This window comes from Polistes fuscatus, unplaced genomic scaffold, assembly GCF_010416935.1.
Source record: "Polistes fuscatus isolate 324 unplaced genomic scaffold, CU_Pfus_HIC Scaffold1, whole genome shotgun sequence".
Taxonomy (NCBI): Eukaryota; Metazoa; Arthropoda; class Insecta; order Hymenoptera; family Vespidae; genus Polistes; species Polistes fuscatus.
Genome location: NW_025112997.1, coordinates 12,648,877 through 12,793,055, shown reverse-complemented (window position 1 = coordinate 12,793,055; position 144,179 = coordinate 12,648,877). Strand labels below are relative to the sequence as shown.

At 31.4% G+C, this 144,179-nt stretch overlaps 7 protein-coding genes and 1 long non-coding RNA gene across 12 annotated transcripts; 3 read left to right on the top strand and 5 right to left on the bottom strand.

The window, feature by feature from the left end:
• Positions 1 to 1,834: 1,834 nt before the first annotated feature.
• Positions 1,835 to 25,808, top strand: LOC122515876. Its single transcript, XM_043633401.1, is given in 8 exon segments — positions 1,835 to 1,930; positions 2,702 to 2,804; positions 13,813 to 14,216; positions 24,353 to 24,536; positions 24,606 to 24,840; positions 25,157 to 25,313; positions 25,421 to 25,576; positions 25,656 to 25,808. Coding segments are annotated over 8 exon segments (1,488 nt in total).
• A 5,352-nt stretch (positions 25,809 to 31,160) lies between these two features.
• LOC122520188 lies at positions 31,161 to 32,748 on the bottom strand. The gene is made up of 2 exons (XR_006304468.1): positions 32,701 to 32,748; positions 31,161 to 31,374 (listed from the first exon to the last, which is right to left on the bottom strand). It is a non-coding gene; the product is annotated as an uncharacterized LOC122520188 (long non-coding RNA).
• Positions 32,749 to 44,916: 12,168 nt separating this feature from the next.
• On the top strand, positions 44,917 to 56,448 carry LOC122515801 (malate dehydrogenase, mitochondrial-like). The gene is made up of 10 exons (XM_043633308.1): positions 44,917 to 44,948; positions 46,637 to 46,687; positions 51,028 to 51,075; positions 52,436 to 52,551; positions 52,673 to 52,968; positions 54,947 to 55,285; positions 55,331 to 55,463; positions 55,542 to 55,744; positions 56,095 to 56,151; positions 56,302 to 56,448. Exons 1-10 carry the CDS (start codon positions 44,917 to 44,919, stop codon positions 56,446 to 56,448), a joined length of 1,422 nt encoding a protein of 473 aa, XP_043489243.1.
• Positions 56,449 to 57,972: 1,524 nt separating this feature from the next.
• LOC122515729 (cytochrome b5 domain-containing protein 1) lies at positions 57,973 to 60,949 on the bottom strand. Its single transcript, XM_043633178.1, has 3 exons — positions 60,945 to 60,949; positions 58,509 to 58,977; positions 57,973 to 58,441 (listed from the first exon to the last, which is right to left on the bottom strand). Exons 1-3 carry the CDS (start codon positions 60,947 to 60,949, stop codon positions 58,145 to 58,147), a joined length of 771 nt encoding a protein of 256 aa, XP_043489113.1. The 3' UTR covers positions 57,973 to 58,144.
• On the top strand, positions 59,830 to 65,413 carry LOC122520451 (GMP synthase [glutamine-hydrolyzing]). Its single transcript, XM_043640518.1, has 9 exons — positions 59,830 to 59,966; positions 62,117 to 62,386; positions 62,484 to 62,696; positions 62,792 to 63,089; positions 63,278 to 63,755; positions 63,849 to 64,090; positions 64,183 to 64,353; positions 64,474 to 64,905; positions 64,987 to 65,413. The coding sequence occupies exons 2-9, from the start codon at positions 62,166 to 62,168 to the stop codon at positions 65,086 to 65,088; spliced, it is 2,157 nt and encodes a 718-aa protein (XP_043496453.1). The 5' UTR covers positions 59,830 to 59,966; positions 62,117 to 62,165; the 3' UTR covers positions 65,089 to 65,413.
• Positions 65,377 to 70,810, bottom strand: LOC122520444 (DNA repair protein Rev1). The gene is made up of 6 exons (XM_043640513.1): positions 70,685 to 70,810; positions 68,769 to 70,197; positions 68,239 to 68,680; positions 66,464 to 68,147; positions 65,750 to 65,892; positions 65,377 to 65,567 (listed from the first exon to the last, which is right to left on the bottom strand). Exons 1-6 carry the CDS (start codon positions 70,736 to 70,738, stop codon positions 65,411 to 65,413), a joined length of 3,909 nt encoding a protein of 1,302 aa, XP_043496448.1. The 5' UTR covers positions 70,739 to 70,810; the 3' UTR covers positions 65,377 to 65,410.
• A 4,390-nt stretch (positions 70,811 to 75,200) lies between these two features.
• LOC122520429 (mitochondrial 2-oxoglutarate/malate carrier protein-like) lies at positions 75,201 to 77,562 on the bottom strand. Its single transcript, XM_043640510.1, has 6 exons — positions 77,159 to 77,562; positions 76,302 to 76,517; positions 76,082 to 76,212; positions 75,834 to 76,004; positions 75,649 to 75,748; positions 75,201 to 75,571 (listed from the first exon to the last, which is right to left on the bottom strand). The coding sequence occupies exons 1-6, from the start codon at positions 77,215 to 77,217 to the stop codon at positions 75,370 to 75,372; spliced, it is 879 nt and encodes a 292-aa protein (XP_043496445.1). The 5' UTR covers positions 77,218 to 77,562; the 3' UTR covers positions 75,201 to 75,369.
• Positions 77,563 to 82,540: 4,978 nt separating this feature from the next.
• On the bottom strand, positions 82,541 to 143,446 carry LOC122520400 (potassium voltage-gated channel subfamily H member 8). 5 transcript variants are annotated; one of them, XM_043640494.1, is made up of 16 exons: positions 142,778 to 143,446; positions 136,380 to 136,490; positions 98,478 to 98,711; positions 97,157 to 97,288; positions 95,398 to 95,525; positions 93,015 to 93,243; positions 90,286 to 90,449; positions 87,222 to 87,435; positions 86,120 to 86,299; positions 85,818 to 86,017; positions 85,351 to 85,600; positions 84,696 to 84,964; positions 84,165 to 84,310; positions 83,855 to 84,026; positions 83,378 to 83,753; positions 82,541 to 82,947 (listed from the first exon to the last, which is right to left on the bottom strand). In XM_043640494.1, the coding sequence occupies exons 2-16, from the start codon at positions 136,453 to 136,455 to the stop codon at positions 82,742 to 82,744; spliced, it is 2,976 nt and encodes a 991-aa protein (XP_043496429.1). In that variant the 5' UTR covers positions 136,456 to 136,490; positions 142,778 to 143,446; the 3' UTR covers positions 82,541 to 82,741. The 5 variants fall into 5 exon arrangements, with proteins under 5 accessions (XP_043496429.1, XP_043496426.1, XP_043496439.1 ...); XM_043640491.1 differs by having other exon boundaries at positions 84,165 to 84,313; positions 142,778 to 143,445; XM_043640504.1 differs by having other exon boundaries at positions 84,165 to 84,313; positions 95,398 to 95,498; positions 142,778 to 143,445.
• Positions 143,447 to 144,179: the final 733 nt, after the last annotated feature.

Sequence of the window (144,179 nt, the reverse complement as noted above, 5' to 3'; positions counted from 1 at the left end):
GAAAAGAAATAATAATAATAATAATAATAATAATAATAATAATAATAATAATAATAATAATAATAATAATAAAGGAAAAAGAAAGAGAAATAACATCGGTGAAGAAAAAAAGATTAGATTCGGTTTAGGTATTACCCTCCTATCCTATACTTTAAATGTATGCATACATCGTGTATGTGTTATATTAAAATTCTACCAAGAGACTATTCCTAATCCCTCCTCCCCCCTTCCCCCCCGAGGGTCGATACCACGAAGCTTGAGATACTCTCTCGCTCTCGCTTTCGCAAAACGTTATTAGATGAACGTTGCGCAACCAAGAGAGGTTCACCGTCCAATATGAAATATCGTCCGCGTTCAATCTCAGGACGTGGATATGGCGTGTAATTAGCGTGCAAGACACCGACGTCGTGGCACCCAGAGGCCTTTAACGTGCCGTGAACGAACACTATGTTAAGGTTCACGGGAGGGGACCCTTGCCTGGCTTGTGTGTCTGTAAAAATACGAATGCCAATTCAGATAAAGGATACTATGTGTTAGAGAGATTCGCAACGGAGTTACGTTAAATCGGAACAAAATTTAAAACAATGCGAATCCAACCAATCAACCAACCACTCACCAAAACCCTAGACGTCTTATTGTTTCCTCGTATAGTTTTTTCTTTTTTTTTTGGGGTTTTTTTAACAGGTAGGTACACATTTTCTTCGAAAATTTTATCCTACCCGATGATAATGAAATCGCAAACATTTCTAATCTTAAATATTTCGAGTAGGAAAATAAAAATAGGAAGGGTAGGGGGTGGGTGAGGGAGAAATGGAGATCAAATTTCATACGTAATATCGAGGTATTAACGATGAGATAAATGTTAGCCTAAGTTCTTCCGCTATCGAGATCTCGCGAAACCATGTAGGTGTATATTCTTGCCTTGATAGAAAAAAAAAATTAATGATAATGATAATAATAAAAAAGGAAAGAGAAAATCGTTGCTATATGGCTCGAAGCCGTTAGATTATTAATGTCGTTCCATAATGTTGCTTGCGCGTGATCGTCGTACGAGATAGATAAGCTTAAAATGATCTTGCGTCATTACCGACCAACCAAGAGAGAGAGAAACAACGAATTTATTCGATGCACTTTGATTCTCCAACGTGGGAAGAAACGCCGGAGAATTGCACGCGCGAATCGTATCTACTTTTTAAATGTTATTTCGCTAGTTTGATTTTTTTTCTTTTTAATGTTAAATTTATGTTTGCTCAGTCGTAATAAGAAAATTGAATTTTAAAAATTATATAAATTATTGCTGCGAATATATATATATATAAGTGTTAATGTTAAAATTCTAACATAACATTAAATAGAGGATAGAAATAAAAATGATCATCGAAAAATGGTTTGTATTTTAAAATATTCGTATGAATTAAAAATTGAATAGCCTGTATAAAAAAAAAAATAATGATGAATATATCTCGAGCCAATAAAACGGTAAAAGAATGACGTGTAAAGATCAGTCGTTTATTTGCAAACGTGCACTCTACTAACAAAGTTAACGGGCACAGGTGCGTCAATACGTACATATACACATATATTATATAAATGCTAACTTCCGGCTCAATGGGATAATAGAGACGTAATTGCAGATGGCTCGTTTCCTCTTATATAATTAACAAAGTTACTGTAAATCCATTTTACGTTCCCTTAAAGACCGAACGACCGATACGGTTTCGACCATTCACTACCATTCCTCTCAATAGTTTAACGCTAACTTTATGAAGAATAAGAAGAAAAATAAGATGAGATATATATAACAGGAAGAAGAGAAACACTTGTAATTATACAGATGGTCAAAGACATAATTCGTTGGAGACCTTTAATTACAACAACAACAACAACAAGCAGAAATGCTTCGAGTGTTACGATCGAGTTAACAGTCGAGGTAAGAGAGGAACGAAAAACTATTTATAAGAAAAATAAAAGAAAAAGAAAAATTAAAAAATACATTAGAGAAAACATTTATTACTACTTCTCTTTAGAATCGACGTACTTGTCGCTTCCATCGTTACGTTCGGTTAAACCCCGTCATTTGCTTTACCGCTTCGATAAATTACATCCGAAGGGAGAGTACTCCTCTAGAAGATCCCACCAGAGGAAAACAGCTGTACGTTATCGAGGCGTAACGCGTTACAAAACGATCCGCAGTGTCCGCAGTGTCCGCAGAGTCCGCAAACTCCGTAGAGATTCGCGAAGAACCGCACAGATGCGCCCAATGAACAGATGGTTGAGAATGAACATCTTTGCGTTTTCTGCCTCGAGCTTTCTGCCACAACCTCAATATATATCCTAAAAAGAAATCATCGTAAAGTAACTTATACAGTACCACCCCTTTCGTATTCTCCCACACGGATTTAAGGATACGCGTAATTACATAAATATCTTAGTAATGTATAATATTATAATATAATATTTTCTACAGGATAAAAGATAATATTCAGCTATCAAACTTATACGATGTGTGTGTGTGTGTTATTTCAATTAGCATGAATTTTATTCGTAATATTGATAAATGAAAGATAGATTGTTTACAATTATTGTGATATTAAAAAGAAAAAGTAAATTTTTTTTTCAAATGCATTCTATCGTTTTGATATGCACAAAATTCTGAAGGAAAACCTAACATGAACTCTAAGTAACTTTAATTAATAAACAGAACAATGAGATATTGAGACGATACGAATCCTCAGGAACTTCATTAAAAATCATGCCAACAGCCTCGCATATATGCATCACGGAAAACGTTGTTATAAGACTGAGTGAGACCATTGATCGAAATAGAGAACATTTGAAAGAGTGCATTTTCAATAAGTAATTCTATCTTTTATATTATGATAAATGACAAAACTTGCATCTCTTATTTATTACTATTATAAATGAATCATACTATAAGTATCAGATTGATAGATTAACGCTATAATTTCTTGATATATATGATTTATCAATATTATAAATAACATTTATCTATATAAAAAAACATAGCACAAGTTTCATAATGGTAGATGAAGTTTATATTAATCTGATATATACGACAACTTGAAAGATCAAATTGAATATTCGACGAACGAGGACTCGTAAAATTTCACAACTTTGTTTCTCGTTCGTTCGTTCGTTCATTCGTTTCACATTGGCAATATAAATCTGTCAAACCGTAGAAAGTAACAAAATAAAAAGTCAATAAGTAAATACTTAGATCGATCGATCGATCCGTGATCTGTCATGACTTTTCTCTTAATCGTATAAATCATGAAAAATCTTTCAAGGAAAAGGGTAAGATCGTTTAAACGAGATTCCTCAAAAGGCGGATGTTGTAACGTCACTTTATTACGAGTTTCAAAGAAAGCGATTGTCTCACGAGAAGATCATAGGGGTTATCTTATGATCGTTGACCCAATGACTTACGTTTTGTGTCACAGTCTCATATAAGTTCCGTGCCAACTCAATTAACGCGATGGGAGACGACGATAAAAAAAATTCCTTCTTTCTTTTTTTTTTATTATTACCATCCTTATCTTTTCCACGTTTCAACCCTGTTTATGGACAATTTAGATAACACGTATACGTTAACACGGATTAGAAAACAAAACAAAAAGAATGATTGAAACGATAGAGAAGCGTGTTCCACAATGAATGAACGTCATACTTTATGCGTGCTATTAAACCATAAAACGCGTTTCATTGTTAATATCAATGAATTCTGGCACGCGACAATTTTCCCCGTTCTATGCACTTTAGGTATCTATCTCGAACGTAATGAACGAATTCCATAAATACGATATCAATTTTACGAGAAGCTTCTTTTATATTATTATATCGCAAAGTGAAAATGAGAAAGAGAAAAAGAATTCATAAAGCTGAGTCTGGTGTCGATGAGATTGGTAAGAGGAGTTCAACAAGCTTACAAGAGAGAGAGAAAGAAAGAGAGAGAGAGAGAGAGAGAAAAGCGTTTAAATATAGACGTGGGCCGTGCTAAGTTTATCTTTATTGAGGTTTATGTCAGTTCACAATGCAACCATCGTCTACCCTCGTCATTTTACGATCTAATGTAGTTGTGCTAGTAATGCGTGTATGCAGGTCGTATTACGTCCACGATCACCGTCGATTTCTCTCTCTCTCTCTCTTTCTCTTTCTATTTTCTTTTATTCTACGAAGAGAGAAAGGGTCGAAAGATTGATGTAATTAACTAACATGTTGTATGTCTGTACGTGCATACCACGTGATACTTGGACAAGACGTCTGGCTGACACTCGATCGTTTCTAATGCTTTTCGTTTCTTTTCACGTGCTTTATGGACTTGAATCTTTCTCAAATCATTTTATATGAGTAAAATATACAAGTATAGTAAAAAAAATATAATATGAAAATTATTTAAGAATGATCCTTGCACGAAAATATAAAAATGATTTAAATTGTATTCAATAATCTCCTAATATGTAATAAAATAATAACGAAATTTTTTATACAATTTTTTCTTGTTTCGTGTGGTATCTGTAAAACTAATAAATAAAAATTATTGAAAAACACACATTATAAAGTAATTAGTTTTTATAGATAAAATGAATAGGAGGAAGCATGGAAAAGAATGAAAATATGATATTAATTTATGAGATAAAATGAAACTAATTACAATTATAATGTTTATGGTAAGCGGTCTTTGGCTGAATTTTACTTGCAATGGAATGTATATCATAAAAAAATATGATAAACATTACACGGAAAGTAAAATATCATTGCCCGGGTCTAACCACGAGGAGGTAACCGCTTCTGAAGACCCACGAGGGATGTGCATCCTGAAGATGTCCACATCCGAATAAAATTGAAATGAAAGAAAATGATCTAACAGAAAACATTTGTTAAGGAACACCACTCTTAGGCCCCACCCTAAGAATTTCACCTAAAAAACATTACAATAGTAAACGTGAATACAGAGAAAAGTTTGAATATTAAATACTAACATAAAACGAGGAATGCATCTGAATTGATTTTAAGTAACATCGATGATTTTAATTGTAAACTAACACACCCCAATATAATTTCGATAAACGCACATACGGAGATTACAATTTATGAATATTTTACAGATAAAAATTTTCAATCTACATAAAATAAAGTAAAGTAATACAAAAAGTATGCAATTATGGGTTGTTCCATGAAACCTACGTACAAAGAAAATACATTAAAAATAATTATCACACGCGTGCGATACTACGAAGAGAACATTGAACAGATCAAAATTATACATTTAATTATACAAATAATCTCCTTATACTATCCTTTACTATAACTAGGTCCTCGTCTGGTCCTCGTCTGGTCCTCGTCTGGACCCCCTCCTATTGAACCTGCAACAAAAGAAACAGAGGGGTAGGAAAGAAGAAGAAAGATGAGCCTGAAAATGCACCTGAAAAAGAAAAAGACAAGATTTTTTTAGATTTGCAAAGATGCAATGAATGATCAATATTAAATAAATGATGCAATATTAAAGTAATAAGCATATTAAAATACTACCGTTCACCATAACTCAGTCCACTTCTGATCCCCATTTCACCTATTCTTAAAAAGAATTTGGCGTAGTCTCCACAATTCATTCTGCCAACAAAAAATTTAAAATAGGATTGTTTGGTGGGGGGGGGGGATTCTAGGTAAGGACATGATTCTATCCTTGGAGGTAAGATAGAATCAAGGCTCGCGTGGGCAGGGTCGCATCCCTGAAGTAGACCTTTCTTCGAAAAGAAAGAATCTACCCATTACCCATTAAAAAAAATACTGGAAACGAACCTGAAAAAGAAAACAGAAAGATTAGTTTGGATTTGCAAAGATCCAATAAATGAATTGGAATTAATCACATCCTGAAACAAAATAAAACGAAAGTTAATTAAATATATAATATAATAATTGAATAAATATTGATACCTAAAACAATAAAAGAGACATTAAAAAACATTATAAGATAATTAGTTTCTACTAATGAAATGAAGAATGAAAAGTGAGGAAACTGTGTATAATAGGAAATCAGAAAATGATATGATATGGGAGCGGGAATTCGGGAATGGTGTACTCTATCATGATTTTAAAGTATTTTCTGTCTTTTAAATGAAATATCATTTAAAATCAAATTTCGTTAATACTCGATTTATTTTTAGGAAAAATTATATATGGTGTTTGGTGGATGGTATGGCAAATCCAACGATGTTCACCTATAACAGAAAGAAAACTATATTAGTTACTTCCACTCTTAATAACCATTATAAATTATTGACGAGCAAAGAAAAAACAAACAATAAAAATATCAAATGACCAACGAACTATTCTCTCAAGATTCGATCATGCTATCGAATCATAGAAAATAATTCATTAAGTCTGTAGTTGCCCTCTTGAGCCACAATTAAGTGGGGGCCTCTTCGGCTTTTAGCCTCTTCTTTCTTCAAGCCTACTGTCGAACATTCCCTACGTGCGAGCATGAAAAGAATCTTTGACCAAAAACGTCAATCGTTCCAAAAAGTATTCGCATAATTTGGCATATTACAACGATTAATGATATAGAATTAGAATCTTCCCTGATTCTATATAATAAAAAAAACCTAACCGACCCTAACACAACCCTGAAAAATAAATGTGATTAGTAAAACATCCTGAGCTTTTTACATAGAAGGTAATTATTACCTTTTGGTCGAGAGATATCTCATCGCCGAAAGGAATATTATTAACTATGTAAGGTATCGATTCTATTCTAATACCAAACCGTTATAATATGCCAAATTATGGTCGTACAATTTAGAAACGACTTAAAGACATTTTCACCCAATTACTCTCAACTGCTTATAACACTAATATAAATGAAATACATTTCACATTACAATATATATATGAAATAATTCCATTTATTTACTTTCATCATACATCTTATGCAAATAATTCCGATGTACGTTAAGGGGGTGACTCTATTTATTAATTATTATAAAATGCATTCGCGTTTCCCGTTAGTTATCCTAGCTCGTGGAAAATCAACGAACTTAAAAGTTCATCGACTGTGCACATGTTACACGAGCACATTTAATCGAATGTCCGAGCAGTTAATTATGCTAGTCGATGACCTAATAACACTTCGCACTTTTACTATCGAGTAATATAATCGAATTGAAATAAAAATAATACTAAAAATGCAATGCATTTCTTTGCAATATTTTTATTTAATTTATTCTTTATATTGAATTATATGAAACATTTCAAAGACTAAATCGCGATAGTACGAAGTGCTAGTTATAATACTTAAAACTAAGTATCAATTCATCAAAGGTTTTGCGGATTTAATATCGACTCTATCTCGTTCGAGATAGAATCGAAATAGAAATGAATTTCTTAAATGGTTGCAAATCCCTTTGAATCATGATACATAATACATATTACAGAATTGTCACAAAAAAGATTTACAAGTCAAGCAAGATAGAATAAAAAGATATAATTTTGTGACAATTCCGTATAAAACCCGGAGGTGGGGACTCGCACTGAAAAGTGCAAGTATACCACGTGCCATTCCGGGATCCTACCTACTTATAATTAAAGTTTCACATTCGCTCAAAAAAATCTACATGCGTACCAACCCACACACTCCACGATTCTCACATATACCACCAGGGTGCAAAAGCCTAAACTAGAGAGCATGCCCCGGGGCACCTCCGACACCCTAGTTCAAACGCGTTTTCTAAATTTAAGGGAGTACGTACCAATTGCTGTAATCGTCTGTCAAGGCTAGTGATTATTGCATAAATGACTAAAGCAAAAATACAAGTATAAACTAGTATATATTGCATACTAGTTATATACGAGTATATCATAGTTTCCGCAAATAAATGCGGTAACTCTACTATGCAAAACGATTGTTAAAAGAAGAAAATTTCGTATCGTACGCGTGACTCTACAAGTTATTTTTATTCAATAACTTTAAAAAATAATAAGTGCGGTATATTACGTGTCGCGAAACGATGTACAATGCACATTCCTAACCGCACACACATATGCAATGTACACCGTGCAATCACTAGCACAATGACAGACGCCAAATGGGGGGAGAGAAAATTAAAACTAAACCCATACTAACCGTTTCTCACCCATACGTGTAACACCTGGGCACACGCATAAATGAGAACGCAGAAAGTATAGGGGGGAGAAACGGGGATTAGTATATTAATTGCTGAAAATCCTAATCTAAGATTTGATTATTATATAAAAATGTTCTCTCATTAATATAAGCTATGACTCTACAAGTCATTTATAATGACATTTAAGAAGATTTTAAGAATTTAAAAAAAATAATAAAAATCTCGGACGACTCTTTCGTTAAATGGCTGTTCTAATTAAAGAACTGGGCTTTGAGCCATCAGTTAACAGCCAGAGTCTATCCGTCGCGAATGGGTTTTTCTTCTTGCTCATTTTTTTATTATATCGAAAAATAAAATTGCGATTAAATAAACTAAGTACGAAGCAATGCATGTAAGACATTTATTGCATGCTTTTCTGGATGAAATCGAGTAAATTAATACTCGATTTCACCACTACTAAACGCGAACGAAACACGTAATAAAAAAGAAAAGTGCATTAATTAATTGAACTGTTAATTAAATAAATTTAACCGATGAGACAAGAAGACCTATCCTGAACTAATAATATAACATACAATAAAATATACAATTTTCATGAGCAATTTCAAAAAAGGACTAATCCTTTTTTGGAATCACTCATCTGCTCGTCAATAATTTTTTGGAATAATTACAACCAGTAACTCGTGCCGATTGGAACCTTTCATCCTCGGCATGATTGAGCACCGGAGGGACTTTAAATTTTAACTCACGACCTGCTAAATGTTATATTACATATATGTGGCATTTTAAAATAAAATGACGCATGTATGCAATATGAACAATTAGCATTAGAAGTTCTGCGGTGGCTCCAAAACACTCCTACTTCGTAGCAAATGGTCCAGCTGCATCCCTCGTCCATCAGACCCATGGGAGAATTCCTCGATGCACTTTTCCTCGCACTCCCGTGACTCTAATATCGCGGTAAACGAATATAAGAAACTATAAAAGAGTTTCTTATCGCGAAATCGAAATTTTTCTTAAACGGCGAACAACACTGAATCTACATACGCGATACAATTTGAATTTAATTTACGCCCGGTCACTGACTCTACTTCGCGATTAAAATGTTACTTTAATTATTCGTACAAACACTGATTCTACAATTTAATTCAAAGACTGCATTGCACGCAGTCAATGCAAACACAAAAATTTCACTCCCGATACGCGGTCACTTTACTGATGTACTTCACTGACTCTATTTCGCGAACAGTCTGTACGACTGTTTTAAAATAAAAATATAATTTTATATACGAACAAACTCTAATGCAATTAACTGCATTGCTCGCAATTAATTGAATATATAAACTTCAAAAATAACGCGACCGAATTTAAATTAACGAACGATCGTGCTTCTAATCCGTGATTTTAATTATATTAAAACGATCAAACACTCCCGTTACATTGCTTCGCGCACGAATTGCAATGATGTTCTGAAACAGAAAATGAAAAAGAACGATTAATATCGTCGTCGTAATAAAAAAATATTGAAAATTTATCATAGAAAATGTTTCATAGAAAAATATACTTACTTCTAATCTTCATTGATGAATGCACGATGGGTTTCCTACCCTTAGGGTGACGATGACCGAATGCACTGACTCTACTTCGCGATAAAAATTTTATTTTAATTATCGTACGAACATGACTTTACTTCGCGATCAAAATTTTATTTTAATTATTCGAACAAACATGACTCTACTTCGCGATCAAAATTGTATTTTAATTATTCGAACAAACATGACTCTACTTCGCGATCAAAATTGTATTTTAATTATTCGAACAAACATGACTCTACTTCGCGATAAAAATTGTATTTTAATTATTCGAACAAACATGACTCTACTTCGCGATAAAAATTGTATTTTTTAATTATTCGCACAAACACTGACTCTAATTTTTTGCAACTGCATTGCGCGCAGTTCAAAAATCAAACACCAACACTTGCTTACCTTTCTGAAAAAAAAGAAAATAAGAAAACTATTAGTATCATTGTTACCATTTAAAAATTACAAGTAATTATTAAAGAAATGTTTAATAGGAAAATTAATTTACCTTCTATCTTGATTGATGAATGTCCGATGGGTCTCCTACCCTTAAGATGACGATGCCGTAGACGGTTCCAACGAAAATCAGAAACTTACGTGTTTCTTATCGCGACCGCGACACTGATTCTAATTTTTACAACTGCATTGCACGCAGTTCAAACACTAACACAAACACTTAGCCTTCTGGAAAAAGAAAAAGAAAAAACAAAACGATTAGAATCATTGTTATCGTTTAAAAATTATGAGTAATTATTAAAGAAATATTTAATAGAAAAATTAATTTACCTTTTATCTTCAGTGATGAATGCCCGATGGGTCTCCTACCCTTAGGATGACGATGGCACACCTATAAACCGAATAAAAGAAACTTTCGGAGTTTCTTTACTCGAAAAATTTCCGATTTTTGTTTAACGATGCAAACACTCGAGTACCTCATTGCCTACGCGCTCGATTGCAATGATGTTCTGAGACAGAAAATGAAAAAGAACGATTAATATCTTCGTCGTAATCGAAAACTATTGAAAATTTATCATAGAAAATGTTTCATAGAAAAATTATACTTACTTTTAATCTTCAGTGATGAATGCCCGATGGGTCTCCTACCCTTAGGATGATGATGGGTGGACGGTAACGAAAATAAAAAACTATAAAAAAGTTTTTTATCACGAACGCGAACGCGAACACGACTGAAACGTGCTTTACCGACCGCATTGCACGTCAAAAACGTCTGAAAGAATGCACAAGATTAGTGTTCCTATAAAATAAATCGAGTATATTTTAATGTGGGATATAACATGAAGGTAGTATTAAAGGGAAAACAATGAAATGAATTGTAATATGATATTAATTAGGAAAATGAAAGAAACTAATTATCATTATAATGTTAATAGTAAGCGGTCTTTAGCTGGATTTTACTTTGCAATGGAATGTATAACATATAAAATATGTTAAACATTATACTGAAAGTAAAATACCATTGCCCAGGTCTAACCACGTGGAGGTAACCGCTTCTGAAGACCCGGGATGTGCATCCTGAAGATGTCCCCATCCGAATTGAATTGAAACCATAGAAAATGAAAGTCTCGAGAAAAAAATCCTTGAAATTATTAACGAGAATGAAGAGAAAAGTAAAAAACCAAATAACAAAATGATAAAAGAGGAGTAAATCATGAATGGAATCGAAGTAGCATGAAACCTGTGAACAAGTAAAATACATTAAATATAAATGTCATACGCGTGTAATGAGCTAAGGGGAGAAGAATAAATAGATTAAAATTATACATGTAATTATAAATTTAATTATACATTTAATTATACAAATAATTATCTTACACTATCCTTTATTATAACTAAGTCTTCGTGCTGTCCTGATGTAGTCCTCCTCCTATGTAACCTGCAACAAAAAAAACAAAGGGATAGGGAAGAAGTTGAAAAGTAGGCTTTTTAAAGTGAAACTTTTTACGTTTTTTTTTTTAAGTGGTATCCCACCGGTTGGACTAATCCACTGACTCTAATCTATATTACGAGGAACTTACGCTGCACGTACAGTTTGCCCACCGGCACTATATTTACTGCAAGCTTGAGGAACTGAATCCCTGGGCCCGTCTTACTAATAGCGGTGATAGACATCCCTTCTAATGCAGTTTCAGTTCCTATGCTACGTGCACATCTATGCTTGCAAAATCGCGAGTTAAAAAAAGCAAAGTAAAATAAAAAAAAATAAAAAAAAAGGGTTTCACTTTAAAAAGCTGAGGGAAGGACATGATTCTATCCTTGGGAGAAAGATAGAATCAAGGCTCGCGTGGGCAGGGTCGCATCCCTGAAGTAAATTCCTTCTTAACAAATGGCGCCCTTTGCGAAGAAGAAATCCACCCGCTACCCATTGAATTGTTTCTAAAAAAATAATAAAATTTTAATAAACGTTTGATATTAAATTTTATGTAACAATGATTGAAAAACAATCTAAGTAATTGGAGAAGTTTATAATTATGTTACAATCCAAGAACGCAACCAAGCTGAAGACACAGTCATCTAAAATCATAAAAATAAATTCATATTAAAATTATTTTCTATATTCAAAATAAGTTAATAGGAGAGTATGTAATATTTAAAATAATGTATGTATATGTTTAAGCAATTATATATAAAAGTATTAGTAGTGAATAATACTTTGTTCAATACACCTTAAATAATTGTTAATTAAACGATAGAAATGTATATTGTAATCTAAAAATAAAGATGTACCTTTTGATGAACCTTCCTCTTCGAAATCTACTGTAAGACTGAAACATTGTCATATAAAAAAGTTTTTTTTTAATGAATGTTATATACATGGCCTTCCGAAAGTTTCTTATGTATGTAACGAGAAAATTAATTGTAATAAATAGAAATAAAAATTATATAAAATTCTGATTTTAACATTATTTCAATTTTTATGTAATTGTTTAAACAAATGTACATTTGTTGTTATGTTCTTGCGCAGTGATGACTTCGGAGGAGAGAGGTAAAATTGTCATCTATTATAACATAAAATAGAAATTAACTAATATTCAAAGTACGTCAAAAGTTAGGTAATATTTAAATAAATATATATGCGTTTAAACAATCTTAATTATAATAAGAATTCATTAAAATATTAAAATAATTGTTAATTAATCGATGCAAGCGTCTATTGTTGTCTAAAAGCTCGGAATATTTGTTCTGTGATCCCTCCTCCTCGAAATCCACCGTTGATCTGAGTCATTGTCCTCTGTTAAAGTTCTTTTGGTGAAAGTTGTTTACAGGACCTTTCGAACGTTGCGCATGTGTATAAAAAGAATAATCCATCAAATCAATAAAATTTAAGATTATAACGTTTCTCAATTTAATATTCTTTTAATTTTTATGTAATTGTTTAAACTAATGTACATTTTTTATAACGTTTCTGCGTAGTGGTGACTTCGGAGGGTGAAATTTTCATCAAAAAGAATATCAAATCGAAATTATTTAATATTCAAAGTATGTTAATAAGTACATAATGTTTAAAACAATATATATGTGACTAAATAATCTAAAATATAAGTAGAGTGTGTTAGAATATTAAAATAATTGTTAATTAATCGATAGAAATGTCTATTGTTTTTTAAAAGCTCGGAATATATGATGTATGTACCGTTCCCTTCGAAATCCACCGTTGAAATGAGACGTTGTCCTCTAGAAAATTACTTTTATTGAAAGTTGTTTATATGACTTTCCAAACGTTGCGCATGTGTATAAAGGAATTTTACACTTAATACATAAAATTTAAGATTGTAACGTTCTAATTTTTGCATTTTTATAATTTGTCTGTAATTATTTAACCGCTCCTGCGCAGGAGCGGTTAAGGAACTCTTAGGCCCCACCCTAAGAGTTTCACCTATTCGCAAGTAATACGTTTACGTGTCGAAGTCTAACAAAAAACTGATTTAAAACAATGTATGTTATCGCCAAATTTTATGTTTATATAACGGCTCAGTAACGAAATCAAGTTTCAAAAAGTCATCTAGAAACATAAAAGTTAAATATATCACAACAACTTCGTGACCAATTTGTAATTTCGGGTCTCCCAGAGGCGGCTTTGGAGAGCTTACCAGCTGCAGTGGCTAAACTCGGAAAAATTCTAGAGGTTCCTGACGTTAGCGTAAATAGTTTTTCATTGGTAGAAAGAATCGGACACAAAACAAAGAAAAATGCTAGAGGAAACTCTGTTCGCGAACGAGACATCATGGTAAAATGCCATTCATCAAATTTGGTCGACAAGTTTATTGCCTGCAGGAGGAAACGCAATGATGTTACAGCAAATTTAATCATCAATGGGACACAAAAGACGCCAATTTTTGTAAATAAGCGGTATCCAACGGCATTGTATAAATTGCGACAAAATATTATTAAGAAGTTTCCTCACATCAGCAAAAAAAATATTTGGATCACGGCTAATTCTGTTTGCGTAGACCTTAAAAACGGATCGGAACCAGTAAAAATTTTGCCATCAATGGACCTATCAAATATCCATAGTCTTTGTAAATAATATTGTAGTATTGGCTCTCAGCAACGTAATATTATAGCTGAATCATCGTTTAATTTAAAAATATGTCACTTTTACTTAAATAAGTCACTTACGTCACTTTTAATATTTATGATGTTTAAATATTATGTAATAATTAATAATTACAATTCTTATGTATTGTTCTATCTACCATTTGTTTAATATGACTATGCGTAAACAGATTAGTTGCCACCTTAATATTACCAATCTTTGATTATTGTTCAGCAGCTTATACAAACATCTCAGGAACATTACAAACTAAATTACAAAGAAAGTTTAACGCTTGTATTCGCTTTATCTTTTCGTTATTGCTTTGAACCAATACTACTATACTACTATTATAGAACTATTATACTTTTATTTATTATTTACTATTTTCTTTTTACATTTATCTACTTACTGTGCGTTACTACTAATATAATGATAAGTTTAATAATAATTACATAATTTTAATTTTTGTTTTGTTTTATCTATAAATTACATTGTACTATATTGTAATTAATGGCCTTCAGGGAGCCTAGGCTCTAGGGTCAATAAAATATTATTAAATAAATAAATAAATAAATATCAAAATTATTTTCTGTTTAAAATACGTTAATAGGTAATGTAATATTTCAACCAATACATATGTGTTAAAACAAACTGAAATATAAAAAGAATGTATTAGAGAATTAAAATAATTGTTAATTAATCGATAGAAGTGTCTGTTGTTGTCTAAAAGCTCGGAGTATATGTTCCGTCAACCGTCTTCCTCGAAATTCACCTTAAGACTGGCACTTTCTCTCTATGAAAATTCTTTTATTAAAAGTTGTTTATATGACCTCCCGAACGTTATCCATATGTATAAAAAGAATAATCCACCTAATCAACAAAATTTAAGATTATAATGTCATTTTAGTATTCTTTTAATTTTTATGTAATTGTTTTAATAAAAGTATACTTTTTTAACGTTCCTGCGCAGTAATGATTTTGAGGATAAAATTTTCCTCTAAAATATTATCAGATCGAAATTATTGAATATTTAAAGAACGTAAATAGGTATTAGGGTGCTTTGTTTTTCAACTATATATATTTTTTCAAATATTTATTAATATTAATATTAAGAGCCCAAACTTTTAGGGAATTTTTTTTTGAGTACTTGCAACAAAATTTCACGATGAAATCGAAAAAAAAAATAGTTGAAAAAAAAGCATCCTAATAGGTATGTATTGTTTATGCAAATGTATATAGCTTTAAATAATCTTAAATATAAGTAGAATGCATTAGAATATTAAATTAATTGTTAATTAATCGAAAAGAATTGTATATTATTGTCAAAAAGCACGAAATATAAAATCGATACACCATCTTTTCTGAAATCCACCGTTAGACTGACACGTTGTCCTCTGTGAAAGTACTTTTATTGAATGTTGTTTATATGACTTTCCGTAAAAGGAAATTCTAATATATTACGAATATTATTTTTGTTATGTATATATAGCCTTCGGAAAGTCATACAAACAACATTTACTAAAAGAACTTTCATAGAGGACAACGTGCCAGTCTAACGGAAGATTTCGAAGATGAAGGTGAGTAGAATTTATTCTCCGTGTTTTTAATCAAGAATACACATTTTTTTTGATTAATTAATAATTATTTTAGGTACGTCTAAATACTTTAATATACTCTACTAATATTTTTGATTGTTTAAACTAAAATATATTTGTTTTTAACGTTCAAATAATTGCGTTATAAAGATTTATAATATAATTTTATATAAATTATAACCGATTAATTGTTAATATCAATTTGCGACTATCATCTATTTTTAATAATAAGAAAACTAGACTTCCTCCCCGTCATTAGAAGCGATGCGACTTTAGAACGAAAATGTGAATATCTTATTTTTAGTGTAAAAAAAAAGAAAAGTATCATATATTGAAAAGCTTCGAAAGATAATCCAAGGATATTCGAATGCATTGTCATTATTTCTAAAGGGAAAGTCGAATCTTTCCGAAGGAGCTTTTATTAGTCTTGGCTTGTAAAAAGACTCGTTCTTATTCTATATCTTTTTCTCTCTCGCATACAAACACACACACACACACATAAACGTATATAAATGTGAATAATCCGCACACGATCAGGGGCGTGGGGAGGGGGAAAGATGGGGGGAAATACGGAGCGAGTAGTGCGTACTCGCATTCGAGAGGTCGAATGTTTGAACGAGAGGTTGAGATAAAACCAGAATCGCGTGCGCTCGGCTAAAATACGCGCGCGCGCGCGTGCGTGCATGCATGCGTTAGTACGCGCGTACTACACACGCACGCGTCGGCGTTGAAATACTCTTGCTGCTAACGACGAGTTCAAGAGGAGAAGAAGCCTTTGTGCAAATATCACGGCTTTGGCATCTTCTTTTTCTCTCCCACTTGTGCTATTCTTTCTTCCCCCTCCAGCCCACCCCTCCGCCACCCCGTAAACCTCTTTACTTTGCACTCTGAAAGTCCTCCCTCTCCGCTAAACTTCATCGAATCGCCTTTCTTAAGTTCCTTCTGCGATTTATTTTACGACGGCTCGTGAAGCGACGCGTAAACAAGAGTTAAGACTTGTAAGCAAATTAGATACGACGAAGAGAAAATCGTACTAGAGAGAGAGATAGAGAGAGAGTCTTCTTACCGAGAACTTCATTTGAGAAAGTAAGATAAAATGAGAGAGAAATAATAGGTCCCAATTGGCTCGTAAATTGGCTCTTTCGAATTGTGTTAAAAAGATAACCTAGAATATTAAGAATGGTGTCTCCGTCGTGAGAAAATGTAATCGAGATGGAGGGAGGGGGGAGGGTGAAGGAGACATATGCAAGGAGTTTTTGAAATGAATGAAGTTCAACCGCAGGGGGAATGTTGTTCTACTAGAGACAACGTAAGATGAAGTTCAAGTACGATGAAGTGAAGTGTAGTTTTCTGGATAGGTATATGGAATGTTGAAGTTCCAGTATAGCTCCCTGGTGTAGCTGCACAAAGATTTCTCGGGTAAAGAGATTAATCATTGAGGTCGATGAACTATATTAAGACTTCACCGGCTAGCACGAGAGTCCCTGACCTTGACCGATCGTTCCAATGTTAGGTTAGAAGAGATAGAGAACGATGGCCGATCTTCTTCTCTAAAGGGGCTTCGAGTCTTTTTTTCTTTACCGAAAGGAAGACGATAAGTGACATCTCGAGTGACGGTTCATTAACACCCGCCTAGAGACGGACATCTTCCAACCCAGAAAGTCGTATTCTCTATCTCAGTATTATCTGCCCTCTTTCCTCTTAACTATACCTACCCTTTTCCTTTTCTTTATAGAAGAGCAACAGCAGCATCAGCATCAGCAGCAACAGCATCAGCAACAGTCGATGACTCGACTCGAAGAACGGACGTACGCTCAATGGGCCTGATGTCCCGGACAGGAGCCAATGAACCTATCCACCGCAACCCCGCAGGCTCATTATCGCCTTCCACGCTACGAACATAGAACCACGACGAGGTCTCTCTCATCGACATTCCCGCTCATGAAACCGATCGAACGTACGATCGTCCCGCGGCTAACTACACAAGAACGTTACTTAGGATCTGCTCTCGACGGGGGAGTTCTCGTTGAAGGGTGAGATAACAATGCGGATTCATTTCCTAGGGTTATAACACTCGGTATGCTATTTTTAGACATCAGGAGGGAAATGTGGTACGTATATACATATATATATATATATACTCGACTACGTGAAATAGGATATCCAGATAAATCTGAACTTTTATTTTAAACGGATAGCAAACACTTGTTACGCACACGATGAAGAAGAATAATCAACTTACTACCACGAGATTCTAAATGACATCTGTAAATGTTTATTTTTATTCTAACGATTATTATGATAGTCCTATATTTGAAACGAAACGAGGGATTAAAATGATGGACTACGGCGCGATGATGTTCATCCGGTCATTGAAAATCGCGTTAGCGCGAAAGAAAAATGCTAGCCGGTAAATCATTCTCTCTTCTCTACGGTCAAGCATGAGCGGTGACAAGTCCTATCAGGACGAGTCTATTAAATCTACTAGAGGAGGGAATACCTGCCGTGACCATTACTATTCCGGCAGGTCGTAAGTTATCTTCGTTGACAGTAGGCTTGCATAGAAACGTCTTAGGATAGGTATAGGGTACCACAAGAAGAATCTTACTTCCTTCGATATTCTTTCGCCAACATTAGATTTCCTTCTTATATGCACCTTTTTCCTTTTCATCTTTCTTCCCATACTTATATCATCTTCCTCTATGTTTCTACTATAGCAATCGTTCGTATTGTCAAACATTTGTAACGTAATACACTCGATGATAACAGACAAACTTCCATTAGGGTGAAACAAAAGTTCGTGCGTTTTTTAATTAATATTTTCAAAAGTAAATTTTAGAAAAACACAATCCATTAAGTAGTTTCAAAATAAAGTTTTAACACTATAAACGCACGAACTTTTGATTCACCCCAATATCTTTGATATTGAGAAGTAAAAGAAATCGAAAACCATTAATGAGATTCAATAGAAACTGCAACGTGACGTCTTGAAACGTCACGATAATGAAACTTTTATTATATTTTTCCCTTTTTATTTATTCGTACAACAAACGAAAGCTAAGAGAAAAGTAGCTGGAGTTTTAAGAGAGAGGTATAGGAGAAGATGTAAGAGAATAAAAGAAAATCTCGTGTAAAGTACCGAGAGCGTGGGTGGAGAAAAAACGAGGATAAACCCATGAGTACTAATTAACATTCGAGCTATAGCGTTCAATGCTGCTAAAGTAATGGTGGTGGTTCTCTTTTTCTCCTCCCCCCACCGTTTCTCTTTCTTCCTTTTCTTCTTCTTCTTCTTCTTCTGCTTCTTCTTCTTCTTAGTCCTTCTTATAATCCCTTTTGCACTCTATCAAACTCGTGTGTGACCTCTTCACGAAGACGACCAAAGGTTTCAATACCGTCGGACTTTCCATTCAAGTCATTATATTTATTTTATGTAAAATGAAACATGATCATGAAATGTTTCATAATATCATCGGTTAATATATCCTTATTATATATAATGCAAGTTTATTATTATGGGTCTTCAATGAATCGTAACTCTCTTCTCTCTGTTATTATCTTCGAGTTATCAATAATGTCTTTTTAATTTTTATATTGTTTTTTACATTTCAGATATTTATTACTTTAAGATTTGAAGAATTCTATTTATTAATTAATTATCTCGATTTTTTAAAAATTATATAAATACTGTCGTTCAGAAAGTTCGTGTCAATATATACTTATTTTAATATAGAAAGTTTATTCCAAAAGTTTCATTATTTTCCTTAATAACTTTACATGTACAAAACGTGTTATTTTACGTTGTATTATTCAAATAATATAAAGTATAGGAAAAGGTAATAGAGCTTAATGGATAGTATATTACATAGTAAAATAATATAAAATAAAAATATATTATGCATATAGAATAAAACTTATCAATTGGAAGATAAAGCAAGAAATATTCATGATAATCTAATATTTTTCTGAAAATCAGCCCAAACCTTTAGAGCAAACTGATATTACAAGTATCTAAATATCTATATATATATCTGAATCAATTATTTTAAATGTTTTGATAGAAATAATAAGTATACATGAATTTTTGTTAATTATAATGTTAACAACTTGTTTCTCATTGCATGCACTTCGGTGCAACTCGAGACACGAAGTCGCATGGACTCCTCTCAGTTAGTAAAGATGCTTACGATCGAATGTAAGTACTTTATTTAAACGTCGAAGGTCAGGAAGCTCTAGTACAGCAACGCGTTGAACCCTACGACCTTCGCGAGTCTCTTCGAGAAGATATTCGAATGGGTACTTACCAACGACGCGTTGGTTCAACCGATATAAGAGTCTCCTTGGAAAATTTGCATCGCATTCTCGTGAAGCTTTCGCAGGTGCCGATTGTACTACTCGGCATAGTAAGTAGATCTTCTTGTGGATCTCGTTTCTGCACCTGGTCCAGGTAACAGCAGCAGCAGCAGTAAACGTGCAATCGTCTCGACTAATGCAAAGAAAAGAAAGAGAAAGAGACAGAGAGAGAGAGACGGAACGAAGACGATACAAATGGAAAAAGGAAAAAACAAAAATAGAAGAACTCTCCGTCACTTTCTTTCTCTTATTTTCTTTCTTTTTTTTTACGATCCCCATTTATTTTCTTGTGTCCTTTACCAATCTACCCGTACTTCAGTTGTAAAACTTTTGTTGGGTAATCGTATTCGGATGTATGTTAAATCAAGATGACTGCTTTACGCAATGAACGTGCTGAGGAGTACATCTTAATTAAGAAAAATTATTGGAAACGTTTATTTCCAATTATATCGATATATAACACAAGGACTGAAAGAAAAACGTCAATTACAAATCTCGTAAAAGGCATTTTTTTGAGATAACAAATAATCTTAGAAAATATTTCAAACGAACGTCGAAGAATGTCTAATGATTTTTTTTTAACAAAAAGAAGAAAAAAATAAGGTTATCTGTCGATACAAAATTAAACCACCACCACCATCACCACCACAGTCATCGTCATTTATTTCGTAAATCGTAAAAAAAGAATTTAATTGGCATCTCGTATCCAATAGTAACTAACTCGAAATCCAATCGTAATGGGTACGATCGATAATGCAATATCGAACGCGTCCATCCTTACGATCTAATTTTATAAAGTAAGTATTACAATCTTGACTAGGATAGATTGTGCCTGTCATTAAAGGGGTACAAGCAAAGGCACGCGTGTCAGAACGAAATGTAATTAGATTGTAATGGAGAGTCGGGTTCGCTATCGATCGGTACTTAACTCTGGATAAATATCGGAAAGTACGTATTACAGATTGGAATATTGCGAAAATCTATTTGTATTGATAGACGACATTAAACAAGATACGATTATTCATGATTTATCTTTTTTATAGAAAGTTTAATTCGACATAACGAAATAAAACTTTTCTTATTTTCCGTCGATTCATTCTATCCTATAATTAAAAGATAAACGTTGACGCATGACGATTAAAAGTCTCCTTTTTATATTATATATATATAAATCTCTATCGAAGTAAATATCGTTATATATATTATAGAAAGCTATGTATACGAGGCATATATAACATAGATCACTAATTAATTACATTTTTTATCGAGTATATTAAAAATCTTAAAGCTAAAGCTATGCGCTAAGAGATTCTATACACGCTCAATTAAAATCTATTTTATTTTCCCATGTATCTGCGCTATTAGTCTCTCTATCTCTCTCTCTCTCTCTCTTTGCCTCTCATGATTATCAAGAATCTCGATCAACCTTGCGCATAGCCGTTAATTCTCTAAAGATGTATACTAATAAAATAACCAAATGTATTTTACCTACATGAGAACTGATGAGTAAAATAGTACCTACAACGAAAATGTAATACTATTGCATGATTACGGTAAAAAAAGAAGAAGTAGAAGAAGAAGAAGAAGAAGAAGAAGTAGAAGTAGAAGTGGTGGTGGTGGAAGAAGAAAAATAAAAATAAAAAGGTATATATACCTACCGACCATGCTCGTAACATGAAATACCTCGAAGCTAAATGAATTTGCGAGAAAGGAAGAATCGGCTTAACGAGGATCTATCTATCTATCTATCTATCTATCTATCGATCGATCCCCATGCTCAGAGGTGCTTCTTCGTGCAACTTTGATCCAGGCACACGGTTCCTCTACCACCACCACCACCACCACCTTATTTTACCTTCAACGGACAAGTTAATCGGTCGTAATTAAACGGAACGAAGTTCTTAACATTGAACAAGAAGAATACACGAGTTCAAGGTCTCTCTATCTCTCTCTCTCTTTCTTTCAATCACCAGGATCAATTCTATTCTATAAGATTCTATCAAGTATCTTGCGAAAATTCGCATCTTAAGCAAAGTGATAGATCGTCGTTTCTCTTCAACCCCCCACCCCACCCTCCCCCCTCATTCTTTCCTTTATCAATCCGAGAACTTCATTAACGTTACAATGTTATGTGTCAGTAGTATTCTTCAAAGTGTTAGGTGACTCGTGAAAGTTGGAAGGTACCGATACTACTACTACTACTACTACTACTACTACTACTACTACTACTACAGTAGAGCTTCCTGACCTTCCGCATAAGAATAAAGTACGTTGAATAGTTGTATTATTCGAATAGAAAGATATTCTTACAATTGTACAATGAGTTATGCAAATATTGATTGAGTATATGGTCAGTCTCATGAGTTTTTTTTGTTTGCATTCTTACTGTTTATAAATCGTTTATTATAGATAAACAACACGTTTCGAGTTTACTTGTGTCAAGTTTGAATAAAATTGAGTAATAAATAAAGAAAATATTCAAATTGTAAAATTCGTGATTAATAATATAAAAATCCTTGACATTCGAGAATAATGTTTATTTTTAATAATAAATTAAATAAAACTAAATTTTAACTTGTGTTAAATAAACTCAGATGATTTTAATGATTAATTCATTCTAATTAGTCTTCTATTTAAATAAAAATAACTGTCTCTTTAGATAGATAGCAAATGTCTAATAGCGTCATAGTAAAACAAGGATAAAAAAAAAACAAATTACACACGGATATATAATCACGAATGAATATGATCTCGTAGAAGAATAAAATCAAAGTTACAATTAGCACGAATAGAATATCGTTGACTTTGCCCGTTGGGCAGAAACGTTCGACGAAATTACCCTTGAGACTTTGTTCCAACAACTCTTTGCATCGTTAACAAACTCGCAAATGGAGAATGCACATACATATAAACGTGCTTCGAAAAAAATCAAGTGGATGCCGTTTAGTCAGACGAGATCGAGCAATCGTTATTTAACGATCGATCCCATCGTTTGCATAGTTCGTAAAGCAAAAAAGAAAACAAAAAGAAAGAAGAAAAGAAAAATAAGTCTTTACGAAATACGATCCTGTCTGCAGGATCTGCATAGGAATCGTACTCGAAGAAGAACGAAAATATCGTGTCGAGTAGTCGTCGTGCTGCTTCCTTAGAGGATACGTTAGACGTAATCGTGCGTCTCTACGACACAACGACGGGAACCTCGTCGATGATTATAATGGAATGCATGTAGGAATCAATAATTCATAACGCTCATAGGTAGCCAAGAAGCCTTGGGGCGTTCTGCGAATTCTTCGAATGGAATCACCCACGGCGATGAAAAATCCTTCTTTTGCCTTCTGACTACTTTTCTTCTATCTATCTTTTCCTTTTTCTTTCTTCCTCCTTCTATCTTTCTCTAACAGAACGCGATACGTCACAATCGTCATTACGGATGTTATAAAACGCATCAGTCAATAATATCAAGTTTCTTAATCTCCAAGTCGATATATCGTACGACAGTATTTTCATTATCAAATTAACGAGTATCTTTTGAAATTTTTTCCTTGGAAATAAATGATCGTTTTATAGAAATATACTATATAATACGATATCATAGTTTATTGTTGTTTTTTATTTCAATGCTAATACCTAATAAATATTTTGTTTCATACTTTTCGCGATAGATTAAAACGAGATAGATATCTAAAATAATGTCGATTGTATTTTATTTTTGATTTTGATCGTTAGAATTTACGGAACTCCTGTTCCGCGTTGCGTTGCCAATATGTAAGTATTACATTAGTCCAAATTCACGTGAAATATTCTGATATAAGCGTGTTTAATGTACGTATTCGGGGTGAAATGATGTTTTCCAAGACAGATCATTTATTCTTAGAACGCCTTCAACATAAGGTGAAATGTCTTTCTGTGATTTTACACATAACCTTCGTGTTTACTTTTCATTGTTGACCCCAGGTTACTCACGACCTAAGCGTGTATCACTTGTAATATGAATCACTTTCTAAACGTTCGATCATACACTTTTACTTTATCGTACTATGTGAATGAACTACTATAAGTGATGCTCGTACGAGATAAAGTAAAGAAAGAACTTGTCAAAGTTTCGAGGTTAAAATCAATTATTTTTAGGCTCTCGAGTGTCTCGATACGTTTCCGAGTAAAGTTGTCGAATTAAATGAAATCATTGAAGAATATATGCCGGAATCGGCAAGGAATAATAACAACAACACGAACGTAACTCATCCCAGAGCGAGATCGGCATCAACATTATCAAGTACCAAAGATTGTAAGTTAAACAAATTCTGATTTCGATGTTAACCGTTAAACGTTTGAGTAATATCAATATCTTTGGAGATACTTTTTTATTTTCTATTAATTACAGTTACCGCTTATTATTCTTTATTTATGTGCGATAGAAATCGCACGAAGCATGGAATTTATAAAAGACGATATCGAAGAATATATGGTGGTAATGGCACGAACATGCGTCGATATCCTGGAGCCTTTGGCCAATTATTGGCATTTATCATTAGTCAATTAGCTTCCTGTGCCAAACAAATCTTATTCACGCCGTCTTGTTTCATAATCGACAATGTCATACCCATGTTCTTTAAAAAGTAAGATCTATATATATATCGAATATTAACACATTCGCTACTACTAATTTTATTAATTACCCTTTTTTACTTGATTTGCGTATCACATATATGTGACGTATAATCTATAAAACAAATAAATTATTCTATAGTCCATCATTACGTATGTGTGATATTTATACGTAATCTTTTAGCTCATTTAATATATTTCATATTATGTACATATATAAATTAATATTTGTAAAATATTGTATAAAAACAAATGCGAATAAGGCATGGTTTGTGGTAGCGAACGTGTTAACGATTAAATATGATTGAATGATTACTATTTATAAAGATCAGGGTTTAAAAGCGTACAATGTGGACCATCTTCCAACTGGAACTCGTCCGTATTAGAGTATACGAGTAACAACGAAAACGATAACACGATCGTTGGTAATTTGATTAGCATCATGCGACCATTTGCTGTACAATTAATCACAGATATCACAACAGTAAGAAAAAAAAATAAATAAATAAAAAAGAAAAAAAAATCATTGAATTAAATTTAATCCAATACGTTTTACAAAATTAATTTACGAGAGATTTGATCTTGTTGTAGATTAAACGTTGGCTGCAGGCCCTTGGCCTAATCAAAACTTCGCTCGAGTCGATTGAATTGACTAATGCAACTCGTACCACGGAAACAATCGATTGTTGGTCTTACGAGTTATACTTTCATCTAAAAAATCTTCAAGTTAAAATTCTACAAGAAAAAGTATTATTTATATACTATACACTATATTAATAATTAATCTTAAGAGAGAATAAATATTACAAAATATATTTTATTCAAGGCCAATGAAAAGGAATCAAAAGATTGCAACGATGTGACACACTTGAACTTGTGGCATCGCATGGTCCAACTTCGTAATAATTATATTATCCTATACGAGACATTGAATAATAATGACAAAATCTTGAATCTCGCATCGATGGAAGTTTCTTGATTAACGATTCCATTGTTATATATATATATATTCTTGTGTATATAAGATGATGATATAAATTAATCAATTCAATATTGAATTACTTAATGTAATATCTAATGTTAATAATATTATTGAAAAGAGAGAGAGAGAGAGAGAGAGAGAGAGAGAGAGAGTTTCTTGATTAACTTTCGAATAGAAGATTACTTCGAAATGGAAAGATGGAAATAATGTATGCAAATAGAAGGTCCGTGGCCATGCCTCTCGCCCTTTCGCTTCGACACGAACAATCTGACATGACTCGCCATTGTCGTTAACATTTAAACGTCGTGCCTAGGAAGGGAACGTACGCTTCGCGTTGTGAATTTTTATTTAGATGATATTGCACCACCCGAACGACCTGCAGTCACCACCACCTCTCTTTCTCTCTTTCTCTTTTTCTTTCTTTCTTTCTTTCTTTCTTTGTTTCTCGTTCGTGGCGCGAGTTATGGCGCAACTTGCTTAACTCGAGAAAACATCGAGCAATTTGAAGAGTGAGCTATCATCGTTGCCTTTCAATCGGCGCACGTTCCTTAAGTAACGCATCCAAAGTACAAGAACAAACGTAATTATCCATCCAACTAACTCTCTTTGCTCTTACAATAAGATATGAACGCACAGTTAAATATCCTTCGACTACTTTTCTCCCATCATTTCCATTACTTAATTTTTTAATAACGCACAATCGTAGCACGCACATTAACGAACGGATTTATCATGTTCGTAATATTACCTGTCGTTTAGGATAAAGACATCATTTAGCTTCTGTCATGTTACAATGCGTAATATACTCGATGGACTATGATAAATGATTACGTTACCAGTTACCCAGCTAATGAAAGAGAACAAGTACCGCCTTCTTTAGTATCTACAATAACAATAAACATCTTCACGCACGCACACAATCTCGTTATTATTATTATTATTATTATTATATTATAATAATCTTACAAAATTTGTCATTTAATCAAAATTTATGCGTACTTTGTTTAAAAATGAGAAATCTTGTCCTTATAAGAATAAGATCGTGGAATCATTTAATCGTCATACATATATATATATATATATATATCGCAACAATTTCGATCTGTCATCGAAGTCTGACCACCGAAAGAATAATAAAGGTCATTCTGAGTCCAACCAGTTGACCTTTTCTAATGTCATTGATCTTTCCTTTTCTCTTTGCCAGTTCCATTCGTAAGTACGATCGACCCGACATGGACATAGTAGCATTCTTAATCATCTCCTTACGATGCGTTTATTTCAGTTTCACTAAGTTACACGAAAGAAATCGTTTCGTTGATGATTCATTCAATTTGAACGAGAGTGAAAGAGATGGAAAGATTCGTTGTATACGAAGAAGGTCGATATACCATTAATATCTTGATCCTTTTTTTTTGATTATTTTTTCCTTTAAATAACGAAAGAAAAAAAAATAAATAACGTAATGTCGATAGAATCAATTTTCTGGTAACGAGGAAACGTTACTTCGAAGTTTCTTAAGTCGATTCAAGAGATCACGATCGTGTGTTTCCTATTCGCAAATTCTCTCTCTCTCTCTCTCTCTCTCTCTCTCTTTCTCTCTCTCTCTCTCTCTCTCTCTCTTTCTCTCTCTCTCTCTCTCTCTCTCTCATACAATCTTTCTCTGTCTCTATCTATGTTTCGTTAGTTTATTCAACCGTTAGTTAATATTTCGAGTAGGGTATAACGAGAAAGGCTAACGTAATATTTCCTTGGAATCTTCCGTTCCCACAATAAATACGCCATCAAATATCCTTTTCTAACTCTAAGGAGCGCCGATACCAACTTGAGAATAACTACGTCAGTGTAAACGATCATACGCTTACGGAATAACGCCATGAGAAAGTCGACCTTACCTTTACGCGTTCGCGCATCAAGAAAAAGCCTAAGACGGACCACACAGGATGAAGAAGAAGAAAAAGAAAAAGAAAAAGAAATAGAAAAAAATTATACTCGAGCTTTATCCCAAGCTTCTTGTATCTACGCTCGGTAGCACATCTGAACCTCCTCCTCCTTCCCCCCTACTCTCCCCTTTTTCATCTTATTTCTTCTTTTCCTTCTATTATTTTGTCGTTTTTACTTTTCTCATCTCTCGTTATTCGTATATACCAGCAGGCATAATTAAACGACTAAGTTCCGCAAACTTGATGACCGGAACGATCGAAATAGTTGATTAGGTATTTGCGGTGTTAACATATCGTTACTTGCTGTATTCGATAATTCGACAAATTGAGTCGATTTTATCATTGCACTTTATTACATAACATACGAACTTAAAAAAACAGCAACTTCGGCAAACAAGTATCGGCAACACTATCACAAACATTATCACGAAGATTATCGTCACTCGCATCATCATTCAAAATCATAGGAATTCATCAAAGACGGAAGCCGATTTTCTCAAATGCGAAGAACTCTAATGATTTTTTTATTCTTTTTATTTTTTACTAGAAATAAATAAACTAATAAAAATATGTAGTATATAGCTCTCTATGCGTGTACAATATATGCATGTATCTTTTAGCCGTCGAAACGACATTAACGATTTTTTGTCGCATTTAACCGAGTCTTTTAGAAAATTTAATGAGATGATGAGAATAATTATCATAACCGCACGAATATTATTACTCATTTAATGAACTTTAAGAGACTGGACATGCACGTGATGCATGATACTTATAATATACTTAATACATATGTAATAAAATACATTACTTTTTGTCAAATCTTAAAGTAACATCGGTTCGTCATACTTTGACTCTCTTCTATCTTTCTTATCTCATTTAACAACTAATGCGTTTAAATTGAATCGTTAGGGTCTTTCATTCTCGAAACATACGGTTGAAAGTTTTTGGCACGCTTCTATTTCGAGAAGAGGACGCACGTGTAGAGAAAGAAACGATTTATACGTCTCACGATGTCAGAGGATAAATCGGTGACATTAGTTTCAATTCCGAATCCTTTACTCGTATTCATTTTGATGGACGTAAGAAGACACAAATCGTTCGATCGTCGATCTCTGATATCCGTCGAGTTCTTTTATATTCGACACTGACTTCGTGTGTGATCTAAGTAAAATGATCGAACTTATTTACAAACTACGTGAACGTTCGAAATTGCAATCGTACGATTTCCGATCGATAAAACTGTGGAAGAATAAAGAATCGCACCTTTTCCCTTAGCTGGCATCTCGTATATTTAAAAGGCTGTTTATTGTTCGAAGGGAAGAAGATTTACATCCACGGACCAGCACGATACTACATGCACGTTACTCATTTGCAATTTTAAATCGGACGCGCGTGATGCATGCGACGATGGTGAACCTGTACGGCTACGACGACAACGACGACGACGACGACGACGACGGTAGGCAATTGCAACTGAAATAAAGTGCAAGGTGAATCCCTAATAAACCATCATAATTAAATTTAATTTGTGATTTAACTCGCAAATTTATCATTTAATCGAACTCGTCTTATAATAATATAGGTCGTAAATATTCAACGTTTCGCAATCATGCGTATGTATGTATGTAAGTGTGGGTGGTGTCTATGTTTTCTCGGTCTCTATCGTATCAGATACTTCTTCCTTCTTGAACACTGTTTGCTGTCTTATTCGAATGCAAAAACTGCTGGCATTCATTCGAACACCATTCGAACACTTTCCAATAAAACGACCGTGCGATTACGTATTCTATTGAAAGCCAGTCGATGTTAGAAATATTTTTAGCCTACCTGTTGTACGTTTTACAAATCTTTTTTTCCTTTTTCCTTTTATTTTTTATTCTTTTTTTTTTCTATTTTAGAATAGGAAGACTTCTCCTGAAGGAAGGAACAAGGTAGGTGTCCGTTAACAGGCTAGGTAAAAGCGTTAAACGAGTGCCGACCCCAACTAACCTGCGATCTTGGTTGATAGTTGATCGCGAGTTAAGCTTCACTCCATATATAACAGCCTCGAACGAAATCTCTTGTGTGGCTCCATCGTGCGAACGAACGGTAGTCACGACTCTGATTACGAAGCATGTAAAACACACCAAAGACCTTTATACCGTAAGATAGACGGAGAAAGGTTTAGAAGGATGCAAAGAAGGAGAGAAAGGGAAGGGCGCAAACGTCGGAGAGAGAATGAAAGATCTTTGTTCGATAAATAGGAAGCCCGAGAGAAAGAAAGGTACGAGGGTAAATCATAATTAGATCCGCCATCGATCTCCCTATTGGTAAACCATCTATTTTCAACCTTAACAAACATCGTATGATTTATATATAAAAAAAGAACAAAAAATGTTATCGGTTAACAGCTTTTTACAGTTAGCCTTTTTTCTAGGATATGATCTTTTACCTATTAATATAAAAATAATCATATATTATATTATATTCTCAGAGTACGCAAAAAAAAAATGTATTATTTTTTCCGAATGTAAACAAGAGTAGGGTCTAGCATTATGATTGGATGGAGGATATTCGTTTATTTTTCACTGGAACGGGAAAATCTCGCGATAACCCCGTAAGGAAAGTTACCCCTGTTTCTTATTACCTTTAGACGAAAAATCACAGATATACGATACAAGATTATACTCGTACGAATGTAATAAAGACGGTAACGATGATCGAACGTACGTAGAGAACCGAACCGTTAGAGATAACCACGAGTTTGCTCGTGGCACTTCTTCTCGATCTTTCGCACCCCGGCGATTCAAACGACGACGTATTCCTGACATTAGAACACATCGAACGATCTCTGATTGCGGAAAGGATCGAAAAATAAAAATGCGATCGTATAATTCGCTCGTTCTTCGTATACGACTTATCATTTCTTTCTCTCTCTCTCTCTTACTCTCTTTCTTTGGTATTCCATCGGTTACAAAGATCGATCTACGAAGATCGATAATCTTCCCTTCGTTCAAAGGGAACGAACTCTATGAAGAGTTCTTCTATCCTACCTTCTCTTTCTATCGGTATAACCTATTTGAGATTTACGAGCCGAGGTGAAAACGTCGGTAGGAGAAAACTTCCATGGCTCGTTCCACGAACGACGCTGAACGGCTTGTCGAAGGACGAAATGAAGACGAGTCGAAGATAAATCTCGGCACGATTTCACGCCCACGGCACGCCCGACCGATGAACGTTTCTCTCCTTCTTTCTTCCTTCTCCTCCTCCTTTTTCTCCTTCATCCACTCACTATGTACTTCCTTTTTGCGATATCACGATGCTCCTTGTTACAAGCTAGTCCTTTCTCAACCCCATTTGCGGTCTCCTCCTTCTTCTTCTTCTTCTATTTCTTCTCTTTCTCTCTCTCTCTCTCTCTTTCTCTCTCTTTCTAACTATCTCTATCTCTTTCTTCTATTTTCTTTCTTCTTCCTTTAGCACGCGCTTAAGACGTTCGGCCCCAGCGGGGCCTAGATTTATTAAACGCCACTTATCGTGCGGATTAAACCACTGTAAGTCATTTATATCTTGTATTCTTATCATATTTTTACCGTCTTCGTAGGACGAGACATGTGTTCACCGTATATATCTTCTCTCGCGTTCTAGAAATGGAGATACGAATATATTCAAGTAGATCGGTAAGTTAGTTTGGAATACCGAGGACGAGGAAAATAAAGAAAGAGAGAAAGAGAGAGAGAGTACTATTGAGAAACACTAAGAAGCCAGTTGAGTTAAAAGTTACTTATATATATATAGTTATTCCGTAAGTGGAAAAGTGTAAGCGGAGCCTTACGCGGTCAGACGCTTTAGGCTCACACAAGGGGAGAAAGAAAAAAGTAGGCAGACACGATCTAGTCGATAGCTTTAGCTGCGCGTTCGTCGATAGACACAACGAATAAGTGTATATATATATTTGTGTGTGTGTGTGTATGTGTGTGTGTGTGTCTAAATGTATAAAAAAAACTATGTTAGAGCATTATCGGCACGAGAATGGTACGTTGCCTGCGGTACATGCATCGGATTGTTCGATGCAAGAACGACACACGGTAGAAAGGAAAATGATTTGATGACAATCACCAAGGCTCCCTAGTCCCGTTGTGGAGCGAAACGCAATCGTGGGTGTGTCTTTCAGTGATCTGCATCTATACTCGGGGAACAATGTGACATTATGGTAAGAGAACCGAGGCCATTGTCGTCGAGAGGAGAATACGCGTCGAGCATGTGAACGCTCGCGCGTGTATGCGTTTGTGCGTGTGTGTGTGTGTGTGTATTTGTTTGTTTGTTTGTTTGTTCATGTGTGTGCGTGCCTGCCTGCCTGCCTGCCTGCCTCCTTTCCGATCCTTCCGACTTCTCGATCTGTCCTTTCTAGGCTATGCGAGAAGAACGAAACTAACAACAACGAATTCGAACGAAGAACTTTACTTACATAGAGGTACTGTTATACTTATTTCCTATGGCTTTCCTTTAAGCTCGTCCCCGTCGGTCCGCCTTTACACGGACATAGACTACTGTCGGGCAAACCCTGACACGGTAAAAGGAGCAACGATGTCGGAACGCTGTTGTTCGTTTGTTCGTAAACAATATGAGCGCAACTCCGGTGCGAGCACGAGAAACAGGGATAAAGTCTCCTTTGTCTTGCACCCGCTATCTTGGTCTTTTTATCGAAATCCTCGTCGCGTCGAGTCGTGGTACGAGTTATAAACGTTGCATAATAACCTCTTGCGGCGAATTCATGCCCGCGCGATATAACAGAAATGCCTACTGGGGCCCTGTGTTGCTTACACACAGGAGAATACTTAACTTTATCTATTTTTCTATTATATTTCTTTTTATGTTAGTCTCTATCTCTCTCTCTCTCTCTCTCTCTCTCTTGAGTAAAACTAATTTGGATCGTTTGGAAATAAGTATAATACTTAATAAGTGCTTACCCAATTCTACTTTGCCAGCCGGAAGTCAAATACCTAGAGAAAATTAGGTCCATCTCGATGCTGAATGCTTTCTAAGACCCGGTGCACGGTTACAGAATCCCCCTTTTTAGAGATTGTGTTTGTTTTTTCTTTGCTTTTTGTCCTCTTCTTTACGGATGAAATAATTTATAATCCAAGCGAGCTGCCACGAGAGTCTCGAGTTTCAGTTCGCCTTCTAATCGTGCTCACGTGTCTTCATCCGGGCAAGAGTTGGACGCAATGCGCGTTTATGAACCAGGTGTCCGTGTATTATTTCCCATCTAGAACATGTTCGAACTACTGCGAAGGAAAGTTCAACGGTTAAAGTTAGAAACTACGCGATCTATGATTCCTTGATAGTCGAGTCACGAAATTTGATCGACTTCCGCAAACATTAGGCGTTATGTTAGTGTGAGTTGACACTGCCAGCATGGTAAATTGAACAAAGGAACTAACATGTCAAGAAAGAAAGAGAGAAAGAGAGAAAAAGAGAAGAGTCAGAGAACTTGGAGGAACAGGAATAATGCTCTTCTTCCATTATTTCACTCGGTCGGTTCTGTTTAATCATGCTCGGGCTCTATTTATGGCTCCTTTCAAGATCACACAACCATGGCTCGCTCGTTTTCTACCCATAACAAAGTCCATCTCGAAAATGACTGCACCAGCGCATCGGCCGAGAACGTATAGCTTTTAACTGCTATGTAAATAATCAACATGCAGTTCTATACTGATAATCAAGCAAACAAAAACAAGCTTAAACAGTGTAGGTATTAAAAGCTACTACCGTTCTGAGAGACCACCTCGTAATGTCAGTTTCATAGTTTCGTGGAATAGTAGGAAGTTGTTTTTTGCGAATAACATATACATTATATGATTATTAACGGTTTGTAAATATACAATGGTATGTTAATTGGAAGACGATTTTGACATAACTGATAGTTCGAATGGTAAAAGATAAATGTTCATTTTACCATTGATAACAATACGATTAAAAATACGTTTCCGCTATAATTTATTAATTTTTTAGTAACACTTCAGGCGTCATTTTGATATCACTTTCACGCAAGAACTCAAATGATGTATTTACTTCGTTCGTCGATACGTTAATAAGGAAACGATTTCGATAATACGTTTGCGTCTTAATCTGACAGTACGTAGGTACTCTTGACAAGGATATAATTTCAAGCCTATAATAATCCCTGTAGTTAGTAACGACCAAGTCGAAAGTTTATTCCGTACAATTATTATTACGGCGTATCTCAGAGTCCATTAGAGTGCCTGATGAAGGCAGCCGTGCGGTAAGCCGCAGGATAAACGCACCCGGACTCATTGACAAACTGCATAAGAACTCGTAACGCGAGTTACGACATGCTCTACGAAGTGAGCCCATCGAAGGGCATGGCTTCTTTCGTTATTCCTCCCTCGAATTCAACTCCTCCCCCTTCGTCGTCTTCTTTATCGTTCTCTTCGGTAAACCAAAATAACTTTAACTTTCCAATCGATCTTTATATACCATGGTCGAAACCAATTGAAATAACTACCTGAAAGGCAAGAAGATTATCGTTAACCTGAAATACGCGTATACTTATATACAAAAAAAAAAAACAAAAAAGAAAAAAAACGAAATGAAATTTTTCTTCGCATTACGAAATAATGCTTATTTGCAGATATTGGTAACGGTATTATATTATGTATATGGAACTCGTTGGAATAATTTTTTATTTTTTTGCTTTTGGACCAAGTGGAAAGTTAAACGTTTTAACGGTAGCGATGATTTTGCTAGAATTTACGATAGTGAATACGATGGTTGTAAAGTACGTACAAAGCTCTCATCATACTCGAGAAATAGGCGTTACTTCGACATACACGCGACTATATTTTTCGTTAAATTCTCTTCAAAAACAGACCATATCCTTTTGAAACGATGACTTTTATTTCTTTGCCGATTACTGCTTCCTTCCTGATTCACTGAATTTACCGATATATCTATAAGAATAACTTGACACGTTATTTATGAGTTCAGGAAATTACTAGATAGTGAAGAGGATTCTTTAACGTATCGCGTTAAAGAAAAGGAAACTAGCTAGCTGTGTTACTTCGTCTTCTACCACGTGAACTACCGATTCCCCGTATCGATAATAAAACGATGCTATAAATCCCTACTACCACTTGCCGTCTTGTTTCATGGTTGCAAAGATTTATACAGGAACAACTTCCTAAAGAAATTTCATGCGACAAAATTATTTCGATTGTGTCGAACTCACTCTCTCTCTCTCTCTTTCTCTCTTTAATGCCATTGTATGCGTTAAAAAGAAAGAAAGTAAAAAAACTAAGAAAAATAAGCTAACATTAGGTGGTTTCGTTCGATTATCCGTACCAACGGGGTATCCCTTAAGATATTCACGAAGAAAATTTATGATTATCGCGAGTTTCTTGTTGTGTAGCCATGACGCGCAATACACGATTATGCAGAATTCGCAATAAGTTCCGGACAAGCCGAGCTACAACTACGAGGTAGTTGGTTTCTTAAAAGCTCGCTTATACCGCGGGAAAGGCCACAACGATAATGAAATGTTTAGAATTGTATGGTCGTTTGTGGCGCTTCTACAATGAGCTAGATATATAGGACACGGGACAATGCATGAGAAAATCCTGGAATCTGCGTGTATTGAGAGAAACGACTAACCCTTCAAATCGACGATAATTCGAGCGCGTTATTATCTTTACACTCGGCGATACTTTTAGATCGTTATATCTTAGATAACATTAGATAATATTTTTCATTCATACCATCCGAATATAACGAACTAACGAAAAGAAAAATCTAGTTAGATTATCGAACGCCAACGATCGTACTTATTCGAAAGGTGAACCTTGAAATACTTTTCTTACCGGATTTAGTTGATATAACTTTGGAAAAAGGAGGAGAAACTCCACTCCCCCTCCCCCCACCTAGCTATATTCGCAAAATAATCGTTTATTTTCGCAATAAAAATGGCATACACGTAAATTGCAAGAACTTACGAGCACTTTGAATATTTTTAACCGACAATAATTTCGTTCTTATTACTCGGTATAACGTTCGCGCTTTATTATTCGAATCGCGCCGGTTTTCAGTCTACTCTTACAATGTTTACATTATAAATGTTGAGAATGCAAATTCTTGACGACAACGACAACGATGACGACGATGATTATTTCTCGGTGGTTATCCGGTAAAGCGATAGGTAGGTATGTCCTAGATCGTAAAAGACGGGGGGGGAAAGGGGTAGGGATACTCAACTCACGCGTAAGGTTTGATTTTCTCGTTTGGCATGAAATTTATTTATCCATCGTACAACCTCATACGAAACGAAATCGCGCGAGTCGGCCGATATATGGTGAGGAAGGAAGAGGAGGGGAGGAAGTAAGAACGAGTAGATAAATTTAAATTAATAACGAACGTCACACACACACACACACACACAGATGTATGTCGGAGTTTACCGTAGGAGAAGATTCATAATATTGAAGATAATCGTTAAACGGACGATCTCGTACTCATATCGAGCGATGAAAATTATGCAAACGGAAACCCGTAGATTCCATTTCGCGCCTCTTAAAAATATCCTTTAACACGATGTTACCAAGGTAAGAAGAAATTTACCGTCCTGTGTATTAGATTATCGCAATACCATGCGAACGATGATAGCTACGTAGCGTAGCGTACTTTGAAAGTATTCTTCGGTCGAAGGAAACGCACGCATTTTTGATTTATGTTCTTCGAAGAAAGTTAACGCGTTCTTATCTAACACCACCACCACTACCACCATCACCACCACCACCACCACCTAAGCGTGTTCGTCCCAAGTCGAAAACCAACAGGAGGAACAACAATACCTAGTTGAGACTATACATATTATATATAGGTATATATACATACTGTAAGAATTTATGTATAATGGTAATATATATATATTTATAATGATAATAGTAAAGTAGTATTTATTAAAAATAAGTAACAAGGTATAATGTTTGTAAAAAGAAAATAAAATGGTAAGTATCTATAATCTAATAATCTAATAATAAGTGTAACTCCCCACGTCCCGAAATCAACCGCAAGGAACACCCGAATCCGACTCGTCGTCGCCTATCGTAATCCTTCGCCGTTCCCCGTTGTCTTTCGTACCTCCCGTTACACTTATCTCTCCTCAATTCTTATTCAACTCTCAGAAAAACGCAACGCAACGCAGCCCAGCACGCACCGTCCTTCCCGTCGCCCACTTATATCCTACATCCCCTCCATCGTCTCCCGTTGTTTCTCGTCATCTCCCTGGAAACTTCCCGATCATTCCAAGCCACGCGCAAATGCTTTTCCGGTATTTCACATTATCACATTATAACATTCCTTTCTAACGCTCTTCCTTTGTCTCGACCGGATGCATTCTTTTATTTCTTTCAATTACTTTCACACTCATACCATTCACACATTCATATCTACACTTCTTAATAATACAAAACCCCACAATACATATTTATATCTTGCGTTTACATAGAAAGAAAGAATATAATATATTCTTCCTTCGGTTGTTACTATAATATTTACGCGTGAGAGCGCGTGAACGTTTACGTTCAAAAATTAGTATCACTCGGTGCCATATCGAAGGCCACGTGCTCTGATTGGTTCACCGTCGTATCTCTAATAGAGTTATCCACAAGCTGGAACAACCGGTCTTAAGAAGGGTTATTTTATTCAACGTACCAACCGCGAGAAGTGTACGTTCTGTCCATGTGTAAGAGAATACGATACTGCCAGGATTTACCTGCCGGTATTTACATAAATTTTATATCGAATTTTTTTAGACGCCCAGCGAATCGCGAATCGAATAATCGTGCGAATCGCGCGAACGTGCGCGCACACACACACACACACACATACTCTCTCTCCTATCACAGATAACTCCGACAGTTCAGTTCTTTCTCTCTCTTCGCATTTCCCCCTTCCTTCTTTCCATTTCAAATAATAATAAGCGATAATCTACGCGATAATCCGAAGGAACATGGGACGCGACGTAAATACGAATATCTTTCCTTTTCCTCCCTCACTTTCATCCGTTCTTATTCGCATACCATGTGTACTTCCTCCTCCCCCACCTCCACCACCACCTTCTCGCAGTTACACCAAGTCTCTTGTAGTATCGTATAGCACGGTCACGCCACTACACGTATCTATTATATCTTGCACATGAAAAAAATATGACAAGAATTTATATTTCGTCAAATTATTATAATATAATTCCAACTTTATTTAAAGTATATCTAAAAAATTACGTTTAAAGAATACTTTCAATCAATGTATTCGTAGAATCAATACTTGGATAAAATCTTGTCACGTTTAACGAGTCCCGTTAAAAAAACATCAAATCGAATCTCTAAAGAAAACTTTCGCAGTACCGCGCATTCTTTCTTCCTTCCAAGTTCGATACTAAAACTCTAAAAGAAAACCCATACACGTTCGGTTCGGTTCGTGTGTCGGCCGACTTTCGCATTCCAGATACGGAGCAATGCCGCGAAGCTCAACCTATCTATTTACGAATCGGTGTTCCGGGATGATGAACACCGCGAGGCGAAGCCAGGACGGGAATATATAACTCGGCTTGAACGCCTTGGGCGCCACGCATAGTTTGCCCTCTCACCCCTCTCGGAGCATTCGCCAAGTTCAAGGATGCTTTCGAGGTCTAGGTTCGCCCGTGGCGAACACCGGCACACTCTGATGCATGGAAGAGGAGGAGGAGGAGGAGGAGGAGGAGGAGGAGGGAGAGGAAGTCCCCTTGCATCGTCGGCTCGAGAGACAGGGCTGCCCTGTCGTGGATTCGAGACGCGATGCCGTGCGAAGATAGGTGCATTGTTTTGCTCGTTCGAGTGTTTACGTTTGTTAGTAGGCGACGTGTGACAGTGGCACTATCTTTTTCTCTCTCTTTCTCTCTCTTTCACACACACATATACATATATACTCTTTCCATCTCTCTTATTCTCTTCTAAAAGCTATACACAACACACGTATGCTAAGAAGACTTCCATTCTTGACTCCTTAGAAGTTTACACTCGAGTGCAACAGCTTGGTAAATTATGAAAGAACGTCTTCTATTTATGGCTACGGTCACCGTTACGAAGCATCGAACATCTGGCGATAGGGGCGCGGATAGAGAGAAGATAATAACGTGTAGTCTAGCCTGAACCTATTTCACGGACATCCCGAGGGTAACCTGGCGCTACGGAGACAGCGATGAGTAGATCTCTTCTGTAAGTAACGGCCAAGTAGAAACACGTACCAACTAGGGAAGAACGAACGAACGATAGAACAACCGAACGATTCTACCTACCAACGAATGGGGTTGAACTTCCTGCAGCGATAACTCTAATAATAGCCCTCGGTGTCTTTACCCATCCTACCACTTAGCTTCTCTACCCGTAACCCTCACCTTGAAATTGAAAAGAGTACCAGATGAGCGATAGATCGATGAGGATGATAATAGAATATGCGTGTCTGTATGTTGTTCCTCGATATCTACCAAACATTCAATATTTTTTTAGTATTTTAATATTGTTATGTATTAATCTTCGTTCATTTTATTTCAATCTTACTGTGACTTCTTTTTTAAAGATATGTGATTCTTAAAATATACATAAGTATATATATATATATATCTATTAGAAAAAAAGAAATGTTTATCGATCTCATTTATTATTATACGCGCGCTCCGCACGTTTCAAATGAGTTAATTGGAAGTATCAGAAGGATTTGAAAGAGAGGTCGAATTCGGGGGAAAAATAAGAGGGATAAAAATAAGACGAGTTACTTGGCTTTGGGTTTGGCTAAGGACCAAGAAACGCAGAGCTCCGCATTTAGGCGGATTCTACGTTATTATTAACTCGTCGGCATGTCCAGAATAATCCTACACGCTCAGAAAATCCTGATATGTTTGCTGGTAACCAGGAAACGATAACGCTACCGCATGTGATAGTAGTATATAGTAGTATAGTTAAGGTAGAGATGTATAGTTATATACGATACTTGTATACGTACGATGCTAACCAATTTGTCTTACGCAAATAAAAGATGAAACATTAGAGAAACGGTATCGCGTTCGTTTTCTATAAAATTACTGGTACTTTATCGATGTTTCACGGTCGAACGAGATCGTGTAATCCTTTCCTTCTCGATAATCGATTAATTCAATTTTCAAGAAGATAGTTAATTTCTTTCGTCGTACTCGCAGAAGAGAATCATGGGAAGAACGGGGAAACGTGATCACCCTGCTAGCTAGCTGGCTAGCTAGTTCGCGCACGAGCACAAGCAGAATCTTGATCACGACTTCGTGAGCTTGTACGCGAAACGCAGGGACCTTGTTGCGTGAGTCAGCCGACACGACAGGCTCAAGATTTTTCTTTGACTCCTAAGATGTTACGCGTGTCGACGTCCATCTGAACTTTATCGCTGTGAACTTAGTTCCTTGCGATGTACAACATTGATTTCGTAGGTAGTACATTCCGGCGTTTGTATTAAAATGTCATAGAATAGTAGATATAGGAGAAAATACAAAAAAAATCTATCTTAGGTATCCGTGTTGTGACACAGCATATACATTGTAAAAGGCTTAGGATATACATCGAGATCGAGAGATCGACGTTGATTTACACATAGGAAGATATTACTCGAACGATTATTTCGTTTTCCAAGATACCCTGTCGGATGTATAATACGTTACTATGTATATATCTATGTACGTATGCATTTATATATGTATGTGCTAAAATCTGTATTAAAGTATAGGTGGAAAACGTTAAGTTGAAGAAAGACGGGGAAAGACACGGGCATGATATCGAAACTATCATCCGGCTTGAACGAAATCACGGAAAACGTGATTCCCTTGGCTCGTGGAAACGCCAAAAGCGCGCTGGACATTAATCTCTAGGGAAGATATCTCGTTACCACGGTACCATAAACAAGTCGACCTCGTTGCGATCCCGACGCATGAACTACGCCTTTGCCCTTAAGGGCTCCTGGCAACAATGCCAGCGCCACGACTCGAACAGGATCTCCGTTGGAGGATCGCAGAGGCGCCAATGGCAATGATGTAGGTGGATCTGAATGCAAGAGAGAAGGAAGACTAGGCAAATAGAAAGAGAACCGGAGGAGTATTGCTGATGGTGGTGGTGTTGGTGGTGGTGGTGGTAGATCGCTTTGATGTTGTTGTTGTTGTTTTGGTTGTTGTTATTGTTGTTGTTAGTGGTGGTGGTGGTGGTGGTGGCTAAGTAACATAAGGAAAAGTATTCTCCGATCCTTACTAGAGCTTAGGCGCAGCCTCTCGGCAAGGCAAAGTCACTGCACTCTTATGCCCCGTTGTGCTTCTCTCGCGGCGAGAGTTCTTCCGCGCCGAGATAGAGGCGCATTAGCTGAGCGTAGCCGGTTTGCCAGCACGAAGTATTTTTCATTGACAATAAGAGAAAACGAGAATCGGCCAGCGCGTCTGCTTAATGCCGCGAACACGTATAAAAAACGCCTCTTGAACTATTATTAGAACTCTGCTTAAATAAGATTATGTGGATTGTCGATAAAATAAGAAGAAGAAAAGGAGAAAGAGAGAAATCAGGTATGCAAGCTAGGCACGCCACCTTCGCTATGTCCCGCGTCTCCAACTTCCTCTCATACTGAATTCCATATTCAAGTGTAGAGAATCCAAGAATTATATTAAAATTATCAATCCGAGTCTAATGAGGTTGGTTCACTTTACTCCTGGTGGTCCAGGATTCTTGATATTACTGCTTAACGAGCCACTTTTAACACTTTGTCACTTAGTCCTTTCGATTCTTAACTATTAGCGATAAATCTGCCAAACCCCTTAGCATCCTATTCGAATGATCGTTCGTTCAGAAATGAAAGTAGGACTATATGTATATATATGTACACAGAATTGATGAGATGAACGAGTTCGAAACTTCTCATGATACTTCCCGTACTTTTGATACGATAGGATACGACACGATACTCTTCGAATCAATTCGAATGAAGGATCGTGCTTACCAGGAGGTCGAGACATCGTGCAACGCGCATAATATCTAAATGAGACGATAACGAGCAAAGCACTCTCGTAACCGTTGCAAACTCGAGCAACGGGATGGAAGTCGCGTTGCAAGGAAAAAAAAATTCGTCCCGCTAATCTTTAACATTATCGTACGTCGGCAAAGGCGTTCACCAAAGCTATGTCTGACCATAATCAAGTAATATATGCAGTGTCTGAAACGCATAAACTGCTTCAATCGTGACCACCGTAATGCTTAGGAGTAATCGTTATTTACGACGTTGTAAAGCGTAAAACGGGGATGAAACGTTGTAATGAAATGGTTAATTATGTTGATTCATGTTTGCATTTACCTCACATCTGTTACGAGTTACGTCTATACGATGGTAACGTGCGTGCACAATTTTCGAACTAATGTCTGTTCTCTAAACTTCAAAACGGATATTTCCGTTTTCTCTTTCTTTTATCTTTTAACTCGCTCGTTAAACTTACATTTTCTCAGACCACGTGGGTCAACGATTTCAACAAAGTAATAATAAACGCGGAAATACTTCCCTGATGTAATTTTCTACATATAAGTAGATGGTATAGGTATACGTTATTACTATTATTTAATTGTTCGCTAATTTAATTAAAAAATGTTTAACAGAAATATTGAAACATGAATGCCAGTAGATTATTTAAATAAAATTATTTTGAACATACTAAAATAATTGCAACACGTTGTTAAATGAGCCGTTTAGTGCACACATCGATTAACTCCATAAAACAAAAAGTCGAGAAACACGATGAAATAATGTACATTGTTTTTTAAAATTCCTGTTATAATGTAGATTCACATATATAATGTAGAATGCATAAATACAGATATAGCTTTCATTTAACGGTGTATAAAATTAACAAGAAAGAATAGCCAAAAAATAATCAAAATGGTTTCTGAAATAAATTACTTATTTTTCAATGGCCAAAACAAAATTTTGCCGTTTAATGGTATTAATCTTTATTATTCAGGAAAGTTATTATAAATATAAAAAGTTATGACTATACCAAGTGCTTTGACACATAAATTTAAGATTTTTTAAAAAGTGGAGTTAATCGATGTGTGCATTGAACGGCTCAAATAAAAAGAGAATTCTACCAAATATTAGAATTACTATAATTTTATTTACTATTATTAATAACTTGCGTAATAATATTAGTTACTTAGATATCCGAATATTTTTATAGTACTAATTGTAAGAATATGGGTTATGTGAATTGAATAAATTATACCTACATTTCCGACAATTAGAAAAACTATACATACTACTTGGTATAAGAATCACAAATTGTTTAACTCAACTATAAATATACAGAATAAACATATTTGAAAATCAATGGTATCCGAATATTAAAGCAAGTCACTATATATAACTTGATGTATGTCCGAATATTAATGTATAAGAATAAATCAAAATATTCGGTCTTTCACCGACGTATTTGTTATATGTTGACAAGCGACCATGTGAATCCTAACATTCTCAAATTTCGGTCTTTCACGGTAAAATACATATATACCCATACATATATACATAAACCTATAAACAAATTTACTTTCGTTAGTTTAGATACGTTTAACTTTAACGATCAATACCAATCGAAATAATCGCAGGTGAAAAGCAAAGACGACTTATCGTGAGCTGGCAACGAACGGATCGAGTAATATCACTAAGGTGTTCTAACGCTTAGCGAGAGAGTGCTTCTACTACAACGCGGAAGCTAGTTGCGGGGGAGTGTAGATGCAGGATCGCGCCGACGGCCGGCCTCCTCGGAAGGTCGTGCCATTCAGCGGCCGTTCACCCGTCATCTCTTTCTTTTTCTGCTCTTCCCCTTCGTTTTCTAACCTATCTCAGGTATCCCGCCTTTGTTACCATACCTACTATATTCTATGTAAGTATCTTACACTTAGGTATATCTATATGTACGTACTTATACTAAGGACAACTGAATTTACTTGAACGAGCCACGCGACTATAACAACCTTATTCTTTTTTTTTCTGTCTCTTCTTTTCTTTTTCTTTCTCACACATACACGCGCGCACATACCACACACCATACCACAGGTATACGTATATATAATCGATGATCATCTTCGGTCGATTTCGTTGTATTCGTTTATAACATTCCGTTCTTACGATCTAGCACATTTTATAGGCTCGCGTGACGTTCCTGACAATGACCGGACATCGTGATGCTTTTCAGTAAAGAAGAGATAAGTATAGGCCTTGTGAGTTCAATAGAAGAAGAGGCCTTTACGAAGGACGATTTAGAAAGAGCGACGAGCTACGATAGGTGCGATTAGCGTCCCTTAACGCCTTCCTTACTCGCTTGTCGCCTGGCAAAAGGGTATCCAGGACGTTCACCTTTCGTCCTTTTGTCCTTCTACGTCACCTTATCAGTCTAACGCATCCGCATAACCGGTCCTTAGAATATGTTTATCTCACGGGTATACACGCCTTCAGCGACAAATTCACGAAGGTGACAAATTATGGATCCGGCTTGCGGTATTTTTACGAGTTAGGTGTGACGATCATTGATCATGCGCTATTATGCGCTAAGAATGCTTATAATGCAACGTCATCAATTTCTTATATTTCGATCGAAAGGTGATTACGTTGGGAAACGAGATTGATTCTAATGGGAAATATTCAAAGGCGAATAAACGAGTATATATGTATACTCTAATATATCTACACGTATCTATGTGTTTCACCGATACTTTCGCTTTATCTTTTTTTTTTTTTTTCATTTATTTAATCACATCGAGGCCAATGCCTGGTACTTTTTCTCTTTTTCTTTTTCTTTTTTTATTATTATTAACGAAGTCGACGGTATTTATATCGATAATCACGTTCAACGAACGAGCAAGAAATCGTAATCGGTTCTAATAAAATCGTATGCATATTTCTAACGATATTTAAGTAGGTTTATATATATATATATATATATATATATATATATATATAATATATAAGATATGCAGAGTGCGTTTCGAAGATATTGCGCTAGGTCAGCCATTCGATCGTACAAATTACGCATTCGATTCGAACGCGTTTCTTATATCCGTGCTCCCTTTCTGCCTTTCATCCTCGTAACCATGTCGATCATACCGATCAGACCGTTCGACAGGTATTCGGTATAGTCTCTCTTGACTATCGTCGGTATCGTGATCCTTTCACTTTTCAATCGTGCCACAGTATATCGCTCTACCCTTTGAATGTCTCTCGCACAACTAGAGAACCTAACTATCATCGGAAAATATTAAAACGATAAAATCGCGTTGCTTAAAACCTTCTAACGAATCATTCGGAGTTAATAAGATTTAAACGTTAGATACATATGTAACCGAACCGTATGATTAACTAGGAATTTATCTGGTCGTGTAACCTAAGTCCTTAGTGTACGTATGGGAATTTCGTACTTCGAAAGTCGTTGCTCCCTTATCGATAAGGGAAGCACAGGAGGGTCGAGGATGACGACAAGAATGAGAACGTTAGAAAAAGAAATAGATGAGGAGAAATATGAGGATAAAAAGAAAGCAAGGTGGAATTCGTTTGGCGGATCTTCTCACGCGCCTTACCAGCGAGACGAGTTCTTCCTCGTCGTTGGCGTCCGGGGCAAGAGCAGCGATTTCTCTTCTTAATCGCGACGTATGTCCTCCGGTCTCTTCGTCCTTGGAAGTAAGAACGTTCAATGAGCACCATACGCAATCCTCGATAACCCCTTTGATTAGAGGAATTCAGCAAGAAACGTCGAGACGGCGCCAACCATCGTCGTTAAAGAAAAAGCGGTCGAGTGAGGAGTTCTAATGCTCGAATGCCAATGCGCTTATTTATTTCTAAATAGCATAACCGTACGGTCAGACGGTGTCGACGGTTATGCCAATCACCGTGCTTCTCTCGTCTATACTTAATACGCATGCCGACAACGCGGTTTATTCGTTGAAACGATTAAACGATCTTACGTTTCTCCGATCGTCTTAAGTGTACCTACTACTGCCACCAAAGGCTGCTTGCTTGCCTTTACTACTCCATCGAGACGACATTCTTCTTTATCGTTCCGACATTCATACAATGTAAAACATACAACATATTTAGTTTTAGTTTAAAACGTTTACAACTAACGTCCTCGTTAAAACGAACGAAATAAATCGAATCAGGTCTAGTGTCATTTTAAAAAGTCCCTTTTCTTATTGTACAATATATAAGCATGTATATATCTCTATTTATCGTATCTATATAAAACCAACCAACCGTGCTGGCATTCCTAAATGTTCTTGTAAATCATTTTTCAACAAAGCACGCTGCCACATTAGGTCCACCGGCGTTCCGTAATTACCACCGCTTACAAACACCAGCTATTTTATTGTTAGTATTTCAGTATCGTCGATAACATCGCGAGCAATTAAATCAATTATCAGAAAGGCTCCGTCCGTTTCTGGTTTTAAAACGACTAACGCGCGCTGCCAACGAACGAGTTGAATGCTGCTGGCAGGTGGATATCGTCCATGATGTAGTATTATATCGTGAGAAAATATGCGATTAATTTCCTGCTCTGCGAGTTACCGGCGCGCGGTCGATATACGAGCCGCAGAAGCAAGAACCGTATACGTCTGCGCGATGACACTACATTAGAAACACAACCATCCGCTGCTATTCCATGTTTGCCGCTTTGACGTCGTAAACATTTGTCCAAGATATTCCACGAATTAAATTTAATATCTATTTACTTTACAATTAGTTACGCTTCTGCAACGTTTCTTAAGTTTTTTCTCTCTTTTTCTCATTCCGTCGATCGGTATTTGAAATCGGATCTAGAAAAATCAAATATCTTGTCTTTATGAAATTAATCCAAACATCTAATCTTATGTAGATAAATAATTATATATATAATATAAACTTATTAGGTATCGATAAGATATTTACGAATTCAATGAAAAGGGCAAAATCGACAACGTCATATAATATAAGTAATTCGAAGAAGGGAAGAAGAGAGAGTATATATATATATATATATAATAACTATGGTAACTGTACAAGGCCATCGTCGATCGACAAACTTTTGCACGTTGGAGATTATGAAAGGATTTCATTGTAAATTCACCGCATGCTAAGATAAAACAGACAGTTCTTAATTTCATTCGTGCGTGAATAATGCCAAGTTAATGCCACGGAGTGGCATATCTCGAAGTTCAGAATAATTGACTCGAATCGAGCTGTATTCCACGCGAAAGAGATTGAGAAAGAAAATTAAAATGACAAAGAAAAAAAGAAAGAGAGAGAGAGAGAGAGTAAAATAAGAGGATTATGAAAAGAGCTTTCATAAGTGGTTTCTCTAGCATCCATCTTCCTGATTATGAATGAGACTCGACGTGGCGCGCGAGTTACGCGAAGAATTGCGAATAATTTTTCGTATTTGTCGGTGAATTTAAAAGGCCTTATTGACTAGGAAAGATAATTTTGTATCGATCCTCCTATCGCGAGATTTGCAATTTTTACGATCCTCATCGCGAACGGTGTCTTTGTCGCTGTCATCATCGTCATCGTCATCGTCATCGTCATCATCGTCATCGTCGTTATCGTCGGGCGTCGTCTATATTACCAAGGCCAACCGGTACATCTATCGCAAGAAGATAGAAACACGATGAGTTACCCGAGAAGCAGGTCGGAAGAAAAGATGGATGACTCGTCTTGGCTATTTAAGCCATTCAAATAGCCGCCGTGTGTGTCTCATTAGGCTCGTTGCACGACGTTTTCGATTATTATTTAATTAACGAGCATACCGAAGAGTTAAATCTTAACGTAAATAAGAATCTATATGGTACTTTAAATACATACATACACGACGCGTATAAGTACCGAATAAAAAATCCCCCATACCTTTCCGGAAAGTAAATAAGATAACACACATGCCTACGCCCGTATGCAAACACTTAAAGTCTTTACATAAATCGTATGCGAGGTGAAAATGGTCGATTTCGCGATCTCCTTTCGATCTTTCTCTTTCTCCCCGCTTTTCTCTCTCTCTCTTTTTCGAGCATGCTAACAAGTCGAATTTACATCGATTCCGACGTAGTAACTCACCGATAGAGGACGGTTACATGGAAAAGGCGAACTCTCGAAGGAGAGTCCTCGTGGGGATGGTGAGAGCTCGCGTGGCCGAGTTGTTATGCCTTGTAATCGTACCGGAGTGTCACGGAATTTAAGAACTCTTCTCTTGGTACGGGTGGAACACCCGCGCCCTTATCACACACACCTCCTCTTATTCTTACCTCTCCTACTTTACTTTTCCTCGTCTCTTCTCGTCGTTGCCACTTATTGAAGTAAAAGTAAACCTAAAGGAGACGAGAGTTTGCAACCGCATTTGAACGTCGAACGAAACGCCTTGCTCGAACGTTCGAACGGTTCGATGCAAAGCACCACGCGGCGTGTCGGGAATGCGGAAAGAACGAGAAACTACTCTTTCTCTTTCTTTTATACTTTTGTATTTCACGTACGTATAGTTAAATATACGCCTATACATATAGTTATATATGTATGAGTGTAAGGGGGTGGTGTGTGCAGGGGGGTGTAGGGGGAGGGGGAAGTACATACATAGATACGATGTCGGTAACTCGAAACGATGCAATGCGGTGGCTCTTCGGAAAACCGCGCAAACTGACCAATACGGTTGCTTGACAGGCGCGCGCGCGCGCACACACGCTCTAGGATTCTCTCCAAGGGGTAGATTGTATTTGCTCTTATCAAGATTCAAAGGCTTCCTCGGTTAACAGACTCTCAGAAGCCTCTAAGGTTACCACATTCGCGACCGTATATAACGAATAAATGCACTCCGTCCTTCCTGCCATCTCCTCTAGCTCATCTTATTAACGCCTTAATGTTCCACGAAATAGGACGTTTTAAGTGTTTTATGAACTTGTTCTGCGTTCCTGAGCGCTATCGTTTCGTATAATTCTTCCTCTACGAGAGAGAGAGAGAGAGAGAACTATTTGTCGGATTTGCTCGTATCATCGATAATTCATCCTTTTCATATAACAGACCGTATCAATTCTTTTCATTTCCATTCGAGCGTGTAATTAAAATATGCTTATATAACGCTATATTAATTACGGTTTCTTTTGTTTCCTATTCCCCTCCCGCCCGCCTCTTGTTTCTTTTCTTTGGTAAATTTTTTTTGTTTAGATACAATCTTCAAGATGTGCGTAATGGAACATCGTGAAAAATAACTTTTCATAAAATGAGAATTATTTATTTTGTTTGGGGCTTGTTTTTTTTTAATCGACAATTACGAGGTTTGAATTATTTCATAAATTCATTTTCATCATCGACGTAATATTGTTCGCTATGAAACTAATCAGCGAGTCATTCATGTAAAATCGTTACGGTCTTCTCGATACTTTCTCCTTTCTTTTTTTTTTCTTCGATTGTTTTTAAATGCTATACGACACCAATTTATGTGGACACGCCCTACAATTCTGAACATAAATTTTCATTTTATCCTCTTTTTCAGACTGTTTTCTGCTGACTACTACCAGTCGCTATGGAATTCTCTCTTTTTCTCTCTCTCTCTCTCTCTTTTTCTCGATGGTTTAATTTTGTGTCATATATGCAACGCGTATGCCATCCTCCGCATCGAATTTATCCGTGGTTCGGCTACATGTTCCAGCCGCAGCAGCAGCTCGATCTTCTCTGCGGTCAGAAAATATTCTCTTTACGATCGAGAAATTGAAAATACATTTGCATCTTCTCTTACGGATCTTAAAGTTCCCTTTGGGATTTAATAAATAAATAAATAATGTATGTATATATACATTTACATGAATACGATCTTTCGAATATTACAGACAATTAGATATCGAAGAAATATCAACCATATGATAATCCTTTTCTTTTCTTTTCTTTTCTTTTTTCTATATGAAAAACGAACGTATTGAACGTTTAAGGTGATATTATGATTCGTGAAAAGTCACGATCTTTAACTCCTTAGGATACCACGTGAAGATAATCTTCTTCTTCTTCATCTTCTTCTTCGTGCTAACGACTTTCCAAGAACGATCTAAATCATGAGTAAAACGTTGAACTTTAGCGATCGTTTATTGGCACTGACGCTTCTTTCAACGTCCACTTTAATGATAGGTTTATGACGTTACCAAAGATAATAACCAACGACCTTCCTGTAAAAGAGTAAAACATCGTCAATGTTGTAACGTAATTGTTACTTTCCTGCCTCACACCTTCGAGATAATCCATCCACGGTAATATTGCCTTCTCGATAACGTTGCGTTTAACACCTTCGCATAATCACAAGTAATAGTTAGCTATTTGCATTAACGCAATATTACTTTATCAATACTACACTAGAGTGAAACGAACGTTAAGGTCGCATTTAACGAGTTAATAAAATTTTCTTCTCTGTCGTTTCTCACGCGTTCAAATCGTTTTCTTCTTCTGATGCTGCTTCCTCTTCTTCTCCTTCTTCTTCTTCTTCTTCTTCTTCTTCTTCTAAATATCTTCGAATCGCTGTAATGTTGAAAGATTCACGACAATGAAAAATAACAGTATTTTGGATACTTCGAATATTCATCTCACTATTAATAGATAACGGTGACTCAATTTCAGACTAGGCGTTTCCTTGACTCCGCCTTTAAATGTGTCCCATCGAGTCATCGTACTTCCCATTGCTATCGTTAACTTTCCAATTGAAGGTATAATCGTTAATGAATATCTAAAATGATTTTACTATACAAAATTTTATGAACAAAATTAAAACGACATTTCTAAAAATTATATTCCAACTGTCTAATCGTTAAAAAAGACAAAAAATTGGAGCTTTCTTCGTTATAGTACAAAGTATACAACGAATTTCGAAATCTAAGCATTTCAGACGTTTCAGAAGTTAATGACTCACTGTTAAAAAACTTCGCACGTTACGAGCTGTTGACTGACAATGATTGCAAAAATTCGACTCTTCGTAGCTCGATTTTTATTTAAAACGAGACGACAAAATTACTTTAAATCCTAACATAATACGTATATAAACATTATATATATTATAATACATACTGTTTCTCGATAAACAAGCTATTGCATTTATTACAAAAATAGATTCAAATTATAAAAAAAAAGAAAAGGAAATAAAACGAAACAAAAAAAAACCACAATATAACGCTCGAACGTGATGATTTGTATTCGATCAAAGCCAACGAACACACGCAAATCTTTTACGGTAGGTCAAGATCCACCTTGACTAGTAGAAGGTAAGTATATTCTGGGTCAAGCGTGACTCATTGGCAACGTGCTTACGAATCGCAGTAGGCATGGCTATAAATTTCGCAGTTGTATTGACTTAGCTACGCATCGACGATTATTAAAAACACGTTAGAAAAGAAATGAAATAACACGAAAGCAACCTATGTATAACTATCTTTCAGCTTTCACACGACTCAAGGTTAGCGCTTGGTTGCTATTACACGACTTCGTTACGCATGATGGACGAAATAAAAGGTACCGCGATGGAATGCTATATTGATTATGGTTCGTTAAGAGGTATCGTGGAAGGTAGCCGCGTTGATTACCGACATTACATCGGCACACAGATCATTTTCCTAAAGCGAGAAGAATCTTTCTCTTTCTATTGCTCTCTCTCTCTCTCTCTCTCTTTCTCTTTCTTTCTTTCTTTCTGTCTTTCCACGTTGAACCAAGATCGCAAACGATGATTTCGAAGAGGTTAAAAGAGGGCGATTCGAGGAAGGTCTTTGCGGTCAAAGCAATTCTTCAGAAGGAAATCATCAGCATCAGTGTGGCATAAAATAGCAATGGGATATCATTACCGATGCGACCGGTCTCTCTCTCTCTCTCTCTTTCTTTTTCTTTCTCTTTTCCTCTTTCTCTCTCTTCACCTCCTCCTCCTCTTCTTTTTCTTCTTCTTCTTCTTCTCCTTCTTCCCCTTCTCCTCTTTTCTAGTCACCATCTCGGCACTATCTCACACATTCTCGTTCTTGTCTTTTGCACGAATCGTTACGGATACGTGAGCAATATCAAATTCTTTCTATGATAGGGTAAGTATCGTTATAGGAAAATAACGATCGTGTCTTTAGCAATCTAAAAACAACCTCCCTGTCGTTCAATCGCTCTGGACAGGATAGAAAGTTCTTCTTCTCAAACTTCAAGAAATAATATCAACGTACCGTTCGTTCCTATAGTCTACAACAAACGGTGAATGCGTTCCTTAGAAAGTTACCAGGAAAGAAACGAGTCGAGCGATATCACTACGAAGAGACGAGGACTTATGTTAGCATTTGAGAATAAGTATTTGTGGATCCTAAGAATGTGGTGGTGTCTGGACGTGTCTCTTCAAAACTATGGCTCTTGATCTCTTGGAACTCTTAGCTTATCGCTCGTTGAACTTACTACGGATTCCTTGGAAACAGTGATCATCGTGGGAACATTATTCATTCATTTGTTACCGTTCTACATATTTATTATACTTGACAGGCGTCACTAAAATGGTTGGATTTGATTAAATTTTATACGGATAGATAAAATGTTATCATTAAAATATCATCTATGGCAAAGATTATCTATATTTGTACTTAAATTTGGAATTAAAAAGTATAGATATTTGAATACACCAAGATCAGGAGTAACAGTTTTAATTCGAGGATTTGGACAATCCAATATACTTCTATCAAAATCTATGAAAGTTGCAATACTTGGTGCTAACAATGAGATCGGTATTTACTACCATTTATAAAAAATAAATTATATACTAAATAACAAACTTTAATATTTATTATATTGAATTAACCTATAACAACGTATTGTATTCAAAAATCGTCCAACATTATGTTAAAGGAAGATTTTTGTCCCTGCTACTTAAACGATCCTCCCTGATCGACGAGATCTCGCTATACGATAAGGAAACGACCGAGTATCTCGCATCTGAGCTCAATCACGTTGACACGAGATGCAAAGTCACGACGTATCCACACAACGAGGAATGCCTGACGCGAACGCTGCAGGATGCAAAAGTAGTCGTAGCTGTAGCTGGAAAAAATCTTCAAGGCGAATCGACACCAACGGAATTACTCGAGTCAAACGCCGAGATCTTGTCGGATTTACTACCGAACGTCATTAGAAGCTGTCCTCGGGTAAGCGACCAGAACGACCACGGAGAGGAAGATAGTAACAAAACTGACAATCTTAATTACGATGCAAATTGCTTGCCGAGCGTGCGAGCATCTTTCTTTCTCTATCTCTCTCTCTCTCTCCCTCTCTTTCTCTCTTTATCTTACTTTCTTTCTTTTTCTATCTTTCTCGAGCAAGGATACTCGCATCTTTCTTGCGATAATTCCCTAAACGACGTTGCATCGATGCGTTGGTGAGATCGCGAGACGATTCTACGAGCCAACGATCTCTTTGTCGGAATATCTTTAGTACACGTCCTTCCATTTAAACGTATACGTGTATATGTAAATACTTATATGTATATATATATATATATATATACCTCTAAACACGTATATATGCAAACATTACCTATACAAACGTAGCTCACTTATCCCTATGTAGAACCTCTGACATAAACGTTAGATAAGATTTATTTACTCATTCGATTTCTTCGACTTTAATCGCATCTCGAGATAAAGAAAGAGACAGGGAGAGAGAGAGAGAGAAAGTGTCAGAGATTTATTCGATTAACATCAAGATTTCGATATATCACTGAAGAGTGGGAATCTCTTAAACGACGTATGCATATACATAAATAATATCAATCGTATCCTGCTAAACTAATTAAAATCATGAAGTAAACTATACAGACATCTTTAATTCTTCCTGGAACAAATCGTCCCTACTACTATACCTTTTTTTCACTTCGATGAAACCACTCAAATTGGGCGTCCATTTTAAAGTGCGTTGAGAGCTCGAACCTTTAAAAAAGATTTAAGTGTAACCTTTTTAACTCTCTTTGGCAATCGATAAAAATTCTTTACAAAAGAACTATCAACTCCAGTTTGAAAGATTGTCAATTAGTATTTTAAAGATTGATATTTGCTCGATTTCCAGATATATACATTTTGTTATAATAACGAATAAAATTCGTATTATAATGATATACTCGACTTGACTTTTCATTCGAAAAAAATTGATTTTAATAATATTCAATTGTAAATAAATAATTATTCTGTTCTCTCGTTTTTAAATAAAAAACAAATCGATGGTAAATACGATGGAACGATACGATAACACGAGCGACAATTTATCACGCGTGAAAACGATTTGAAAGTTTTTCTCGTTTAGTTTCGTCAAAAAAGAAGAAGAAAAAAAAAAAGAAACAATTGCTTCGTTTCCAGTAAGTCGGCTCTCGGCCAAGCAAAACATTTTTAATCTTCTTCTCACTGGTTGTGTTTATCCTACCAACGAAGGCGTCGTACTCTCTAACGTCTGGCATTTTGCTTGTGAAAAGATGTGGTCGGCAGCGAAAGTACGTTGTACAGCCGAATAATGGGCAGTCTCCGTGTTTTATGCACGACCGAACATCATTTCTTATGTATAGCGGTTGGCCTCGGCTTTTAACGCCCTCGCAGCTTCATTAATTACGCCAAAGCTGTTTTCGACATTCCTCCTCTACGACCGACAGTGTCCCGACAAGGACAAGGATGTCGCTCGTCGATCGTCTTCCATTTTTCTTCTCCCTCCCTTATCTTCTCTTTCTTAACATTTCTTTCTTTTTGTTTTTTTCTTTTTTGTTCTTTTCTTTACAAAGCCCATGATGCATGACGAATTTCTCTTATCCTTTTTAACGTGCTTTGTTCACATACGCGAGAGAACACGTACGAGTTTTATTTTCAATTTTTGTTTGTATTATTAACGCCATCAAATGACCGAGATTATTTGTTAATGTTTCGATTAAAATTTCCGCATACCAATAGTTTAACTCTTCGTGTTGTAATTTATACATACGATAGTATATAATAATTTATAAATATCATTTTATTTTATTTTATTTTATTTTATTTCTAAGCTAGTATTAAGTAGATCGTTTTTGTTTTTTCGATGAAGACGTATTAAATGATTTTCACTCGATACATTTTATAATTAACGAATCTTTTTGTATTTTAATTACAGGCAATGTTAGCAATCGCGATGTACCCGGTTAACAGTTTAGTACCCGTGGCAGTAGAAATGTATAAAAAAGCTGGAATCTATGAATGTAAACGTCTTTTTGGAGTGACCACTCTCGATTGTGTAAGAGCAAATAGTTTAGCTGCAGAAATGACGGGTATAGCACCGGAATGTGTCGTGGTACCGGTTATTGGAGGATGCTGTCCGTGTACTCGCATCCCTCTCTTCTCTCAAATGACACCACGCGTCAATTTATCAATGGTTATTGATTTTGATAAATATTCAACGAGCAACAAGCCGTATATACTTATACTAAAGTGTTGCGGTATATCTTACGAGAAAGTATACTATTTGAAAGGCTCTTAAAGAAAGTAATTGCTATTTTAGCAAGAGATGAAGAATCTAACCAATTCCGTGAGAAAAGCTGACGAAGACGTTTTAAAAGCCAATTGTGGACGTAACGTTTCGATTTATGCGTCGGCATTTGCCATTGGTAGATTTTGCATTTCGCTTTGCAAATGTACGCAAAATGATGAATGAAATATTACGAGGAAAAATAACGTGTACGATGATAATAATTAAATGATTTTATCATTAGCGGTACGACAACAAAGTGGAGTAATAGAATGTGCTTACGTTCGTTCTTGCGTGATACCAGAAGTTACGTACTTTGCTTCGCAACTCGAATTAGGTCCAGACGGTATTCAGAAGTATCTTGGCATCCCACCTCTTAACAACGACGAATGTAAACTCTTACTCGAAGCTATACCTGTTTTAAGAGAAGCTATTAATCAAGGCGAGGTAATCAATAAATTCGAGTACAGTAGACTCCCGTATAACGCGGTTAGTATGTTATGCGATAAAAAAATTTTGATTATTCTCAAAATAATTTACTATTAGTTCATGAATGCACATAGATTTTAAATATAAATATTGCAAAGATTCTTCTTTCCCGCAAACTATTTTTAATAACATAATGGTTAAAAAGAGAAAAAAAAAGAAACAATTACGAAACAGAACAAATTAAAGTAATAGCAATATCTTAGGCACGTTATAGGAATTCAGGTTATACATAAGTCTACCGTATATATATATATAAGTTAATTGATTATTAAAAATCATTACTAATCATTTATCCTATTTATTTGTAGACTCTAGCTCTTGGATCTAAATCGATATCTTCGGAAAAGTGTCCCGTTTATCCTGACGTTTGTCATCGTGCGTTCACCCCATCACACATTCGTCGAATTTGATCGAGATTTTTGTATAAATTATTGTAGAAAAGAAAATGAAGAGACACAGTATACGTTAGAAATGTAACTACTAAATGATTTATCATTTATTCCGTTATTTTCTAGACACGCGGTAACTGTAGCAATCTCATTTGCGATATCTATTCGAATTGCGGTTGGAAATGTCATGAAAGGAACGGTCCGTTTGGAAATCGATTCGAGCGACGTAGTTACGTGAAGAGATTGGTTGATGACGCTAGATGGGTACCGTAATGACACGATGATTCGTATTCATGTGTATATATATACAATTGTATACGCTTAAAAGACAAAATGTATATAGTATAATCTAGAAAAAGGTAACTTTTGCAAATTGGACAAAAATCATACACACGAGAACTTCATTCCGACTAACTATTATCCATTTTTCTCCCTATTTAAGTGCTAACGCATTCCTTGCATTTCTTACTAAAAATGCGGAACGCAACGCCTATTCCCGATATAAAAATGCAGAACGTAAATTAACATTCTTTATATTCAATAAAATAATAAAATATAAGCTATTTATTATATTACAAAAGTGTTTTGCCAAACACGTTCCGTAACTTCATACGTAAAAACCCATTAGAATCGGCAAAAACACGATCGAGCTTTTCGCATTTTTCGTATTTCTCTAGATTTTCGCTCTCAGCACTAACAACGATTAATATTTAATTTTATCTTGAAGACGTTCATCTTTGAAAGAAGGTATGACAAAGATACTGCTCGGCGTAGCTATCACAGTCTCAGGGTCAGTGCTCTTTCTTTCTTTTTTATTTCTTTCTTTCTTTCTCTTTCTCTTTCTCTCTGGATAACTTCACGTCCAACTTGACTCCGCACGTGTGTATGAAAGACGCAGTAAATGACTTTTTCTACCGAGTCGCTTTATGCTTCTCGCGGTTTACGATTACACCATGTTCGTAGCCGCGCGTGTGCCCTAATGACCGTGCTTCGGTCCTTTTCCTTCCTCTGTCACACATGCATATTCTATCTCTTTCTTTCTGTCTCTTTCTCTCTCTCTCTTACATATACTTGCTCTCCCCGTTTGAAGCAATCCTAAAAGACGAGCTCGTCGATTCTCCGGTTATATCTTTGGCTTCCTCCTCTTCCTTTCTCCTACCGTGGCCTCCTTCCTTCGGAATAGTTATTACCAATTGTCATTGCAAAAGACGCGGGTGGTAGCTCTCTCAAGTGATTTACAAGCATATCGACCAACCGACCGTAGTACCAAAATGAATCCCTTCGTTTCTCTTCCATGACACAAACATCATTCCACTTAATTATACTGAAATATATTTTTCTTCTTCTTCTTCTTCTTCTTCTTTTGTCTTTTTCCTTTTCGTCTTCTTCGATTTGTAAATTTGAATAAAAATATAAATTACATTTGAAATTTATAGTAAATATAAGTGTGTGTTTACACTTATATGTATAAAATAGAAATATAGAAAGAAAGAAAAAAGAAAATATTAATCGAAACAATAGATCAAGATACACGGAAGGAAGATCGGCCGAAAATAAACCAGTGAAACGATTTAACGAGCAGATCGTAACTAGTGCCGGGGATTCTTTAAAAAGTATTTCATTTTTACGATCAAATCATATTTATACGAGGATCGGACAGATGTATTTTTCGCAAATATCGTCGAGGTAGTTTAAACATTTCCAAAATAATCCTTTTCGATATGATGATAAGACCTATTCAATTTAACTTAATTGCCCAAATTAATCAAACAAGAACAAATCATACAAAAAAGAAAATTACCACACAAATTATTTATATTTAATATTACGTTCAATTTTGTTCCCATAATGTTAGATATAATTGCATTGCATCTGAGAATGGTGCTGCCATCTTTCACAATTGAGAAATACTATTTGCAACGTTCGGTAATATAGGAAACTTTTGTTAAAATATAACATAAAAATAATATTAAATAATAATATTATTGATATATTCTCGGCTATAATTATTATCCCGCCTACAATTTTTCTTATACTCGTCCAAATCGTCTTTATCGATGTAATAACACATAAGACTCGGAATATAATAATCCTCTGGAAGCCCACAAGCTATGAAGCGTTCACGTTCGTCCGGAATATTATTCTCCGTTAAAGTACAATCAAGATCGATATCCTTTCCTTCAAATTTCCACGAATAAGATAGTCCATTTGCATTAAATATTAAAGCTCGTTCTTGAATACGTTTAATTGTATCCTCTTCGCAAACCTAAACGAAAAGCATTTTAATTTTTTGTCGAAAATTATTAACGATTAATTTAATAATCCATTGTTACCATTATAACACAACTCGTTCCAGTAAGAACATTAATAATTCTACAAGGTCGTGGGTTTTTGGTGAGTTTGCCTAACTTATATTTGTCTTCCAACCACCATGGACATTTGTTTAACGGTCGCCAAGTAGTGGAAGGTACGACACAATCGGATATATCCGGTATTGGTCCATGTGGACAATACGGTACTGATACACCGGTAACAGGGTGAATGTAATATTTAATGTTCTTTCGATTATGATCGAACCAATGACTGATATCTTTTCCCGCGTGTGCTATTATAGGTTTTATTACTCGTGTACCTAACCACAATCTACATAAGTCGGTCAGATCGTAAACGTTGTCATTATAAGAAACCCAACAATCGTTTGATTTATTGTGTATCGCTACTTCGCTAGGTAAAAAATATTTTTTATCTTTGATAAAATTCGAGATGGATATTGGATGTTCGTAATCATATGAAATTTTTTGTCTCGGAGGAAAAAATATCGACATTTTTTAAAATATTAAAATGTGATATAATATTTTTTCGTGTTTAAATCGACTATGTTCACTATACTTATAATTTCAAATTACTTGCTTGAAACAAAAAGCAAAGATTTTATTACAACTATTTAGCTATGATACTTTTTAATGTAATCAGATTAAAGTAATCAGATTTTCAAATCTTTATGCATTTCGAACGTACTTATTAATTGAAATTAATTAACAGGAAGTAAAAAGCAATCATTTAAATATTTTAATAAAATAAAAATATAATAATTCTCAATTAAATAGTATATCTATTTATAAATTTGTTTAACCTATTATTACTAACTAATAATATTATTGATATTCTTGACTATAATTAATTATTACTACTTCTTCAATTTTTGTGCCACGTAACAAGTTACTCGCCATTAGCACTTTTAAAATTCTAGCAATTGAATAACTTATGGTTAGTACAAGTATATACTAAAACTGTGGCGCTACCATCTGTAACAGTCGATAATGCAGACCAAGTTATTCAAATATATGGAGTCATTATAAAACTTGAGAATTCCAAGAATATATATATAAAACTTAACGCAATTAAACAGTTCACTTATATTTATTATATATAAAAAATCAATAGCAAAATAATCAATATCAATATTATATTTTACATTATACACAAATATAAAGTTTAATTGGACTTATATTAATTTAAACGATATGCAATATCGATTGCAAGGATCAAATCACAAAAAGATTTTTACGTACAAAGAGACCTATTTTTTTAAATTCTAATTACAGCACTGTTCATGCCATTTTCTCTTCATCTTTCGTAGATGGCGCTTCAGTATAAGAAGAAACTTCTATAGCATATCTATATAACAGAAAAAGCCGAGCGTTAGAGACAGAAGATATTTTCTTCTTTTCGAGTACTCTCGTAATGGTGCCTACCATTTTAGTGAGCTAAGAAAAAGCCTATTTAAAAGTGTAAGGTTCTATGGTTAATACTTGTTTCATTGTGTATATAAAATCGAAAGTTAAAATATTAATACTTTAGTGTTTATTATTTATTTCTTGATATTTAACAAAGTTATATTTATCATAGATACAAGACATTGAATTATTTTATTTTTGTTTTCCTAATATCTGCTTATACTTGTTTAGTTTATTGTTCTAATGATACATATATTATAATGAAAATGAAGAAAAAGAAATCGGTGTAAGGGTGGCGGGGTGGGGGAGGTATAGGGTATCCGGGCCCATATTTACGTTCCTGGTAAGGTTTTGAGATAGAATGTATCTCCTTCTTTGTTGATCTTCCTTCAACAAGAAGAAGGTAAGCACGTCGCTGGCACAGTAGTAGTAATAAACTCATTGGACTAAATCTAGAACAGAAGAAAGAAAAAAAAAAGTCGTAATAATTTATATAAAAGGGTTCTTATAACGCAGTTTACTTGGAAAGTTGTGAATAAATAATAAATGTATTTAGACGAATGAAAAGTCTCTTTTGATTGTGTGGTGCAATGACATAACAAAATCGATCGATTAAAAACGAAAGTTAAAATGTGTTTTATTGGTGAACGAGTTACTCCCGGTCGATAAAGCGATTTTCTCGTGAAATTTCTGGTATCTTAAAAAAAATTTCGAGTCTTTAGGTTGGCTCTACCGTTTGCTTGAAGCCTGAAAGCAGTCACTGCATTGTGGCGATTGAATGGCCGCCTCATCCAGAGTGTGCAGGTTCTGTTTTCCTATAATTAATTTTACGTTGTGTGATTATATTGTACGTGTGTTAAATATTATCAATCTGATTTCATTCGGTAAGTCTTTTATTCCATCTTGATTGTCGTTAAACGAGCCAACCAAAGAATATCAACCATATAAAACAGCTCGATACGTCGATCGCAACGAAACGTGCTCATAAAATTACGGTACCGGTGAATTGTGTTTAACTAAATATTCTTCTACTCCATTTTTACCTCTCCCATAGTTACCCAATCGAATGATTACGTACTTATCGCAAGGGAGCGCGTATTTTTCAAAGCAAGAATGCAAAGTAGCGCGTTATGTTTTCTGATATACACAGTACAGTAGTAGTGTTAGAGACAGTTCATTATGTTCACTCATATAATCATTAGAATACTTCTTTACGTATTCATTAACGACATTTATTAATTCAGGGTTGTTTGTTTAGTTTTTGTTATTTATATTTAAAAAAAAAAAAATGTATATCTTTACATTAATCAGCAATGATAAAAAATATAATTCATTCAGTCAAACTAACATTGATTTTCTTTTGTATCAATTGAGTGATTATTTATTAAAAATTGAAGTACTGCATATCTGTATGTTGTTTTTAGACTTAGCTTTTTATTTTTTTATTATATGATTATACCAATTTCTATGAAATCAATATTATTATTTTTGAAAGTCTGCGGCAAAGAAATCATCAAAAATGTTTGTAAATGTTACTTCGCTCAAATAGTTATAATCTAATGAAGAAAAAAGATGTTCGAAGAACAATTTATTTTTCTAGATTATTTTTCTCAAGCATTTATTTGAATTAAAAATACACATATATATACATATATATATATACATCCTATTTATTTAAAATTAATATCTAATCATATAATAAGTTTGATTATATAATAAATCATGCAGCGTAGTCAAGTGATAACTTGTTTACTAATAATTATTCATATATGAATTATTATGAAACGAGGTCATATCGTTATAATTACATATTACTTATTTGAAGTCAAGCTATTCTCGGTACTAAGCTTTCTAAAATTTAGATATAAATTTATCTTTATAAATTTATTAATATTTAAAAAATTACAATTAAGAAAATTCATTTCCAAATGATTTTTTAGATTTTAAGATTTTGTAATTGTAGAATCATGTTAATAAGCAAATATAAATTAAATGTACAATTCTTACATTCCATTTTTACACAAATATTTTGAAGTATTTCATATTTCAACATTTGTAGATAAGTATTGAAAAAAAAAATATTTCTATAGAAAACATGATATATCACAATTGCAACATATAATATAAATAATTACATTTGGCATGTTTAAAATTATTTACATATTTATTATCCATGTATATTATTATATTTATTCTTATTATAGGATTGTCAACACATAACAGCAAAGACCATAGAACAGCTGTAAATTTGAAATGGAAAAAAGCGCGGACGGGCCATTGTTTCGCGCAGATAGAAATAATGGAGCTGATGAAGGGGCCATTGGAATATCCTGTATCGATGAACGTGTTGCTATCTTAGATGCAGGTGCACAATATGGCAAAGTAATTGATCGTAAAGTTCATGAGCTTAATATACACAGTGATATTTTGCCTCTGGACACACCGGCTATCATTCTTCAAGAAAAAGGATATAAGTAAATGATAATAATTTACTATAGAAAATGAAATCAAGAGAATGTCCTTAAGTACTAAACAAATTTTCAATCGAATTGGTTTGTTGTTTGTTTATAGAGCTATCATTATCTCTGGTGGACCTAGTTCAGTTTATGCAGAAGATGCACCCAGATATGATGCAGATATTTTCCGAATAGGAATTCCCGTATTAGGAATATGTTATGGAATGCAAATGATGAATAAAGAATTCGGGGGTACTATTATAAGAAAATCAGGACGTGAAGATGGTCAATACCCAATTGAAATAGATACCAAGTGCCTTTTGTTCAAGTGTGTATATTTTATATCTGAAAATAACTATTTGAAAAAAAAATATTAAGTATCTACAATATTCGTATACTCATATTTGATATATTATGCATTAGGGGCTTGGAAAAAGAGGAGATGGTATTGCTAACACATGGAGACAGTATAGACAGGATTGCTGACTGTTTTCGTATTACTGCCAAATCATCAAACTTCATTGTAGGCATAGCCAGTGATAAAATGAATTTATATGGAGTGCAATTTCATCCAGAAGTAGATTTAACGCCTAATGGAAAAGTAATGCTGCACAATTTTCTTTATGGAATAGCTGGTCTTACGGGTAATTATACGCTTCGTGATAGGGAAGCACAATGTATTCAATATATCAGACATGCTGTTGATAATAAGAAAGTTTTGGTAAGTAATATGTTTTATTTATGAATTAAAAATATCCATATAGTAGAGTAAGCAAATTATTGAAATTGCTATGTAGCGAATATATATTGAGATCAAATATTTCGAAAGATATTTAAAAGTGATTAAAAATCTAAATGATACATATGCAAAAGTGTAATTGTCAATTGAAATAGAAAAAACGATCATAGTTGTTGGTGAGCGGAGGTGTGGACTCAACGGTATGTGCAGTGCTATTGCATAAGGCACTCAGTAAAGATCAAGTTATCGCGCTGCATATCAATAATGGCTTCATGCGCAAAGGAGAAACACAATTCGTGGAACAGAGTTTGTCCCAATTAGGAATCAGGTTGAGGGTAGTAAATGCTGCACATTGTTTCATGCAAGGCACTACCTCAGTTCCTTTGGATAACATTAATCCAGCCTTGAATGCAAATACCTTAAACAGCAAAGGAATTGTTAGTACAGCTACAACTCCACGAACAAGACTAACAAAACTGTTGTGCGCAACAACCAATCCAGAAGAAAAGCGAAAAATTATTGGGGATGTTTTTGTAAGGGTAGCCAATGAAGCAATTGCAGAATTGGGTTTGAAGCCAGAAGAAGTAATCCTTGGACAGGGCACTCTCAGGCCTGACCTCATAGAGAGTGCGAGTGCCTTGGCAAGTGGTAAAGTCACATTCATACAACTTTATACATCTTTATTAATGTAACATCTATAAAACCAATGAAGATTTTTTAATGATTGATCACAAAAATCAGGTAAAGCTGATGCTATAAAAACACATCATAACGATAGCGACCTTGTGAGAGCACTGAGAGCACAAGGTCATGTAGTTGAACCTTTAAAAGATTTTCATAAGGATGAAGTAAGACAATTGGGATGTGATCTGGGAATACCAGCGTTACTCGTTTCTCGTCATCCATTCCCAGGACCTGGCCTTGCCATTCGCATTCTTTGTGCTGATGAACCGTATATGGACAAAGATTTCTCAGAAACCCAGGTAATAACATCATGTAAAATAAAGAAAACTAATCTGCTCCAATATATACTACATTTGTTTATAAATATCTAATTATTAATCTGACGATATAGGTCATAGTTAAAATAATGGCAGAATATGAACAAATGCTACAGAAAAAGCATGCATTATTAAATCGTGTAGAAGGTGCAACAAATGAAACTGAACGTCAACAACTTCGAAGAGTTTCTAGCCGTCGTCATATTGCTGCAACACTTTTGCCTATTCGTACTGTAGGAGTTCAGGTATGTTAATATTAATTTAAGAAATATTATATCATCTGATATAATAATTAAAGTACATGTGATGCAAAGAATTTATATGTATGTATGTATATGTATATATATGTATATATATATATACAGGGAGATCGTAGATCTTATAGCTATGTAGTAGGATTATCAAGTGAAGAAAGTATCTCAGAAGGAGTGGAATGGGAAGATATGTTATTCCTTGCGAGGTTAATACCACGTGTGTGCCACAATGTAAATCGCGTATGTTATATCTTTGGACCACAGCTTCATCATCCTGTCACAGACATTACACAGACACATCTTACATCTAATGTGATAGCTACCTTAAGACAAGCAGATCATTTAGCAAATCAGGTTTTGGCTGCTAACGGTTGCATGGACGTCATTAATCAGATGCCTATAGTTCTAATTCCTATACATTTCGATCGCGATGCTGCTTCTCGAACGCCTTCGTGTCAGCGTTCAATCGTTATTAGGCCATTCTGTACCAACGATTTTATGACAGGAACTCCTGCTATTCCCGGAAAAGAATTACCAATTCACGTAAAGTATCATATTTTCTTAAATCGATTTTATATATTGTAATACTATCTATAGTATTAAAAATCAAATTTTTTCTTTCAGGTGGTGAAGAAAATGGTGACTGAAATATCTACGGTACCCGGCATTTCACGCGTTCTGTATGATCTAACGCCTAAACCGCCGGGTACTACCGAATGGGAATAGTAAATACTCGTCTCTAACTCACCCCTTTCTATTTTTTCACCACCCCTGCGCGTACCAACTACAAAGTGAAAAATATATTTAAAAAAATATATATATTACAAAAATACGTACGAATTCAAGGTTTATGACTTCTTACCGATTTATATGAAACCTTTGAACAATAATCTTGCGACAAAATGCATTATTGATAATCGTACATTATTATGTTATCTAAGAAATGTTACTGTGTTCGATGAAATTAAAGGTAAGTATTATGTTTGCTTGTAAATACGTTTCTTATTAAGCGCATTGTAAAAACATTAATTTATTAAATTCCGGAAATTTATATTACATCGTTTTTGTTATATTTGAAACAATCGCATCTAATCGGTGGTACCATTAGACTGCTGTTGTATTCGATCTGCATATAACGTTGAACGTGTACCACTGTTTTCCCATATATCCTATGCCAAATGCAACTTCCAGTTTTTGTCGTACATCTAAAAAAAGAAAAAAAAACAAAAAACAATTATGTAGTAAGTTAATGTATTGTGTCCAGAATATTATTTTTATTTAAGTATCAGTTACGAGTAAAATGATGTTTCCTTCTCTTTATTCCCTCTCCTGCGTTTATTTATATATATACATTTTTTTTGCATATAAAAAAACAAATTTATCTTACCTATGCATGGTTTTTAAAAGGATATGTAAGTCTTCAACGCGTTTCTTCTCGGGAAGCATGCTAAGAAATGTTGCAACTGATAAGAAGTCTACTTCGTTCACAGACTTAGATCTAGCAATCCATGTTTGTATCTGTATTTTAATCTATAAACATATGCCTTTCTTTTTATTTTTATTAACGTCTCACTATAATTCTTTATTAACAGCGTGTATATTTAAACATGTTAAAATATTAAACATGTTTAAAAATATTAATATGCTATTAAGCATATAGAAATGTACATTGTTTAGTATAACATTACATATGTCTCTGTAGATTTCTCTGTTAATTTATCATAAATTCTACATAATACGCAACGCAACTCGTAATTTCTTGATATTGATTTTTAAATTAAGTAATGTACGTTACATATATATATGAAATTATTGCAAAATATTTCTATCGTATGAATGTATCCTATAAAATATTATTTGATAAACCAGTATGTCTTTCATTAATGATATACTATTTTTTATAAATTATCAACCGTTACATTTACTTATTACCGCTAAAGTTAAACCATTTTTCTTATACTTTTTGATTTGAAAATATTTTACACAAGTATTATAGAGAATTTAAAGATATATTTTGTTAGTAATTACGATACGTAATATATTTATGGTAAAAACAAGAAGTATTAATTAAAATTAAAATAGATATAGAAATTTAACTTACTTTTTCTATTGGAAGAATGAACAATTTACTGATGATATTGGTCAAGGTCTTTCGATATTTATTTGTAATTTTATCATTTTTTGTAATACTTCGAATATATGCAAATATTATTTCAATTTCGTCTACACTTTCTTCTTTATTATGACCATTATTTATTTCGGTTGATGATGGTCTGACTATATTATCGTCTTTATTATCTAAATTGTTACTGTTTATGTTATCACTTTTTCTAGCTGTTTCTGCTTCATGTGTATTACTGCGCTCCTTAGCTGTAGACTTTTTTAATTTTATATTTTTCTTGCGATTATTTTTGCTGGAAACAACTTTAGAGTATTTGCCATTATTTTTTAATTTAGAAAATAGTTTTGTATCTTTAGGATATTGTAATACATTCCACTGATTATTGGAATTACTGATAGCAGTATTTTTATTAGATAAATTATTTGTATTTTTAACTTGTTTTTCTTTTTTTTTAGCAATGCAATATTCTTGCACATCGTGTTGCATATCTATTGGTAATGCTGCTAAAAAATCAGGATCTACTTGTGAAAATGATACATTTTCTATAGCTGCACTTTGCTTAGCAGATACTTCTGTATTTTTTTGATGATTTATTTGTTCATTTGATATATTTGTACCGCTGGTGGAGCTGTTATTATTTTGATGTTTATTACTTTTATACTCATTAAATATGTCGTTTCGTATATCTTCAGGTAATTCTAACAAAACAGACATATCTAATTCTTGAATTGGTGGTAATTCATTTTTCATGATTTTTCCTGAATTCGGTTTAGTTTGTTTGAAGAATTGTTCTTGACGTGTTTGTGTATTTTTGACTGTTTTATTTTTATTTTTTTTTAATATTGTAGTAATAATCTCAAGTCTGATATTGTCTGGTAATTCATTTAATGTAGATTCGTCTATTTGCTGCGATAACATATAATTTTCAGAAGTATCACTTAAAGATTGAGAAGTATGAGGTAGTACATCGTTCTTTTCTATATTTCGATTAGATACTTTTATAGAAGTCTCTGAAGATTTTAAGTTATTATCTAATGTATTTTCTACTTTAGAATTTTCTTCCTCTTTCTTATTTACTTTCAGGTTATTTATTTCCGTATTAACATTATTTTCTTGATTAATTTGGACTTGTGATTTGGATTTACTATTAGATGAATTTTGTTTTTTCAATTTAGCTTCAAATATCTCTGACCTAATTTCTTCTGGTAATTCAATTAACACACTCTCGTTTATATCTTGGGAGGGTAATAAAATTATTGAACGATTAAATGGAGAAGAAATATCGTTTTTCATTAGAGTATTGCTTGAATCTCTTTTATCGTGATTATTTGGTAAAGTTTCTATGATATCCACTCTTTCTTCTATGTTTTCCGAACGTGAATTACTAGGCTTCGAAAAAATATCATTGTTATTACTAATAGTTATTTTTGAAGATGCTACTGCTTCTTTATTTACAGAACACGTTTCTAAATCATTATTTTCACTATCTCTTTTGTTTGAATTAATATTTATCATTTGAGGTTGTTTAGTTTTATTTACAAAATTCATCAAATTATTATCGTTAAATTTATTTTTCTGTATTTCTAATCTGGAAATTTGAATACCTATTCCTCTCATATCTTGAGGTATTAGATGTAATTGATTCCATATACCAATAATTTCTCTGTAAACGTAAATTGCCCAATAAAATTAAAATTCTTTTTTAATTTTTGATAATTCAATACATTAAGCAAATAAATGATTAAAACGCTTACTTTGTAATAATGGTAAGATCATCGATGGGTGCCATTAGATTTTTTGATTTTGTTATACAATCACAAATTCCATGACCCATAAACTTCATTGTTTCTACAGGTGCTTTTTTAGCTCTTACCATGAGTTTTAATGTAATACACCTTCCCTTTGCATTAATCTTTTTTAATCTGCTATGTACTTCAATGCATAACTTTTTTAAAAAATCTACCGCTTCGCCATTATCTTCGAACCTAATGCCATAATTGACTTCCGCTGATACAGATTTTCTTACATGTTCTAAATTCAACTTCGTTTTATCGATACCTCGACACATATCATACAATAACTCTCCCATTTTTTTCCCAAAATCTTTTTGTAGTGTTCGTAAAGATAACGATCTCAATTCTACACAAGTATTAATATTTATCTTATGTAACTTTTTTGCAGTTGTATATCCGACTCCTATTGTAATAGATAATTTAATAGATATGAATTAGATAATTACATTTTAATGATTTTAGGAATAATAATAATAATAATATTTCATTACCTGGTAAATCTTGAACACTTAATGGGTCAATATATGAAAAAACATTATTATCTTCGATATAAAATTGTCCATCGGGTTTAGCTTTTTTCGTTGCTAATCTTGCTCTTAATTTATTGCTGCCAAATCCTGCCGATACTGGACAATTTGTGGTTTGCCTAATTTCATTTCTTATGATTGTTGCAAACTCCATAGGCATCAAATGTGATTCTTCCAGTATTTTAGTACAATTTACATACATTTCATCACAACTTACTGCTTCGATATCTAATGTATATGATGCTACTATATTGTACAAACTATATGATACTTTCTTATAATCTTCAAAATCATATTTTATTGTATGTAACTCGGGACATATTTTTAATGCTGCACCCAAAAACATTCCATTCTTTACACCTGCTTTTCTTGCTTCATACGAACATGATGCAATTTCAGAAAAAGAACCATATTCTTCTTCATCTTGATCATTATCATTTACGTTGTTCAATTCAGTATTAATACTTTTATTCCCTTTAGCATGTGCCACTGCAACAGGTAATCCTCTTAAATTTGGTCTATTTCTAAGACCTACAGAAACAAAGAAGCAATCCATGTCTATGTGCATTATGACGGGTCCTTTTTTTACTATTGTATTTTGTTTTTCTTGAGGAGTAAACATTTCATCTTCTGTTAAGTATGAATTATTAGAATGTTGAGAATTTTGTTTTGATTCTTTCATTTTTTTCAATCGTTCTAAACCAGGAAATTTTCCATCACTCTTGTCTCTTAATTCATTAATGTAATCTTTAAACGTTGCACCCATAGTAGCAATGTGATGTAATCGCGAATTGTTATAAAATTCTGATATGAATTCCGAATTTTTAGATGAAAGTGCTGTTCCTTTTGTTTTTGTAAGATTCGTAGAATTGTTAATATCTTGATTGAAATCTTTACTAGTAGAAGCTGCAATATTTACTACAGCAGATGGTTCAACGATACTTTGCATCATATTATTGTTATCGTTTATTGTGTTATTTACATTATCTTTTTTATTGTTTACTTTAAAATTTAATTGTGGTTGGCTACCAGTACAATTAGTAAGGAGCAAATAATTTTCATAATTTAAAACCTTCCCAGCTTTGATGCTATCTATTATCCATTCAGGCTTACAAATAGGTATTGGACATTGAGCTTTTCTATGGAGTACAATTTTAGAATATGGTAAGTTGGATGCAATTATATGGGTTGTAATTTTGGGTCGCATGTAATGATGGTACGTTCCTCCATGTTCCATCATTAATTGTCTTAGTTCATCTGCTGTTGGATCGGTATAGCCATTAACAAATATAGATATTCCTTTAAATAAATTCGATGGGTCTTTATATTCTTTTTGTGCTTCTTCATGAAATTGTTCTTCCAATTTTGTTTTCTTAGCTTCCATATAACCACCCTAAAAGCAAATCATTACTTTCATTTAAATATATCAATGCACATATCATAAAATCATCATGATTTTTATTAATATATATATAAATTATAAATTTAACTTTATGTTACGAATTTAATGGAAAGTTGGTTAGCGGTAAGGCAATGGTAAGGACATGCAAAAATGAAAGACGTAAAGAGATGCTGGTATTAGAGAAAATAACTTTATGGCAAAGAGAAAGGGCAAGGGAAGATTCAGTAAAGGCAGTAATGAAGCCAAGTGGACAGGAAAATATGTTAGGAAGAAAAAACGGACTTTACAGGAGAAATATGACAAGAGTTTGGAAGGCAATACGTTACTACGTTGTAGGATATAAATATAAAAGATATTCCTGAAGTTTGTATTAAATTATTATGTAAAACCAAGTCCATTTACTGAGCAAACAAACTATAAATTAAAATAAATATCTACAAACTTAATTCTAATATAAAAAAAATAAATGCTTGCATACCCAATCTTCAAAACCATTATCATTCCAATTTCTGTTCTTTCTCCTTACTGCCATTTTAATATCAAAATTAAATAAATATTAAAAACAACTATACATTAATTTAAATTTTTGTATATAATTTATTTAATTGACTACTATATTAATAAAACGACATTATGCACATTTTTTTATACAAAATATCACATAACCTAAAAACAAAATTGTATCTTATTAAATGTATGCTTCATTTTATTTATCTTCCGTTCCGGTTATCCAATGTTAAAATATAAACCATAGAAAAATGCAGATTAAAGTTTGATTTAAAGTAGTTTATTTTAAAGTATCTATAAATAAAATAATGCTCTTCATTTTAATCTTATCTTCATTGTTGATAACAGAGTAAACATCAACCATATCAAGTAAAACTAGGTAAAACTAAAATGGCCATGTATATATTCATACACATTATATAAATAGGGTGAGTTAAAAAGGTTTGATCCTCAACAGAAAAAATTATTTTTTTTTGTAATTAAAAATAAATTTGATCGAATTTGAAGATCGAAACATTTCAAAGAAAACAAAGGGAAAAATTTCATATGCATTTTTATATACCAGTTTGTTTCAGATTGAAAAATAAATCTTTGATAGTTTAAAATTTAATTTTTTACAGTTTTATAGTTTTCCAGTGTTAGGCTCAAAACTTTTCAACCCTCCTATGTATATTTTTTCTATTTTTTTTTTTTTATTAAACTATAATAAATTTAATTTTTTAATTGATATAAAATGAACTGATCTACAATTGTGTAGAATTAAAAAAAACAGTATCCTGTCAATTTGGGTCTTTCTTTATTAGAGGAAAAGTAAAAACTATGTACACTTGCTGATTATTAAAGAATTTACTTCTGAAATAGCATACAAAACTGGTAATATATTGTTTGTACTTACTGACTTACATATTTTTATATTTTTTTACTTTGTTACTATACATCTTTAATTTATCCTAGATTATTCATTAAAAAAAAAAAACCAACAATATAATAAAATATAAAATTTGTATTTCCCATAAATAAAAATAAATGATTTATTATAAACATCAAAAAATAACAAATATATCTTCTTCTTCTTCTTCTTTCTTTAGTTTAGGCAAATTGCCTGTTCCTTAACGACGTTTTTCTGCCTATTGCACTGTTAAATTGTCGCACCATCGTTTTCGTGGGCGCCCCGTGCTTCTGCGGCCTGCCGGTGACTTATCCCGTGCAATTCTGACAATTCTTCTGTTGTCCATTCTATTGATGTGTTCGTTCCATTCTTTTTTCCTTTTTAGTATCCATTCGTTGATATTTTCCACTTTGCATGTTCTTCTTATATCTTCGCTTCTCTCTCGATCCAGCAGTGTTTTTCCAACTATTCTGCGAAGCACTCTCATTTCGGTTGTCTCTAGTAACTGTTTCGTTTTCGCCGTGTCTGGTCGAGTTTCTGCGGTATGTGACATAATAGGTCTTACCATTGCCTTGTAAATTCTTGCTTTGGTCTCTATGTCAATGTTTTTGTTTCGCCATATTGTGTCATTCAAACAACCCGCTATTCTGGATGCCTTCATTGTCTGTTCTCTTACCTCTGCTTCAACATCACCATATCCTGAGATTTCTATTCCTAGGTATTTAAATCTCATTTCCTGCTGAATAACCTTCCCTTCAATTTCCAGTTTGCATCTTAACGGTGTCTTTGATGTTGTCATGCATTTTGTTTTCTGGGCCGATATTTTCATTTTGAATGATTTGGCTATGCAGTTAAATCAGTGTAGTAAACGTTGTAGATCATCCTCATTTTCGGCCACTAATACAGCGTCATCAGCATAGCATAGGATGGTTATTTCTTCACTGCCCATTTTATATCCTTTTAGCAGTCTTACGTTTCTTATTATTTCGTCCATAATGATGTTAAAAAGCAGGGGACTTAGGGAATCCCCTTGTCGGATACCACGATCTGCATCAATCGGTTCAGTCAAGACGCCATTTATCTTTGCTTGGATTTTATTGTTTCTATAGATGTCCTCTATGGTCTTGATAAGATTGTTCGGAATTTGCCGGTTATAAAGGAGGTGTATAACATCCTTTAACTGCACTCGGTCGAATGCCTTTTCCAAATCAATGAAACACATATATGCTGGTCTGTTGTATTCAATTGATTTTTCTGTTATTTGTCTTATGATGAAGACCGCGTCTGTGCACGATCTGCCTGATCTGAATCCTTGTTGTTCGTATTCTAGATTTGTTAAGCTGTTAATTTTATTCGTTATAATCTTTGTTGTTAGTTTTAATGAAGTGTTTAAAAGGTTTATTCCCCTGTAGTTTGTAGGCAGCTGTTTGTCTCCTTTTTTAAACATAACTATAGTTGTGCTAGTACGCCATTCGTCAGGTATTTTGTGTTGGTTTAGTATTTTTTGGATTAGTAATGTTAGTTGTTGTGTGAGACGTTGGCCACCATATTTTATTAACTCGTTTTGGATGCCATCTTGCCCTGAGCTCTTCCTATTCTTTAGTCTTTGGATAGCTGTTTCTACATCACTGGGCTCAAGTTGTATGTCGCTTCTGGTTATTATTTCTGGCGTATTTAGTTCCGTTTGAGGTTCTTCTGATTTATAGAGCTCTGTTAGATAGTTAACCCAATTTTCTTTTGTGATCTGGTTTGTTTCTATCATTTCATTGACCTCCTTTCTTTGGTTTCTAATAAATCGCCAGATTTGTTTTTGGAGTCCATAGAAGTCACTCTCCATTCTTTTCGAAAAAATCTCCCAATAATTTTGCTTTGTTTGCCTTACTAATGTCCCTGTTTGATTCCGGATTCGTCTATACATTTCGTATGACTCAGGCGTTCTTAATGTCCTATAGTTAAGGTATGCCATTTTCTTTTTTTTGCATATTTCCTTAATCTCTGGGCGGAACCAAGGAGTCTTGATCATTCTAGCCCGGTTTTTTACAGTTCGTGTTCCCAGGGCTTCGTATGCAGCTTCTAAAATGTTGGTTCTTAGTTTCTTCCAGGCTATGTTTATGTTATCTTCTTCTTTTATTGGGTCTTTTTCGATTTTTTCTTTCAACCTGTTCTCGTATAGTTGTTTGGTTGGTAAGTTCCATAGTGACTCGATGTTTATTTTCAATTCTTGAGTTGCTCGTGCAAGATTCCTTTGGGGTTTAAACTTCATTCTTATTTTTGCTAATAGCAGGCTATGATCGCTTCCTACATTCGCGGAGTTTAATGTCCTAACATCTAATATTTGGTTTGGTTGGACGTATCTGTTAGTAACAATGTAATCAATTGTAGACCTGAAGCCTCTGGTGTTGCTGTATGTAAATTTATATTGTTCCTTATGATTGTAAAATGTATTATTAATCCTTAGCTCGTTAAATGTGCATAGCTGTGTCATTAGTTCTCCATTGTCATTTAACACGTTTTCGTTGAACCTTTGTTTTATTCCAGGTATTATTTCATTTCCGATGCGAGCGTTGAAATCTCCAAGGATTATCATTTGTTGGTTACTTGGTAATGATCCGACTAAATTTTGTAGTTGGTCGTAGAAGGCTTCTCTTTCTTCTTTCGGTTTATTATCCTCGGGTGCATAGATTGATACTACATTTAATTTTTGGCTTTCCGCTTCCATTTTTATAAGCAAGATACGTGAAGATATATAATTGCATTCTCTTATGTTATTCTGATATTTTTTCGATATTGCGATGGCTACCCCTTCTTTTGCCCTGGTTTGTTTTTCGACTCCACTATAGATCACCAGGTAGTCGTCGTATTGTATTTGCCCTTTGCCTTTCTTTTTTGTTTCTTGTAAGGCGCAAATATCGATGTTGTTGTCCTTTATTTCCTTCAGGGTTTCCTGGTCTTTATTGTTAAATGATTTTATGTTCCAGGTAGCCAAGCGCAATATATGTTTTTTTTTCCATCTCTTAGTCCTCTTACTTGCATGGGTCGTCATCGTTAAATCCGTCCTGTTCCGAGGCAAAATTTTGTTACTTTGAGCAGATTTCCTTTTTTACGTTGGGTAGGGAGCTAGCCTGACCCAACAACCTTCCTCCTTTTCCCGGGCTTAGGACCGGCAACATGATCGCTGATTAACAAATATATATTAAGTAATATTGTAATGAATATACAGAACCGTACCAGACTGGCTCAATTGCAAAGAATGTTTAAAGAATGTATTGTCTCATTGATTAGTTATAATGAAAGACCAAGTAACTTACTCTATATTTATGTTCCAATTTAAAAAATATAAAAAATATTGTGTTCACATACAGCCAAAAAATTACAAAATGTTTTAACATGTTTAAATGTTATGGTTAAAATATATTAATTATGATGATAAATCAAAACAATTAGTATTGAAAAAAAGATAAATTCGTTGTAAATACGCATATATCTATAAAAAGACAATTGTACGTATATAAAAAAATTGTTATATGCTTAGTCGTTAATAAAATCTCAGTTTCAATATCAATGAATTATTTTCAAAAATTAATTTACGGATACTAGATAAATAAGACATAAACATATAATTTCATCTATATGTTAATAGTATACATACGCTTTGTGCAAGGTATGCAAGTTACCTTTTGCATAACAAAAATATTAATATGAGAAATAATTTTTGCTGTCTCATTATGATCTTTGCATAGGATAATATATTATATAAAAAATCCTAATCATGAAAAATATGTTTTGTAAGTTTTGTTCATTTGTTCTAAGAATATAAACGTTAAGACCGTATGAGGACCCAAACGTGCATAATACGGAAAGAAACCTTTCCAAAGCGCCAATGGTCCTTCATTACGAATAATTTTTCCAAGAACATCCAATGCTCCAGTATATTCTGGCTTTCCATCAATAGTTTTCATATTTTGGATCCTAACAGAAGAAAGCATATAATCACAGCCATAACTTGTAAATAAAACATATATTTAAAATATAGTTTAATATATTACCTTGTTTTAGCAATATCTACAGGCATAGATGCAATAGTTGTAATTATTCCAGATATCATGGAGGATGCAAAATGCAATGTGATATTTTCTTTGAAATAACCTGTTTTAGAACAAATTTTTACAAATTAAAATATACTATTGATATTTAACTAAGTAAACTATAGTTATATATTTTTAAAATATACCTGTATCAAGTAATACTTGTTTTGCCTGTGAGTATGAAGCTAGTTGAGCTGCATTTACAACCATTGCACGTCCCACAGTTGGAATTGCACCTCGCCACAATGTAAGCAATCCTTCTTCTTTAATTATACGGAATAATGCATCGAACACATTTTTGTAATTGCGTCTTTGAGCTGAAAATATTTAGTATATTAAGAAGATTATAATATTAAAACTGATTACATCAAATTATTAAAAAACAATGATTTACCAAGTGGCAGTCTACCATCAGCAGTCATTCGTATTAATGCTACTTCTGTAGGTGTACCTACAAATGAACCAAAACCACCAGCAATCATTCCTAATGCTGCTTTTACGATAAATATTGGTTGGCCATCTTTCCTAAATATATTATGATAATAAATATATTATAGTTAGTTAAATTAACATAATAATATATATATATTTATTTTAATAATTCATTTACTTACGAGGCTCTTTCAAAAAGCCAATTATATATTCCTAGCCTAGTAGTTGTATATGTTGCTTGTCTTAATAACCCTGCAGATAGGCCATTATAAAAAGCGAAGAAACCTTCATTTTTAATTATATTAGATACCACAGTAAGCGTAGAAGTCTTTTGTCCACTTAATTGCATTCGATTCTTTATTAGATCTAATGGTTGTACGAAGACTGTTGCACTCATTCTATAATTATACATAGAAAACATTTGTCATTGTTTTTAATGGTTTTTTATTTTATGTCTAAATTATAATTTTTTACATATTTTTATTAAGTTAAAAATAAAAAAGAAAATGGAAAGAAAACTGCTAGAAAAGAATAATTTCTATTTAATTAATTGCAAATATAAATTATACTTATATACATATGTTTTATTTAAATCTGTTATTCATAATTATTCAAAAAAAGAAATGTAAAATATTTCTTAATCTTTTAAACATTCAAGAAGTATTAACTAGTTGAAATTTCCAAGGTTAAGTATCTTTTATTAATAGTCAGACATTGTGAAATATAGGGCAAATAAAATGTATAAATTCTTTAGCGTCATTTAATAATATTAATTCGTGCTATGAAGAGTTAAAAATAAGTTTGGTAGCGAACGTAAGTAATAATTAACCGTTTGACCTCTAAATACCGCCGACTTTTTAAATATTTCAATTACTGCTGGAGGCAGAAAACGAAAGAAAAATTTTGTTCTCTTTTAAATATAAGATATACATACATATATAAATGTAAAATATTATAATAAATTATAGAATATGAAGTATTTTAAATAATTTGAGTAAGTAATAAAATATATTAGTAAAACAAATAATCAAATACAAACCCAGAAAGACCTCCGATGGCGAATTTGGCACTATTTGGTATAGGTTTTTCCTCACTCATTTTAATTTTTTTATTTGTCTCTTCAAATATTGTTAATTGTATTTAAAAAATAAAAATCTATATATTGAATGAACGATTTATTTTTCAGAAAATTAACTTCGAACCACATTAAGATTTTTAAAAACGATATGCGTATTTGCCCTTTTTGCGATCAATTATGATTAATATATTTTAAAAGGAAGAAAAAAAAATATTATGTGGCCATTTTCGAGGTGACTACAATTTTCGGCCTGCCTTAATGACATCTAACAAAAACGGTAGAATCTGCTGGACTGTGAGCAGCTATCAGAATATATTCAAGCTATTTTCCATATTTTATCTGACCATGTAAATTATAGATATTTTTTGTACACCTGACGCCATCTACTAGATACATTCAACACAGCTACAAACTCCTTAGATAAAGAAGTTTAAATATTAATAATTAAAATAAAACTGATTGTGAGAGAGAGAGAGAAAGAGAGAGAATCGAATATTACTAATAAAATTTAATATAATTTCTGTTATGATTTATAAAGTATAATTTTATTATAAACGTAACTGTGTGTATTTTATTACTCTCTCTTGTTACGGGTTTCAGTCGCTTCTTTACGAACACATCACACTTATCCAATACTACTAAAGAGGTCATGTATGTTTATTGCCATTCTGGAGTCAACAGCATACAATTTTTTATTTTTCTAAACATGCCACCCATCCTAACTTTATTTAAACTAACTATCATATGTATCATATTTTATTATTATCTTTTAACCTTACTATTTACGATATTATGTATACCAAAATAACTAATCAGCATGGTTGTTTAGTTTTTGTACGATAACAAATTATTAATATTAATATTTTTAATTTAACAGTTGATAGAATATCACTAACATAAAACATGTAAATAATTTACTACATTATAATCGGGTCACATTTGTACAACCGAATGAATATTTTCTTTTACCGTTTGTTTCAACGAATTATTGGTAATTTATTAAAGTTTAATTTAACTGATTTTATACTTCAAAAATAAAATTGACATAAATGATATAAAAGGGGAGGGAACGTAAAATGTATTATGTATAATTAATTTACGTGTTATACGCATGCTCTGTAGTCGTGAACTTTTCAATCATTTTCGCTAAAAACTATTATCGCGCGATTTCTAAAAACATCTTTATTGTTCTTAAGTAAATAAGAAATTAGAATATTATTTTTGTTCATTCGTCTTTTTTTTCGAAATTTAAAATTTAAATATATAAAAGGGAAATATTATACAATTTCTGTATTACTCTTGTGATTTATTTATGCAATAATTCGTAATGCGTTTACAGAACAAAGGAATCAATTATATGATGCACACTGTACAATCAGCATCCAAGAATATTTACAATATACATAAACGTTTCGTAATAGAGATAAGCTAGACTTAGTTTATTTCGTGAGTCGCCATAATTACTTTTATAATCGCATCAATTAAATCAACTAATAAAGTATATTGAATTGTGAGAACCCTAAATGAATAGTATAGATGTATTCATTTTTTAAAAGAAGTTTTGCAAAATTATAGGCACGCGAAGAAGGGAACTACGTAGTGTTACAACGTGTATATATATATATGTTTTTAAAAAATATGTATTATATATTTTCAAACCGCGAAATTCCAAGTTGCGGTAGATTTAAGAAATTTATTTATTACCAACGATATATTATAATAAATACATTTCCATATTTTAGAATAATATATATTTTTTTCTTTGCGCGCGGAATTTGTACAATATCCGTATTCTTCTCTTATTAGCCAATTTCCAATCGATATGTAACAGACAGATGATCATTTATACTTTTACGGATATGATTGTATTTTTTAAAAATTAAAAAGTTACAAAATTTAATAAAAATTAATAAAACAATTTACTCAATTTACGACAAAACTTCGAATCAAATAATAATCCTGTATTTTCGAGAAAAATCGTAATGGAACTTATTAGAAATAAAATTTAATAGTCGGTATATTGTTGATCATTCGAATAGAATTCATTTTCTTCTTTTTTTGTTGTTGTTGTTGTAATACTCATTCCGTTAGACAATATGCGTGCCATGATTATCGATCCCATAGAAATCGTTTTAAAAGTTATTTCTGTTATATTATGTGTTGTGAAAAAAATAAGTTACTTTTTTATCTTTTATATTTAAGGCCGTAGATTCAAATATTTTCTAACTAGATCAGATAAAAAATTTACAATACAAAAACGTGATAGAGTTTGAGTTAAAAATTTTTCAATAATTTTTCCATTTTTTTTTATATCTTAACGTAAATTTATAAACTAATTTTATAGATGGGATAATATTAGATACAACACATATACCTATTTATTATATATACATTAACGTTTTTCACAACGTTGTATTAACAATAATTCTTATTTAATCGTCCTTTACGGTAAGAATACAATGCTGTGAAAAATACTTTGATCTTTAAAAAAATCTTCCAAGAAGAATTTTTTTGTCTAATTTATGGACGAACAGTAAGAAATAACTTAACTCATTCGAATTTTGTGCTTTTTTTATACTTCTTGGTTATTTTCATTTTGCTTTTTTTTCATTTCTTTTCTTTTCTTTTCTTTTTTTACTCTGATAAATTTATGGTGTCGTATGCGATATTTTATCATATATAGTTCGGTGGGAAGTAGTGTAAAAACCACGAGTAGAGGAGACGAAGTATATAGATTATAATACTATTAAGAGTAGCTTTTTTTGAATCGTAATGTGAAGAGCATAGAAACAGTATAACAAAATATATGAAATATTTATAAAACAGCACTTCTACCATAACTTGTGAAAATTTGACAGACGATTAACAAGAACGATTTTTTTTTTCTTTTACACAAAATTTATTTATTTATTTACTTTTTTTCTTTTCATCAAAGATTGACTTTTTCCTTATTTTATACCACCGATCGACATAACGAATAAGCTCTTTTTTATTATTCCTTTTTTTCTTTCTTTTTAATTTTCAAATTTACTACATGATTCAATAATTCTTTCGTTATGTTTTCCCACAAATTTGGAATTTCTATTAAACATTATATAATAATATACATAATGGTGAATAAGAAAAATCGATATCGAATTTTCACAAGTAACGACGAAGTCGAACGAATACGTTAGTGCATGGCCAAAAGCCGTGCCTTATCACATATTTATCTTCAATATATCGCTTTATTATTTACACCGACGTTTCATTCGATAGATTTTACTTACATGTACAAGATATATATACGTTATACATGTTGTAACTTCATATGATACACTATTATGTTTCAAACAATTCGTACGAGATCGTATGCTCGACAATGTTTTTTGAATATTAGTTCTTTTCGAAAATAAATTGGACCGCATTATGCATTAAATTACCAAGCGTCAATTTATTTATTTTGCCTTCTGAACCATTTCATTTGTGTATCATTTGCGATGGAAAGAAAACCGTCTGAATTTTTAATAAATTTTAATCTTCTATGAACCGATATTGGTATAATGAATTGTTTACAATGTAATATACATGTTTCTTTAACAGATGATCACAATAATTTTAATTAATTAATTTAATTAAACTATAATTTATTAATAATTATTATATTATATAATAATCATAATTTAATTAATTTAATTAACTTAATTTTGTAAAAACTGGAATTTTTTGTAAAAAAAATATTGTAAAAAGAATGGCGCTTGATTTGTTTATGCATAACTCGGTCCGATTTGAGGTGTCTCGCATATAAAGACACGATTGCATAAGAGAGAGATTTTCTATACCTTAATAACTATTTCATCATTCTAAATTGGACGTCGGAGGAGTATACATCGAAAAGAATTGTGCTCATTATTGCTACGCTACTATTATTAAAGTCTTCGAAGGACTTAATCGTTTAATACGATTTACGCGTTAAATTAGGCGACGATCGATGCGTTTTTCTTTTTTCTTTGTTGTTTTTTTTTCCCTCAGTTTATACATTTCACACGAAACACGAACGTTTTTTTCGTGTCTCATCATCTTCTCATGAATTCTTTCGTTTTCTACTTTTTTTTTAATTATTTTTACGTCCTTTAGCAACCTTTAAGTGTATCGCACGTTTTCTTTATCTTTTTCTTCTCAAATCTTTTTAATCGATCACAGCAGTGTACGCGCGTGGAATGATGCAAGCAAAAGAGTTTTAACGGATAAAAAAGAAAATAATAAAAGTATATGTGTATACTATGTAATATACATGCATACATACATACATACATACATACATACATACATACATACATACATACGACTATTCAAACTAATCTCGTTAATCATTTAGCTTAAAGAAAAATCTTCTTTCTTTTTCTTTTCCTTGGGAAAAGTAAAGATTACATAATATACATATATATTGACCTCACAAAGAACCATTTGTTCCCTTTTTTCGCACAAAATATAATATAGAACACTTTTGTGGAGAAGGTTGATCATAATAGTAGAGTGACAAATATAATATAACAACGTTCGTTCATAGTCTTTGGAATTACATATATCGAATTTGATATGCGGGGTGGTGTCATGATCATTTCTTTTTTTACGATCGATATGTTTGAATGTATTTGTGTGTACTTGCGTACGATATCGGTTAGAAATCACTGATATTTTGAGAATAGAAATACAGAGAAAGAGGATCAAAGAAAGAGAGAAGAGGGAAAGAGAGAGAGAAAGAGAGAGAGAGAGAGAGAGAGAGAGAGAGAGAGATGGATGGACAAACAATGAAAAATAGTAAGTTAGAGGCACAAACGAACGATGAGTTTATACTCGAAAAGGGTAGAAGACTTTGACTGACGATTCGCGTTATATGCTTTTCATAATATTCAATGTACATATCTCACAAATATCAGAAAGAGATTTTCCCTAGTCGAACTTTGGAATTTTCGGAAGTAACGAATTTTCTCGTTGGTTTAGCGAGTTAGGCGAAAGATCCTCGTCGAAAGCGATAAAAAGTATATGTATATCACAGAAAATATTAAAACACATCCTTCCCTTTAATTTTATAGAATATTCTTTTTTTTTCTATTTCTTATTTCTTCCTTTTACGCGTTCATTATTTTTTGTAACATATAATGTAATAATATATAGGGAAATTCGAATATATCGAATATTAGATCGTGTTAAAATTGAAAATCAAGTATTTTCTGTCCCTTAAAAAAAAATAAAAAAAGAAATATATATATTATATATAAAGGATCAAGAGGGACCAAATTTCGATGATAAAAATTGACAGAACGTTGCGGATATTCCGCGTTCAAAGTTACATTTTTTCCATTTTGAATCTATTCTTTTTCATCATCATCATATTTTTTTAATTTTCTTTTTTTTTGTGCGTCACCAATCAAACACAATTCTGATGCATCGCATCGCATCGCATCGCATCGCGTTGCGAACCGGAAACACGAGACAAGGTTTTTTTTACGTTTCGTCGGAAATTGTTCGACGATCTTGACGATTTTCCTCTTCTATTTTTGCTCAGCTATCAAATATCTCGAATTTCAAGGAGCGCGATTCTGGAAGTTGATGAAGGGCATTGAACGTTTGATAGAGAGAAACGTTGTCCGCATCACCAGCACTAAATCGATGAGACAACTTATTTCCCGAATTCCACGTTGTGTGCGAATTTTTGTACGCTCGAAGAACGTCCCTATTTTCATTTTCAAAGACACAAATCTCCTCATCTGAAAACAATCGAATATTTCTTACTTTTTTATTTTGTTTAGTTTTTTTTTAATTTTCACTTTTTCTTTTTTTTTTAATTTCACCTTGTCATAAAAAAATATATTCTCCTCTAAAAGTGATGTTTTATCGTACGAGACGTAAATATATATATAAAAGAGTAGTTAATAGTCACTTTTTAGTCGAGATACAAAACACTATTTGTTGTGCGATATATACGTTATAACGAAATTATTGTTCCTATGTTCTAATAAGTACTGAACTAATCAACAAGTTCATAATAACATTGTGCAGTCATTTTATAATTTAATCGGTATTTACATTTTGTAATTACAATGAACACTTATCAAAGTAATCCATTTAATAATAATACTATATCGGAAATGTATTATGAAAAGTATGATAATTGGAATTGAATTTAAAAGTACTTACGTCGAGATGGGGACGGTGATTGTGGTGGTGTGCCTGCTAATGGAGATAAGGGTTCGTAAGGTGGTGGTGGTGGTGAAGACGGTGACTGGGTCGGAGATGATGGTTGTAACCTAAGTAGTAAATCTGGCTCAAGACCTAGTATCATTAAAACACGATCGGGATTTTCCCGAATCCAAACTTCAAACATATCAATTGGCCAATCCGTTTGAGTTGTGGTATCAACTAATCTAGCTGGTGGGTTCCAACAGATTGCATCTGGTGGATGAGAGGAACTTCTTGCTAACATTCCACTTCCACGACTGGCTGGTCTTGGTAAATTAGGGTTACTTTGGGGCGAATAAGCTAACATTTGTAGAGCATGAATGGCATTTCTTACCTATCGAATCAAAAATTTTCTGTATCGTTAAATCTGTTTTTATCAATGATTGTTTAGTGTACATCTATAGTGATAAGGATTAAATTATTTTTTACACTTACTTCGCAACTTAATGTAGCCACGTCCTGATGCAACGTGGAAACCTGCGTATCTAATCTTTCTACGGAACCACGAATATGTTCCTCCATAGATTCTTGAGCAATTATTTGTGCTGCCCTTCCCCTCACGATAACTCCTCTACCTGGTGCTCTTCTTCCCTCTCTGTACTCGTCCCTAATATATGTAGACGATATATAAAAGACGTGAAAAATATTTTTATGGAATGTATATTTATATTACATATTTAATATATTGTTTAATCATCAAACTACATTCTTACTCTCATTCCTATATATATATAAATTTCTTTACCTAAATTTAGCATGTCGGGGACTAGATGTATGTAATGGTGATTTATTCGACGGAGAGAGAGGTGACGTTTCGCCTTCTTCAACTATATTTTCATCATCCTCGCTAATTGACGGTAATGTTAATGAAGGACCGTTCATGTCTGACTCCTGCTAATAGTTAAAAACTCGTTAAAAATCTCACGTATATTTTAAATAAAAATAATGAGACGATATGAATATCGTTTTTATTAATTGGTATAACAATGAATAAAATTGTGTAAAGGAAAACAAGTGTAATTTATTTTTACCAATTCATAAGTATATTGTACTGAATTGGTTTTGTTAATTAACAATATGAAAAGAAGTTATTTCGTGATTAATTGAAATTAATCTTAATTTATTTTATTTTCTTTCTTTTTTTTATATTAATCTTATATCAACTATAAACAAAAAAAATTATTTGTATATTAGAATTTTTGTTATATATCTTTCTTTTTCCTTTCTTAACATTTGTATCTTGTAATCAAAAGTTTGCATATTTTAAACAATTTACCTCGGCTTCGTAACCTTCGCGTAAATTATACGTGAGATCATGTTGTATATCATGTGCAAATTCCTGTTGATACTCGGGATAAAGACGAAGAACTTCAACCAGGCCTTGCATGTGTATACACTTTAGATCGCAATAAGTCAAAGCTTTGACATCGCAACTAGATTTTACTACGACATCGGATCCACCAGACCCACCACCACCAGTTCCTCCTCCATTGTTTCCATGCTGCAGGTGAACATTTATATCGCAGCCAACTAAATCACCCTTCCCTTAAATAAAGTGGATTATATTCATTAATTATACATACAAAAGAAAATATTCTTTGTTGTCTACACCCCAATAATATTTTCATCCTTTGCATTCGGGGATTATTTTCAACATTTCCTATAACAAACTCTATAATTATAATTATAATTATAATTTATTACGAAAAATGTATAGAATAATTTTTTAATTGCAAATGTAAAAAATACAAAATGTATTACTTGTATGTTTATTTATTTTTGAAAAAAATTTCAAATAAATACTCGAGCCAATTATTTTGGAATTCAGTCTGCAGAGTGCAAGGGATTTAATATAGCGTCCGAATGTTAAATAATAAATGGACAAGAATAAATTTCTTTTCGATAAGATTAAAAAGTTATTGGTATTTTACCTAAAATCGCAACGACCATACTATTTTGAACGACTTCCATGGAACCATTGCAGAGATAATAAATATATGACAAAGCGTCCCCTTTGTGCATAAGATATTCGCCGGGAGCGCAGAAGTTGCTTCTAATGTGTAAGGAAAGTAATTTAAGACAACCTTGAGAGGCCGCTTCAAATATTGGTAAGCTTAAAATTTCTCTGTGTAAATGCATCGAAACGTCCCCTCTAAGTTCTTCAGGAAATTGTTTCAGCGTCTAAAAAGTATTGTTGATATATTTAAAGTTTGCACTCGCGCTTATATACTTTAGCATTTTATTGAGTTTTCGTAAATAATTAATTAATTTTATTATTATTAACAATAAATTCGAAATGTTAATTAGAAATGTTTAAATAAAATAGCTACTTCACACGATATATAAAAGCTTACATCGTTATAAATTCCATATAGATAGGTAATATTATTGATTTTACCTCGTGTATATCGATACCGTGATTCAAAGACCACATCGTTTGAAAGTAATCTTGCATTCGCTGCTTCAACTCGTCAGGGATTTGATGAAGCACCAGAAAGTCCTTTAAGTCGCGCAATTTCGTTTGATAGAGCGATCTTCTCGAATACATTCTTTGAATGATTGCCGTAACGTTACCAAATACGACGGCATGCATAAGAGCTAAATAGAAAAGGATTAAAATAATATATATGGCTTTTTTTCTTTTGTGTTCCTAGACAATGATCCAACGAAATTGAATTATTAAGGAAAATTTCTACTAACCGCCTATGAGCATTGTGCAGATGGAAAAAAATTTTTCTGAAAATGTATTAGCCGAGACGTTACCAAATCCCACAGAAGTTAAACTGCTGCAAGTGAAGTACAATGCGGTGATATAACTTTCCGTATGGGTGACGTTTTGAACGGAAATTTTTAAACGTTCAGCTAAACCATGTATCCAACCTAGAACAACATATAACATGATCGATTATCGTCATTTTTCATACCTTTTTTCTCTTACAAGGTATAATACCCGAGCGCGAGTTAAATAGGCGAGTTAATTATCGGATAACAAAGATTAATAGCGAATGAAATTGAATCATTTTCTTATTTTACGAGAGTTCTATTATCGATTAATCTAAGATTAATCAGATAATTCCTCTTAATCCTATTCTTTGTCAATGTCTTTCGGGATGTAGGTTAAATTTTAATGTTCTACCTTAACGTTTCTATTATCGTTTAACTTTGTACCTTTTTTCTATCCTTGGTATTATACGATCGTTAGTTCAAATAAAAAAGTTCCCAACATAAATTTAACAATACCTTTTATTTAACCGTATACGATCCCCTTTGTCTTAATAAAAAAGAAAATAAATTTGAAGAATACGTTTACGTAAGATATGAAAAGCTAGCTACATCGTCTTAGTTTGTTCAAGTTCATTTTTCTACTCTTTCTCTCTCTCTTTTCTAATGTTAGAGTTATGTTTCCATCGGTGCTAGTGAACGTTCAAACAATCAAGATTAGATGAATGTTTTTTTATTAAAAAGTTTTTCATTAAACGCACTCTCCAGTGCCATGACAAAAATTAAATTTTATGAAACTTCACTTCCTTTTCGTAAAAACTTGAAAACTTTTTCTTTTTTTTTTTTCTTGCACAAGTATAATATAAAACCATCTTACGAAGGGAGAGAGAGGGGAGAGAGAAAATGTTTGCATTATTTAAAGAAAATATTTAAAAAATGTACACTTAATGCTAGACAATAATTTATTTCTTTGAATTTAATTATAGATACTCCGATGAACTCTTATAATTGTATAAAATTTAAACAAAATTTATATCCTGTTCCTTGCGAGAGAGAAAAATAATGAAAATTATGAACTCACCAAGATCCCATTCCTTGTCATTTCTTAATCGTTCCTTTTCAGCGATGACAAACCAAATACAAGCCAGCCAATGCGCGACCAGAATAAAAAATAACATCAGCATTGTCAAGATCACAGCACTATATTGCGAATACCTGTCTATCTTTTGCAACAGACGAGCCAGCCTAAGTAATCTGGTCAATTTCACTAGATGTATATTACCATGTCCTGATTCCTGTGATAAAACGAAAATATCAATAATATTTAAATCATTATTTCGTAATATTACTAACGATATTCATATAGTGCACAAATGTAAAACGAATTAATTATTATTTGAAATAATTAACTTAATTATCTACAATATATTATATATAAATACTGTGATTTTTTAATAAAATCGCAGATCCGTTAATCTTCATTATTGTACAGTTACAAAAATAAATCGATTTCGTTAAAAATACTAAACCGATGAGCTTATCCCTAGTTCGTTTAATTGTTCATCTTCATTTTCTTCTTTATTTTCAACGAATCAATGTAAATTGGATTTTACTTTAAAACAACGGATGAAATTTTCCATTCCGTTCTCTCCATAGATTTTCAAGATCGATAATTTAGTAATTAACTTTTAATTAGGATTAAATTTCAATGGAATTTTTAATATATATATACTTATAAATTAGCTTATATAGTGGATTGCAACCGAGCTAGTTCGAATGAATTCGAATAGTATGTTAGAAGCGTGTTATCGATCAAGATATTTGTTAAACATAGGTGAATTACTGAAGATACGTTTGACGGATATTTGAAATTAACGTAAACCGCAAATTCGATGATGTATTGCCCACGAGCGATTGTTAAATTATCTCATCTGTTTCGCTAATTCGTTATCGTCTGACAGAATAATTATATTCAATAAAACAAAACAAAAATAATAAATTGCTATTAAGAATCGAATTATGCGCGCGGAAATTTAACGTTAGTTTATTTTCCTTTACGAATCGATAAGAATTAATCACGAAATCTTTATCAATGAATTTCGTTAATTAAACTACGCTTATGAATTTGAAATTTTAATTACAAAATTTTTGCTGACATTTTCCCATTAAGATCGTTTAATAACCATCGGGGAGTTGAAAAGTGAGGGGAAAAAAATCAAATCTCTTATAACATCGAGGCGAACAAAAATGTTACGTAACCGTTGCTAAATACGAAATTATTGCTCTTAAAATCGTTTATACGATTTTATGGAGAAAATATCGAAAGGAGAAAATTTTCCGTGTATTAACAAAATAATTTGTAACAATTAAAGCAAAAACCCGTTAATCAACATTATTGTGCAATCCCGAATAAAACTGATTTCGGTAAATTCATTGAATGATAAATTCATGAATTAATGAGCTTTCATTCGCCAATTTATTTCTTCTTATTTTCAACGAATCGAATGTAAGTCCGGATCTTTTTATAAGACAACAAATGAAATTTTTCTTCCCGTATTTGAGGATTTCTAAAACCGTCATGAATACGTAGTTGCGTTTAGATTTCATCTTATACTCTCTGACAATAGGATAATAATTGCGAAATCTTATTCGCATTTTGTGAATTTATTATAATGAGCGATGATTGAAGTATTCACTCGCAGAAAATGTCATTTAATAAATATCTGTCTGCACCGTCTCGTCGTGAGTAAAAACATCACGCGATAGATGATTTGTTATTAGAATAGAAATAATTGTAATATATATATATAAATACAAAAGAAAAAAAAAAAGAAAAAAAAATCGATTCATTCGAATTAGTAACTAAGTTCACACTGTCATCATAAATTACTGACACATTTCAAGATACGAATATTCAATTAAATAAAAGAAGAAAAAAAGTATCGAGCCTATGGTACTGCTGTTACTTTAAATATCTTGCTGAAAATAATTTATCATTTTTTCCGTTCGATCAAGTAAAATTATGAAACAATCTGTTGGATATAATTTTCCATTTGATTGATTTGTTCAACAGCGGCAGCAGCAGTTAGGTGTGCTTTTCAAACGTCTCTTCAAATTTCGCCAGATATTCATGAGATATTATAACACGTGCAGGAATTTACAAAATACATAGGAAATAATAGTACTATTGTGCGTAACTACGTATTATCATTTATCAACGTAATTTGAATTTTAAAGTGGGAAATCTCAGCTTATTGATATTTACATTATTATAGATAGGTTTGTTATAGATTCGCAATGGAATTCATGCGATAAATGCGCATAATAACTTAAAAGTCACGTTATCAGTGTTGCAAATTCGCAGTAAATAAACTTAATTACGTATTTGAAACTACGTTTTGAAATAAACAATGCTAATCGATTGCATTTAAATGTTTATTATTAACCGCAATAACGTAAAACTTTTAATGAAAGTTTAAACGCGTATAACACGTGTCATAAGCTAATGCATTATTAACGCGTGGAATTTCGTTAAAGAATTCCGTTAAACGTTATTTTCGAAAGATATATATATGACGTGCGTTAAACATGCAAAATTAATGAGAATATTCGTTAGTATTTTAGAACGAAATAAATTATGCAAGTATCGTGTACAATAATAGCAAAGATAAAAAATGTATCGCATAGAGATAACGTTAGTATAACATAGTCGCTAAAGTTTTTAAAACAAAAAAATATCACGTTATGCGAATTTTCGAAATACAAAATTAGTACCAGAAATTAATTAAAAGATTCCAAAAATGAAGAAAACTAAATTATTTTATTTCTACAACCGAAAGAAATAATATATTTATTTGATTAGTTAATAATTGATCAAAAATAATATGTATATGTGTGCATCTCAAATTTACTTATAAAAATATATTTTTATCTGTTCCAACAACAATGTTTTAAGGTATATATTATACATATGTTCTACGAATACAAAATTCTACAATACTCTAGTCGTCTTACAATTTAAAATAAAAGTCGTGTTACGGGAATTCGATGTTATATAAGCGGGTTACCTAAATTCCTCTTGTTTTTTTTTTTTTTAATATAACAACGTAAAAATTATATGAAGGTATTATAGTAAGTGTACCAACCTCTCCGCTATAAACATCAGAAGCGTAGAGAAAATCGAAGGGTAAAGCTGCTACGAGATCAACGACGAACCAAGTTTTCATGTAGTTCAATGCGATGCTTTTGCTATTGCTTACGACCTCTCCTTTTCTGCTGACGTAAGTTGTTCGAAAATTCAATAGGATATCTATATAAAAGGAAAACAAAAAGAGAAAATTAAATTCAACGATAAAATATATATGTATAAGCTTTTCCTTTTTTTTTTGTCTGATGCGAGAGACTTCTTTGAAAGAAGAAAAATAGTGCTTATAGTATAGGAGAGAAAAAAACATAAATAAAATAATATCTACGATCAAATTGAATCTAAAAGATAAAGTAAATTGTTTATGATGAAGGAAACATTGGGATGTACGATTAACGATAAAATCAAACAATTCTTTGCTCAATTAATTCTCCACGCATTTCATTTCAACGAAATTATGAAAAAATAAATATCGTAAAATATATCCCCACCCCCTTCCCCGCTTATCAATCGTAAATAATTTTTACAGCTTTTTGTTTCATTACACAGTTATCTCTCGTATTACGTTGTTTTTCGTTATAAACGTGTATTGATTTATTTTCGGGACATATACATATATTGGTGTAGAAGTTACGTCGTAGCGTTAATCAATTTAACGTGTACAAGCATTTGGATTTCCACCAAACTCATTTGTAACGTTGCTACTCGAATAGTCATTGAATGTAGTTTGCAAGTAAATCATGCAATTGGACATTGGTCAAAGTATTCTCTCTCTCTCTCTCTCTCATTTTCACGAAGAGACACTGTGCACTTAACAAAGGAACTTTCAACGTAAAGTAGAGAATTCCATTTAATCCTACTTATAAACAGGATTATATTGAATCAAATTTTCGTACTCTCTCTCTCTCTCTCTTTCTTTTTATCCTTCTATCTCTCTTTCTCTCTCTTTTTATCCTTCTATCTCTCTTTCTTTTTTTTTTACCCTTCTATCTCTCTTTCTCTCTCTTTGACATTTGCACACTCAAGATTGAACACTTAAGATTTGATCAGCTAGCTAAAGTTGCAAAGTTAACAAAAATTGTAACTCTTATGACGTTAGCTTTATAGTGTTTGCCTTAACATCATTGATACTACTTCAAAGGAACTTTCGTATATACAGGTAATGATTTGACGAACATCTTGAACGCGAAGTATAGATGAAAGATGCTTTCATCGTCTGACATTCTCGCTTCCTACGTTTCTAGAGTATTCGCAAAGCGAACACGTGAAGTAATCATGTCGAATATTTCGAATTATGTAATCGGAAAATACTGCGAAATATCCAAAATTCCAATAGTAAATATTTTCAATTAAAAAAAAAAAATCATTTGCAACGAGAACATTCAAATAAGAATTATTTAATTCTATTTACTCGTTAGAAGTACAATGTTGAATGTGTTACGATATCAATAAATAATTAACATTATTTCATGCAATTTATAACACGTTAGTAACCTATTATATCTTGAAAACTATCTTGATTCACCATAAATAAAATTTTCGAATTTATTATCGTAATCGTTGTCACAGTTATTTAATTCGTAATAACGATTACTTTTCTTCGTCGTTAAGATTAATCTCATTTCATTTCTCATGGCAAACAACAATTTCTGCTTTTCTTTTTGACACTTTTAATGTTTGCGAGCAGTAAATGATAATTTCTCAAGACGGTACGATTTTCTTCATCGTCAAATTTGTCATCCGAGAATTTCGTTTGGGTGAGATGAAAAATTCCTTCCTCTTTTCCCTCTTGATTATAACGCGGATGAATTTGACGTCGAGGATGTGGTAAATAGATGTAACTGGGAGAAAAATGTGAATTCCGCTGTGTTCGCGTCTGGGGAAAAAACGGTCTCGAGTGGGCAGAAAAAAAAGTCAAATGCGAGACCGGAGTATGATAAAGGAGAGAGAAAGAGACTTGATTTGGAGGGGAAGAAAACGGTGAGAGGGTTGAAGGGTGCGCATTTAAAGCAGAGACGATGGGGGTGGGGGAGTGGTGGAAGAAAAGGGCGAAGCTATAGGCTGACGTAACAAGCTTCTCAGATCACCAATTGGATAAAAGAAAAGAGAGCCCTTCTTCTTGTTCCTTTCTCGAATAAATTATTGCAAAAAATAGAAGAAGAAGAAGAAGAAGAAAATGAAAAAGAAGAAGAAAAAGAAGAAGAAGAAATAATAGCAATTGATATTCCATGAAACTTTAAATTCAATTATATTATACGCAATTCTCTAATTAATGAGAACTTTCGAAGAAAAAGTCAAGAAAATCTTTGCTAAAGGTTTCTTCGTTCTATTTTCATGGATGTCACATCAGCCGTTCGTTTGATAAAATCATTCCAAGACGAACGAACGAACGGACGGACGAACGAACGAACGAACGAACGAATGAACGAATGAACGAAGGTTTGAAAAGGAGTTTCGCATTTCAATGAAAGTTCGCATTCGATTGTAGTCAAGAAGGTGCTCGATATACTGCCTGTACCTGTATCCGGTAGGTAGTGAATACCGTATATGGGTCAGGCTCATCTTATGCCATTGTTGATTATTTGACGACAGGTCGAAAATAGTAAAAACTTTTGAATAATAGTTACAATTCTCTCTCTATGGGATGGATTGGGTTGCGAGGAATGGGGGAGGGGGGCTAGTGGATATTGATATATGAGATTGAAAGTTATTTAAAAATAGTATACTGACCGAAAATAAAGAGGGCTTCCACGACGACGTCGCTAACCATAGTTGGTCTATCGATGTTGATGAAACTTGCATTGTACGGTACGATGATTGCCACGTAAAAGGTTGCTAGTAATATCAACCAATCCCAGCATGACTTGAAACCTCCATAATGACTTATAATGAATTGCGACTTTTTAATCGCAGATGTTTTGTACTCCGGTAATGGTGGTGCCGTGGAATGCAATAGGGTCTGCAACGATAGTAATAAACATTGTCATTTTATTTATTTATATATCTCTATATTGTTTTATTTTTGTTAAAGTATAAAAAAGATAAGTACGTAATTAAAAATTAAATTGAATTTTCACGATCGATTAATTATCGAAAAAGTATCATATCTTAACTAAGAAATCATTTTTCAGTTAGGCGAATACAAACGTATGTTTCCGGTTTCGTAACTATCTCTCTTTATGAGAAATCCATTATATTGGATAACCTCTGATTATATAAAGGGAAACTTCATGCAGTCGCAAACTTGATATACGCATTCTGTTCTAACATTTGCTAATTAAAAGACTTGATTATTTTCATTGAATAGAGGTTTCAAGGTCTGGTTAATAATGTTGGTTAGTCGAATCAGAAAAGATATTTTCAAACAAAAGATATATATATATATATATACGTCGGTTAAAGAGAAATTAAAAAATATATTGTATATTTAGAATCATTATGCTTATAAAACAATTTGCATTCACGATGCGATGCTAAACCGCAACGTTATAATCTGCAATTATGTTCTCTAATGAAATTCATAAAGAGGAAAGATTTCCATTGCTACCACAAAAGAGATCACTTGAACATCAAAGCTTTTTACTTTTTTATACGATATTTCCGTTATAAACATTGTCCAGAAATTTCATAACAATTATTATCTCTAGATACGTTTTTTTTATTTATTTATTTTAACTATTCATAAAACAAAAAATTCTTAAATTATTTTTCATAATATTATATCACGAGCTTGTAGTTATAAATTCGTTATTTTATATCGTATATGTATATTGAAATTATTATGATAGAAATTTGTATGAAATTTGCAAAATTACGTAACCATTAATTATCAGAACGAACATAACTCATAAAGAAGGAGATTTTCTCTTTTCCCGAGCAGCACGGTGTAAATTTCATTATTACGAAGGATCCTTAAGTAAATTATCAGTTGTTAGTTACCAGCTAGCAGAGGTGAGACTATGAAATTTAATAGGTAAACTACGCGTATGCCAGAACTTATAGTATAGATATGGAAACAGCGTTTGACCACAAATCATCGTATTATTATCATCGTTTGTTAAAAGTAGAATCTTCAAAAGGGTAAACGTAACCAAAAGCATACATTAATTCGTTTACATTAATTCTTTGAATTACAATATAAAGTTTTAAATAAATATAAATAATATATATAATTTTTTTTATATATACAATAATAATAATAATAAAAATAATAATAATATAAAAAGTAGTAATTTCCTGATTTATTCTCTGGTCATTCTATCTTAGATTAAACTAATAAGAAATTACTCGTGGAGCATTAATAAAAAATTCCTGACAAAATGAAGAATTATTCTTCTTAATTTAAAAAATGACGCAAATTTAATTATTAATAATTAAAGACGTGTACCGCATTATTCTGTTTCTATAAAGATCAACGTGATGCTCGGTTTCTGTTAAGAGTTTAGTTGTTCTTCCACTTACAATCACTTTGCACTTCCCCTACCTCCTCCCATGTTCTAAACACCCCCTCCCCTACTGAAGTATATTTTAATGATTAACCGAAACTCGTTTAGGACATTGTTAACAAATTTATCAATTTCCATGGTTTGTTTTACTTACACGAGTTTAAGGTCACTTCGTTCTTTCCCCCTCCGGCCCCCATATTCTAAGCATACTCCACTGAGGCATAGTTTGGTGATTGATCAAAACTTGTTATCGACATTGTATACAAATTTTTTTATTTCTATAGTTTGTTTCACTTACATGAGCTTAAAAACGCTTCCTCCCCCCCCCATTCTAAACAGAACTAACTGAAGCATATAATCTAGATTAACCAAAACCCTCTAGGGAAATCCAGGAAATTCCCGGATTCTCTAAATTGATCGTAACACATATATACTTAGGAAGTAAATTTCTTTTAATAAAATTTTTTTCTACAAATTGTTTAAATTAATTAAATAATGTAAAAAACGCGTTAATAATTTTATATAAAAAATAATACTTTCCGCCAATTACGAATACTAATCCAATTATGAATAATTATAGTTCAAACAATCTTATTCGCGTTTGAAAGATACTAGATTATTATTTATATTTCTCTTTGGTAGTTACAATATTTATCTTAAATACTCACGTTGTTCAATTTTATTTTGTGTTTATTGTCCTGTTTGTAATGTCCAGAAAGTTGATAGAGTACAGCACGACTTCTCCTTCTACCGTAATTAGCTGGTGGTGCTTCAGGATCAACATTCCCATTCGCATCTGAAAAGTGTAAAGTTGTACCGTCGCGGTGTAAAAGATTCTTTTTTTTTTCATAATCTCATGTGGCCACTTGACGAAAAAAGAAAAAAACAAGAACAAATTTTCCAGCGTGATTTTTAACTCTACGCGAATTTCTACTGCCTCTACAAATGTGAATCTTATTAAAATGCATTAGTTTGTTTTGGTTTCGTGTAATTTTTTTCAAAGTATATTAAACAAGAAAAAATTTATCATTACACACGAGTGAATTTTTACAAACGTATCCGTATAACTATTCATTTTTAATACAATTTCATTCATGGCATAATTAAATATTTCTTATTCGCAATATATTTGCAATGTAATCATAGATTATCGTTTTTGATATTCATGTCATTCTTATTAGATTAAAGTACAAAAATTTATTTCATATTGAAAAGGCATCCATTACTTTTAAATACGATTGAATTAACATTATTCATGAAGCCAGGTCGAAATAAAAACGAATTTTATCCACTCAATATTCATGTTTATGCTAATTCAATATCCAATGTTCATATGGAGACACGTTATGTAGGTGATAATTGAATTTGGTCTACATGTTTAATATAATAGCTATTATACTACGAGAAGAACAATGATACTATACATTCTTGATGTCTTGTGTGACAAATAATAAAAATAAATAAATCCTAAACGAGTTTTATTTTTAATAAGAAACGTGAAATTTTTTTCTTTTCGAAATGTAAAGAACTTTCTTTAAACATCTCCGGCTTCGTAAAATAAACTTTATATATATTTTATATAGCGGATATTAAAGTTTCAGAATTCAAAGTAAATTCGAAGTTAGTTATTTCATCGTAAATAAGATATCGTTTAGGTAATTTCGAGTAAAATGAGAAAGGAGGAAAGAGATAAAAAGAGAGAGAGAGATAAAAATAAATAAATATAAAACACGTAATCTAATAAAATATTTAAGAGTTTAAAAATTGTATCTTCAAATAAGTTTAAAAATAAATAATTTTTTAAATTATTATAATTTACTTTTAATCAAATTTATAAAGAATTTTGGTTATTTTGTCGTTAGTTAGTAATGTATGTATTAAAAGCAAATTGAACTCGTACAATTATTTATTAAGAAAATTATACAATTCGGATAAATAATTTCGTTACGCGTTGTTATAATTAAACAGCATGTTGTATTATTTTTTGCATTGATTAGAGAAGTAAATAAATGAGAACAGAAACGTTATATATTTTGTGTGTGTGTGTTTTTTTTTGCAAAAAGCTATTTAAGCGTGCAACCTAGATGTGTCAGGTGCTTGTAAACAGGTGTTGCATTACCTATATATCCGTGACGCGTGATCGCCATGCGTAAAGCATGTGTTGTGTATTGTATATATATATATATATATAAGTATACATATTTATATACTTATATAATATAAACATAATCGAATCGCAAGAGTTGAAAAAAGGGCATGAACAATATCGAACAATGGCATACATTACGAAACTTTTTGGTCCTTGTTTATTCGACACGGTTGGATCTCAAATACGACGGAATTCATTTGCGATTAGGTATAAAATGCGATTCCATCGGGTGTATATTTTTTGTTTTGTTTTATAAGCAAAGCATAGTTAGAACTCACCACATTCGTACAACTCACAGGTCTGAAGATTTTTCGTAAGTGTGATGTCCTTGTGCGACGCCAAGAACAGGACAACGTCCCCTTTTTCGTTTTTTATTGGAACGATATCCAATAAACAATCGAACGGGCTTCCTGCGAAATCAATATGCAATAAATATTATAATTGTCATTTTTAACTTTTAACATATAATATAAAAATGTCGTTCTTTTTCTTCTTGTATTTTTGGTTCGTATATAAATAATTATTCGTTTCGAGTTTATTTCGTTTCACGGTAATCGGTATTATCTCTGATAATATAAAATCGATAGAAATTCTGAGATTTAGAGAAAAATAGTGAGAAAGAGGATAAGAGTGATATGTTATTTTAAAACCTGTTACATGAGATTTAAGAAATCAGAGTGAAATAAATATGCCTCGATATTAATATAAAATACTATAACAATGCTTAGTAGTAGTATTCGTACGTTAGGCAAATTAATTTAATTACTAAAAAGTTCAGGAGAAAAAACAGCAAGTAGTTATATTTTATAAATTTTATTATTATAAAGTAACTTCATTATGATATTTCTTTTTGTCTTCGTCTTTTAATTGTGCATTGATTTTGTGTTTAGATTTTTACGTGAGAAATATAAGGTAACGTTTACATTTTCAAATGATCATATTTTAATTAATTGATTCAATAAACACAAGCAATCCTCAATTTATGTTATTTTTTTTGTCACCAACGGGAAATGAAAAGGAATTGAAATATCGGCGTGATTTTTCTGCAAACGAAATATAGTATACCTACTACTACCACGGAGAAGAGAGGAGGAACTGATGCTGCTGCTGTTACCTATAATTTATTTTTATTTGCGTCCAGTGGGTGGAAGGAAAGATTAAATTTTACTTCCAACGGGACAGATTCTTTACTTCGTTGCAAATTTAATCTTCGACGGTAAAATATTAGGGAGAAATTAATAGGTCGTGGCGGTGTTAGTAGTAGTAGTAATAGTAGGTATGTATACCACGTTGCATTTAAATAAAATAAGATCGAATGTTATTTCTGCAAATACGATTTTTCCGAAAACGTATCATTCATTTCGTTACTTTTACCATCGATGTCTCTATCTTTGTAAAATATTAATATTTAAAAAAATAACGAGACGTGTACCGGGTAGTCGTCGTTTACTCATATCTATCGAATTTCGTTTTGTCAAAGTAAATTAAAAAAAAAAAAAGAAAAAGAAAAGAAAAGAACCAAAAAAAACAAGCCTTCAATATTGCATGACAAGATGACATACATTATTTTTAATTGGACAACAAAAAATTCTTTCTTACCATTCTTCTTATAAAATACGACTTCCATCTTCAGTTCTGTTTTACTTTCGAGACTCTTATCGATCATCGCTTTAACTTCCTCCTTCGTTTCCGGGCCGTAAAGAAATTTGCAAGCGCAACCCTTTTGCATGATTTGCGCTCGTGTGAATCCTGTCAGCTCGCAGAATCCGTCGGAGCAATAAACGATCGGATAAATCGTCGGAACTTGGGCATTTCCCAGCACAAAGTTGCTATCTACGAAAAAAATAATAACAAATATTAAAAAACATAACTTTTATTATATAATAAATTACATGTAATATATGTATATAAATTATGTTACATTAACCCTTATTGATCGTCAGTTTTTTATACGTGATTGTTACAAGGTTGTAATTGGTTTTGGTGAATATGCAAAAAATTTTCAGTATTGTAAGAATAACATTATTGTTAAAAATCATTTATCTTTTTGAACGATTAATTACAAATATATGTGAAGTTATTAATTATTAATAATTATTTATTAAGATATATACAGAGCGAGTTTCTCGACACGTTTTGTCTTGTCATCTCCCACGTGACTTACGACCGATAAGGATTAAATATATAAAATACGGATAAATGTACGATATAATAATATAAAACATATAACACATATATAAATAAATGTTACGATTTAATTCGTATTGTAATTAAACGTATAATTCATTATTTAACAGATAATAATATGATTGATCGTTAAGTTCGAGTGATTTATAAAATTTCGTTCTACAGAAAAATAAAAACATTATTTCTTTTTTTTTGCGTATCTATAAATCCGATAGGAACTCTGAAAGCTTTATTATTCCTTCGGCTTAAAAGCGCAAAAACTTTCATTAAGCGGAAAATTGCTTGTCATGTATGAAACTCTTCGTAATAACGAAACGACATGATTTTCTTTCTGTTTAATCGTTGCAACGTACAAAAGTGAATAATAAAGATAATTTCAACGAAATTCCTCTTGCTCTACACGTTTATACGCATATTAATTATATTACAGATATATATAATTATTGATGATAAAATACACAGACAAAATAATGGATGAATGCATCGTTCGGCGCGGTTCATTGGTGAATAGCATCGTCCATGTTTATGACGTCGCAGTAATTTATCCAAGGGCAACTTTGAATACTATTTTTAAACTTTGTGTGCAGCATCACTTTGATCGTCTCTTTTCCTGGATCATTCTCGAAGTCTCACCGTTTATTTTGATACAAAAAAAAAATAGAAAAAAATTATGTGATACGTTAAATTTAAAAAAAAAAAAGTATTCATTGATAGGAGGCATCGGGTTTTAAAAGAAGATCTACATTACTCGATCGGTTATCTCGATCTTTTAATAGAGAATATTTATTTAATTTCAATTTTAAAGAGTTTCCTCCTCTATCGATCGTATTCGGATTAATTTTTTTTTAAGAATTTTTACGATGTTGTAATAAAAAGAAAAAAAACAAATATTTCAAGGTATCCATATATTATTATCGTATCGTTGGCACGAGTGTAACAAAAATTATTTTTGATTTGTTATCTTTTTTTTTTTATGTTGATTTTACGAAAAAACGTATAAAGTCTTTCATGTTGTAGCCGCAAGGGAAAGAATCTTTGGTCGGAAGATTCATATTTTTTTCACAAAAATACGAACTTCATCGTAAAACGTATAGAAAACGTCTTTGCGGTATAAATACATTTGATCCTAAGAACCACCCCTCTCGAACGTTTTTTTTTTCTTTTATCGTACGTACATAACGTCAAAGAACATACGTATATGGATGAAGAGAAAAAGGAAAAGAAAAGAAAAAAAAAGAAATTGATCGTTCGTCGAAAAATTCTTTTATAGAAAAAAAAATTTAAAAAGAAAAAAAATAAAACGATATTATATGAGAAACTTGAAATTCGAAGATTAGAAGAGTAACTTTTTTTTTATACGCCACGGAAAAATGTATTAACTGGAATAACTTAGAAATTGCTCTAAGATTGTAAAACGAATTTTTTCGAGGGATAACAAAATTAGGAATCTCAGAAGAGGTTTTTTTTTCTTTTTTTTTTTTCTGGTCGACAAAGGCAAATTACAAATTAAAAATAAATAAACTTGACTTAATATTAACTGGCTTGTCGGGAACGAGCGAAAATGTTCTTTTATTGAATTTCAAAAATCATTACATTGGCTATTTGTATTCGGAGTACGGTGTTCATTTTATATATATATATATCTTAGCGAGATGAAACGTAAAAGATTAAAGCGGATATCCGTTTCGGGCGCGAATATTCTATTAAAATCTCGTCGTTTCATTTTTAAAATACAAACATTTTCGAAAAGTGTTATTTACCGAGGACAATCATACGTTGCAGTATTTGCTAAAAAAGAAAAAAAATAGAATATTTATATAATCATTAGTATTTCACTTTTTATCTTTTCAATAAAATTAGATAAATTTTTTTTTTTTTATAAATGACTATTTTTTTCCCTACATTTGTATCCCATTTATTATTATGACATCCAACATAAAAGTCATTCCAAAAGAGATGATCCAAAATGAATTGGTATTTTGTAAAATAACAAGTTGAACAGTTGGAAATTTCACAGAGACTAATTGTAAGTTTGCTTCGCTTAGTAGAGATAAATTCAAACCTGCGGGTAAATCCGTCAGCTTGATTCAAGAGTAATTGCATCGGAAAATTAGTAGGAACTTTAACGATGATACTATTAGTATCAGTCTTCGAGTTAGATAACGTCAGTGCATCTTGATTGACGACTTCAACGTATACATATATAAGTAAATATGTGTATGTGTGTGTATTACGTTACTGATATATGTATAGTCTTTCATGTTTTGACCGCAGGAAATGTAGTAATATTAAAAATATGTATAGGTATATATATAATATAATTAAAATAATAATAAAACAGAAAAAAAAAATATATATATATATATATACTTATATTATATTATATTATTTAACGATGTCGAAAGCTTAAAAGAAAGTCCTAATTAAATACTCGTTGATGCGTTTTAGCAGTAAAATCACAAAATATTACCATTACTCCTCTTGTTGAATGATCGAGCGGCCATAAAACGTAACATTTTCGAGCGATAATTTAGATAAACACCGTTAACTTGAAAGATTTCTATTTTAATTGTATAGCACAATGAATTTGTACGAAATGAGAAGAGTGATTATACTTCGATTATATTTCAATTTTGTAAGATTTCATTTTATATAATATAAATTACGTAAATTACTTTATTTCTTTTTACGGGACAACATTAAATATTTTCTAAATAATAATAATAATAATAATAATAATAATAATAATAATAATAATAATAATAATAATAATCTAGAAATGAAAAATGTTGAACGAGTACTTATACAAATGTAAATCTAATTTGATTTGATCGTATAAAATATTGAAAAATATTTCTAATTTTTCAATTTGGTTAAAAGATTATTAAGAGAAATACCTTATATTTTTATATTTTCGTCATTTTCTTTTCTTATTAAAAAAAAAAAAGAAAGCTTTGTTAATAATGATATTTATATGCATATATACAAAACACACACACGTTTATATTTCTTTCATTCGTCCAAAAGATATTATTGATTAAAAATTATAACTAAAATCGAAATTACCTATCGGTATTACAATAAATATATAAAAATTAAAAATATTTATATACCGAACCGAACTTGTCAAAACCAAAAATATTATTAGAAATTAACAATAAAAAGAAAAAGAATAAGAAACATAAAAGAATATAATCCAACTTAAATATAAAACATTAAGGATATTTTGTTGAGTGTTCATCATCAATCCTGTCGAAAGTTAATGTTTTATTCATAATCAAGCAGGAATGAAGAAGACCAGTTAACGACCTCCTCTTTCTAACTCCCTCAGTTTAAATCGTTAGATGCGTAATCGATTACCATGTTATAGGCTTTCGTGTTCACATAGGTGGGGGGGGGGGAAGAGTAACGTTTACGGTCATTTGATCGGCCACTAAGAGCAACCTAAAATGGCTATGGCAATTTCAGAGCAACCTGGACAAAGACTAATGGAGACTGTTGTACATACCAGCACCAAAGCTTTTTCTCTCTCACTTTCTCTTTTATCTTTAATTAATCTCTCTTTCTCTTTCTCTCTCTTTAATTTGTGTGTGTGTGTGTGTATGTGTGTGTTGTTCCATACACGTAAAGAGTATCATCTACCTACCCATATACCAATCTACATATTGAACGTTGTATTGACAATGAGAATCTTGTTTGTGAAATATGGAACTCGTGGTTTAATATTTCTTTGTTGTCCATCTCTCTTGGTCTCATTCGGTTTTATTGCAGCTTCTCTCTTTTTTTTTCTTGTTTTTATCTATCTCCCTTTCTCTTATCCGTCCCTAACTCTTCAATAATATTCTTGTGTATCTCTTAATCTCTTTCTCACAATACCTTTCGCTTTCTCTATTACTATCTATTTTAATCTTCTTCTTCTTCTTTTTACTCTTGTTCTCTTCTCCTACGCCATTCATTTTTGTCGTTTATTCCTATCTTGATAATATCATTCTTGTTATCTCTCTTGTAATAATCATCATTGTTAACTTCTTTTATCTTTTTACCTGCCACTGATTACTATTCATTATTAAATATTTCGTATTTCTCTTACGAACCCTCCATGTAAACGAGGTGGAAAATTGAAAATGTTCGAAGGAAAAGAAGAGAAAAAAAAAAGAAAAGAAAAGGAAAGTATTTTTTTTCCGAGGAGAGAATTTACAAGTGAAATCATTTTAATCATTTGTTTTGTTTTTGTTTTTCTTTTTATTTTTTGACACGTGCGCTAACGTATTGTGTCAAAAGTTACGCGAATCCAATTTTTTTTTATTTACGAGTGATATATGAATTACGTACTTTCGATCATTCATTCTTATCGTTTATCACGAAGAAAAGAAAAAGTTATTTGTTTGTTGAATAAAGAAAGTTCAATTTATCAATCTACTGTTTGTATTATATATATATAAGGAAAAAGAGGGGTTAGGAGGATAGAAGAAGGGAAGATAGATCGACTAACTGCTAATTTGAAATCATAGGTAATAATGCTAACTAATGTGGATTATTAATTTGACAAGCGTTGAAGCAACATCTAACCTCCTAATCGATCATTCTGTTTACTGGCATATTTCGTGTTTAAGAAACTTATATGTTTCGTAAAATTGTTAACTAATATTTTTGCGAATAAACAAACGTGTAAATATTTGAATATATATATTCAATTTATTTTTAATAACATATATATATATATATTTTTTTTTTAATAAAGAACAAAAGCTACGAACATTAAAAAAAAAGTGATTGTTGACCGAAAGTAACAACAAGTAATTATAAAAATTACAAGTAGTCTGTATGCGATAAATAAAAGAGAGAGAGGGAGAGAGAGAAAGAGAAGATGTATGATTAATTAAAAGAAAAAAAATTTTGTATACGCATTTGGGTCGCGGAAAGTGCTGCTCAAACGAATACGGATTTTACAACGTTTTCATTATGACATGACATGTTGTGGGGAAGTGAATATAAACGAAAAAAAAGAGGATGGGTAAAAGCAAAGTTAAAAAAAAAAAGAAAAGAAAGAAAAAGGGATCTCATAATATGTTTGCATACGTATATAGTATAACACATCATACTCGTACGCGTGAAAAATGAAAACAATAATATAATATGAATGGTTCCTTCATAACAATATTTATTTTTCTTTCAAAAATTTGGTATCTTCAAACAGCTTGAAATAAGAAATAAATTACTGTTCTTAACACTTTCTCTGTAATATCTTTTTATGAAAGAAAGAAAAAAAGAAAAGAGAAAAACTAGAAACTTGTTGAATATCGTTAAACGTAAATCGTTTCAACTTAGAAATTAATTTCATTATAATAATACTAAATCTTCCACAATGAAGAAATTTGTTAATTATAAGATAGTATGATCAACGAGAACGATCAATTAGCATTTGATTTATTTATTAGTACAATAATCTATCGGATTTCAATAGAACTCGTTAATAGGAAGAAAATTTGCAAACGGTGTGAACTCGAAGAAGGAGAGAGAGAAAAAAAATATTGATTTGCATAATAAAAGAGTTGAATTAATTTGAATAACGTTAAATACCGATAAGAATACTTAAATGGAGAAAAATGGGAACACTTATTCTTCTTCAATTGCTCTTCTTCAATTGTGCAGACAGAGAGAGAGAGAATAAAAAGTTACATATCGGCCTGTTATTAAAAGCGTGATCGCGTAGTGTTTCCTACTTCCATAAGAATTTATAAATAGTTATTACATACTTTTCATTGTACGCATTCGACATTTACATATAAATTGTTACGGAATAATAATGAAGACAGCAAATTCTATTAGATCACAATTACTTCATTGTAAGGTTTTCTAATTAACATTACTCGCGAAACAATTATTAATCAAATTGTAATAATTGAATATCATTATTACTGACACACGATTTACAAAAAAAAAAATCTTTATTAAAAATTCGCGAAACAGCTCGATCGGCAATCGTTCGATACAATATAATTTATAATAAATACGTAATATATAACACATATATGATATATGTTTTAATTTAATTATAAATTCATATTACGTTTGGTACTTTTCATTTCAACGAAATAAATAGCACTAGGAGTATATAGGTGGTAGGAGTTTAATCAACATAAGACGATACTTCATTTTAATAAGAGTTTCTCATTGTGATAAAGTAAAAAAAAAAGAAAAGAATACACCTTTCTTCTCTCTATCTTTCTTTATAACACCCTCTTTACACTTGCAGAGTCATTAATTTTCACTTTAGGAGTGCCTACACATTTCTTTACTTTTCACAAACTTCTTCTTCAGTACCGTAGTAGTAGTATAAATATATATATAACGTGATATTCTTTTTGTTGTTTCCAAACCATCAAAAGATATCCACACTTTTTCGAGAAAATAAACTTCTTCGGGAAACAAAAATTATAAGTTTAAATATAATACGATAAAAGTTATTAACAATTTTATGATACTGATATTTTCATACTTTTCAAGATATTTGCGCGTATGCATTGAAACGATCAAATGAATTTTCATTTCAAATAAAATCGTCATTTCGATGCTAATAATGTACTTCTTTACACACATTATGCGTAAATTTTTAATCTCATTTCTTAAAATAATGAAAGAAAAACAAAAAGATACTTTTTTTCGACCTCTAATGGCAACAAACGATGATAACTACTAACATTCGGATTTCCTTGTTAAATCAAATAATCGAGCGAGTAAGATAATACTATGCGCTAATTGTTGTGGTTATCGTGTAATTATTACGTACTATGTCATCTACTGAAATTCTCTTCTATCGTCAATTTCGTAGTATTGATCTGTTAAATGAACTGTGTATTTTGCGTTTGATTGTTAACGTCATCAATAAGACGTTAATTTCATTTGCTAACATTATTTATTTAACGCGAAACATTTTCTATTGTATAAAAGCTACGAAATTTTATTATTATATATTATGATTAGACTAATGAGTTGACATAGCAAGATAAATTATTTATTCGAGCGGAAAATAAACATTTTTCTTGGTTACATTAGGTGTCCAAAATTCATTTTATCGACGAGAAAAGAAAGAAAATTTTCATACAAGTCTGTAAAACAAAAACATTATGCATACCTTAAGATTTTAATTGGATAATAAATTAATCATGTTTAAGTTCAATAAAAAACAAAAACCTTTAGAACACTCTCGGTATTTATATTAACTTCAAATGATAATATCATTTTATTTTGTCACAATTTTTGCAATATCTACATCCGTAAATGCGAAATATTATTCTGTATAATTACCATAACGATTGTATAATAACAATAATTATAAATATGTTAATTACTCTGGACAATCCTTTTTAGAAATAAAAACTAAATGAAACTTTTTACTTCATAAATCTGAACTAATTATTTCATAAAATGATTGACATTGTCAGTTATATAATAATGGAATAAATTTTTTTCTATTTTTGTTTTTTTTAGACTACATCAATTCGTCATAAAAATTGGTGTTTATAAACCGTTACAATTTTCATCGTAAAAAAACTAAATAATACGTAGATGGAAATAATGATTCCTAAGCTTTGCATTTCAACATTTATATTTCCTAACGATCGTGCTTCGTAATTACGGAAGGAGTATAAAGAAGGATTAAGAAATACGTGACGTTTCATGAACAATTAACTTAGCTTTCCATGTAATTGTAGAAACAATGACTCTACAATCAATATGAGTTATCATAGGGTATATACTTGATACACAGTATGACCTTGGGTATTGTCACGTCTTGAGGATTTAAAAAAAATCTTTCACATTATGGTGGTTTAACAAAAATTACAATAGTCCTTGATTTTCTAAATATAATAATTATACTATTCAATGAATTAATATATATATAATATATTTGCATTTCGATAACAATTAATACGTATAATCGAAAGTTTTAATAATATTATTTATCGTACATAATTAAGTGTTAATCATGCGTTTAATTTAGATTCTATATTTATACATTAATCTGATGAAAATTGACGATTAATACGAATTCGAATGAGATTAAATTATTAATATTAATTTATTTTAACATTTATTATCACCTTCGTAAATATCATTCAAGTATCCATTTTTTTCCAACGTTGAACAAAACATTACAAATAATCAATGTTAAGACAAATCGTATATTATATTTATATATTTTAAAAACAATGGAACAATATTGTTATTATCGCCAATGAAAAAAAAATTCTCTCAATTTTTCTCGTATTTTTTAGAATTTTTTTCGTATATAAATTTTAACGACGTTGAAAAGTATTTTGGAGAAAAATAAATAAAAAAAAAATAAAAAAACAAAAGAAAAACATAATAAAAAGAAACGCTTCAGCGATCTCAAAGGAGATAACTATGCAACTTTTATCATTCGGTTTAGTTGGAAAGTTCGTTTTCCATCTGTGTGTCTATTTCTCTCTTTTGTTTCATACACAAATGGGTCGGGTGTTCTATTTCTGTTAGAGAGTTGCCTATACTTATTGCTAACGTTGAATATATAGAAAAGTCCTTGTAAAACCTCTTATCGTTCGTAAACCTTATCTACTTTGTTTGCTTTCGAGTTGATTGTTTTTTCATTTTTTTTTGTTCCTATACGTTTTCCCCCTCCTCCTGTCCCCACTCCCATAAAAATCCTCACCCTTTTACTAAGCACGAGAGTTACACAACACGCCTATAGGGTCACGATTAGTATGTGCGTGTACACACAACATACACACATATATACAATAGTGTACCATCCCCCATCCCCCCTCCCCGACCAACATTTGCCATAATATTATTTATAACATCATAAATTTACCTTTAACATTAACGATCGATTAATACGAAAATATCGATATGGCACGTTATTTACAGATAAATAGCATAACGATTCTTGCGGAATGATCAATTTAATTGGATTTATTTGAAGCATTAATATAATCGAGCGGGATAGTAATTTCAATGATACAATATCATCACGAAAAATGATAGCCTTGTTACAGATCGGATCAATTTTATATTGGCAAACTATATTAATCACTTTTGATTTTACAGTTAGTTCGTTAACTACGAATGGGGGAACGTTTACAAGGAGTAATAAACGTTTCTCTTTGTAATCTTTTTTTTTTTGTACTTTCAGCTAGCAAGGATTACGGTACGGTTCTCTGTAACGAGGTTAAATGGGTTCAACTAAAAGTAAATTACAATACCTATAGCGTTCGAAAGATACGAAATTGTCTGGTTTTGTTTCTTCTTTTTTTCAATTTCTTCCGGTTTAAAAACAACCAAATAGATTTTTACTAAAAAAAAAGTTTTTGTTTAAAATTTAAAAAAAAAGAAAAGAGCAAAGTTTCTTTTCAAATCAAATTAGAGATTTAATCGTTGAAATTGTCCTTCCTGTTATTTTTGTTTTGTTTTTCGTCTTTTGATTTTTGTTTCAATTCGAAAACTAATTTTATTCAAAGGCTTAATCAAAAATCAAACAGTGTAGGAAGACCGAACTTGAAAATATGGAGGCCACCCATCTCTAATTTGTTCATATAATTTCAAATGACGATCATATCGAACGAATAATATTACTTACAATTTAAAACAAAAATTGCATGAATTTCATGATCCATCAATTTTACAAAAATCATGTTTCACATTATTCGATCGCAAAATAGTATAATATTTCTATAACGATTTGCAAGAAAAAAAAAACAAAAAAAAGGAAGAAAAAGTATCGATGAAAAGTCCAAACATTTTTGTGAAGTTTTAAAAATAAAAAATAAAGAAAAAAAATAAAGAAAAAAATAAAAAACTTTCGAAGGTAATACCACTATACTAAATGTGGTGGTAGTACATTTTGGCTTTAGCCTCTTTTGCTGTCCCCTAAATCCAACCCACCACCTCATACATGCGTTGGGGTAATAAATAAGGCCATATATTCTTCATCCCCCATTATCTTAATGTTATAAACGAGTGAGGTGTAAAATGTTGAGTTTTTTGTGTGTGTGTGAGAGAGTGCACGACACGTTCGTCAAATTATTCTTCACAATGGCGGTGCGGTTAAGTGCACAGAACAACCAAATGGATGGATCTCGAGAAAAGAAGTGTGAGATATATACTGTGGGTTCGTAAAAGTTGTCCAAAAGACTGACAAAAGGTATACTTTTTACTGACAATGGTGTCGCAAGACGACGACGACGACGACGACGACAGAAGTAATTGGGATTTTTATGCAGGCCCACAAATGTGAGTTGCACCTAAATTGACAAAAATAATCTTCTCCCGATGAATTAGGGTGAAACCAAAAGTTCGTGCGTTTATTGCATTGAAATTTTACTTCGAAACTGTGTAATGGATTATTTTTGTAAGATTTACTTTAAAAATAATTCATTTAAAAACGCACAAACTTTTGTTTCACCTTAATTGTTATTAAATTAATTATTCTGGTTGATACCAGAAAAGAAAATAAGACACGAAAAAATACGAGAGAGAAAGAGAGAAAAAAACAAAGTATTCAGAATCGCATCATTTTTCGAGAAACATCTTCGAAATTATCTTTTTCTTTTTTTTTTTTTATTGCTTCGTAACGAACTCATCATCGCTTATTTTCTTTTGATATGATATTTATTACAAGTACCGCATAGAGTATTTCTATAACAAATACGTTCTTCTCTCTTTTTTTCTCTCCCAACTCCGTCCCTCCTCCTACATTTCAGTCTTATCACTTAAAATAAATGGGTATTCGTATAAGAACCTAGAAAGCAAATATGATTTATTATTGGAACATGAGTATTCCGAGGATAAGGACAAAACAAAAAGAAAATAAAAAAGGATCAAATTCTATGGCAAGTCGAAGAATACTTACTCTTTTATGAGATATTATTTGTATGGTATTTGAAAGAATAACTAGATCAGAGCAAAACTACGTGACCCTGAGATAAAGGTAAAAAAGCAAACGAAGATTTTCTTCGTTTCGAAACAAAGTTTCCTTTTTTCTATTTCCTTTTTTTTGTTTTTTCTTTTTTATTCAAATTGGTTCATTTCGCACAATCGCTTTGAGTCTCCTGACTATTTGAATATAAAAAGCATGAAATCTCGATATCATTTGCAAATCGATTTGCTCGAGAGTAAATGGAATGGAATATGAATTGGATTGCGTTAGACAGTTATTTTTTATTCACGATAAAGTTATGCCGATTTAACAAACAAACAAAAAACAATGGGAGAATTTTCTTTGAAATAATATTACAAAAAAAAAAACCGTATGTGAGCTATTTTATTATAAAATATCGATATTTTTTATATTTATATCTGTGATCATATACGATACAAATATAACAACGTGTATAAATAAATAATTAGATGAGCGGAAAAGAGAAGGGGAGGGGGTTAATATATTCAATTGATACCAGTGAAAATTCTGTGAAATTCTGTTAAAATAAATTTGTTAAAAATTGTTCGTTACGAGACGAAAATAATAAATAGCACTCAGAGATTTCATTGCTTTTATGTTAGCCACGTAAACGCGAATTTAATTTTCTCACAAGAGGGAGAGACGATTGAATCGAACGCAATCGAACAGTATGTTAAAATCAGTTTACAATAGTAAACGCGAGAAAGCTGTCGAAGAAAAACTAATCTGAACTGGTATTGGGTTTTGAGATAAAGAAGACGTTCTCTATTCCAGTGTTTCTTAAAACGAAGGTCTCGACCCTTTAGAAAGGTCTGGCAAAAAAATGTGAAAAAATTTTGCTCCTTATTAATTTTGTTTCCTTTTTTTTTAATAAATTTCTTACTATGAACAAAAATTCGTATTTCGTGTAAGTATTCCACATAAATAGATAAACTCGCGTGTCCCGTTAAATTTTAATTTCAACGTATTGTTTAACAATGTTCTTAATATCGTGTTGGATTTTTATTAATTTTTTTGTTTGTTTCGTTTAATTTTACTCTACAACAAATACTTCTCTTATTCGATTTTCTTAGTTCTCGTGATATACCATATTAATACACAAATTATTTCTAAGATGATTTTTAATTACATTTATATTATTAATTAAATAATATATATATTTATATTCATTTAGATCAAATTAGGATTATTGGAAATGTTTAAAATTTGAAATAGGATAACGAACCAAACAAAAAATTTCAGAACTAACCAACATATTTTTTTCTATGATGTACAACAGAAAGAGAGAACGAAAGAGAGAAAAAAATATAAAAAAAGAACGAGAAGGATAGGATAAAAAGAGAGAAAGTGAGAGTAAAAGTGAGAAAGACTGAGGAGAGAGTGAGAAAAATAGAAGATTAAGAAAAGTCTCTCTTTTACCAAGAACGCACCCTTCGAAATATCGAGAGATTAACTTTCACCCTGTATCAAGCTTGTCTCTCGTATGTAGTACCCAAAAGTTTTCTCTTCCCCATCCGCCAATTTCCTCTTACTATTTTCCTTCAACATGGAAGGAAGCAGTTTTTTTTTTCGATACGTTCTTTTTCTTTTTTCCTTTTTCCTCACAACAAATAAGTCTTATTCATCGCGATACCAATCTATGTTTTTCTTTCCGTTTACGAAATAATACCTTGAATATGTCCGAAAGGGAATAATCTATTACGGTACACTGTAATATACGATTATATCCTATCCGATAAAAAAAAAAAAAGAAGGGATTCGATTTTGATTAGAAAATTGTTTTATTATATATTTCCTCCAACATTTATGAGAATTCAAACATGTTATTAAAAATAATGATAAACAAAAAAAAACAATAGGTCGATTTCTTTAAACAGATTATTATTTCTTCTCTGTAAAAGAAATTCATTATTTTTATAACAGATTTGTTCATTTACGGTAAATCGTAAATTATCCGGTTCGTATATTTAACAATACAATTAAAATATTATAATATTTAAAATTAATTATTATATATAAATAATTTAGTAAATGTATATATAAAATTATTATTAATATAAATATATATGTAATATATATAAAATAAATATATAATATAATTAAATATAATATTTTTATACACTCTGTGTAGAAACTTTTAGAATGTAAGTTTTATACTTTTCGTTGTATAGATTTGATTTTTTGAGAAAGAGTGTGAAAAAAAGAGGTAGGAAAAGGGGAATTCTCGTTACGGTGATCGATATGCAATTTTTTTGTTTCTATCTCTCTCTCTCTCTCTCTTTCTTTTTTCTTTTTAATTTTTTTCTCTTCAACGAGACAACACCTACGTCATCACCTTCGCTTGCGTTTTGTGTCGCGATAAGATAAGGATTATCCGTTCGGAATAGTTATTAGTTCCCATCACATCGATCGATAGACGATGGTTCATCTCGATAGGGAATACTTCAGACAATCCATTTTGTTTTTTAATTTTTTTTTTTTAATATTTTCCTACCCAACGTTCGATATTTCTTTTTATATCGCACGACGTAGTTACATAAAACGATTCCAATTGAAATCTTGAAATAAATATCATTGTCATGGGTACTTTATGGGAAAAGGACCATTAAGTTTCTGTAGAAGACTAGAATATTAATAATTGCGATTATAACCAATGATAATGGATTGTTGTTAAAATATTGAAAACACATACAAAATTTAATTTAATATTTATTTTATTATAAAATAGTAATTATAGTTATGTATAATTTGTTCGACTTTATTTAACTATCATAATGTTAATTAGATAAGTTGACTCGTCTCTTATTGAAATTAATTCTAAAAGATTAGTAATTAATAATAAATTTAAAAAAAAAGTTATCAAGGATTGGAATTAGAATTTTGTAACATTAGGAAAACAAAGCTGTTTTGTATTTCGATTCGTTCAAGTAAACTTCTAAGAAAATTATATCCATTTAAATATATTCGCAAGAATTTGAACAAACGAAATCGAGAAAATTGATCAAACTTTGTTATGCGAATAGATAGATTTGATAATCGATATAGTTCATGGTCGTAGAAACGGATAAAGTATTTGACGTTTCATTAATGCTGTCAAAATCAGCACAAATTTCGTTTTATAAGGTAACTACCTTCTAACACACCATTCCTGCAATACGGTTTTCGCTCTAACACTGTTTGGGAATTAAGAAATTCCCCATACAATATGGGACATAATTAGAATTTTTAAATTGAAGCATCATTTCATTCAATATTTTGCATTTGAACACGTATGTCGTGTTCAATAATATATATTATTGAATATTAGATTTTCAAATTAACTTTTTTTTCTAGAGTATTCATTTATATGTATTTTTAATGCAAAATTATTTTCAATATGGAAAAATAGTAATTAAACAAAAATATAGAAAAATTATCAAAATTTTTTTTTTATATTTATATTATAATAATATTTAATATCGTTATAATATATAGAATATATTTGTACATCTTTATAATTTTTTATAATATAATGATTTATATATCGTTAATCAATTATTAATTGTTTCAATAGACACGCGTGTTTCTGTTATAAGATAAGTACAATATAATTTTGTCAATTTTTACAAAGAAATCCTGCTTTTTTTTATAATAAATTTCTTTTTATATATATAACAGGAATTTGTATAATACGAAATTTTGTAAGAACCCCACGATTGTGTTATAAAGGGTGTTATCTATATTTATTATGTTTACCTTTATTTTGATAAAAAAAATATTAAATTTTTTTTTGGTTAAAAATAAACGAGCAAAAATCAATGTCTCCATCCCCTTAATTTAAGTCTTTTAAGAAATGGTGCGGGAACAACTTTGATTGGCTCAAAAGGTCAGTATTGATTTTCGTAGGGATCGTGCGCGTTCACAAGACGACCGATAAAGGTCGTACTTTGTGATCTTCAGTATTTTTTGTGATGAATTGTATTACATCTTATTTTTTTTTCACTGCTTTTTGCTTTTTTCTTCATCTTTTTCTTTCATCTCGTTTTGTTTAAATCCTGTTTTCTTGCTAAAAATCTGCAGCATTGTGATCGTCAAAATAATGCAAACATTTTTTTGTTCACGATACAAGCAAGAAATAAAAAAAGGGTCCCGTTTTGATGCAAATAAGTAATAATGTAATATATTTATTACTTTTTTCAAATTTTCTTCAACGTCATCCATCATGTTACGACGTGTAAAAACATACTATATCGTTTCAATGACATTATTAATATTTCGAACAATTTTCAACAACTTTGTTCATGATCCATACAATTCGTATTGTTTATGTCTATCATTTCGAAATAAATATATATATATAAATATTTGTTTTAAGTATTTCCATAACTATGATATATTTAAAGTAATTTTTTTAATTATTCTATATCATTATGCACCCGTGGGCTAACCGTGTATCATTTATGCATTATATATGTGTATATTTATGTATTATATATATATTATATATATATATGTGTATCATTTATCAAATTTCATTTGATAGATTCGTGTCATCTATTTTATATGAACCCGAAATAATATTCTTAAAACGTTGGGATATTTGAAATTGTTCGGGACCAATGTTATTATTGATTTTCGATAGATATATAGATACGCGATATGTAATAACTTCGTGAATGTTCAGCAAATTTATATATATATGTATAAAAAAAAATTTTTTTAGGTTTGATATTTTTAAAACGTGAAATAATTTATTCGACTTATCTGAACACACAAGAAAAAATATCTCTTATTTAACAAACAAAAATGTCATGTTATTTTTGTGACATTACAATATTTTTTTAATTTAACATTTTTATATCTACGAATTAATAATAATCAAAAATTTTTATTGCTCATCTGCCATCAGAAAAATTGTTAAATAATAGTATATAAAATATCTATGAAATATAATCGTTAATCAGAATTTATCTTTCGATAGATCAATTTTTTTTTGTAACGTTTGATAAATTGTCTTAATAATCGTGTTATCTAACTGCAATATAAATACGTTTTCGATAAGACTAAAACGATGAATCAACGATTCATCCTACTTTCCAATGGACAGATTCTATGGATTATTATTACATAACGAATTTATAAACTATCACGTATCGAGACAGGAAACATTGAACGTTGAATTATTAAATCGAGAAAAATTATCGATCGGTGAAATTTATTCTGATTTGAAAATAAAACGATCATGATAAAGATAATAAAATTTAAGCCCCTAGTATATGAATACGAACTATGAGCAAAGAATCCGATGATAAATTGCATTTGAGAAAACATTCTCTAAACATGTGCGTTATTAAATGATTTTAATAAATCTGTTATAATAAAACATCCCCACCTTCCTGATGTTGACAATAATGTTGACAAAATTTTAACGTTCGATATATTTTCTATTAAAACTGTTAATTTACAATTTTAATAAAACATTTCGTAAAATGCAACCCCACGACAAATACTATTGTAAATTAAACACGACATATATATTATTATAAATATTTATAATCAAATTACTAGCTATAGCAAAGGATGATGTGTAATAATAATAATGGGCTTTGAAAGGACACGAGAATAGGAAAAATCCAACAATATAAAGTTCATCCTTCGAATATTTCATACAAAAAGGAAAATTATAATCTTTCAAATGTGTATTATTTATACGAATAATAATAGCTTTTATTATTGTTTAGTTTTTTTTATATAATATCATATTGTCATTTATTTTGGTCAAATTTATTTACGAAATTACGAATTAAAGTTAAGATTGTGTAATAATAGTTTCGAATGTACACGAGAATGGAAAAAATTCAATGGTATAAAGTTCCATCCTTTGAGGAGTATTTCATATGCAAAAAAAAAAATATTTTTAAACGTACAAATATTATTTAAACGTTGATAATTCTTAACTTCTTTTATAACATCGAATTAACATTGAATTTTTTGTCAAATTCATTCGTAAAATATATTAATCTCACATATTCTCTTATCTATATACAGAATTTCTCAATGATTACGAATTTTATGATGGGAAGAGGAAGTATAGTGGGTCCTTAAATTTATTGCTCTATTAGTTACACTGTAATTAACTCTACAGAACACATAGAAGCTTCTCAAGTAGTTCTACCTATTGCTATATGTATATCATATATTATATAGTTCTGTATTATATAGTTATATTATATAGTTATATATTATATAGTTATGTATATATATATATATTATATAGTTCCATCATGTTTAGAATGGAAGTGGCTAATAACGTAAATATTATATAGCAAACATTTAACGCGCGCACGCGATGAAGCTTTTCACCAAAATTTAATTAACAATATAGAATAATATTTTGTATTTAATAAGACGACAACAAGAGATTATAAAAAAAGAAAGCATTAACTACAACATTCCCGTGTAAAATAGTAATAATTAATAAATCAGAAAAAATGAATCAAATAAGAAAAGGATTATAATTAAACCCATTTGTAAGATCTTTTAAAAGTAATTTTAAAATTCTATCTTGTTGAGAATTAAAAATTAAGGGATAATAAAGTAAACATTATTATATTTTAAACGGTCAATAAAACATTATTAGAACGAACAGAAATTACTGGTTATACAAATTATGTAAAATTAAATACTATGTAAAACTAATAACAAACTATGTAAAATTAATAACAATCGATGAACGAATAAATCAAATAAGACAAGAGATACGATTAGGTTATATAGAAACTTTTCAAACAGCTCTAAAGTTTTATCTTGTTCAAACTTGAAACTTGCTAATAACGTAAACATTATAGAGCAAGCCATTTAACGCGATGAACTTTCTTAAAAGGTTTCAATTTTTACATTTATTCGAGCAAATCAAACATAAATATAAAGAGTTTCTATATAATATCAAATTATTGATAAAACGTAAGGGAACACATGTGAAGAAAAATTATACGTAATTAACCATTTTACTACCAAAAAGTATTAAACGTAGTATATGACGAAATATGGAACGTCTTCGGCACGATAATGAAGAGTAGCCCAGGGTTAGCATTCATAGTCAAATACAGTAGGCTAAAATAACAAAGGGTTGCAATAGAGAGAGTCTTCATAGACAATTGAAACGTCTGGTGACTATAGTACGGTATCTGGGACGATTAATAGGCAAGCAGCAGTTGCTTCACGCACTATAGTATATAGATTCATAGATAATATCACATTAACATTATACCATACATTTATTTATACCTATATGAAACTAATGTATGTAACCAAGATATGTGCTTACCCATGTGTAATAATTTCAATTCATATATTCCCAAATTAATCAATAATCTGATTCATTATATATAATATATTTTCTAAAAACTGTACAACGAATCAGGTAACAAGAAATGAATGTATTAATTACAATATTCTACATACCTTATTATATTGCATAGTCATTCATTATATAGTCACATTTACGTTTCTCATATCATTGTATAATACAGAATATGTATTATTCTTAATGAATCATGATCTCGACGATTCTCTGATTAATGTACAATACTCTAACAACTATCTTTTGTTATATACTTGGAATAGTTCAATGCAATGAAGTTATAGAAATGGTTCGTTCACTTGAACGATGAATAAATGTTTATGCAACGATTCGAATTGTAATATCGCATAAAACCGTGTTGCTCGTTCATGATTTCATGAACAATCTGTGAATGATGGTAGAAAGAGATATCGTAGGATGAAATATAATAGAAAAGGGAGAGAATTCTAAAGGCTTAACTCGAGAACACCAATGAAAGGGGAACGTTATTCGGTGTAAACCATGCGTTATGATAAGTGCACACACCGTTGGATTATGGCAGCGATATATATATATGGTTTGATCCTACTTGCCTTGAATCTTCTAGTTTCTCAACGTCCCTTGAAACGATCTTACATCTGATAGAAACTTACTTCTATCGTACAAATGTTCGAACGTTACGATTCTTAGTAAATCCGACGCGAAAGTATCCATGTGGCAAAGCAAAGTATTCAACTAAAAATACCTAGTTTTAGTAATGTTTTCCTACGATTCCTTTTATTCATTTATTTTTTATTACAATCAAAAATATATAACCAAAATTGAATATTTATATAAAATAAACAAAAGATTGATTTTTCAATTTGTACAATATGTTACACGTTACGTGAAAAAAGTTTCGTGACGATTTAGAAATAATTGTAATATATATTTCATGTATATTTTAAATTTATTAATATATATATATATGTAATTATTTTTTAAAAAATAATATATATATTTATTTGATTAAATAAATACACCTAATTCTGTTTTTACACAATAGATACGTTCCCGAAGAATGCGTGTAAAACAAAATTCGTGTAAAAACAGAATTAAATGTATACGTATGTAAATTTTTAAATATAAACTTATTGTTTCTAAATTATCATTCAAAATTGATAAAAACATTACATACAATTTAATAAAATATATGCGCATATAATTAACATATACAAGATGTTCCAAAAGATTTACCTAATCAACAAATTAAAAATATTTTATTGACAATTATTTGAAATGGCGATATCGTGGACCCGTACTTAATTAACAATATTGTAATTGAAAATGAAATATATATCAATATGAAAAGTCAAATATTGCAATTATAAAAATGTTGATGTTTTCTTTTCTTTTCTTGATTAAGTAATTTCTTTGATATCCTGTATATGGATAATAATTGTAAAAATGATGATATCTAAATATTAAATACATACTTTATATGTACACGTCGTAAAATTTCTTATATATTTTCCGTATGGAACGTAAAATAGAAAAGAAGTCAGAATTCAGAGAGATAGACTATTATTATTCACCTCACGTCTTCCATCAACGCTAAATCGTTTTAGAAAATGTTGCTATAGTAAACGTGCATTTTCTATATTAGATATACATATATGTATATATATATTATATATACACATATGTATTATATCTATTTACATTGTGAGAAATCTTTTATACCTATGTCAAGAAACATGAATATTTCAAAAATAGAGCTAGAATTTTAGTTGAATATTTCTTATTATTACATGCCATTTCATACGTAAAAGGCAATCAGGATTATCTTAATTTTCCATTAAAACTTTCTTCAAGAACTAGTAGAGATGTTATTTGCAATCTTCTCGACTATTTACCCAACGTTTCTATCTAACTCAAGCTATATTGAAACTATTTCTTCTACTGGAGTCAAATCAGGTTCTGGTTTAAAATCATCTTCTTCTCATTCTCGTTTTCTCTCTCTCTCTCAAAATACTCCAGGAATATTGCCGTGAAAATCCTTACGCTGAAGAAAATCTTTTAGCTTCAAAGAATACGTCGCATCAGTCCTCCAATCAAACGAAACGTAAAATTGGTACTACTACCTACGCTAGTATTTTGTAGATCCTATGAAATGTAATGAAACTCTTCATCAAATTCACTCGTCCAAAGCTTTATCGATTTCTTTCGGATAACGTGAGAGTGTACCGAATAGAAAGATAAGAATTGTCCTGAAACATAAATGGGTCGTTTCGAAGTGCAAAAAGTGAAGGAGACAAAAATTTCTTGACCCCATCCCCATCCCTAGCCCTCCCCTAGGTAGTCTACTTCAACCACGCTTATTTTAATCCTCATCTTTGCATATTCTTACATAATATTATCTGCGCACGATCGTTGATATAATTTTGAACGTTCTTATCGCGAAAGATTTAACCGTGAATTGGCTTATATTATTTCTTTTTTTGTAGTTGTATATTTTTTCTTTTCTTTTTATCTCTCTCTCTTTTAAATAGACAAGGAGTAATATATATATCGATCCTATATTATTTATGTATTACTTATTAATCGTCTTCGTAGATATTTTGCATATTTTTGTCCAATTAATTTCGAACGAATTATCGCGCCATTTATTTTACTTCGATAAAATTTTCTTTTACTCGAACGAGCATTAAATGTATTCTGCTTCTTATTATTCTTATGTCCATATATTATATAATTGTTTTAATTAATTGGACTACTTTATAATAATTAATAAAGGCTGGACGAAGATCAGAGAAAAATTGAACGTAAAGTCATTTTTACAAAGTGGTCAAATTTAACTGAGTATCACGTGAAATAAAACATTTTTAACGATCATCTTATATATATTCGTTAATTTATTAATTACTAAGCTAAATTATTTATAATATATATGTATATGATATATGCTAATAACGAAATTAACTCGCACGAGGAATATTTTATCAATGTCTTTTATTTAATTATTTTATTTTTATCAATAATTAATCCTTTAAATTATATTATACTTTAATAATCGTATGATAATTATATTTTCAAAACGAATTTCTGTTTTGATCGTTTAGTTTGGAACTATAGGTAAAATTAAACACGAGTCATTGATTAGAAAATTCAAAAATATTCGACCTTAATGTTGCAAACATGTATTTACAATATATACAAAAAACAAAAGCATAAAGCTCCAAGTTTAGAAAGCTTTTACGTTCAACTTACACGGATTAATGGTTAACAACAAGTACCGAAACTCTTTTCTAATCTAAAATTAAACGAAAGTTTAACTAACTAACGAAAATTGTTGTAGAAATTCAATTTGCCAACTGTCAAAAATATATAAAATAGTGTTTTTATTATTATACATTTGTCTACGCAAAACTTTGATTAATGTAAATTTCGACTTCATTCGTATCAGATTAATAGGAAAGTTCAGATAATAATAATAATAATAATAACAACAATAATAATAATAATAATAATAATAATAATGATAATAATAATAATAATAATAATATCGAATTTCAGAAATACATATAATAGATATAAATGATATATGCAATATATATTTGTATGTGCATTAAAATGCATGAAAAATATGTAGAATAAAAACTTTATATTTGATATCACCTAACGACAAAACAAATTTCTGCCCAGATCCTATTTCAGTAACTATTTTTTTTTTATAAAAATATCCATATGCATAAAAACATCCGCAGTCTACTTATGATATTTGAAAAAATGATGTAGATACTATTTTTAAAATAAAATAGAGTACGAGACGCGAAATAAATAGATTTTTCTCATTTTCTCATATATTTTCTTTCATTATTTCGAATATGTTTCTTTCAACAATTGAATAAGAGAAAGTTTCTTCTTGATCATTTATCATAGGGAAAATGTTACCTGAACATATTTTACAATAATTTATTTTATTTTCACGAAATTTTCGAAATAAAAATACGCAAATTGGTTATATTTGTTAGTGACAACGAACAAAAGGTTTCGCTTATATTTTCTTTTTTTTTTCTTTTTTCGTGCTTTCAAAAACGATCTTATGTTTTTTTCAATTCAAAAAACAGAAAAAAATTAATAGAAAATTTCTTAACTATTTTACAAGAATATATCGCGTATACGTAAATATCTTTATTTTTGTATGTATCAAATTACTATAAAATTTCATTTAATTATATAAATTGATAGACACATTTGTATTTGGATGGTATCATAGTTATTAGGAAATGCTTCAACTTAATGCTTCCAATTTCGAGAAAGCTTCACTCTCTGGAATATCTAAACTTTAACTTGAGAACAAGGTTTTGCTTGAAACCACGTAGGTAGAAAGCGGTTAATTGGATGAAGTCATGATTCAATGAATCATTTAACGATTATAAATTATCTACTTACAAGTAGTATTGTAATATTTTCTAAAAACATAAAAGTTGAATTACGAAATAAAAAATTATCGTACAATAAAAGTACAATTTTTTCATCGGGAAAAAATATATGACCTAGTTTTAAAACTTTTTATAAAACTTTTATTAATCTCATAGACAAAAAAAAACAAAATATTTACATTGGTAAATAGTATTTATCGATTCATTATAAAGTAAAAATAAACGATATTAGGAACGAAATCGATTATCATTGCGTCGAGATATCGAATTAATTTTTTGAATGCTATGGGAGCATATATGCGTCCAATAAAAGCAAGGAATGACTAAGGACGCGTATACGCGCTTATCAATTTTTTCTACCTTCCTTGGCTCGAAATTCTTTTCCTTTTTTTTCTTGTATTTAATCAAAACAATTAAACATTAACATAAAAATCATGCCATCCTCCGACGATTGCAATCGTTAGGCGAGTTCCGCATTCAAAGGATTATTATTCTAGAAATTTGTTTGAGGTCGACGAACGTTTGCAGTAATGTACAAAGGTATATTATAGTAAACTATCACATGTCAGTTACGATGAAGGGAATAACCTCCTCCTTACCCTTCGTACATCAACCGGATACCTACCTACCTACTAGTCGTTCGTGGCATAAAACGCAACACTCGGAAATTATGGTTGTTCCTACTTCATGGCAATAGCTTTTTATACATCCTATTAAACTTTTTATAGCTTTCCACCATTTTATATTAATTTGTATTAAACGGGATTGATTGGATAAAATTTGGAAGAAAAAAAGAAAGAAAAAAATATCTAAGACACTTACATGCAAAATGTACGATGAGAATTCAAATTTATATAGAAATTTTTTTCAATATACTTCATTTGTAAACTATACGGATTATTAAAAACTTTTATATGAATATCTATACTTTCGATAAGAAAAAAAGTTGTGGAAAAAATTAGATTAATCAATCTGTACGAAATGTATACTCTCTTAATTAGTACCTAATTAATTAACTTATTAACGGGAAAACCATATTATTATTAATTTTGAATGAATTGTATGACTACAAAGATTGTAGGAGATAATTACAATGAGAAATCTTAGTCGTAAGATGAGGTATATTTTTCATTGGAAGATATCCGAGTAATATCGTTGATATCGAAGAGTTCAAATTTCCCATATCTTTACATGAAAAATAGGATTTAAAATATGCATCATTATTCTAGGAAAAAGAAAAAAACGAGATAAAATCTCTTGGGAGATCACTATGGAAAAAAATTTTTACGATTTATCGAATATATTATTATATATGTGGGATGCGAGCACCTCCAAGCCAAACACTTAAATAGGCATTCGTGAGGAGATTGGACGGTGGGCCCTGGATAGCTCAATTGGTTAAAGAGCAGTCGCCCGGAAAGCGGAAGATCCGGGTTCGAGTCCCGGTCCAGTCTGTCCAACGGCCCAATTTTTTCACGAATCCTATAAATTGGGGGCTCGTCCGGGATGGAGGTTTGCTTTGTGTCACACGTCTACGACCGCGCAATAATTTATGAAAAATAATTAAAATGAACATCTATCAAAGAGAGGTTAGGCCGACATAAGACGCGCAGTGGCGACGCGAACTATTAGCTTGGGAACTAGGGAAGAGGTGTTCCATCCTCGTGTAAGTTATACAGCGTTGGTTTAAGTCTGTATTAAAGATCGAGGTTGGACACAGGTTTTGGTTTGTCGGTTCGTTGGAAAAAGATCTAATGACGAACATTCGGGGTCGAATGTAAAGTTGCAGGTAGAGTGTGGGATGCGAGCACCTCCAAGCCAAACACTTAAATAGGCATTCGTGAGGAGATTGGACGGTGGGCCCTGGATAGCTCAATTGGTTAAAGAGCAGTCGCCCGGAAAGCGGAAGATCCGGGTTCGAGTCCCGGTCCAGTCTGTCCAACGGCCCAATTTTTTCACGAATCCTATATATACATATATAGAATCCTCGGAAATATTCAATACGTAGGATATTTTTTAACGATTATTTTAATTAACACGAATATCATATATTTGGATAAAACAAGATAGTTTAAATTAAATATAATTAAAATTAACAATAACTGTACGACTTAAATATGTAATTATGTTATCTTAAATAACATATTTTTTAACTAGTTATTGTGATATAAAAAATACAAAAAATATATGATACAAATGGTAGACACAAATTAATTAAATATTATTCTTTTATCATTTCTCTTAGATCTTTTAATGATATTTATTTTTGAGCCATAAAAAATAAGTATTCGAAGAAGTATAATGATGAATCTTAAATTAGACTTATGTTAATGAAAGTTTCTAATATTCCGGATCTCCTTAGAGAACCCTTTAAGAAGATTATGGTATACGTACCAGTCTGTGAAATAATTAACTGAAATAATTAAATATATAGAACAAAGTAAACTATATCAAATAAAATTTCATTAAGTCTTGAATTATGAAAATTCGTGTCCTGTATTCTTTATGTTGAGATTCCTTATTATAATTTGATATAATTAAATGTAAAGATTCTAACCTCAAAATAGATGTATTCTAGATTAATGGTGGTCAGCCATTTTTTCTACGATAATTTATATTTTACGAACGATATAAATGTTTACGCAACTTATAAAATGATAAACAAAATTGTAGAAATAAAATTTCTCATCGTTGGAATCAAATAATAACAGTTTTCAATCTTTTATACAAATATTTGAGTAAAATCGCAGATAACGATCTGAAGAACCGGCACTATAATAGCGCATACAATCGATTTCATTGAAAAAAATCGACAACCAAAAAAAGAAAAAACTATATTAAGAATCCGTATTTTAAATTTATAACAACAAGAATAAGTTTCGTAATCAGCACGTGAGTTTTGAAGAGACAATGTTAGAAGAAGACAATACTGTCCTTCGTTCTCTTAACCTCTCATGCATTTACAATGTCAACCGTTTACGGTGCTGAGCTAACAAGGAAACGATGCAACGTATCTTCATAGAAACATCCCAACGAGTATTTGAATTGGCTTTTCCAGAATACTTGGTCAGCAAAGACAAGCGAATGTTTGAACAGTCGTCAACCATCCCTTACCCCAGTTGGCTATACGCCAAACACACCCGTAAGAAGAAAGTGAACGCCGCCTAAAATAACCACAAGCGGTTTCATTTATGAACAAGCTATTATTTCTTTCACACTTATCAAGTTCATGTACCGTTAATGTGTAAAATGACGTCCTTCATTTTATTGTTATCGCGAAAACATTATCATTTATTTTTCAAAAAAAAACAATAGAATTTAATCAGGAAATGTCTGATACTTTTTTTTTAATACATTAATTATATCGTATTAAATCATAAAAAATATCCGATTTCTATTATAACTAGAATTGTTTGAAACGATTGAACGTTTTATAACTAAAATGCTCTAATATATTAATTTTTTTTAAATATATTATTAATTAAACAAAATTATTTCTATTCGGAATATATGGTTACACACATATTTGCAAATCGAAGATAAATTCAATCTAAATTTATTTAAATTTATATCACATTTAGAGTTGTTATACTATGTTGACTAGAAATTAAATCGAAGTTTAATTAAATTAACGTTAATATCTAACAAAGAAAAAACTTTTTGATCGATGTTTAGTTGATTCGAGAAACTGAAGTTTCTAAATCGTTAAAGTTAACAGGTTTTGTTTTTGTTTACGACGAGTAAGAAGCTTAAGATTTAATATTCCTCTTTCTCCATATTTCCTAATCTGAAAATGATCCGGAGATCGTTTAATTAGCTCTGATAGTTTAATTTAACGAACCTAAACGCGATATATAACTACGTACACTTGCGGCAAATCATTTCCCTTCCATCCTATCTATTATTAATCCTGCACACTTATATATATATATAATATTGTAATATTATTTAAGATAAAAAATAACGTTTTCTTTTTGTAGAACAAATTAAAATAATTCCTGACAAAGACGATCTAAATTACGTTCATTTTTGAAGTAAAAACTTCTTTAGTATTGTTGTGATTTGAAACTCGATGAAATGAAAAAGCGACACTGAAAAGAGAACAAACATTTACATCTATAGGTTATCCACGAGAATTTAATAAAGTCCCACCAAAAGTATCGTGAATTCTTAAAAAAGATTACGATAAAATTCTAACGATTCTAATGTGAATTTTGCATCGGATACAGCGCTCCCTTTTATTGAGTTCCTGAACACCAAATTAAATTTAATAATGTTAAGCAGTCGCATTGAATCGGCAACAAAATTAAAAACAGTAATTGACGCTGTATTTTAAAAATATATTGATCAAATCCAAACCAAAACATTTATTTCATACTTCAATTACCATAAGCCACACGTGAAAACTTGGTTGAGTTTGTATAATATGTAATGTAGTGTATGTAGTATAAAATGTAAACATTCTTCTCATTCTCTCGAAGTTTAGTTTTCTAAAGGTTTCACTTTTTAAACGAAAACGAGCAAATGTTTGCCAACAAATGTTGGTAAGTTAGAACGCAAAAGAATTAAAAATAAGATAGAAAAAAAAAGAAAGAGAGAAGAGCAAAAAAAATAAAGAAAGAAAAGCGAAATAGTTGGAAACACCAGAGAAGTAGTGGAGAGAAATAAAAATATATTTTTAAATCTGACTTATATACTAGCTAACGTATCTTCTACAGAATAGTTCGTTACGAGTAAGTGACTCGGAATAAGAAAGAAGAAGAAAGGAAAACGTTGAATTGTATAAGAAGCACATAGAAAAGAGAGAGAGAGAGAGAGAGAGAAAGGATTTCTGTGGAATCTTTGCGAACAGACATTACGATTTATTACAGTTTCTTTAGTAGAACCAAGACTAGAAGATAAAGAAAGAAGATAGAAGTACTGTTTGATACTGTCGTGTTAAAGAATTAGAGAGAGTAAGCAATAACCTTAGGTATTATCTCGAAAATAATGAAATATATATTGTAAAAGATGAAAAAAAAAACCAAGCTAACGAAGAAATGGGTAGTCTTTCTATTTGAAAAGCTTAAGTGAAATAAAATATGTGAATTAGAATATGTGAAATAATTGATAATTTAACTAAAAGTTTGTATCAAGTAAAATAGTATGGTCAATTTATTTTGAAAATGGTGCAAATCTATTTTTTTTTCTTTAGAGAAAATTCAAGATTAGCATATTGGTAGTCAATTGAAAAATCTAAATTAATTATGTCAAATTTGACAATATTTTTATTAACTTATCAATATTTAATTTGATTATATAAATTTATTTTACTCAAATTTAAAATCTTTTCCCTAAATCTTTTTCTCGAAAAGATAGTCAATAGAAAGAAAGATAAAAATAGTGAAACAGGTATACAGTCAAAAAGAAGTTTTAGGTATTATGATGGTCTAGCGTATCCGCATGAATGATAACTCGAATAAACGAGAATTCACTTACATGACTACGTTCTAAACCTTCGTCAAGTCTGGAAACCAAGTGCAAACAACGAAAGCAAGTAACCACGAATAAGGACAAAAGGAAAACTCGCTTCGATAAACATTACGAAAGTACATAGAAACACCATTGTAGTTAAGCTTCAAGCAAAGTCACCGTGATTAATCAGACAGACGGAAATAGGATAGTGTAGATGACTTCATTGTGAACAATCACTAAAAAAACCTCCTTTGTAATTTCTTTTAAATATTAACTACACGAAGCTTCTTATTTTTTTACCGCAATCCGTAATTCTAATCTTTCGCGTATTTTTTCGATATACAAAGATATGTATTAAACAAAAGTTATCTTAGTTCAGTGATAAAATTATAAATTTTGTTCAACAAATATTTGGAGTTAAATGTTTAGTGAGCACATACTTATAAATAATTAACACGTTATCAATCGGTTATTATATTATGTAAAAAGTATAATAATCAATTCTCTCTACGCACACACAAATTTGATAACATCAAAACCGTGAATAATAATTTGTACAACTTTATACTTTAACAATCATATAAGTTATTCGCATGCTTGCTAAACACGATTATACTAGTAATCGGACAATAATAAAATATTAACCAACACTCTAACTAGAAAATTCATATCTTGGAAAGATGAAAAATATTCTATTGTAATTTTAATAATCTCTCTCTCTCTCTCTCTATATATATATATATATATATATATATTGATTTTTTTATATTTTATTTTTATTTTCTCAATAAAGTCAATTTTGGAACACCTTGTTCATAACGTAAATGTATACGTAAATACACATAGCTATGCATGCGAGCTTATGTAAACTTACATTATGCCTGAAATATGTCGTATGTCATGTTTTTTTTTTTTTTCTAAATCGACAAACTATATGTCATTTTTTTCCCTCTTTTTTTCTCTTTTCTTCTCTTCCGAAGAGATCCGCGCAGTAAATCTTATATAAGGCGTATTTTAGATAAATCGTGAAATATTCTCTAAGGGAAACTCGAATTTAAGTTATCACATTCGATGTCATTTTTCTTTTCTATTTTTTTCTCTTCTCTTTCATTCTTTCATTCTCTTTTTCTTATTTCATCATTTATCCTTTTTATCGCGTTCATTCTGGTTCCCTTTTTATTGTATTTTTCTCCTATGAATATTTTTATTTATTTCATACGGCATATTTATATTACTTTATTTATTATTTATCAAGAATATAAATACACAATTAACTTGTTCGATATTATTCACTCTGTTTTTTTTAACGTTGAAATAAAATGTCGAGAAACGATTCTAAATAAGTTAAAAATAGGATTTAATAAAATCGGCTTTTGAATATGCAACATGCACGTCTCTGGTATGTCGAAGTCGCGTAGAAAGAGTAAATAATACGCGAAGCAATTTATATTACGTAAACATCAAGATAGACACGTAACACCTGTCGATTATTAGTTTTGACAAAATGTTCCGAGGATTAATGTAATATTTAAAAGACGATTAGGTTGACGGGGAAATTTGAAATAGTATTATTTTCTTATTATTATTATTATTACTGTACTAATCCAGATGAATTCTTTAAAAGCATTCGGATGAATAAATTATCACGAATAAAATTATTTAGGTAAGTATAATAATCCTCTTAGAAGAGTGTTTGGAATAATAAACGTTAAAAATGTATATCTCCTTTATTTTTTTTTTTTTTTAAAGTTTCCTCTCGAAGAAAAAACGAAAACACAACTCTTGAAGGATCGTTTTAAAGATGTCAACGTACTTTTCCCATTAAAAATCGAACGCTTAACTTGCCACGAAAGATCTTCGAGTTTTACATCTACTATACAACGATTTCAATATTACTTTAAGAAAAAGTACTTCGAATTTAATTTTAATTGCAACCTGGAAATGATAGGGGAAAAGAAATACCGATTACAGCAGTATTCGTCTTGGATACAACTTCTCTGTAATTCAATTAACACGACGACGAAGATGTCAACGACAATGTTAAAAACAACGATGATCATCTAGAACTACTTTCCTCGTAATTAGATTCTTCGTGGTTGGTAAAGTCTAGATCGATATCACTATAATTTGATACCAATGAACATTATAGGAGGTTAACTCACTTGTTTAATTGGAAAAAAAGAAACAAAAAGAAACGAGGAAAGAGAAAAGAGAGACACGAATAAAAAAACAAAAAGATACTCGAATTGGTGAGAATTCATTTCGAGGAACGTTTCTCAAAATATATTCCATGAAACATTATTATTAATAAATAGGTGTCTTAGGAAATTTGGACGGGTTAGAAAATTTTGTTGAACGTTATTTTGATCTTGTTGTACGTTTCGTCCCTTTCATTGGGACTTCATTAGCAACTGAAATTTTTATTATGACTTATTGAAATGTACATTATATAAAAAATTAAAAAAAGAGTTATTTAATATTACCTCGATCGTTTTCGTTCACGAGTTTTTATACATTTTTTCGAAGACGTACATTCTTATTAATAAACTACACTTGACATTTATAAATCGTTGTCCTAAAACCGTTATGTTATAACATGTAATCAAACACTACTGATTCAATCTAGACTAGTGTTTAATAGTTTAGATATCCTCAATATTATGATACCCTCTATTGCTATGTCCTATTATGGTAATTTAATTTTAAAATTTCATTATAAATGCTATTTAAATTATTCGTGTCGGTTTTGTAATTTATTGTATTATTATTTGTTATGTGGTACATTTCACTTATATTTCTTTTGTACCAATTGTCTTCTTTATCTAGAATAGTTGCTTTTTCAAATTTAAAATTATGTCCTGTTTTAAAATGATGCTCAGCTAACGCGGTGGTATTGGTTTTTTGTGCATTAGTAAGTTTACAGTAATTTCTATATTGGTCTAATCTTTTTTTGAATTTCTGTTTTGTTTGTCCTATATAACACTTGTCACATTTAAATTGTATTTTGTACACTAAGTTCGATTGATCTAATTTATCAACCTTGTCTTTTAATTTTGTGTAAATAGAATTTATTTTCACTTAGTTATAAAAAGCTAGTTTGATTTTAGTGTTTTTAAAACATTTATTTATTTTATTCGACAATGGTTTAATAAGAGGGAACTTAATGATTTTTTTATTATTATTCGGATCTTTTTCACGATCCTTGTCTATTCTAAACTTATTAAACACCATGTGAATGAGACTCGTGGGATAATTATTATTTTTTAAAATAACTCAATTCTTCTCATATTTTCGATATGGAATTTCTCACTACTTAATATTAGTGTTCTAAATAATAAACTTTTAATGACCCCAATTTTTTGACTTATTGGATGGTTCGAATTGTAATTCACGCATCTACCAGAGCTTGTAGGTTTAACATACCAATTCGTTAAAATGGAACCATCTTCGTTTCTTATGATAGTCATATCTAAGAATGGTAAGGTTCCATTGTTCTCTACCTCGATTGTAAATTGGATCTTTTTATTTATACTTTTGAAGGTTTTAAGTGTTTGATCAATTCCATCCTTAGGTATTGCTGTGACAATGTCATCAACATAAACCTTTAAGAATGGAACTGAAAAGGGTAAATAATTAGATTGGCTAGCACTGGGCTTGCTGGATTACCCATGCTAGAACCATCAAATTGTTGATAAAAAGACCCGTTGAACTGGAAGTAGCTAGATTCGAAACAAAATTGTATGAGTTCCACCAAGATATTCTTCGAGACCTTTAAAGATTCCGAAAGTTCTTTCCAATCTTCGTTGATTGTTTGTATTACCAGTTCTTTCGGGATGTCAGTGAAAAGGGAGATTACATCTAACGATACAACTCCTGATATGAACTCCTCTGGTAATTTTGTTTTTTGTATAAACTCTACAAACTCAAAAGAATTCTTGATGGAAAAACCAAATTTGTTCGAAATAGTTGTGGTTAAAGTCCGATGCACGAATTTTGCTAGTTTATAGCATGGTGAACGTATGAAACTCACAACTGGTCTCATAACGCATCCTTGTTTGTAAGTATTCCTTAATCCATATAATTTTGGAGCAACCGAATTGTAAGATTTTAAGTTTTTTTCCATTTCTTCTGAGATGATTGATTCATTTTTTAATTTGATTATTAAATTATTTGCTAATTTTTCAAACTTATTGGTAGGATCTTTATTCAGTAATCTGTATGTATTTTCATCTTCTAACATTTTGTACATTTCCTTTATGTATTCGTCTTTTTTCATAATCACTGTGTTATTTCCTTTGTCTGATCTTGTTATTATTAGATTCGGATTATGTTTCAGGAAACGTTTTGTTGTTAGAAAGTTTGTTCTTATCTCATCCATGGTCTTTGATTCCTCTTATAATAATTTGATATTAGATTTACTGCTTTGGATCTTACATTATTCTGTTCATCCTTTATTGTTTTTGCGTCACCGTTTGCGATGTCAATACTTCTGATGCCTTCCTCTAAATCTTTTATTAAAGTACCCACTGGAACTTTATTGGGTCTTAATGGGATTCCATATCCTGGTTCTATTATTATTATTATTATTAATTATTTGTATAATAAATATATAACGTTGATCGTTTTACAAAAAATAATTTGTATTTTAATTCCTTTCGTATATAATGAAATATATTCATTTGATTAAAGTTAAAATATGATCTGATTCAAATAATGATATTATGATTTTTAATAATCGAATAAAACCACAATTTTATATATTTTTTCATTTAATATAATTAAAAAATAAATATTTATATTATATAAAGTTAATAAGTATAACATTAATATATTTTACTATTTTCATATTTATTTGCTTAATTTATTTATTATTTAACCTACCCTATTAAATAACTAACGTAAGATGTTACGTTAAGAATTTGTCAAAATTTGTTAAGTGTCTTGTCAATAAGGAAAATTTTGGAAAACTTTGGTATCTGAGACTACAGAATAATTTCGCGCAAACATGCAAACTACGTATATAATCGATTTTGAGCATGCGTTACAGTATGATCACCATGTATTTCACAGGAAGGAACATTTAATTCAAATTCGTACCTGACTTTGCAAAGCTGACGTTATACGTATTCAATACACCAAAAGAAGTTTATATATACGAAGAATCTGATTATTGGAATTTGGTGATGGTATTACTCTCCGCATACAAACAAATTTCATAATATAATAATAAGATATTTGTAAAATCCTGTGAAAAAAAAAAACAAGAACTAATTTCATTCCAGACATTATTTATCATCTTTTAAAATTGTATACTGAATGATATAAGTATTGTTATATTATGAGGCTTGCCAAACGAAGATTATGGATTAAAAGTAATTAAGATACTTACTTTGATTTTAATTACAATTTCAAGATTATTAGATATAGTTACATTTCTATTATGATTTGCGTGTTATTAGAACAAACGTTAAGTAATCTTATTATATTTTTTACGATTGTATCCGATTTAATATAATTGATTTTTCTCTTTAGTATAATTTTTAATTTATTTTAAATAAAATAACAAAATTTGTTCTTATTTCTTTTGATCAAACGAGTGATTAATTGACAAAAAGTAATAAATTTAGGAACTCGTACACAATAATACATACGATAGAAACGTATAATATTGCAGCTGGTGCCATTTCAACATGATTTAATCGAAGAACATTACTCCCGCGAGTGTGTACAGCTGCTTGCATCATTTAATGCCATTCTGAACCTCTGCTAACGCTCAGACCATACCTATATCATGGAAATATTCAATGGATACGTTTCCGTGTTCTATGATAATTATTACAACACGTCCACATGTTATTAAAATGATTGGTCCCGTATTTTTCCGAGCTAATTTATCAAATTTTACTTTACTTATTACGTACAATAACTCCAACTACCAACAATTAATGCATACTAATTTCTAATAATCAAAATAATCGATTATTGATTAAATACATTATGCAATAATAATAAAAATTATATTCAATGTCGATTTAGAATATTACATGTAAAATTATATTAACGCGATATTAAATACATTTATATTAAATAAAAAGAAGAATTCGCATCTCTCTTATTAAGCAATCATTATAACTATTTATTGGTATTGACCAGCAATACGAGTATTTAGTGAGAAATGTAAAAAAGATGATAATTGTATTCGAATAATAATATATGTCGGGTAGAGAGAGAGAGAGAGAGAGAGAGAGAGAGAGAGAGAAAGAGATTAAAAGATTTTATTTTTATATTAAATACACGGAGAGACATTTTTCAAATGTTTCTCTCGTTAATTAATACTCGTAACAACGCATATTACATTGTGTAATATTATATTGTATTTATATATGTACATATATATATACTTATTAAACGTAAAATATGTAATATCGTGTTTTATGTGAATAAAAGGAAATTACATATTCATTATTTTACGTAAAATATGAAATATTTAAGATGATTTAACAATTATTACAATTACAAATATTTCGGTTATCTTGTAATTTATTTTATGCATAAGGATTATTACACTTGTAAATAAAAAAAAAATATGATCATGAATATGTAGTCTACGATGAATCTTTATCCTTTGAAACGTTTTTTTAACTTAAAAAAATACGACTTAAAAAAATAACCAAAAAAATACGACATTTTACAGTTTGCATGAATTACCAAACATTTTTTGTCTAGATACAAACTAATCATTTTCCAATATTTTACTCAAATACTTTTTTTTTTCTTTTTAATCAAAATGGTAAGTAATATTAATTTATGCAAAAAAAAAAATTGTTAAACCAAAGATCTTGAAATCTGTCTCAAAAATGAAAAGAAAAAAACGATTCTTGAAAAAAAAATATTATTTTTCTCCTCATCAGATATGGAAATAGTATAACTTCATTCTGAATATATTTTTTTTTATAGAAGATCAATAATGATGGATACGTATATTTGAAGTAATAATAAATATCGGACCGACTTGCATTTTGATGAATACTTGAAATATGACGAAATATTGAATTGGTAGGATATTTTTATCATCGATCACGCATCGAAGAAATCTAACATTCAACGAGACTAATGAAAAAAAAAGGGGCAAATATTGTTTCCTAGTTCGCGACGTACATCAAATAGCATTTTCATCGCAATTTCATTCTGTAGGTAGACAGTTATCGGACAACATGTAATCCGTGTATCATCGTTGCACGTCCGAATCTAATTCAAAGCCATTGAATTCAGGAAGAGATGACGCGAAATCAATTTCCTAGAGTTAAAAACAATAACAATAACAATTTAATTCGTACCACTCGATACGTCAAATCGTTTAATGCGAAATTTTGACCAGCCTATGTATGATACTTGACATCAATATTTTATAAAAAAAAAGAAAAAAACAAAAACAAAAAAGATACATAGCCATTTAGATCAAATAAATATAATATATTGCTAGATTTAACAAACGAAACATATACGTTATGATTAATCGAAAAATGATAGTCGTATATATATAAAAATAACAAAGAGAGAGAGAGAAAGATATAAAATAATTCAAGTTTTTGGATTAAGTTTTTTTTTCTCGATAGGATATAAAACATTGCTATAGAAGTATGATATTATATTTGAAACTTTTCTTTCGCGTGATTAGTATTCGGTGGCTCGTAATTTATAAAGATCACGGATCTCGGGATTTTGATTGCGTGAAAAAAAAATACGTTGCCTTGTTGTTATAAACTTATAATTATCGAATATGTCATCGAAGAAGTAGGACGAAGAATTTACGATTAATATGAAGAAATGTGGAACGAATTTATTAAAAATATCGTGTAGATCGTTAACTCGATGACTTGCAAGGAATAATGGGCAAAAAAGTAGGATGAAATATATTTTCTAAACTTATTTATTATTAATATCATTTCTAGATATTTAATATAAATATCAAAATGAATATATTGGAATATCATAATACGCATGCGTTATTTTCTCCATTGCACTATTTATATTTAATCTAACATCGCTATTATATTTACATTGAAAAATATTCATATTTACTTGGAAAGATAAAAATAATTTAATGAAAGAAAAAATATATCTATGCATGCGCACATAACTTTCAATAATTATTTATAATTTAGTATCATTCGTTTGATCAAATTATTGTAAGTATACATTATATACCATTTTTAACATTATTTATATAAAATTTATTCTACTCCAGTTTCCAAGATTACAAATTTTCAAATCTACCTATTCAAAATTTTGTGATATATTTCTGTATTATTTACAATACTCGAATATACACGGTGTACATATTCGTTACAATGCATTTGGATATGTAAATCTATATGTATATTCGAAATAATATTATATTTGTATTTTCTCTACGAAATGAATTAAATTTCTTTTTTATTTAATCCCCAGTTCTATCATTTTGAATTTAATATGTATTGTAAACATAGAGAGAGAGAGATCAATGTAAATTCAATAGAGACTACATTCGAACACATTTTTTGTATTCTCGTTATAAAATAAAATAGTATTCCATGCTCATAAAATACACTCTAACGAGATTTAAATCAAACAAATATATAAACCAAAATATGTATATTTCATTAGACTCGTTTTACTATCATCGTTATTTTAAAGACCAATTTTTTATTTCGACGTTTAATCTAAAGATCCAATTAACCTGTCCTTCTGAATTCATTTCAAAGAAATCAAATTATCTTTCTCATTAATGGTATTTTATTTCCCAATCTCTTTGAATTTTGATATTTAAAGTTAAAAATTTATTATCTCTAGATCGAAATTCGTTAATAATTTAACTGCACTTTACTCCAATTAATGTTAATCAAAAAATAATGTATTCTACAAAAATTACTCCTGTTACAAAATTCTACGTATTGAAAATATTAACGTATAGTATATTACTCTTTGGGGAAACAAAAAAAACAAATAATAAATAAAAGCGAAGAATACATACATTTATAATTACAATACATATATACACGTAGTCAATCAATAATTTTAATGACACACGTGAAAATATTGTACGTATATTTTTCCTTTAGGAAAAAGAAATAAAATATTATAAAAAAAAACATGTAATAATACCTAGTAATTAAATGAATTCTTATAACACTTACGGGTTCCATCGAAACGTGTTGCGATTGTATCAAGGAAAGTATTTTGTGGAGCGAGGAGGCCCTTCCTAACCGGCATCGGGCCCACCCCGCCGCGTGATCTGCGGCACGGATCTGTAAATAAACAAAATCAATTATTTATTAATCTTACTTTTCATTTTGATTACAATATATGTAGTATATGTATGTGTTTGTACGTATTTAGAAAAATAAAAGTTTAAAATTTGATCGATAATATTAAATGTGTGATTTGATTTGTATCAATTATTTTTTAAATATAAGCATTTCGAAAATAAATGATCAAAATAATATGTGATCATGTTGTATAATCATATTAATTTGTATTTTCAAGTAATACAAAAAAAAAACGTGAGAAAAGAAAACCATAAAGTTCCATTTAAAAAACAAGTAAAAATATCGATAGCCATAAAATGAAAGAAAACATCTTTTCAATCGTATTACATTTAACCCCACCTACACTACACTACACTACACTACACTAAACTACACTACTACCCCTCCCACCCTACAATACTGCAACTCTCTCCTTTGAAGTTTTTAATCGAATTTAATTGGTATGAGACACCCCATATATATCTAAAAGTACTCACATACGCGCAATAAATGGCGTATTACATGTCAGTACAGTAAAAGCAAATAAAAAAATAATCACCCATTGATATCGTCAACTCTTTTTACGAGCTGCATCATCACACTTGTCGTTGAACTTCTGTATATGGGTTGACGTTACTTTGTAAAATTCGTTAATTCGTTGAATTACTAGTTAAACCTTAAAATAACTATATTCAACTGTGTTTAAATATAAAAGAAGAGAAAATTAAAAGAAAAACCAAGGGTTTACACGATTCACAATTTAACACTGTGACATATACACACATGTATCCACATATATATATATATATATATCAATCTCCAGTAGCACGCAAACATACACACTCGCGCATATATGCGTATCATTTTACATAACAATAAAACTAAACACGCGTATACGCGAAATATATGGCATACTTTTATAATATAGTTCTTACATCTTCCGAGGTTCGAAGAAGACTGAATATAAAAACAAATATGTAGTATATTTAATGGACATTGAATTACCTTTTGAACGAAAACAAATATCAATTTGTTCACAAATTTGACGGTGAGATTTTGAATAGAATAAAAACGACAACATTGGAATATAGACACCGGCTGAGGAGGGTGGATGAGGTATGTGTATATAAACAAAACATTCAACGACCGAGTTACCATTTTTTTTTATTAGCTTAACCTCTCTTTCCTCTTTTCTTCTCAATCGTTATTCTTCTTAGCTTCTGACAAGACTTGTTAGCTACGTGCTAAATGTCTCATATACGATTCTTAAATATTTATATATGTAAGTATATGTTAACAACTATTCTTCTCTTCTAATCTTTTATAAAAATTAATGGAATGATCTTTAGTGTATTAGATTGAATAAGTTAAAAAAAAATTTGATCAACAAAAAACAATGTATAGTTATAGAATATTAAAAAATGATTCAAAATAAATATGTAATTGTTAAAAATGTAACAAAATTAGATGCAAATCTAACGTAATTCTCTTTATTCACGATTCGAAAATTAAATGGGTATTAGATCTTCGATAATTTTATTAAATGTAAAAAAAAAAAGAGAAAAAAAAAAGGAAAGAACAAAAATTTAAATCCAAAGGTACCTGTTAATTACATAATTGTTAATGTTTATTAAAAATGTTCACATAGATTTTTTTCATACACAGATTTAACGACGAAATAACTTGGTAGAATATGCAACGTAACTCGAGCATTGTAAGCTTCCTAGGGTGCTTGTATAAATTCAATTAGAACGGTAGTTGTTGGATTTCGTAATACAAGGAATGAGCAATAAAAGGAGAAAACGACCTCGGGATCCCAATTACGCATTGCATGCTGAATGGCCCTCCGTTTTTACAATTCTCCATCGTTTTTTCTCTTTCCATTTATTTTTCTCTTTGTCCCTGTACATAGATCTACCTAGTTTTTTTCGAAATTATCTGTTTTATTCGAAACGCAATCTCGAATGAGAAAAAAGATCCTAGTCGATGTTTACCTGTTCATATATACACCTACATACAGAACTTCAAATCAATTGATGTTTTACATTTTTAAATCGAAAACGTTTTATATATATATATACTATTAAATACTTTAAATAAAAATTCATTAATATGTTTTCAATTCTAAATATATTTTTTACTCATACATATTTATGTCTATGAAATATCGTCGGGAGACTTATATTATATTTATCGACGATTGCGTTAATAATAGAATTTTGTTTAAGATATTATATACAACAATGCTTACCAGCTTCTACCAGAAATAATTGATATTTACTTGTAATGCAAAAATATTGTATATCTATTTTAGAATTATTCAATTTTCTAATTGACATGAATATTTTTATCGAAGAAGAACACTTTATTGTTAGATAAATATAATTTTTATTTGAATGATCAAAAATTGATAGCAACAACAAATGTTATTATTTCGTATTTTTTCAAACTCGGTATACATCTTTTATTATAAAGAATTTTTCGTTCTAATTCTAACCGATGCTAAATCAGACCAATCTTTTAGATATGAGACGGTTTAATTTCGCAATCCTACGCAAAATCTTTCTATTTACGGAAACGGAAGATTCGTTGGGAATCCTGTAAGTCAGCGAATATTGAAAGCTCTCCATTATCGAACAAAGTGCTATTGTTACGTGCATTGTTCATCGATTCCGTTGCTTTTCTGGAATCGTTCCAACTCATGCTATTTCCTTGCTCGTTGGAGAAACTATTCTATAGTTTTTTCTCACCTCCTAGAATCGTTATTGCTACCATTTTACACCGTAAACAAATACCCATCCAATTTCGTGTAATTATGAACTTTTAAAGCTATGAAAACAAAAAAAAAGAAAACAATTTTTTCTCTAAAGAAATCCTCGTTGTAACAAGATCTTGCGTAATCATTCTAATTGTAAATATTACAATAATATTACTTTCATTTTACAAAAAAGTTAAAAAAAACATCGTATTGTATTGGAACAGATGCTTTAACTATAATATAAAAAGATCCAGTTGCTTGACGGATACGTTCAGATCTTTTTATTCAATAATACAATTAATAAGCGTTTCAAGTTCACGCAAAAGTAAATTACAATTCTTAACAATTAAAAGAAAATCATCGGGGAATTTTCGTTGAAACGTTTGTAATTTACGTAGCTTTTCCAAAAAAAAGTTTATTTCAAATTTTCTATTACCTTTAAAAAAAAAAGAAAAGGAATGATCTTAAATTGAAAAAATTCAATGAAAGTTTTTAGTCAGAAGCCGTCCGGAAAATGTTTCGAAAGTTTAATTAATTTCAAGTTTACGAGGATAAATTGAATTTCAAATTGTGATTCTTGAATGGACAATTAAAAAAATACAAAATAAAGATAATTAGGGAAAAAAAGAATAAAAGAAGGTACCAGAGTCTCACCCCCTCGAGTCCACGTAAAAAAAATTTGGAACAAGGTTTATCGTTAAATGACAACTCGTCGATTTAAAAATAGACGACGTTCGTAGTCTGGCAACGTACAAAAATATCATTTTTCAGTCTCTCTCTCTCTCTCTCTCTCTCTCTCTCTCTCTCTCTCTCTCTCTCTCACTCTCTATATATTAATAAAAAAGCTAAACGAGTTTGTGAATTTCGTTATAGTGGCAATCACTGTAAAAACATCGAATAAGAGCTTCCGTTTATTCTTTTGGTAGGACATTCATACATATATATTGTACATATATGCATAAATACATAAATATGTGTATATATATATATCTAGTTATATTTTCCTTTTCAACTGTCGATACTTATAATAATAATAATAATAATAATAATAATAATAAGAAACATAGCGAAAAAGAATTTGGAAAAATATACTGATTGGAGTTTACGTGGGTTTTTTTTTGACGTAAGCACGAATCATAGAATTTCTATGCTTTTTCATTCTACCCTATTAGAAAATATTATCGACGCGTCTCATTCTAAATATCTTTAATAACCCTGACCAAATCTTGTTGCTATCTTTTTTTTCGTTCGATATTTCTTTTGTTTTTTCTCGTTATACAAGAACCACTCGACTAAAAGTAGAGAAAATTGATAAAGTAATTTACGTGATCGTATAATTTATAATTAATTTATAATTAAATATTAAATAGACACAGAACAAATTGTTATCATTTACTAGAGTAAAATCTAATTATTACAGAAAATTTAATTCAAATAAAAAAAGGTAAAATTTGTTAAAATAATAAAAAAGCGAATTAAACGCTTTGGCCGGTGAACAAAGTCGTATAATGAAAAATGTGAAAAAAAACATTAAAAATGATTTATCTATGGTAATGGATACGAAATGACGCTGCAATCTTCTTCTCGTTTTACATTTACATAATTTTAAAAAATTACGAAGCAATTTTGCGAATAATCTTATAATTCAAAACTTCGTTGGGGAAATCAGAGCAAAAGAAAATTGATCGTAATTTGAATTGTTGAATTATGTATAATACAAACAATAAAAAATAAATTTTGTAAAATGTCCGGTTTTCTTTTTTTTTTCAACAAAATATTTATGTAAGTGATGTACGTATCCTTTTTCGTAAGATTTCGAAAAAGAAATAAAAAAGAATAAAACATGTCATATTTACATGAAATCGAGACAATAAAAAGCATGTAAAGTTTAACGATGATAATGATAATAGTTCCAGGGCTGATGCGTTTTTCGTTTGTGGCATTTAACGATGCACGTAAATTAATTACTAGGGTCATTCGTTTGAATTAAAAAATATGTTCGCGTGAAATACAAACGTGACCGTACGACCGAGGTGTACCTATATATATTGCATGTACATATATATATATACGTTAAATTCGTACGAAGTTGTTACAACGTTGGCAAAAGATACATGTTCGACATATATGCGAGTTTCCCCACTCGTTTGCAATATCAAAGGTAATAACGAAGTTGCACGTATTTTCATCTCATCGTTCTTACGTTTATTTAACGGCTTGTCCATTAAAAATAATTTCAAATATATTTATTACCATATACCGCACACGAAAGATACAAACTATTTGTAGAAAATTGATACGTACTTTAACATTATACGTACTTTAACAATACGAAATATCTATATACGTATATAGTATGTATGATATAAACACCCGAAGATATAAAGCTACCACATTGATTTGCGGCAGCCACCTGTATCTGAAGATCGTGCAATTAAACTTGCGACTTTAGTTTATAAAATTGTGGAAAGGAAATGAAACAAACAAGAAAAAGGATATAATTAAATACTTTTATATCATGTGAAGATATATAAGTATATATATATATATATATCTTCTATCGATCGTTCAAAAGTTTTTTACTTGAGAACTTTACAAAAATATCAATCGAGAATTATTGATTTGTATCGTATTTTTTTACGTTTAAACGAGTCTTTCACAAAGAAACTTAACGAACTGATTTTCTCAAAAACTTTTCCTTATGACTTTAACTTTTCAATCAAATTTATATAAATGCAATTTCAATTGCCAATGTGTTCCAAAATCACTTTATTGAACTGAAAATTTAGAAATTTGTTTGTCTGTAAATATCTGAAATGGCGACATCGTGTGGGTCATACTTTTTTATGCAACACTATAGTTAGAAATTCATTTCTTATAATGACAAAAAACGATATTTGTTATTTTATAATAAAATAATATTGATTTTTTTTCTTTTCGCAATAAAGCGACTTTTAAGACACCCTGTACAATGTGCTCGTACAGTAATGTAGCCATTTTTACAATCAAAAAGAGAGACTTGTGTATCGACAATGCATGTATATTTATAGGAAAAAGAATGGCAAAGAGAGAAAAAAAGAGAGAAAAACGAAATGAAAAAGCGTGTGGAGCGTTATCCTCTCGCGAATAATTTTCATTGAAAATGTGAACCGTTCCGTCGATATGATAAAAACGAACGAATATGGAACAATTTGCATATGTATATGCGTTATTATGATTATCGTCGAGATTATTTTACTGGAAAATATCTTTTTAATAACGAAAATGGAATCGAACGAGCAACCTGTTCTCATTTATACTCACATATATATTTTCAACCACTCAATACACACAAACACACACACAACACAATGATCACTAAAAAAGCAAAAAAGGAAAAACTACCAACAACAATATCAAAAAAAAAGAAAAGAAAAAAGATAAAATTACGTAGAAACAATAATTGGCGCGTAAAAATGATTTATCCCAAGGATATTCCTTGATAAAATAATTCGAATTACGGTCACTGATTAATTTCGATGATACGGACCTTATCGAGAAAGTCGATCTCCCCGCTCACTGGCTGCGCCGCATTCTCCTTCGATCACTCGTGAAATCTCACTTTTCACACCAACAAAAAAACGTGAAACAAAAACAAAACAACAACAAATACAACGAAACAACAATCGCCGTAAATCTCGAAATACGCTACACACGTTGCGTTAAAAACTAAAGAAAATAAATATCCAAGAAGATTATTGACTTTATGGGGGGTCACAAAAGTAGAAAAAAACGAAATAATCTTTTTATAAACAAATTGGCTTTATCGATTTTTATTTTGTTTTTCTTTTATTATTATATTCTTTCTTATTCCTTCGTCGTATTTCTTTTTTTCCTCGTCTTTTTAAACGATGGACACAGGAGATAAAAAGCGCGTTAGACAAACAAAAATTTCGTCGTTGATGTTGAAAACATGAGATGGGGGAAAGAAAACAAAGTGAATTAGATCTCGTTATGTGACAAATAAAAAGAGTAATAATAATAATAATAATAATAGAAAGAGAAAGAGAAAGAGAAAGAATGAAATCTTTTGAGAACACGGTAGAAGAGAATTTTTGTACTTATACCACCGAAAGATAAAAATACTTATTGAAAGCTCGCTCGCGATAGGTTCGCAGGCATTCGCGCAACTGTTCGAGCCGAGGGGTTGAGATTTATTCTATCCTGACGGCCCGGGTCTCCCCTGGTGGTGATTGGTTCTGACTTGCGCCCCGCGCACAACCAAGGCGCAACATGTGGCAAACGGAGGAGAACCGAGTGTGCGCAAGCGAATAGGCGAATCTTCTAACACATATATATATATATATATATATATATATATATATATATATATATATATATATATATATACGTGACACGTAGTAGTATACATTCGAGCGTACGTAAGTACGTACGTACACGATCGAAAAAGCACCTCTCTCTTTCTCTCTTAATTTTTTTGTTTTTTTTTTTTACGTTAAATAAGAAATAATCATTAAAAAGAAAGAAAGATAAGAGAAAGGGAGTTGCAACGAAAATACAAAACAAGACGTCGCATTCTTATATACGAGAACATAACTTTTTGTGATGGAGTAAGGTCTTGAAATTAGGCTACAACAGGTGTTTCTTTCTATCTCTCTCTCTTTCTCTCTCTGTTTCTTTCTTTCTCTATTATTCTATTGTTCTACTCGTAAATTTAATTGATATATTATTATTTTTCTTTGCCAATTGGCAACTGGTGTCAAAGTTAACGATAATTTAATCTCCGGTTTCGAGGCAAGCGGGAAATCTTCTTCTTTATTACGGTTTCTTTTTTTTTTGGCAGTCTTATTAAATTAACTATACTAGTTGAATTGATTTATAGAATTTCGAGATACAAGAGGGACAATTTTTAAATAAAAAAAAGAAGGTGT

Excerpts from the sequence above, each read along its gene's own strand:
- LOC122515801 (XM_043633308.1), top strand. The coding sequence starts at position 44,917 with ATGTCGATCATACCGATCAGACCGTTCGACAG. Across the intron at positions 55,464-55,541 it reads TTGCATTTCGCTTTGCAAAT|CGGTACGACAACAAAGTGGA; the intron begins GTACGCAAAATG and ends TTTTATCATTAG. Across the intron at positions 56,152-56,301 it reads AGTGTCCCGTTTATCCTGAC|ACACGCGGTAACTGTAGCAA; the intron begins GTTTGTCATCGT and ends GTTATTTTCTAG.
- LOC122515729 (XM_043633178.1), bottom strand. Across the intron at positions 58,442-58,508 it reads GAACGAGTTGTGTTATAATG|GTTTGCGAAGAGGATACAAT; the intron begins GTAACAATGGAT and ends CTTTTCGTTTAG.
- LOC122520451 (XM_043640518.1), top strand. The coding sequence starts at position 62,166 with ATGGAAAAAAGCGCGGACGGGCCATTGTTTCGCGCAGATAGAAATAAT. Across the intron at positions 62,387-62,483 it reads CTTCAAGAAAAAGGATATAA|AGCTATCATTATCTCTGGTG; the intron begins GTAAATGATAAT and ends GTTTGTTTATAG. Across the intron at positions 64,091-64,182 it reads AAGATTTCTCAGAAACCCAG|GTCATAGTTAAAATAATGGC; the intron begins GTAATAACATCA and ends CTGACGATATAG.
- LOC122520444 (XM_043640513.1), bottom strand. The coding sequence starts at position 70,738 with ATGGCAGTAAGGAGAAAGAACAGAAATTGGAATGATAATGGTTTTGAA. Across the intron at positions 68,681-68,768 it reads AAGTGTTCAAGATTTACCAG|GAGTCGGATATACAACTGCA; the intron begins GTAATGAAATAT and ends CTATTACAATAG. Across the intron at positions 65,893-66,463 it reads TCATTCTTCCAATAGAAAAA|ATTAAAATACAGATACAAAC; the intron begins GTAAGTTAAATT and ends ATATGTTTATAG.
- LOC122520429 (XM_043640510.1), bottom strand. The coding sequence starts at position 77,217 with ATGAGTGAGGAAAAACCTATACCAAATAGTGCCAAATTCGCCATCGGA. Across the intron at positions 76,518-77,158 it reads GCCATCGGAGGTCTTTCTGG|AATGAGTGCAACAGTCTTCG; the intron begins GTTTGTATTTGA and ends GTATAATTATAG. Across the intron at positions 76,213-76,301 it reads TGGCTTTTTGAAAGAGCCTC|GAAAGATGGCCAACCAATAT; the intron begins GTAAGTAAATGA and ends TAATATATTTAG.
- LOC122520400 (XM_043640491.1), bottom strand. The coding sequence starts at position 136,455 with ATGCCGGTTAGGAAGGGCCTCCTCGCTCCACAAAATACTTTCCTTGAT. Across the intron at positions 97,289-98,477 it reads CGTATTTTATAAGAAGAATG|GAAGCCCGTTCGATTGTTTA; the intron begins GTAAGAAAGAAT and ends TTGATTTCGCAG. Across the intron at positions 93,244-95,397 it reads ACAAAATAAAATTGAACAAC|ACCCTATTGCATTCCACGGC; the intron begins GTGAGTATTTAA and ends CTATCGTTGCAG.